We start from the raw sequence: 121,896 nt of genomic DNA, 5'->3' as shown, positions 1-121,896 counted from the left end.
CAGTTTATAATATAATAACATAATCAGTTTCAGAAGAAATGATCATAATGATGTTGAATAAACATTAAGAAAAAGAATAAACTGACCTATTTTTTTAAAGTGTCAACAGGTATATTACTTGAAGATGCAGAACTGATTTCTGACCTTGTACCAGCCTTATAAAATGTTGGTGGTTCTATGGATTGTTCCAAATTTCTTGGGCAAACATGCAAGCATATACAGACACAAATATCTACATTCACACCATCCCTTTTGCCTTATGAAACATCAACCCAATTATTATGCTCCTCTTAAACAATCTCATTTTATTAAAATATTTTGCTTTTATATCACCTTCACTTCTGAATATGGCTTTCTCCATTCCTACCCCTCTTCTACTTAACCCTTTTAACAAAGACTTGAAAAAGAAAAGAGCACTTTAGCAAAAACAACCAATGCCAGTTGTCTAAAAGCACATCCCTAGTCTCCCACCCCCGAAAAGAGGATAGGAAATGCATTTTTCTCAACTCTTCTCCCAAGTCAAGATTGGGCATTAAAATTATGCTCACTTGAGATATGTTGTTGTTTGTTATTATTCTCTCCATTTTAGTTGTTACCATCATTGCGTTTCTATATCATAGACCAACCCACCAGAAATATCCACCAGAAAACTGGCATCTTTATCTGAGGCCACTGAGAACCTGGAATGTGTGTCAAGGCTAAGTTACCTTGAGACCATCTTATGAAAACAAATGTTGAAAGCTATCTTTACATGTAACTGGAAAATAACAAAATACTTTTATGATTGAAAAGCAATTTCTATATGTTTTCTCAGGCTTCATTGAATGTATCAAGTTCATCATTCCTCAAAGTAATATTCTCTTACACTAATGCACCATAATTTGTAAAGCCGAATATCTGACGGTATGAAGAGGTTAAGAGACTTGCTCAGGGACATAATAGCCAATTTGTGTTAGAGGCTGTACTTGAATGCAGGCTAATCTTAACTCTGAGGCAAGTTCTATATCCACCACACTGCTTCTCACTTTTGCTATTTAATATTATCTTATAGATTTAGAAAAATGGCTTAACCTGTCTTTTTAAATCCTGACTGTTTTGACTATAATTCCCAACTTTGAAATGTAACATGGTTGATTCAAGACCTACTATTTCAGGGCCATGCCTATTATATCAAACCTTCTGGGTTCTGAGATAACCTGAGATTCAGTGTCTTCTTTTCTCTGCCATCTTCTTGAGTCCCCATTGGCTGTGTTCTACTCATTTTTAGGGGGCCAATGATTAACAATCCAGGTTCTATTTAACCACTTAACATTAGATTAGCTTTTACAAAATTTACTTCAAAAATATTGCAAGAACACAAACATAAACATTTCCCCCAATAAATCAGACACATAATTCTCCCCCCCACACACACACCTTAGTCTAGGATGGGGGCAAGGATTAAGCTCAAAACTTAATCAGCTTCTCTCCTATCCAGTATCTGTCCTCATTATGGAGAAGAGGACAGTGATTTCACAGGAGTAATTTGGTTAAATGGGCAATATTCTTACCAACTCTGCAGCATAGAGACAAGGATAGTGTTTATCACACCCAAATATCACTGAGGGCTCAACCAGCTTTTACCACAAACAGGACCCTTCCTGACACTCCCTTCAGACATTGTCAGAGTCTTTCTAAAGAGGAGTAGAGGACAGAAAATTGTTAACTTTACAAAGTCCACATGAGATCAAGATGAGGACAACCTTAAAGATAACCCCTCTTAATCCAGTCACCTCTTTTCTTTTCCCCAACATTTTTTGTCAACACACACAAAAACATCCAGTTTCATATATGAGTGAATGATGGAATCCTGGAAAACATTCTACAGCCATGGTTATTTTGGCATAGTGCTCGGTTGCAATGTAGGGTTACATACTGATATCAAAACTATTTCATGATTTACCACTGCCCTACCCCACACTGTCCCTAGTAAGCCTCTCCTTGTGGCAAAGAAAAACAGATAAGCAAAGCAACATAGCAACTGAGGCTGACAGTGTTTCTGCAATGAAAAGAGATTTATTTCTAATCTCTTTTCAGAGGCAAGATTAGTAATTATAATTACAGCCTTTGCTTCCTGTATTGTTCTTTTAATTTACATTACTGTAAAGCTTATATATAGTATTTTTCTAGTTCTGTTTACTTCACTCTACATCAGTTTCTACAAGTCCTCCCATGTTTCTCTGAACTCATCATATTTGTAGTCTCTTGTGGAACAACAATAATCCAACCCAGTCATTTATTATAATTTGTTCAGTATTCCCCAGGTTTTGTTTGGTTTTTTTTTTTTTGGTCAGCTATCTTTTATTGGCAATTATCACTTTCCTGCTGTTTACAAGAAAGACAAGAACTTACCTAAACAACAAACTCCCTGAAAATTTAAAACAGCTAGGTAGTCTGACTATATAAAATGGCAAGAAATATTAAAACAAAGTCAAAAGACTAAAAAAAATAGAAGAAAATATAAGTTATCTCATAGCAAAAACAACTAATCTGGAAAACAGATTAGGAGAAAAAAAATTAAGAACAATTAGACTACCTGAATGCCATGACCAAAAAAAAAGCATTAAGACATAATATTTCAAGAAATCTTAAAAGAAAATTACTCAAATCTCTTAGAACCAGAGGCCAAAGAGAAAATAGAATCCACTGGTCACTTCCTGAAAGAAACATTAAAATGAAAACTCAGGAACATGATAGCCCAAATCTAGGGCTTTCAGGTCAAAGAAAAAATGCTTCATGCAACCAGAAAGAAAGAATTTAAGTACTGAAGACCGATAGTCGGAATCACGCAAGATTCAGCAATCACCACTATAGAGTAGTGGAGAGCTTAGAATAAAATATTCTAGAAGGCATTCCATTTATCTTTCAAAAAGGGATATTCTTTCATCTTAAAAATTAGAAACAATAAACATTTTAAAACAATTCAATTGTTTAAAAGCCTCAAGTGATTACCTATAATTATTATCAAGTTATTTCAATGGCACTGCCATTTGGGTGGAAGCCAACTGATACTATACTTGCCAAAATGAATAATGTTGAGAAACATATAGGTGTCCCAAAAGTCTTATTGCAGTTTTAAGCTATTAAAGCTTTAATAGTTTAAAACTATTTAATAGTTTAAATCTAAAGTATTTTTAGCTTCTATACAAAGATTATTTAATTTTAAGTTCATATTTATATTCAAATGCAGAAAATAGCACAAGACAACGTAATGGTATTGAGCTTATGCAAGTCTTACTGTCTCAAATGTGATCTTATTTGTTCATGCCATATTAAATTATCACTGTGCTACATTCACTGTCAGATGATTTGGTAGGTTAATTTTACTTTTTTAAACTTTGTTTTGAGTTTTGTTTTCACTGAAGAAAAGGGATGTATTTGTTCAGGAATTGTGTTAAAGGTATCCAATTGGGGGCAGCTAGGTGGTGCAGTGGATAGAGCACTGGCCCTGGAGTCAGGAGTACCTGAGTTCAAATCTGACCTCAGACACTCAAACACTTACTAGCTATGTGACCCTGGGCAAGTCATTTAACCCCAATTGCCTCACTAAAATATAAAAAATTTATCAAAAATTAAAGGTATCCAATTATTGTCACCACTCTTTAACTCTACCCTCATCCCCAAAGAGTTTTACATCCATGCCAGTCTGCATAAGGAGAGGAATATTTTGGAAAAAAATCTGCCTTAATAGTATTGGATAAATATCATCTGAACCAACAAGTAGTCTAAGGCAAACTTAGGTTTTCATGGACCTCTTAGACACTGCTACAGACTGAATTTCTAGGGAGACAATGAAAGTGGACGCATTCATCATCTTAGTCCCTGGGGACAATGGGCCAAGACTTCACTTTCTTAGCTTTTTGCAGTTCACAAGGTCATAACCATCTCTAATCTTAAAGTATAAAGAAAAGACACAATAAGCAACATTTGCATAGCACTTTAAGATTTGTGAAGCTCCATCCTCACAACTTGTGAGGTTGGTAGTACAAAGTATTATAATTCCCATTTTGTAAATGAGGACACCAAGGGTTCACTCTTGAGAGTTCTTGTTAAATTCTATGTTCCTTGCACATAAAGACTGCTCCGGGGCAGCTAGGTAGCACAGTGGATAAAGCATCAGCCCTGGATTCAGGAGGACCTGAATTCAAATCTGACCTCAGATACTTAACGATTATTAGCTGTGTGACCCTGAGCTTAACCCTCATTGCCCTACCCCCCCCCCCCAAAAGAGGTCTGTTCCAATCATTGTATTTGTATCTTCAGTGTCTTAGTGCAGTGCCTGGCACATAAAAAATACTAAATAAATATTTGTTGGTTGATTGTTGACTTACCCATACATTTACTAAGTATCTATAGGATTCAAAGCTGGTCTCTTGACTTCTAAATCCACCTCTTGCTGTTGTACTGCACTGAAGAAGTGGTCCCTGCATTACAATCCCACTTGGGATCCCAGATATACTGTCAAAATTAAGGTCATTTACTCCTCAATTAATCAATTCAGGGTTTGAAATTGACCTTAGTACCCTTTTGCTTAGGAGTGTAGTATCTAGAGCCTTATTAAAGTTTAATTCCTTACTGATCACTTAGAAGGTACTCAACAATTTAATTAATTTTTTGATTAATTGACTATAAAGTGCTGTGCAAATGTTATTAAAGCAGAAGGTGATTTTTTTTCACTATGTAGCAACCCTAATCCTAGAAGGGTTTCATCCCCAACTTTCAAGATAATTATTTGAGGTACAATTCTTCTTATTTGACCATTGAACTACAAATTAATATCTCACACAAAAGGCTACAACACCAATGCATAAGGGGCTGGTAAACTCAGATGTCATAATGGAAAAAACCAAGTGGTTGAAAAGGACCATTTAGTTGCTGATAAAATGGCACTTGGCAACTAACTTCAGGAATTGTTGTGAAACACTGCTACCTTGTGATGATTTAAGACATAGCACTGATTTCAGAAGGGAAGATGCTATTCCAGAGATTTGGTAGTATATGAAAGAAAATAATAAACAATGAAAATGAAAGTCCTGTTTTTTTCTCCAAACTCAGCAGCAGAAAGTCCTCTCCCTTAGGTAAGGAACATACATTATAACTTGTTTTATGGTCTTTATTCTCAGACTACCGTATAGAGCAATTTTATTTTCTATGAGACTTAAAGGTTTAAATTGGACTACAAATTTTAAGAAAACAGTATTTAAGGGTTTTCCTTCCTAAAAGGATGACCTAAGACAAGGCCTTAAAAAAAAAACAAAAACAGAGAAGGGGGCAGCTAGGTGGTGCAGTGGATAAAGCACTGGCCCTGGATTCAGGAGGACCTGAGTTCAAATCTGACCTCAAACACTTGACACTAGCTGTGTGATTCTGGGCAAATCACTTAACCCTCATTGCCCCATCCCCCAAAAAGGAGTGGGGGGGGGGGACAGAGAAGAGACAGTTAAGTTGCGCCCAAATGAGTTTTAGTTGTAGCAAGATTAGGTTTTGGATTAGGGGAGCAGCATAACAGAAACAGTACCTTCCCCCAGAGAGAAAACCTCTCCCTTGAATAGAAATTGATAGACTGGAGAACTATTAAATGGCAAATCCATTGCTTTACTGAGTTCTGTCAATAAACATCTGTTGAGCAACTAACGTGTGAAAAGTACTGTATTCTGCTATTATATGCTCTGGGGAAATTGGAAAATGCACAGCGCACTTTTTGTCAATCTGATTAAATGTCCCATGAGTTTGCACAGAAACACAATGTTTGTTTGTATGGATTCTGGGAAGGATGCTTCCCTCTGGGTTAATAAATGTTTGATGGATTGGATTAGATTCTCAGAAGGGGGATGAATTGCAGCCTTGGGGTTCAAATACACCTGCAGTCCCATGATGTCGATCTCCTCCCTCTATTCCCTTTAGAACTAAGGAAGCAATGTACAGCTAGAAACTGCTTGGGAGATCAGAAGAAGCCACGCCTCCAACCTGTACCATCCTGGGACCCGAACCAAGATGGCGGAGGGCGTTTCCGCTCCGGCAACCGGAGCCCCGCCCCTTCCACCTGAGCCCCTCCCCCTTTGGCCTCTGACTGAGAGTGAGGGTGTGAGCGCGCGCCCCCGTGGTTTCCTAGGCGACGAAATACACACGACGCAGGGGCTTCACAAGGGAGCGAGCGAGGTAAGCGGGCGGCGCCGGCAGGTAATCCTGAGAGGGCCGCCGGGGCCCCGCCGCCCTCCCGCCCTTATCTGTATAGTCCAGCTGGCCCTGCCCGGCCCGGCCCGGCCCGGGATGCCCCCCCGGCCCCCTGCCCGACCACGGCCAACCGCCGCAGGCGTGAGCCGGGGCCCAGACACCGGTGAGGGGGAGGTTGGTCTGAATGGGGTTTGGGGGAGGGGTTGGTAATGACAGTCGGGGTCACGGCGCGGGTGGGGGGGGGGGAAGTTCGGAGTCAGGGTTGGAGCTCTGAGAGGTGATAATGACAGAGGGAGGAGCGGGTAAGAGACTTCCCTCCCGTCTTCTCCAGGAGCTGAAAGCTGGTACCTGCGGGATTAGGGATGCGTTGTCAAGGTTCGAGGAGCCCCGGCTTTCTGGCTCCCTGACCTCCTTTGACCCGAGCCTTGGGAGGATGCTCTCCTCTTCCTGCCTGGGCTTCTGGTGAAAATATTGACTGAGTAGGGGAGCACTGTGGCACCTCAAGTGTAATTCAGTATTCAGCGCTCAGAAAAGAGAGAGAGAGAGAGAGAGAGAGATTAAGTTTAAATTAGGTTTGGACAGAACACATAGTACTTCGATACATGAATGCAATCCAATTGATAGAGTGATCTTTAAATTGTAGAGCTTTTAAACGAACAGAAAGACTGCTTTTCTGCCGCCTTCTGGCTTGGCTGCTTGGACCCGCACCTCCCTGCCCTCCCCTGCCCCACACCCACCCCTGTCCCCTGAGTATTGAGATAGCATGTGCAGGTAACTCCTGGAGGAGCTAATAAGCATAAGGTCTCCTTTCAGTAATACGATTTTCTCTCGGCTTAATGATAATCGCAGGAGCAGTTATGTGCTTCAAGGTATCAAAGTCTTGATTGATGGAGAATACAAAATTTCGTATCAATGAAACTGGTTCACAGATCCGGGAATTTAGGAGTGGGTTTAGAAATCCCAGATTCCCGGAAAGTGTTCAGAAATGATTTAGCTATATCAAATTCTTAATTGCAAAAATGAAGATTTTTTTCCTGCGTTAGTTATAAAGGGAAAACTGACTTTAACAAGATATTAGATAAAAATATCTTCCACGTTCTATATTAAAATTACTATTCTTTTCGATGGTGCCAAACTCCTTGTAAAGAAAAACAAAAGTTCACAGTTGCCTTTGGACATAACAGGGCATGCCTGCCACATACAAAGAAAAAAAAGTGTCGTAGTTTATCTTCCATACACACAACTTAATTTTTCTCTGTATTTTGCCTCTTTTTTCCCGCAGTAGGCTAACATGCACTCCCTTGTACTAAAAGTTTCCACAAGAAAGTATACATCAAGCATTTTTACCTTAATAGAAATTTGATGTTTACGATCTTGGTTATCTTGTAATAGTGACTAAATCTCCTTAGCTCTGTTCCTCATCTATAAAATGAGCGGATTGGACTTGATACCTCGTGTAACATCTCTAGATTGGGGATTCTGTGAACTCAAGTTAAATCTATTACTCCTCTAGGGGTTATTGGAATGTCTCTAGTTGTGGAATGAAAAGATTTGTCCCCTGTTAACTGTACTTCAAGTCTGGAAAAAGTGAGAATCACATGTGTCTATATACCAAATACAAACACATTCACATGAGCACACATTATAGTGTGTGTGGTTGAATATCGTGTGTATGATGTGTGTATAGGTTATACGTAGGTATGTATATGTATGTATACATATATGTTATATTTCTATATGTACATGTTTGTGTGCATGTACATAAAATTTCTTTTTTGGTTGGAACTTGTAGTTTCATCCATGCAAACAACTGTTGTGCAGAAAAGACTCTTGTCCCTCCACCATGAAGAACAGTTAAAATCCCTTCCAAATCTAAAATTATATAATTCTTTTACTGTGATTCTAACTTGCTATTCTTTCTACTATAACATATGGACTCTCAGAACTTAGTTTTCTTCATCTGTAAAATAGGAATTATGCCTGCACTGCCCACTTCATAGTATTCTCATAAGGAAAGTGTTTTTTTTTTTAAACTTTAGAGCGCTATAGAAATGTGCATTGTCATTAATAAGTATCATGACGAAAGTGGTGGTTTTGCAAATGCAATTCTAATTTAATGTTCAATTATGTCCCCTTCTCCAGCAAATCCCTAATTGATATTGATATTATCCCTTATAGATGTCCTTTTCTTCCTTTCTTATCTCATCCGTTCCCGTCTTCCAATGAGGTCACTGAACATGGAACCTCTTAATGTTCAGTTTTTGACTTCAGTTTCCTCAGGAATAAAACGGGTACTTTCCGTGATCTATGATTTAAACATTTTCTAACTTCCCTAACCTGGAATCATCCTTGGGTAGAAATTACCTAGCTTGTCCTATCTAAAGAGGATAAAATGCTATTCTAGTTCATTAGTAAGAGAAGCTGCTGTACTTTAAGGAAAAGAACAATGAATCAGAAGTCATAACACCTGGGGCACCAAGAGGATAAGTGACTTGCCCTGCAACTAGTGATGTATCAGAAACAGGACTTGGGTCCAAATCTTTCTGATTTCAAAGCTTGCCTATCCATGGTTCTTGTGTGTGTAAATGCATGTAATATGTTATATGTGTATATGTATGTGTTGATACATGTATAAACGTGTCTGATTGCATGTAGCTATATCAGTCTATTTATATTATATATATATGGTTATAAATATCAGGTGAGACATAAAACAGGGAAGATAGATGGTTTATGACATATTAGAACAGAGAACCTATAGAGCTTGCCCATCAGTTTATATATCTGGAGACAGAGGGTATAAATGGATAAGCTGGGCCCAGTGTTGAAGAAAAGGAAAGGGGCCATTTGAAAATTGCCATGTTCCTTTAATAATACCACATTTTTCATGAAAACAAAGACCCATCTTTTTGATACCAGCATTCTGTTTGTATTGGTGTGTAGCAGTGAAACATGGGTTACAATTCAGAATTTACAATTCTGAAAAATTAAAAAGGAATATTACACAAAGGACAGTGGAAGAAAGTATGGTGGGATGTGAATAGACAACAAAATATAACCAATAAAGAACTTCAAAGAACAGGACTTAAAGATGGTATCAAGAAATGGTATAAGAAAAGAAAATAGGCTGGGCATAGATGGCCAGGTCAAGGAATGACTGATGAAGTGCTCTGTAGATATGCTCAGGATGTCAAGAGAAATCAAAGGTCTTCATACTGGGTGGAGCCCTTATGTTGAATTTACAGATTATCAGGGGCAAAAATGGACAGGATAGGCAGGAAGGATGGATTGTGAGCTACAGTGTTGGAGAGAACTTCCAAGTCAACAGAATCACAAATCTATTTGCATCTTATGTGTGTATATTTATATGTGTTGTAGATGGGTATGTATACTAACGTTTATGTATATATAATTTATATTCAAGTGAGTATATGTACTTATGAGTATGTATATATGTATATGTACACTGTGTATTTGTATATGTGTGTATATTTTTGGAGACAAATTGTGGCATGGTGAATAGTACAGCCTTGAAGCCAGGAAGACATGAGTTCAGGTACTTTCAATACATACTATTCTCTGATACATATGAGCTGTGTAATTATGGAAAAATTGTTTAACACTTCAGTGTCTTAGTAACCCTTTAAAGCTGTAAGGCAGGGGCAGCTAGGTGGCTCAGTGGATAGAGCACTGACCCTGGATTCAGGAGGACCTGAGTTCAAAGCTGGCCTCAGAAACTTAACACTTACTAGCTGTATGACCTTGGGGAAGTCACTTAACCCTCATTGCCTCATTAAAAAAATAAATAAAGTAAAAATAAAGCTGTAAGGCACAATTGAGCAGGACAGTTTCATTTATGGAGGGACTTTCTTTGTTAGAAATTCCCTGATGTCAAAACTTGTTTTTTACATATATTTTGGAAAATAAAATTCTAAACAGATAAAAAAATAAAATAAAAACAAAAAACAGAAGTTCCCTACACTAATAAAATAATAATAACTAGAATTTATATAGCACTTTAAGGTTTGCAAAGTGTTTCACAAATATCTCATTTAATTACAGATAAGTTAGAGGAAGAGGTGGAAGAGAGATATTGGGGAAAATATGATTATGTTTAAAAGATACCAATGAAAAATTATCTTAAAAAAGAAAGAAAATGTTTCTATACATTAATATGCAGCCCAGGAATACTGAATAAAGAGACAGTTGACTTAGGAGTTAGGCAGGCTTGTTCAAGTCCCACCCCTGACAAGTCACAAATTCTCAATGACGATAGTCAATTCTCTAAAATTGTAAGTGATAGCAGGTAGGTGCTGATCTCCTTTGGTGACAGATTTCCTCTCTGGGAGTTCCCTACATGGATGAAATCACAGATCTGTACTACCACCCTCATAATTTATTTTATATCATATGTATAATATATTATTCATATGTATGAACAAAATATTTATAATATGCAATACATTACATGCTATAATATATTATATGAATATAACATTATTCATAATATCTAATATATATGTGTGTGCACACATGCATTTAGATTATATATGTAAGTCTAGAAAGTATTAGACCACTCTCTGAGGTGAATACAGTTATGATTATAAACAAAAGAAAAAAGAGATCACAACTCCTATTTTGCTTTTGTTTTCTCTGCCAAGATCTTTGGACTGAAAAGAACAGAAAACAAAATGACTAATGTGTGTGTGTTGATATTCAAATAAGAGCACTAGCTGTTCTTGAAGAATTAAGTCCCCTTACTTAGAACATCTCTGTCCAAGGATACTGAAAGAACAGGTAGGTGTGATTGCTGAGCCATTATAAAATATTGAAAGATCAGGGAGAAAGAAGCTTCTTTTGTGGAATTGGAAGGTCATAGGTGTGGACCGTTGTATAACATCATATTTTTTTTTTTGGTGTGTTGATTGGTTTTGCTGAATTTTGTTTGTTTTCCTCTCAGGAAAAAATGTAAGAGATGTTATAAGGAATGGTCCTCTGATAGAGTAGAGGAGGAGGGATATAGGTGAAATCTAAGCAATGTAAAAATAAAATATTTCAATTCAATATTTTTTTTTGTTTTTTGGGGGGGGGGGTTAGTGAGGCAATTGGGGTTAAGTGACTTGCCCAGGGTCACACAGCTAGTAAGTGTTAAGTGTCTGAGGCCGGATTTGAACTCAGGTACTCCTGACTCCAGGGCCGGTGCTCTATCCACTGCGCTATCTAGCTGCCCCTCAATATTTTTTTAAAAGACTTCCTTGGTCTCTTTGTTTTAGTGATTGACTTGAACAGGAGAGGCACCACAGAACTGGAAAAGGGTGAATGTTGTTACAGTTTCCATAAAAGGGGAAGAGAATGGAACTTTTACTCTCTACTGAGCTTGACTGGTTCCTGATGTGATTCTAAAATACTATTTAAAAGCACAGATATTCTTGAGGGTTTTTTTGTTTGTTTTGTTTTGTTTTTGGTGATGCAGTTGGAGTTAAGTGACTTGCCCAGGGTCACATAGCTAGTAAGTGTTAAGTGTCTGAGGCCGGATTTGAACTCAGGTCCTCCTGAATCCAGGGCCAGTGCTCTATCCACTGCGCCACCTAGCTGCCCCCAAAGCACAGATATTCTTAATGTAAACTTTGTCCAATCAAATCTTTTCTTCTTTGGTGCCATTTTTACCTCCTCTAGATGCACATCTGGGACAGTGATATTAGAAACTACATGTGGTAGCTCTATTGTCCTTAATGGTGAAAACCTTCATAATAAAAATGTTTGTAATTTCTTTCTCTCTTGCTCTGTTTCTTGTCCTTTATATCTATTTTCATCTTTAAATGCAGTTTTGTTCATTTAGACTTTGATTTCTTCTCAAGCTTTCTTTAAACTAATTTTACTACGCTCTGTTGCTTCTCTCTTATGAAGTAAAATTGATCATAATCATTATTCTTTGTAAAAATTTTATAGGCAAGTTGATATTCTAAACTAATATTGGCTTTGGCCACTATCTCTTTTCCATTGGCAAGTAAATCAAGAATTTGCTGTCTAGGTGCTTTTTAGACTTCTTCGGTCTCTTTGTTTTAGTGATTGACTTTTATTGAATTAACTTCATCATAAAATTAGAATTGGATTTTAATGTCATTTCTGCTCTTCATTACTAATTTTCATTATTAATTTCTTTTTTCTATATGTTAGGATTAAGTTGTTTCCTTTGGATGCTATTTCTTTTTATCATTCAGTTTTTTACTAGTTTTGATCTTTCTTCTAACAAGTCAATGATCTGATTACAGACAACTGATTCAAGGATGACTCATCAATAATTAGTTTTTTGTCTCCTAAAACATGGTTTTATTTTTTGTGATATTATTTAGTGTTTGCCATGTTCAGTACCTACTGATTGATTCTTTTATTTAAAAAATAGTATAAATCATATGAAGGCCTGAGGTTTCTTTGTCTTTGGCCTCTTTTATTCCATCTTACTAAGCCAAGCTATTCCGCATATTTCTCACCATTTACCTATTCCCACTTTTTCATCAAAGTCACTGAGCACCAAAGTTTTTGATGATATAATTTTAATGGTCTTATCAAGTTCTTCATAATAATTTCTCTACTTTTTAATCTTCTACAACCACTGTTGGTACATAAACTGCAATTATTTTCACAATGGTCTTTTTGTAAATACTTAGAATGAATCTTTTTTAATGAAATAAACAAAATGACCCATGAAATCTTTCTACTTGCTTTAGGATATATGATAAAATAAACTTTTCCATATCTTTTCTTTGCATTTCTAAGGGGTACTTTTGAGCTGTCCTTTTTGACTTCAACTTTCTTCTTTCTTCCTTTTTAGTTTCTAAGAATGTCAAGATTGCTGTGATTCTGCTCCTCCAGCATTATGTTCACTCATTGGACATTAGACAAGGAATTCACATTTAGAGGACCAATAGTCAAGTTCAAATTTATAGACAGACTAAAAACTGCAATTCTTAGCACATGTTCCCACCTTTCTGCCCCTATCACTATGAAAGGAAACAGGATACAAGGGACTGAGAGTCATTTTATATTTTTCTCCACAAATTCATACTCTTAATGCCTTATAGGAGGTGTGGAGGTGAATCCAGGGCTCTCCAAGGTTATGTTGAACACAAGTTCTGGCAGTTTCTAGCATGTTGGAAAACCTTATATGAAGAGGCTTATCACAATGTGAATGTTTAACTTAAAGAAGAAAAAACTAAGCTTTCTTTAAGTGTTTGAAGAATTGTCTTAGAAAAGAAGGGATTAGATTTATTCTGTTTTACCCCAAAGGAGATAAATAGGAGTAATGGGTGGAAATTGAAAAGTAAATTTAAACATTATGTAAGGAAAATCTTATTAAGAACTTGAGCTAGGGAGCAGCTAGGTGGTGCTGTGAATAAAGCACCGGCCTGGGATTCAGGAGGACCTGAGTTCAAATTTGGCCTCAGACACTTGACACTTACTAGCTGTGTGACCCTGGGGAAGTCACTTAATCCTCATTGCCCCACGAAAATAAATAAATAAATAAAAAGAACTTGAGCTATCCAGAAATGGAATGAGGGACTTCTGGAGGCAGTGGGTTCCCCTTTGTTTGAGGTCTTCACATGACCAGCTGTTAGATATTCTTTTTTAGGTATGAGTTGAACTAGAATTATATGGCCACTGAGGTTCCTTCAAACTCTGAAATAGTATGTTTGTATACACATGAATGTGCACATGTGCTCATGAGTGCATAGACAAACATGGAATGTGGGGAACAAGAAGAAATACTTCCTGGACCCCTACAAGGTATATCTTTTTTGTGGCTGCCTACTCCCCTACCTAAAAATTGGTCTCAGACTAAAGTGTTTAAGAACTATTAGATTGTTTTTAGCTAATTTTTAGAAAAGAGATCATTTTCTCTTAATTGAACTATATATTTTTCAGTAACAGATTTTTAAAAATTGACTTATTATAGCTGACAGAAGACCAAGCAAAACATTTTAAATGTTTGGTGGTTGTTGGGGTTTTTTTTTTCCATTTTGATTGTGCTTCTTTCCTCTGTGTACAAATTTATTTTCTTTAGTATGGAATATAAATAGATAAATAATTCTGATTATTTTCTTTTTACAGCAACACTGGCATTTTAAAAACTTTTGAAACTTTAGTCATGGCATTGCAGGATGGTCTACAAATCAGGTCACATCAAACAATGAAAATTTTATTCTATGTAAGAGCTGATTGACATATAAATTAAGCTTTTTTGTCCTCTGAGTGTCCATCGTGCTAATCTTTCTTTAATCCTGTGTAAATAGTATTAGCAGTATAGACCTGAAAATAAGGCTTAGGTTTCCAACAGAATTTCTCTTTAAGGTCATCTTACATAAGTAGAAGAGGAAGAAAATATAGCCAAAGGGAAGAAGAAAGGATATATCTGTGTGAGTTTGTGTTATATTTTGTCAAATATATAAATATATATATATATATATATAGTTCATTTGTATACATACACATATATCCTTATATATAAGAAGAAAGGCTATATATCCTATATAAATGTGTCTCAGTATATGTATATATATGAGGAAGAGAATATATACACATATAATGTGTGTGTATGCATACACACATATTATATGCATATATTATGTATGGATTATAGCTGAGATTCCAAAGGAAAAAATAGTTTTTAAAAAGTCAGGAAAATTGAACTAAGGGAGGAGTTCAATAAATATTAGTTAGTTGGCTGCCTGAAGAAAATTCCATTTGGGCCATAAATAGTTCTTTAGTTAAATTCCTTAAAGATTATACTTATGTATAATCTTACTAGGCTTTACAACAGCATATAAATATGAAGCTATTAATACAAATTAGTGTTACTCTGTCCTTAATTTGCAGAATGCACTTTCCTTAGTCAAAAGGGGCAGGTAGCTATTATAATTAAACATATTTCAAATGCCATAAATAGTGAACTATGTATGCTACATTTTCTTGATTTCAAATATAATGTACTAACCTATTTTTTTTTTTTGGTGAGGCAATTGGGGTTAAATGACTTGCCCAGGGTCACACAGCTAGTAAGTGTTAAGTGTCTGAGGCCAGATTTGAACTCAGGTCCTTATGAATCCAGGGTTGGTGCTCTATACACTGCGCCACCTAGCTGCTCCTCTAACCTATTTTTAATACTATAAAGTTGGGGGCAGCTGGTGGCGCAGTGGATAAAGCACTAGCCTTGGATTCAGGAGAACCTGAGTTCAAATCCAGCCTCAGACACTTGACATTAGCTGTGTGACGCTGGGCAAGTCACTTAACCCTCATTGCCCCGCAAAAAAAAAAAAATACTATAAAGTTATGGATCTCTTCCATACTAACTTGACTTTGGATTAGGTGAAATTGTTGACCCGAGTACATAGAAGGGAAATATCCAGGTGCTGCTGTTGTTGTTGGTTTGTTGTTGGTCCTTCATTCTGGAAGAGGACCATGAAATAGGGATGATGTCATGACTTGAAGTGAATTGGATTGAAGTGAGGGAGGGCTATACAAAGTCACATATGGGTCCAGTAGCAATATAAACATCAGGACAACTGGAGATGGCCCTGGATGTTTAAGGCAATTGGGGTTGTTACTTGCCAGGGTCATACAGCTAGTAAGTGTCTGAGGTGAGACTTGAATTCAGGTCCTCCTAACTTCAGGGCCAGTGCTCTATCCACTGTGCCATCTAGCTGTCCTATCCAGATGACTTCTATATTATAAGAGAAGGAAAGATACTCTAATAGTAGGTTTTCATTCTCTTGGAAATATATTCACTTGGTGATTTTTAGATTAAAACAGTGACATCAAAGTTAAATGGGAGGGGGCAGCTAGGTGGCACAGTGGATAAAGCACTGGCCCTGGATTCAGGAGGACCCGAGTTCAAATCCAGCCTCAGACCCGGGGCAAGTCACTTAACCCTCAATGAACCGCAAATAAATACATAAATAAACAAACAAACAAATAAATAAATAAAGGGAAAATTAAATGGAAACAGGGCCACTATACTATACATAAAGATCCCTGCTGGTTGCATGTGGACATAGAAAACCATATATTAACATTATTGGTGTTCTCTTATATTTTTATATGTTTCATTAAATATTTACCAATTCCATTTTAATCTGGTTCACCTGTACTGCAATCCATGTTTGACACCTCTGCTATAGAGGAATCTTTCTGAAATATTTACTTGGGACCCAAGATATATATAGTCTAGGTAGAATGCAAAATCTCAGTGAATTGCACACATATTTGAAAACATTTTAATTATTATTATGATTGGGAATGGAAATCCCTTTTCCAGTGACACTAGAGAAGAAAAGCTATGAAATGCCTAAGTGAATTACTAAGGAGCTACAGTAGGCCAGCCTTAACTTAAAATGGTTTGTGTTCCAAAAGCTAATTTTTAAATCAGTTGTTTGGAACTCCAAATATATTTTCCTGTAGAAACAATACTATAAATTGTGACTCCCAAAGTAGCCATAAAAATCAAGTTAATCTATTATGTAACTGAAATAATAAAATTTAGCCCCGGGGGCAGCTAGGTGGTGCAGTGGATAAAGCACTGGCCCTGGATTCAGGAGGATCTGAGTTCAAATCTGGTCTCAGACACTTGACACTAGCTGTGTGACCCTGGGCAAGTCACTTAACCCCCATTGCCCTGCAAAAAAAACCCAAAACAAACAAAACAAAACAAAACAAAAACTTAGCCCCACTTACAATTCTCCAGGGCATATAGACCATGTGGTTGTTGGGGGCAAGGAGAAAGGAAGCAAGGAAGGAAACAAACATATGTTAACTGTTTTTTATGTGTCAGGCAATGTGCTGAAGTTTGGGGATATAAATATAAGAGGAAAGACCGCTGCCCTCAGAGAGCTTACATTTTAATGGGGGAAGAGAGCACACAAAAGAGAGCTGAAAACATAGGGGGAGGAGGAGGAGGAAAGCAATGAAAGTACCAGATTAGGGTTTGGTTTTTAATCTAGGGAAAATTGGGATGAGAGCCCTGAGGGAAATGAAGGCAGGCTGTCCTGGGGCAGAGAGGGCAGAGTATGATATGGGGAGGGGTATCCCTGGGTGAGGTGGTTGGGACTTCTGGGATCTAGTAACTAGAGAAGCATGGTTTGAAGTCCAGGATGTCAAGGACAAGATCAAGAAGGGAAAAAAGAATGTCCTTTTCCTTCCCTGAGTCATCCATCGTCCCCATCTAAATGCTAGAGGAGGTGAACCATGTCTTCTATACCTTCCTGTCTATGCTATGTTTTTTCTACCCTCCTGTGGTTCCTGCGCCTTCATGCTGCCCAGTATTCTGCTGCTGTAACACCTGATTCAGACCTTTCAGTGCTTCATGTTCCAAAATTACCATTCTCTCTTCTCCGCTTCATTATTCTTCCTCCATCAAAATTCCCGTTTTCTCAGTATTCTTGTTCTTTGCCAGATATCAGGAAAAAGGCAATGGGATTAAAAAAATACACACTGAGGTGTCTGACTCTTTGTGAATCCATTTTGGGTTTTCCTTCTCCAGGTTATTTTACAGATGAAGAAACTGAGGCAAAAAAAAGGTTAAGTGACTTGTCCAGGATTACACAGCTAGTAAGTGTCTGAGGCCGGGTTCAGTCAGGAAAGTTGGTCTTCCTGAATCCAGGCACTTTATCCACTGCGCTACCTAGCTGCCCCAATAATAATAACAACAACAAGATGATAACACCCTTTGATCCTTTCTTTCATTGTCACTCAGATTTTTAAAGAGAATGCTTATTGACCTAAACAAATCTCTTAGTGGTAGTGTTTCAGGCAGTTTTCTATTGGAAAGTTCCAGGCAACAAGAGGTGGGGACTAGGAGGGTACTTCATACATTGCTATCCAGGTGCCCATCCTGGAGTCAGTCCACTCAAATTGTTCAAGTTTTCATTAACTTATCCACTTCTGATGCATACTCCAATACAGCGATACTAGCATCCTGACTCTTCCATGCACAGAACACTCTAATTCTCTGTTTCGAGCATTTTCTCTGCTTGTCTCCCGTGTCTGCTACACTTCCTCCACTGGTCTGCCTATTGACCTTCCTGATTTCCTAACTAAAATCCTATCTTTTACAAGAAGATTTTCCTAACTTTTCTTAATTCTAGTGCCTTCCCTTTGTTAATTATTTATTATTGTTTCTTGTATAGTTGCTTGCTTTGTATATATTTGTTTACATATCCTTTCCCTGATTAGATTGTAAGCTCCTCTTTTTCTATCCCCAGTGTTTAATACAGTGCCTAGCTAGTAGTAGGTACTTAACAAATGTTTACTGATTCATTGATTCTGACTCAGTGAATCAACAGAAATTTAGCAAACATTTAATATGTGCCAATGTTAGGTACTGCTAATACAAAGACAATCCCTGCCTTCAAAAAGCTTACATTCTGGGGCAGCTAGGTGGCGCAGTGGATAGAGCACCAGCCCTGGAGTCAGGGGGACCTGAGTTCAAATCCAGCATCAGACACTTAACACTTACTAGCTGTGTGACCCTGGGCAAGTCACTTAACCCCAATTGCCTCACCAAGAAAGAAAAAAAAAGCTTACATTCTAATGGGGGGGGAGGCAAGGGGAGAGGAGAATAGAAAACATGTGTAAATAAATACAAAGCACATGCAAAGAAAATAAAAGATAATCTTAGAGGGGAAAGCACTAACAGGTGGGGCACCAGGAAAGACCTTATGTAGAGTGCTTTTGAATTGACTCCTGAAGGGAATCAGGAATTCCATGCGGCAGAATTTGGAAAAGAAACATTCTAAACATGTCTGGTCAGTGCAAAGGCATATAAATGGAAGATAAGTGTCATGTGCAATGGCCAGTATGGGTGAGGAGAGTAATAGATAAGAATATTGGAATGGAAATGCTAAACAAAGAAGTTTATATTTGATCTTTGATGTCATAGGGAAGCAGTGGAGTTTGTGAAGTAGAAGGGTGACATGGTCAGACTAATGCTTTAGGAAAAGCATTTTGGTGGCTATGTGTAAGAGATTTTATTGGGGAGGCACTGGAGACAGGAAGACCAATTAGGAGTCTATCACCAAAATCCAAGGGGAAAAGTAATTAAGGACTGAATTAGGCCTTAATGTATGTGATGACTGTGAGTAATAAGATGTAGTCATATGGGAGAGTTTCTATGGAAATAAAAATGACAAAATTTGTCAACTGATTGGATGGATGTATAGAGTGAGTAATATCGAAAATTAAATACGTTTCTATTGCCTGTCTCCTAAAAAAATAATAAACACATCAGAGAACATGTCTCCTACAGGACAAAACCAGATCAAATCAGAGAAATTATAATTTCTCCTACAAGAAAAACCAGATCAGAAACAGACAGGAAAAACATAATACCAATTTATTTTGTCCCAAGAAGAAATATAAGCATGATCATGCAGAGACCATTTCCAAAGGGGCTAGAGGACTCCCTCTTTCTGAGGGTTTTCTTTGCTCACTAGTAACTTCATTAGCATGATACAAATCAACCCAAAGCAAATACCATAAATGTAAATCAGTTAAACAATACAAATCTGTTTAACAGCTCAACTTAAAGCAGATGCTATGGTTAGATTATGTGGAAACAGAAAAGGGTTTTGTCAAAAACAAGAGTATCTAGATAGTTGATCAGGAGAACAATAAGATCTTTTTACTTTCTTGTGGAAAGAATTTAGTGAATGGGAATTTCAAAGGGGGCATTTAAATTTATTCTCTTGGGGAAAGTGAATAGGGATGTCTGGCTTCAGTTTGAAGTCTTTGTCAAAAGGCATTTTGCTCCTATTAATCCAGGGTCTCCTAGAATCCACTTGGATAATTTCGCAGCTCCATCAAATCCAGGTGATCCCTATATTTATCTTAACAGTAAAAATGAGGATTCAAGAATGGCACTGAGGTTGTAAACCTGGATGCCTGGAAGAATGGTGATGCCCTCAATAGTAATAGGAAAGTTTGGGAGAGAGGTGTATATGGGGTAAAAGATGAGTTTCGTTCGAGTTATATTAAGTTTAAGGTGCCTATAGGACATCCACATTGAAATATACAGTAGGCAGCTGGTGATGTGGGATTGGGTTCAGGAAAGAGATTAGGGCTGGAGACCTAGACCTGGAATAATTTGCATAGAGATGATAATTGAACCCATGAAAGCTAATGAAGATACTAAGTGAGACACTATAAACAGAAAAGTGGGCCCACTGTTAGGGGATATGACATGGGGTGATGATCAAGCAAAGGAGACTTGAGAAAATGAAGAAAAACAGGTAGGACAACCAAGAACAGTGTCAAAAAATCCTGATGGAGAATATCTAAGATGAGAGGGTACTTAAGAGGTTTTGCTTCAGTGAAGTCAAGAAGGATGAGCAGCAGTGGTGTGAGACAGTAAAAGGAGCCCTGGATTTTAGACTCAGACTACCTGAGTTTAAATTTTGCTGCTGAGTCTTCTTGAGCATGTCAGTTATTTTGTTTTTCTCCTTTTCAACATCTATAAATATGGAAAGAGTCAATTAGATGGTTCTCTTCCAATTGTAAACTTATAATAGTATAATCATCTATTCCACCTTTAATATTTTGAGGTGGCTAGGTTGCAGAATGGGTAGAGTGCTGAACTTGGAGTTTGGAAAACCTGAATTTAAATCCTGCCTTGAGTATTTACTATAGACACATTATTCTGGACAAGTCTTTTAATCTCTCTGGGCCTTAGTTTTCTTTGTCTGTAAAATGAAGAGGTTGGACACATCTTCTAAGGTCCTTTCCAGCTCTAAATCTATGGTCCTTGGAAAAGGCCATCAAACTTGGCAATTAAGAGGTCAGTGATAACTTTATAAACTAGATTACAGAAGGTTTAGGAGAAAAAGTGGGAGGATGACAATAAGAAGACAAATACCAAAACATACACCTAAAGCACATGACCCTGGGCAAGTCATCTAACCTCTCAGGGCACTAGATTATTGGTGTCAAACTAAAGTAGAAACAAGGCCACTAAACTGTACATTATGATCCCTGTGGGCACATATTGACTTAGAAAACCACATGTCGACATTTTCTATGTTTTATTGCATTTTTCTTAATTTTTAGAAATATTTCCCAATTACATTTTAATTTGGTTCAAATGTTTGACACCTCTGCTCTAGGTAACTCTAAATTACAGAAAATGTGGTAAACTGTATTAGTAGAGGGAATTTTCTTTATCCAAGACTTTACTATTCAATGAAATCACTGATCCAAACCCTATCACTATCTTAAAAATAATAAATGTTACATAAATGTCAAAACTGAAACAAAAAATTCTCTAAAAGTACAAAATTATTTTTCTGTGTGACAGAGATATAAGTAGTACCAATGTCTGCAGGGTTTTCTCTTCTTTTAACAGCAAATTACAATCAGAACCAAATGAGATTTGGAAATAACAGGCCATACTTTTTGGCTTATAAACCTTGACTATATTTTCTAAATATGTGCTAAACTGTTTATCAGTTATGACAGTAGAGACTGTAGGACAGGAGCTTATAAAGAGCAGACATCACAGAACAGGAAAAGTTCTAGCCTGAAAAATGGGAAAAGGAAAGTTCATTCCATAACATGCTATATACATTCCCTTGCAAATGAAAATTCAGAGACAATAAAGCAGTTCAATGTCAAACTTTGAGGGAACTTTTTTGTTTCATCAAGTTTTTAATGGTTGAAGTTACATTTCTATGTGACTTTCTTTTATCCTAACTGAAACTAGTTGCAATTACTATGCACATGTATTGCTTGTTTTACCATTGATTTAGTGCTTGAAGGCATCTTAGAGGTCATCTATTACAACCTCCCTCAGTTTATGGTTGAGAGGGTCATAGAGATGATTAAGCGGTAGAGCCAAGATCTGAATGTAGATCTTCCGACCCCAGATCCTGTGTTCTTTTCATTGTACCACAATGTTCTTGATGCTATTTGGGGCTCTGTTGCTTTAAAGTTGTGAGTACATTGTTAGACCTGTGAGATTTCATTTTTACAGGAAGCTTTTGGGTGAGGAGACCCTTTTTTTCCAGGACCAACTGGCACTTCTTGTGCTACTCATGGTCTTAAAGAGGTTACATGATTTGCCCAGAGTCTCAATGTCAATTAGTATGTGTCAGAAGTGGGACTATGCCAACTAAAACATATGAAAAAGTAAGGTTAATTTTAACTCCATTTGAACCAAATTGTATAAAATCTCAGTGTATATGAAATGGAAATGGAAATATTTAGGAATTGTTCAGTATTATGAGTGGAGAAATTTAGTAAGCTGTGCCTGGTTAGTATTCATTACATATCAAGAAAGAAAACAGATCAGTTGAAAAGTCATGGTTCTTCTGTTAGGGTTCTTTTACTATTCTCATATTCTTTGACAATATCCAACACTTAATTTTGCTATACAAAGAGATTGCTTTTTCAGATATTAAAATCAGCCACTGCTTGTTTTTTTCTTCTACTAGAATTAAAGGAACAATTTGATAAATACTAGAATTTTAGTAGCAAGCCCTTTCAACTGAGTCAGCAGACTTGGGTTTTAGTTCTGGCTTTGCCTCATAGTTTCTATGTGACCTTGGATAAGTCATTAAACCACTTAGTGCATGTTTTTTCATCTGTAAAATATTCATGAGACTTAAATTACACAGCTAATAAATAATAGAGCCAGGATTCAAATTCAGGTTCCTGATTCCAAGTCCTTGATTTTTCTATTGCTCCATACCATAGTCTCCAAGAAATGTGAATTAGCCTTAACCCTAATCCATCCAAGTTGACATCACAGAATCACAAAATTTAAGTTATACCTCAGACAGAGGCCCTCTAATCCAGCCCATACCTGAAAATGAATTCTTTCTACTACATATTCAACAAATAGACCATTTGTCATCCAGCCTTTGTTGGAGGGCCTCCAATAATGGATAACACACTACTTCCTGAGGCAGTTTATTCTACTTTTGAATAATTTATCTTTAAGAAATTTTTCCTTATATCATGCCTACATTCATCTCTTTATAACATTTTCTCATTACTCCTACTTTTACCTTCTGGAGTCTAGCAAAATAAAACTAATCCTTTTCTATATGACAGCCCTTCAGATATTTGATGACACCTGTCATGTCTCCCTTAAATCTTTTCTTTTCCAGGCTAAACACAAATGATGCTTTCAGCAAATCTTTTTTATGTTTTCATTGCTCAGATATTTTATTTTTTTAATTAATAATAATTTATTTTACTGCCTTCCCACTCTTTATTATGAAAAATAAAACCAAAACCTTGTAACAAATATGACTATTCAAAACAAAACAAATTTCCATTTGGCATGTCCAGAAATATACTTCTCATTGTGCATCTTGAGTTCATCACTTCTCTATCAGAAGGTAGGTAGCATACTTCATTATCCATCTTCTGAAATTGTCATTGGTCATTGCATTGATCAGAGGTTTAGTTCTTTGGGTTTTTGTTTTTTTTTTTTTTTGGTTTTTGATCAGAGGTTTTTAAAAATATGGAATGATTCACAAGTTTTCATGTCTTTCTCACACAAGGGCCATGTTAATCTTCCTATATCATTCCAATTTTAGTATAGGTGCTATCAAAATGAACCCTTTTGCAGCCTTTTTTTTTCATACAACATGAACTCAAAGCCCTTCAATGTAAAGGACTAAAAAAACAAACAAAAAAACTGTTGTGTCATCATAGTGCCCAGGCCTGATCCTGAAGAAGAAAAGAGAAAATGCATCTCCTTCCCTCCTTTGCAGAGGTGGGGGACTAGGGTATGAAACATATATCATGTTGAACTTGGTTGATGTGTTGGTTATTTTACCAAACTGCTTTTTTTCTTTTCCTTTTATTATTTGTTATAAGGGCGGCCTTATTGGGTAGAGATCTATCCAGAAATGAAAGTGACATAAAAACAAAATATATCAATAAAAACTTTAAAATTTTTAAAAGAAATAACATGGTAATAAAAGTAGTAAGTAATACAGCATTTTCTCTAACACCCTCCCATCCATAAACACATCATCAGTAGGAAGAGTAGACAGACCTAAGGAACACTTATGGAGGAGTACACACATAGGGAATACATGTGACCAGAATGCTTACATAGAGGAACACACATCTAAGGAAAATATGTGGCCAAGGAACATGTGTGGAGAGAGCCACGTAGCAAGTACACATGGCCAGGTCACATATGGAGAGGGAGAGTACAGCCTGAAGAGCTGCCAATGTCCCCTTGCAATGTCATTCCACTGTGTCTGTTGGTCCTGCTTTCAGTTGATCTTCTGTGGCATACAATTTCTGCCAGGCATGTAGTCTTCTCCAGATGTATGGATGTAAGTATACAATTTCTTCTGGGCATTTGATATGGCACACATTTTCTGCCTTGTTTGTAGATATTGTACCTGGCTGATCTGATAATATGCCTTGCCAGATGGTGCTTAGCTGGTTTCATAGCTGCCGTGCTTTTCTCTGCTAACAGCCTCTGAGCTTCATTTTTTCAGGGTGCCTGCTGGCCATCCTGGACCCTAGTGTGTAGTGGCTAGAAAACTGTTTCCTGCTAAGGATTGGTGGGCTTACAACTCTTTTGTTTTATCTATGAGCCACTACAGTCAGCTAAGGGACAAAACCAGGCAGAATATCTTAAACTGATTGTCTTATTTCTATTAAGATAAGTCTTGTTCTTGCCCCAGACTCCTCCTCTGTCTAACATAGAATTAGAAAGTCCATGCCTTGCCTACTTAATTCACTTTTGTATATCCTAAGTGTTTAAACCCATTGGGGAAAGAAACCCCATTATACATATATGGCTCTCAGGTCCCACAGTTTTTCTCAATCCCAGGATCATCTGGTATTTCATGCAAAAGAACAATAAAAGGGAAGACAGGGACTAAAACTCTCTAGATGAAGCATTTAGGTATTCCTATTTAGCTGTTTCAAATTTTTGTCTTTATTGTGTATATGTTGGCCTACATTTGGAAAGCCTATTTCCATTCATTGGGGGGTGGGGGTGGGGGGGGCACCAGGGCAATGAGGGTTAAGTGACTTGCCCAGTGTCACACAACTAGTAAGTATCAAATGTCTGAGGTTGGTTTTGAACTCAGGTCCTCCTGAATCTAGGGCTGGTGCTTTATCCACTGTGCCACCTAAGCTGCCCCCTCCATTTTTTTTTTAGATTTTATAATTTTATTTAAAGTTCAATTTAGTTTTCATCCACATTGACTGTCGGTAAGCTTTTGAAAGTGGTGACAAGCACATAACTAACCAAGGTATACAGCTTGTTTGATGAATCTTCATTGTCATTGCGTTTCCTGGACAAACACACTCCGATACGGTACAGGACATTCCTTATTCCTTTGACCCAAACAGCTTTTTTGAGTCGGGTGTCAATGCGTACATCTGGTGTTCCCATTTCTTTAATGGCAAATTTGTGGATTTCCTTGAGAGCCCCAGAGCTCACTTTTTGAAGCCTACTCCATGAATCCGCTTGTGAATGTTGATGGTGTATTATTGGCAGAGCATCCCTTCTTTTTCTCTCCACCTTTCTTTGCGGGAGCCATCTTGCCCAGGACTGGGTTGGAAAGGAAGAACAAAGAGGATTGTGGGAGAACCTAATAACTCCCCCCCCCCCCTCCGTGCCATACTACTTCCAGCTCACACATGTGCAGGAGGGACAGTGAACGGCAGTGGCGTGGGAATGCTGGGAATCCCCTCTGTTTTAATGGAGAAAATCATGTAGTGTTTCTGGACCTTCAAATAGTCATGCCTTTTTTGACAAAAGACCAGACATGCACAAATAAGAAACTCACAAATAACTGCTTAGTCGATATCACTTAGAGAAAGGAGAAGAAGAATTATATGGGTGTTGAGGTATCAAGAAGAACATGATGGAGGCTTACAGCGCACTGCTTACATGGAAAACTTTCCCAGGATTGCCAATTTCTTTATTCCTTTCTGAAGCAATTTGCAGTGAATTTAGAACAAGACAAAAAAGAAAGTAAAAACCAAAGAAATAGACTTAAGGAGGGTTTCTTGCCATACCCACCATGTCAGGTGGATTAATTAGGAATAAATTGGTGGTGTTTGGCATTCTGTAAACCATACTGATCAACTTGTTAGTCTTTGTGCACATTTCCTTTATTTTTTCTTTTGCCATTGCACAGTCTTTCATTCCTGAATTGCTCTTCTTCCTCACCTATTTTCTAGTGACTTGTATTTTTGTGATGTGTAGTTTCTATACTATCACTATCAGCTGAAAATTTGCAGGTAGCTCCTAGGATACTTCCTCTTATATGTAGGATCCATTGTACTTTGTAGGTCTGTACAAATCTGTTATTTAAAAGTGCTGATATAATTATCTAAAATAAAAATGCATAGCTTTTCATGTAATCAGTTACTCATTATTTTTTGTTTTTTTTGCTTAGATAGATAAATTTTATTTATGCTATAATATGGTCCAAAGTGACAAAATATTATTTTGTTAAAGGTCTCCAAAGAAAACTTATCTCATTCTTGTTTTGCTTTTTTTTAAAAGGATGTGAATAAGAATGGACACATTATTTATTTGCCAGATTCTTTATTCCTGGATCTCATGAACTTATAATCTCGGGAAGACTGTATATTAAATAATGACACACCAGTCACAAATCTAACAACGTTTTGAAGGAAAAGAAAGATTTTTTTTTTAAAAGAAGGGTACAAGTTTCTTCTCTACAAGTGAACAATTTAATTTCATAACTTTGGCTGCATCCATTTTTCAAAATGAACCGATATACAACTATGAAACAACTAGGAGATGGCACCTATGGGAGCGTACTTATGGGAAAAAGCAATGAATCTGGAGAGCTGGTGGCTATCAAAAGGTAGTATTTTTGTAATATTACCAAATTAGTTTTTTAAACCAGTTCATAGTTTCCTGTTAGTTTGAGATTCATGGAGTCTATAGTCTGTTTGTTGGGGGTAGGGTACAGCATAAACACAAAGAGGCATGATACAAGATAAAGGGGAAAAAGAGAGAGCAGAAAAGGGCCTATAGCAATATTTGACTAATAAAAGAACATGAATATCTGAGGAGATCAGGAAAGGATTCACATAGGAGTTAGCATCTGAGGTAAGGAAGAAAAAGATTCTTAAAGGTTAGAAATGAGGAAGAAGTACATTCTAGGCATTGGGCATATTGTGCACATTCACGGAGGCAGAGAAGATGGCACCTCATGTTGAGGGAACATCAAATAATTAATTGAATTGCCTAAAGCATGGAGCAAGTGAAAGGGAATAATGTAAAGTCAGACTGAAAGGCAGGGACTAGATTGTGGAGGGCCTTCTATTCCAGGCAAAGGGGTGTTTATTTTATCCTAGAGGCAATGGAAGATTTTTAAGCATGGGAATGTCAAGATCAGCCCTATTCCTGGGAAATGAGGGGGTTAAAACAGATGACTTCTAAGATCCCTTCATCTCTGGCATTCCCTCTTGGTTGTCAGAAAGGTCTGAAAATTCAGAACAAAACTTAAGGGAAACTAACAGTGTTCTTGGTTGACATTCAGGCTCCTTCTTTAGCCTTGCCCCACCTGAGGTACTTCCCCTTCACTCTAGCTCCTTTTTGGGAGAGCCTGGCCTATGTGCCCTACAGAGCTCACATTTCACAGGGCAGCCCACCATACTTTTAACCCAGTTATTCTTCCATTGCTGGAGCTGGAAAATTTTGATATAATACTGCTTATAGTACAACTCAAAGGTCTTTCCCTTCTGGAGCAACTGATCTTTCAGCTGCCCAGAAGCTGTGCTGCTTCTTTTCCCCAATCAGGCAGGATGGACTTAGAAATATCACTACAATTGTCACTAAAAGGGATAAGTTTATTGGCCCTGGGGTGACTCCTTTCTCTCTAGGCTTAGATTCCACCAGACCCCAATGAAGAATGGGAGTCTAACCCTTCTCCCAGCTAGAGTAGGAGTCTCCTGCCCTATTTTTACCATATCATCCCTGACTATGTATCCACTCTGCCCAAGGCAAAGCATGATTAGAGGTCCTTTAAATTTTCCTTTTGACAAATCTGCTTCCTTGAGTGAGTCCCTGGTCATTTAGATTATAGTTATGAGTTAAACTTGTTAGGGGCATAAAAGAATTCACAGAGTAGGAAGTATTATTAGCTATGTCTATATAATTAAGAAATTGAGAAATTGAAGCTAAATTATTTTCTTACACTAACCATCAGTGCAATAAGGAAACTGAGGTCTTCCAACACTGATGCCAATAGATGCTAAATCTTTCTTTATGTATTTCAGGATGAAAAGGAAATTCTATTCTTGGGATGAATGCATGAGCTTGAGAGAAGTTAAGGTAAAATTCTAGAGGACCCCAGGAATTCATCTATTCCTGCACTCTGTCTCCATGAAGGTCTATAGCAATATCATCTACAACATGCTTATCTCATTCTTAAAAGATTTTCTAGGAAAAGAGATTATGAAAATTTCCTGGTTTGTCCTTTGTAGTTGGTGACAATTTATTTTCTTAAGCCTAACCTAAATTTTTATCTCAAATCATTTTTTAAAGTTTTCTGACCTATGGTGATAGAGATAAATTGACAGGCTTCTTGTTTATGATTATACCTCATGCCACTTTCATTCACTTTTAGTTATTCAACAAACACTAAGCAAATCTTATCGGCAAGGAAGGCACTGTGCCAGGCATGGGTACACAAAGAGGAAGAAATGTCTATAGGCCCTGCCTTCATAGAGCTTACAGTCTAATAGGGGGCATATGGCACATACTAAAAATAATGATTTATTATAGATATAATAGAATTATAGATATAGATAGAATGTGACAGGGGCAACAGAGGTATCCTAGAACAAAATACTGTAGGACAATTTGAAGAGAGAAAATCACTGTGGGGAGAGGGGAAGGGAGCATTTCATGGAGGGGATGGATGGCATCAAAAGAAGCCTTTAAAGAAGAGAAAAATTTCAATGGGCAGAGTTGAGGAATATGGCCATTCCAGGCATGGGGATTAATCTCTAAATTCTTGAAGGCTATGCCAATGGACAGAGTCTCTCATATTATACTTCTGGACAAGATTAAAAAGGTCTGACATGCTATCTCACACAGGAAAATTTTTGAATACACTCCCATTAACAGACTGTGATGTCTAAAGACCAGTCTAGCTAAATATGGAGGATTTATCACCAATAGATTAGCTATCCAGTTCATAAATTCTTGGGCCAGAGCAGTTCAGGTAACAAAAATACAGTTACAAGGGTAAAGTAGCAGGTGGAGTGGTAGTTAGCCTACCTCAGATACTTACCAGATTGTGACCCTGGCATCAGTACCTACAAACACATATTTCAGTTTTTCAAATGATCTACATACATATCAAGGGTATCTGAAAAAAATATCAGGGAGCAGCTAAGTGGTACAGTGGATAAAGCACTGGCCCTGGATTCAGGAGGACCTGAGTTCAAATCTGGCCTCAGACACTTGACACTTAGTAGCTGTGTGACCCTGGGCAAGTCACTTAACCCTAATTGCCCTGCCCCCCCCAAAAAAAAAGGAGGAAGAAAAAGAAAAGAAAAAAGAAAAATATCAGAAGAAAAAGGTAGGCTTTCGCAAGCAGTGGGGTTTTTTTTTACAGCAGCCTATATCTTTAGTCATAAATAGTTGACTGAAAGACAAAGAATACAAGATCCTGCTGTTTTTGTTTATTGAATACAGAACTGTTTTTTAAATTGTGAGAGTAATATTTGACCTTAAAGACTATAACAAAAAAGTCTTTTGTTCATACATTATTATCATAAAGTTCCTAAATAAGCTGAACCACAAAGGTTCAGCAGTCCTCTGTTAATGTCAAATGAGGCATAAAACAGGAAGATACACGTTTGCTAAGGTGTTCACCACCGTTGGGGAGGATGTTCTATGAAGGACAGAAAACATTTCAAACAAAAAACATTCTCGTGGGTGTTCCAGATAGATCTTCTTGTTTACCAATGATCTTCTACTTATTTCAAGCCCTAAAACATTATGGGGTTTCCTCAATGAAATCCATGTTTACTCAAAGGAGATTAGCCTGAAAACTCCTACAGGAAAAATTATGTGGATGAAAAATGCCTTTTGTCTAGATGATGACATGCCTTTGAATCACCAATCATGGTATATTGGAGAAAGTACTGGGCTTAGAGTCAGGAAAACCATGTAAGCACTTAGAGGTTTTGTATTCCTTGCACCTAGCACAGCCTCTAACATGTATTGGTACTTAATAAATACTTATTGATTGAAGACTTGGTTTCAAAGCCTGCTTCAGATACTTACTAGCAATGTGACCCTTTGCAAATTACTTAACATTTCTGAATCTCAGTTTCTTCATCTATAGCATAGGAATAATAATAGCACCTCCCAGACAGAGGATAAGGTAAATATATGGATCTTGCTTTCTTCATATCTTTCAATTAACTACATGACTATGAAGGTGCATGTTGTTAGAGAAAATTGTAAATGCCTGTTCCCTTCTTATATTTAGATCAAGGTTAGCCCTCGATAGATGTATAGTTTATTCTAAAAAAGATTTTATAAAGACCAGAAAGCAGAAATATGAGTTGGCAGGTATTGATGCCCAGGGTCTTCCAGCTAATATTTTAATGTACTGAAATTTAATGTCATCTTTTTTATTAAAAATAGTCATGCTAATGCAGAAATATGTTTAATGTTTTATATATATATATATATCCCCTATATCAGATTACCTGCTGTCTAGGGGAAGGGGGAAGGAGGGGAGGGAAGGAGAAAAATCTGAAATTGGAAATCTTGTATAAAAAAAAGTTGAGAACTATCTTTACATGTAACAGGGAAAATAAATAAATAAATAAAAATGAAAATAGTCATGCTCAACTTTTTGAGAACATTAGGTAATTTGTTTATATGCATAAAATACATTAGATATTAAGTTTTTGTATTTAGATCTAAGAAATATAGACATTTTCATATATTTAGTCATAGCAAAATATTTTCGTGTTTTCAGACATAGCAATGTTTTCCATTTATATAGCAGCTTTGCCTGAATTTTTTTATTCAGAAATAACAAAGGATTAAGGAAAGGTAGAATGTAATTTTTTTTTCCTTTCATGTGACTGATAGGAGTATCAGTTTTGCCCTGAGATGTCAAATTAAAGATTAATTTAAGCAGAGCTAATTGATTGCACGGCAGTACAATGTATTATTTGAGAGACAACTTGCTAAAATGGAAAGAACATTGTGTGTGAAGTCAGAGTACCTGAGTTCAAATCACACCGATAACACTGGCTTCCTGTGCAACCTTGCACAGTTAGTATACCCTCTCTGAGCTTCAGTTTCCTAATCTGTAAAATGAAGGTTAGATTATAGTAGATGACCTCTAAGATCCTTTCCAGGTCTATTTCTATATCTGTGAACATACGATTAAAAGACATAGTTGACAATGATTATAATCAATGTACATCTGAAAATAATATCACCTAGGAAGCCACAAATAATTTTCTAAAAATCATGTGATAAACTGATTAGTTAGAACTGGTTGAGATGAGAGCTTGTTAACTTTTATGACACTACTATGAAAACAATTATACATTTTAGTTCTTTTTTTTTTTTTGCTTTGTAGTCTCTGAAGAAACTCAATCATGCCAATGTGATTAAATTGAAAGAAGTTATCAGAGAAAATGACCACCTTTATTTTGTGTTTGAATATATGAAGGAAAATCTCTATCAATTAATGAAGGACAGGTATGTCTTTATTTTAAGGTACATACAAATATGTAAATTGTTCTCTCCCACCCATACTATCTTTTCCTTTAATTTCATGAATGTCTTAAATGTTGTTTGTCCTTCATTCTTAAAGAGGACCATGACGTTGGGGTAATGTCATGACTTGCAGTGAATTGGATTTAAGTGAGGGAGGACTGTGCAAGGTCACTAACCTCACTCTCTCCTCTCTCCAGTGGCAAAATATGTATCAGGACGACTGGAGATGGCCCCAGATGATATATTAAATGGTTACTTTCATGAATAGATTAAATACTTAATTTCATGAATATATTAAATATTTTGAACTTTTATGTACTGAAAGTTATTTTTAAAAGAGGTAAAAGACCCATATGTACAAAAATATTTATAGCAGTTCTTTTTATGGTGGCAAAGAATTGGAAATTAAGGGGATTTCTGTCTATTGAGGTATGGCTGAACAAGTTATGGTATAGAATGTAATGGAATACTGTTTTGCTATAAAAAATGAAGAGTGGGATAGTTTCAGAAAAATTTAAGAAGACCTATGTTACTTGGTGCAAAATGAAATGAGCAGAAGTGGGAGAACAATCTACATGGTAATAGCAATATTGTAAAGATAAGCATTTTTGAAAAACTTAGTAACTTGATCAGCACAATGACCCACTACAATTCCAAAGGACTCATGATGACACATGCTATCTACCTTTAGATAGAGAACTTAAGAGTTCAGAGTGCAGGTTGAAGCATATTTTTTCTCCACTCCTTTTCCTGCTTTTTTAATGGAACATGGCTTATGCAGAAATTGTTTTGCCTGACTATATACATACACACACACACACACACATACATACATACATACATACATACATACACATGCACATATATTTGTAATAGGTTTTACTTTTCTTGCCTTCTCAGTGGGTGGGGAATGGGAGAGGGGAGACGGAGAGAATTTAAAACTGAAAAAAATCTTAAAGTCTCTTTTTGTATTAGATAATAGCTTTAAGATCTATGTTCTGATTAGTTGGTAACTATCCTGTTTAAAATACCAGTATGGTTTTTTTCTGGGATTGGGGGAGGAGAATTGGGCATTCTAGCTGGACGCTGGAATGACCGGAGGTCTGCTGCGTATGCTCAGCTGATTCCTGGGCGGTGATATCTTTTGAGATATCTGTTGGCATTGTCTTTGGAATACTGAGGTAGAATGACCAGATGGTTAAGTATGGAGAAGAGTCAAAAGGATTCTAGCAGTTCTAGGAAATGATGTCATTTTGGTCCTCTTCAAGAACAAAGGACAACGACCAACCAATGATCCTGTGAACTAAAGGAAGCTGGGTGAAGTAGAAAAAAAAATTAAAGTGCCGGCAGTCATGATACAGGAACCAGGAGACTGAATGAAGGGACCCCTTTCCAAGGAGGCGCCTTTGAAAACTCTTCTGTTGGGCCATTTCAACTGTCAACTGATCTTGAGTTCTGTTTACATTAAGACAATAGTAGGGCTTCCTAAATAAATAAATTAGAGGCACCCAGGGCCCTAATGAAACCCCATAAATGGGAGGAGCAAAGGGGGTTTTTGTGCGGCCCAGAAACAATGGCTATTTTATCTTCCTCTATAACCCCTGTTTGTGTTTTATTTTTAACGCAGAGGGGGGCGGGGTGCTTTGTCCCCTTGGTAAAGCCCAAGAAAAGATTTGACATCTCTCCCTGCATCAATGACACTCTGCCAAGCAAATATTTCCTAAGGTGAACAGAGGTTTTTTGTTTTGTGTTTTCTTACGCCCTTACTTCCTGTGATCTTGGCTTTTGAAGGGAATAAATAAAAATTGTGAGGCAATCAATCAATCAATCAATCAATAAATAAATAAATAAATAAATAAATAAATAAAAATACCAGTATGGTGTTTGTTTCTAAAGTTGAACAAACTACAGAACTGGACCTAGAGGATCTGGCACTGGTTTAGCTTAAATTCCAGTGGTCCATATATACAATTATTAGGAATTGTGATTTCTCAAAGTCTTCTTTGCCTGACAGCAGTAGTTTTGTGTAGATGGAACAGTTGTTCTGTACCTCTTGATCTATTTCAGGAGTAGTAACATGTCATCTAACACTAACAGGTTGACTGTGGGGTAATTTTTTTTGCCACAATGACTCTTCACAATCTAGCTTCAATCTAACATTCTAGGCTTATTTCACATAAGCCCCTTCAAACATACTATGTTCTAGTCAAACTAGCCTGCTTGCTGTTCCACAAAATCAGCAGTTCAGCTTCCATCTCTCTGCCTTTGCACAGGCTATATTCTATTCCTACAATGCACTCCTTCCTCAACTTTGGCCCTTAGAATTTATGGTTTCTTTTAAGGCTCAATTTATATACCTGCTATGGAAAGCCTTTTCTTATCCCTTAGTTGATAGTGCTTTCTCTCCTCAAAAAATTATTTTACCTATTTACCTACTTTATTCCTCTAGTAAAACATAAGATCCTTGAGAGGATGGATTGTTTTGCATTTTGTCTTTGTATCCTTAGAACTTGGCACAATAATATGCATGTTGTTGGTCCTTCTTTCTCAAGAATGATGTCTTGATTTGCATGTGAATTGGATATGAGTGGGGCAGAGCTTCACAAAGTTATCAGTCTTTTGGGGGGGCAGGGCAATGAGGGTTAAGTGACTTGCCCATGGTCACATAGCTAGTAAGTGTCCAGTGTCTGAGGCCAGATTTGAACTCAGGTCCTCCTGAATCCAGGGCTGGTGCTTTATCCACTGTGCCACCTAGCTTCCCCAAGTTATCAGTCTTGATGTCTCCTCCAGAGTCATGGAAGTCCAATGGCAAGACAAAGATCAAGACCTAGGACAAGTTGCTTAGCCCCTCTAGGCCTTTCTTGATCTGTAAAATGAGAATTGTCCTAAATAACTTCTAAGGTCCCTTATGGCTCACTCCTTCTCACAAATGCAGCTTCCATGAGAGGAGTAAGTTTAAATTTAGAGTACCATAATTGTACTGAAATACACATTTAAGGAATGTATGTGACAAGGTTTAACTCTCTGGAAGTCCTTCTCTCTGTGTTATGACTTTATGAAGAACCCTGGTTATTTGTTTGTCCTTTGTTCTCAAAGAATAAGTTCGCGTTAGGTTGTTTTGGACTGAACTAACTAAATGGATTGACCTTGTAACCACATAGCTAGGCAATCTGCATATCTAGGCCAAAATCTTTCAAGTGGCTCTGGATCTCATTGAAGAGGCCCTGTTTTGTTGGGGCTGGATATTGTCTGCACAATGAAACACACAAACAGCGGCATCTAGGAAAACTGACCATTTATAGATAATTGCTTTTCTATTTGTTCTTTGTGCCAGTGTCACAAAACAGATAACTGTTGGTTCTGAAGTCGAAAGAGGGAATGAGATGAAGAGATCTGCCTCAGTGAAGAAGAGTAGGAGTACCTGAGTCATAAGATCTTGAACTAAAAGTAACATTAAAGATCATTTAGTGCATCTTTTGTAGGTTAAGAAGCTGATATCCAGAAAGTTGTGACTTGTCTGAGGTCCCATAGTTAATAAATAGTATGGCCAACATTGGAACCTTCTGGTTCCAATTCTTGTGCTCTTTCTACTTTACCTCTTCTACTATATAACCAGAGGGAAGGAGTAAAGAGTAGGTGATGGTGGGAAAGTATTTTGAATGAAAAAGAGAAGCTGAGAGAATTCATTCAGGTTATGTTTAGCTTCAGTGAGGCAGAGATCTAGCTTATCTGCATGTATTAGTGGGGGATATGTTGAGAATGAGAGAAAAAAATGTTTGGAACATTCCTATGAGGAATGATATAGAAAGTCAATAGGGATAGAGTAGGATGAATGAATGAATGAATGAATGGACTGAGGTAATTTATCATTAATTTGTAGCGGGTCAAATCAGACCAGTTTTGTGACTCCAGTAAGTGGGTGGTAGGTGTCTAGAGATGAGGATCTACAAGTCAAGAACACTCAGAGGTCACAGGAACAAGAGATTCTCAGACAGTAGCTGTTTAAAAGTGGCAAATCTTCTGGTCAAGACTGGTTACAGAGACTAGTGAAACCAAAGTGGGGCAAATAAACTGGGAGAATGAAGACATATAAATAACCCAAAGGACCTAATGAGGTTCAAGAGTAGTTTAAGTGTGAGTAAGAGAGTTGGAGATAATGGAAAAATAGGAAGCTGTGACCTGATAGTAAAATTTCTTTTTAAATTTTTTTGAAAAGCTTTATTAATGCCTTTCAGTTTTTTCATTAATATTATTTTATTTTTTCCAGTTACATGTAAAGATAGTTTTCAACATTCATTTTTATAAGATTTTGAGTTCCAATTTTTTCTCCTTCCCTTCCTTCTCTCCCCCACTCCCAACACAGCAAGCAATCTGATATAGGTTATATATGTATAATCACATTAAACATATTTCCATATTAGACATGTGAAAGAAGGTTGATAGTAGAATTTCAAGTGGTATAATTCTAAAAGAGAATAAGGTCTAAATTAACCTTCTTAGTTTGCAAGAGGAGTATAAGATAAATGAGATAATTGGGAGGGGGCAGTAGGTGGCACAGTGGATAAAGCACTGGCCCTGGATTCAGGAGGACCTGAGTTCAAATGCGATCTTAGACACTTGACACTTACTAGCTTTGTGATCCTGGGCAAGTCACTTAACCCTCATTGCCCCACCCCCACCAAAAAGAGAATTGGAGTTGAATTGGTTAAGAACTTGGTATGTGGTCTGGTTGCTAGCAGGGTAGAAATATTGAAGTCCTAGAGCATGAGTCAAATACTGGAGTCATTAAAAAAAGTTGGGAGAAATACCTTGAGGTCAAAAGGTTATCAAAGGATAGCAGTGTAGGGGAGGCAGCTAAATGGAACATTGGATAAAACATTAGGCTTGAGTTAGGACTTTAGGCTTGAGTTAGGAATTCAAGTTCTGCTTTACGCATCCTAGATATGTGACTCTGGACAAGTCAGTTAATGTCTCTGCTTCAGTTTCACCTATAAAATGAGGTGATTGGACTAGATCTGAGGTCCTTTCTAGCTCTAAATCTATGATTACATGAGTATGACTACCTCTCTTCTTGGTGCTTTGATCCTGGGTAAATAGGAGGAATGGAGGAATGATGTCCAATGGAGAGGGTTATAAGAGATATGATAAAAGATCAGACGTTTAGAGCTATAAGGGACCTTAAAAGCTATTTAAGACAACTCCTATTTTAAAGATCAGGAAACTGAGACCTAGAGAAGCTAAGCCACTTGCCCAGAATCACACATTAAGTTATAGAGACAAGATTTAAACCTATGTCCTCTGGCTCAGAAATCCATTGAGAGGAGAACCACATTTCTCTTAAAGTGGAAAGATAGAAAGGAATATTGGTTAAAGAGTTTGAGAATGTAGGAGAGTTTGTTGAGATTATTTTCAAGGTTCCAAAGGACATAGTAATATGAATTAGGAAATGGATAAACAGGCTTGGAGAAAACCTGGGGTGGTTTAAGATAGATCAGTGTATTAATGAAGGCTCGGGAAAAAGTACTATGGACATGATACATATATCTGAATAACTGAATGTTCCATTATTGAATGACCAGGATAATAAGTGTAGTAGAAAGTAGATTGATTGATGAGGCTTGCTATATTGATGGAAGACATAGGGAATCTATTCCAGATTTGGAACATTATTGGGTGCCTTCACAAAATTACTTCCCTAGATATCCTTTGTTCCTACATTGACAACACATTCATAGTATCCATAGTATGATTCTGAAATGTTATCTCCCATTTGTGGGCTAGTCTGAATGCTTTCCCAAGCTCCAGTTTAGCAAAATGGTTAGCCCACCCCAGCAGGGTAGTGAGAGATTTTTGTTAATGGTTCTTGATTTTGACGATGTTAAAGATAAAATAATCGTCACAAAATCATAGATTATCTTTATTCTTTTTAAGAACTCCAGTGCCTTGGTTAGAAAGCACACAGTAGGTAGAACATCTGTTAAAGTAAATGATACTCTAGCATTTTTAAGATATATGGTTTTATTGGTTTGGGTGCTCACTTACCAGCAACGATCACAACCCCATTGTGACTTAAAATATAATTGTTGAGGTGGCCAATGGTTTTGGTGGCCAAATATCCATTACCCTGTGGCTAGCCTAGTGATGGGTCATTCCAAGCTAAGCTGGTTTGTTCCTTAGACAGTGGATAAACAATCAATCATGGGGAATTTATTGTTTTGATAATTTGTGGTTTTTTAACTGGCAGTTCTTTAGGATAAAGTTATTTAGTCTCCAATTAATTTTTAAATCTTTCTTTACAGTTCCTTTATTGAATATGACTGAGAAATGATAACTTTTTTGTTTCCATTCAGTAATCACCTTAGATCTGTCATCTCTGATTTTTCTAAAGTTTACATCAGTTCCTTCTTGTTTATCTTTTACTAAATTTGTCTAAGTCTGAAAGGAGGACATCGAGGTCTCCCATTATTTTAGTTTTACTTTCTATTTATCCCTAATATTCAATAAACTTTTCCTTTAAATATTTAAGTACTATGCTGTGCATTTGACATTGATTTTTAATTATAGTGCCTTTAAGCATAATGTATTTCCTGTGCTAATTTATCTTTTCTATTTTTATTATAGCTTTTTCTGAAATTATAATTGCTACCTCTACTTCTTTTTGCTTTACTTAAAGCATGATAGATTCTGTTCTAAGCTGTGCTGGACTTTCTGTCAATTAATTCTCATAGAACTTGGCTCTTGGGCCCTGAGACAAAATTGAGGCAGCCTGTTAGGATGGTGACTCTTAGGGCTGCATAATTTTTGGAGTTGTAGGCACAGCAGGGAGGCCGAGTATCAGATTTAATGATGTTAAATACATCTTGTTATTCACTGTATTTCTGAAGGAGGCTGGAGTCACTGAGTACCATATTAATGTAGTTGGCAGCTACATGGAAAAATTGAAGGACTCCTTAAGACTGTGAAAGGGGAGAAATATTATTTATTTTTACTACTAGGACTTATAGGGATCTTGCAAAGTCAGACAGAAGATCTAAGAACTGGTGACATCAAAGATGAGGTATTGTGTATCTGCAGAGATTGGTTTCACACATGATCCCCTGAAGAGGTCAGTATGTTGTCCAGTGAAAATAAAATTCTTAAATATTAATTCTAGGCTTGTTAGTCAACAGTTTTTAGGATAGTTACAAAAAAAGTGTAGGGTAACAATCAATCTTTTTACTGAGTCAGAATCTTATCAAAGAAGGTAAAGTGAGAAGACATTTCAATCTACATTTGTATGAATACTCAGACCCTGAAATCATAGACTGACCAAATCCCCAAATATCCAACAGAATTGTATCTAGGACAGGACAAGCAGGCCTTTTACCCCTGGCATCAAAATTTAGGATGGTGCTTCTTCCTCTCCAAGTAGGTATCCACAGACAATTTAGCTACTCGTCTCAGACAGCCCACCAAAGTTATTGTTCTTTTGTTTCCCACAAACCAAGTCTCTAATGTGGGATGTGCTTCCTCCTGATTGGCCCTAACTTCTGCTGTGAATATAAGGCAATTTTCTCCATTCCTCTATTCAAGAAGTATGTTTAAAAAACAAAAAAGATTACCATTTACATACAAATCTCATCTCACAGCAAATCTCTGCCACCTTCAGTTACCATAACGATGCACATTGACATCCATGGGAGGCAGCATGGTGCTGTGACGGGGTAGGGAAAGAACTTTGCATTGAGAGTCAAGGGTCCTGGAGTACCTCTGCTACTTCCTACCTCACTTCTTTGAGCTGTAGCTTTCTCATCTATAAAAAGAGGCAGCCAGACTACCACCCTGTAAGGGTCCTTCTAACTATCTAGTTCTGTGATCTTATGAGCTATCACAAGATCCTGACTCTAAAGTTTATAGCACTAGTCACCTTAAGAGTTGGGAAGAGAGAGGATGGCAATGTAGGAGTCCCCAAAGGTATAAAAACCATTGTAATGATTTGCCTTAGCTTCATAGTAAGGAAAGATAAAGAAACAATTTCTTCCAAAGGAAAGATTTCCACACTAGGTTAAAAAAGCTCCATTAATACAAGATAGTTCAACAAGATGAGGATTACCATAATTATCCAAAGAGAGGTTTGTCAAAAATGTGAAACATGGAAAAGGCCAACTAAAGAGACTGAGAATTTGAGTCACAGGCTGACAGATCCTTTCAACTACTGCTGACCAACTGCTCCCTCTTGTGCCATTTGCCCCATAGTAGCCACAAATACTCTTGCTCTTGCTCTGGCTTAGGCCCTCTCACACCACCCCCTCAGGCCATTTGACCCACCACCCATGCCATCTTTTACATGCTCTTGCTCTATCCTGGTGTCACAGTAGCTGACTGCCTTCACTTCCCAGGTACCTATCTGTTCCCTTGGGTATATTTACATTGGTAGAAGTGTCCAGGGTTGTATAGGGTCATCATCTAGGGAAGCTGAGGAAGGAAATGTTGGCATACAGGCTGGACTGCATGGGAGGGCAGGTTTTCCCTCCAGATGATTTAGGCAATGAAGGTAAAAGTCTCATGCACTTTAAAGGTGGGATCTTGATGTCTTGCACATATCATGTGAATTGCTCTTCTGCTTTCTCTTACCCTATGCCCTTCCTATCCCTTTTGGTCTCTCACCAGTTTCTCCCCCCTTCCCATTTATCCCAGGTACCAGAATTCCTAATTATATCTCTGATAACCAAACTAGAGTAAAAACAAATGTAAAAACAGAAATTTAAAAGTATTGTTTCATACAGAATGAAGCAAAACTGCTTTTTTAAGGGTATCTGTTTATTTTAAAGTAATTTCCTATCCTTCTAAAGAAATTACCGAAAGTTAAATTTTTATTCTTAGAATTTATTTATATACAAACAGGGTAACTTAAGAATGAATGTATAGGGGCAGCTAGGTGGCTCAGTGGATAGAGCACCGGCCCTGGAGTCAGGAGGACCTGAGTTCAAATCCGGCCTCAGACACTTAACACACACTTACTAGCTGCGTGACCCTGGGCAAGTCACTTAACCCCAATTGCCTCACTAAAAAAATATTTTTTTAATTAAAAAAAAAAAATGAATGTATGGCAGCAATCTAAGACAATCCCAGAGGACTAATGATGAAACATACTATAGACCTACAAAGAAAGAACTGATATTGATTGAACACAGACTGAAGCATGCCATTTTTACTTTCTTTTTTTCTTTTATTCAAGTTATCCTATTCAAAATGATAATATGGTAATATTTTACATAATCGCACATGTATAACCTATATCTGATTGCTTACTTCCTTAGGAAGGGGGGAGAGGAGGGAGGTAAGGAGGGATAACATTTGGAACTTTAAACTATAAATAAAAATGTTTATTATTTTTAAGAAGAATGAATGTATGGAATTACAAACATATGTAATATATGATGGGATAGTGATTACATGAAAGTAAGAAAGAATAAAACCATTAAAATAATTTTTGCCATTGGAATTTTTAAAGTCTATGGAAACATTGTTATGGGAAATTTGACATTGGACATTTTTTTTCAAGGAAGACATTCAGGTTCTCTTTATTATTATTTTTTTTAGTGAGACAATTGGGGTTAAGTGACTTGCCCAGGGTCACACAGCTAGTAAGTGTTAAGTGTCTGAGGCCGGATTTGAACTCAGGTACTCCTGACTCCAGGGCTGCGCCACCTAGCTGCCCCCTCAGGTTCTCTTTCAACCTCAATTTAAAACAAATATACATTCTTTTCAAATAAAATGCTGTGTTAAATGTATTGTATCTGTAGCTAAAGCCTAGTCCTGTTTTTATAAAGGAAATTAATTATGTCATTATTTATTTTTAATATTTATAAAATATTAATTTTATACATATAATTATTTGTGGGAGATATTTGCTGGATTCAATCTACCAAGTTTAAGATTTATTCTTCTTTTTTTTTTAGTGAGGCAGTTGGGGTTAAGTGAGTTGCCCAGGGTCACACAACTAGTAAGTGTTAAGTGTCTGAGGCCGAATTTGAACTCAGGTCCTCCTGACTCCAGGGCCTGTGCTCTATCTACTGTACCACCTAGCTGCCCCTAAGATTTATTCTAAAGTCTATAAAATACATTTATAAGTTTTAGATGATTTTAAAATATTTCAACAAATAATCAAAATCATTTACAAGTCTAAGTTCAGTTGTACTTTTCTTTGTAATTATAAGCTCTCTCTACCTACTGTTTTATTGCAGTATTCTAGCACCTGACTTAGTTCTAGAATATGGAGCCAAAGGGAAATAAGAAAAGAGTTCATTTTAAATCTCATTATACATTATAAAAATGAAAATACACTATTTGAAATACATCCCTTTGAAAACCTCTCAGTCAAATCATGTTTTACATAAAACCAGTCTAGTTAATTTTACAGGTTCAGCTTTAATGCTCTTGGAAGAAAAGATTTAATTGAAAAAAGTTAATTCATTGAATGTAGACTCACTATCAGAGCATTGTCAGCTAATCATTTTCTTTGTTTCTGAGTTTCCTCAGTACTTAGCAGTGATGAATGCATCTTTTTCTGTTTTTCTTTTGCTTTTTATCATAAAAGTATTTTATTATTTTCCAGTTACATGTAGAGATAGTTCTCAACATTTGTTTTCATAAGATTTTTAGTTCCAAATTTTTCTCCCTCCCTCCCTTCCCTCTCCCCTCCCCAAGATAGAAAGCAATTCCATATAGGTTATATGTGTACAATCACATTAAACATATTTCTGCATTAGCCCTGTTGTGAAAGAAGAATCAGAACAAAAGGGAAAATTCTCCAAAATATGAAAACAAAAACAAAAGTAGAAACAGTATGGTTCAATCTGCATTCAGAATCCACAGTTCTTTTTTCTGGATGTGGATAACATTTTCTATCATGAGGTCTTTGAATTGTCTTAGATCATTGCACTGCTGAGAAGAGCTAAGTCTATCACAGTTGATCATCACACAATGTTGCTTGTTACTGTGTATAATGTTCTCCTGGTTCTGCTCATTTCACTCAGCATCAGTTCACATAAGTCTTTCCAAGTTTTTCTGAAATCTGCATGCTCATCATTTCTTACAGCACAATGGTATTCTATTACATTCATATACCACAACTTGTTCAACCATTCTCCAATTGATGGACATTCCCTCAATTTCCAATTCTTTGCCACCACAGAGAGAACTGCTAGAAATATTTTTGTACGTTTGGGTCCTTTTCCCTTTTTTATGATCTCTTTGGGATACAGACCTAGTAGTGGTATTACTGGTCAAAAGGTATGAATGCATCTTTTTCAACTTTACTTTAGGTCCTTTTTAAAACAGTAACTTAGATTTCATTTACATTTAAAATGGAGAAGCATTTATTCAAGTGGTCCAATCTTAAAATTCTTATACTTTGAGTTGTTTTTTTTTTTTTGGTCACAGTCATTAGTGTTTTGTTTTGGCTTTTTAAAAAAAGTTGCAGATACCATCAATTTTGGATTCAGTAAATGTCAATGCTGTTGAGTAATATCCTACAGTTTTTAGATATCAGGTTTGGATTTTTCCAAAGTCTAAAGTAATTTTTTTTTAATTTTAAAATATAGTTTTGTAGTTTTTCACAAATTAAGACATTGATTTTTTTTTTTAGTTTTCAAGACATGTGAATAGCACTTTAAAATTATCCTTGATAAAATTATATTTTTAACACCACAAAATAGAGACATAGAAATCACCATACTGAGTCAGTCCCATGATCCATGTAGTCCCCTAATCTATTGCCAGAAGTCCCATGAGACAAGTAATTAATTATATGATTGAATCATTAGCATGATTCAAGTAATTGTAGAGGTGGTTGGGTTATTTATTTTATATAATAATTGGGGAATGGTTTTTTGGTTTTTTTTTAGTGAGGCAATTGTGGTTAAGCGACTTGCCCAAGGTCACACAGCTAGTAAGTGTTAAGTGTCTGAGGCTGGATTTGAACTCAGGTACTCCTGAATCCAGGGCCAGTGCTCTATCCACTGAGCCATCTAGCTGCCCTGGAATGGGGATTTTTAAAAGAGATTTTAAAGAATTTTTTAAGTCTAAAAATAATTTATTAACTGTTGTTCATTTGCCTATTTACAGAAACAAGTTGTTCCCTGAGTCAGTCATCAGAAACATTATGTATCAAATTTTGCAAGGACTAGCTTTTATCCATAAGCACGGTATGTATCTTTTGAGTGTTGTTAATATTGTTTCCTCTGAAGAAAGGCAAGGTATGCACAGAAATTGTAAGTGAGGCATTTACAGTGACAGATACAGGCACATGCTGATGCTGGGGTGATAGCAGAAGATTATAGGTGTGGGAATTGAGTGAATCACACACTGAATCCATCTTGTGACTCAATTCTGGATCTATCTCCAGTTCCCTTTCTGTTCAATTATGGGAATTGCATTGTTTGTACCTAGCCTTGTAAGGCTAGAAAGCTGGACCACCCTTTCTTAATGTTTAGATCCAAAGATTGATGCAAGGAGTTTTCCCACAGTTATTTATCTTAAGCAACCCATATGTTTTATCTCAAAACTGGCCCTGTACTAGTCAATCAATTACTATTTCCTTGTTCCTTTTATTGAACATAGACACAGTGGGAGAACAACACCTCTTCTTCTGATTTCAGGGAATTGCACCTATTTGCTCTCTTCCCTTCCAACTTGGAAAGTCCCTAATCTTTCCTTAACTTGGAAATCAAATTATCTAGATTTGAATCCTAGTTAATTGTTTTCTTTTAATTGGTCTTATTCGAGTAATTGTTTTTAATACATAAATATTCGTTTCACTCTGTATTGTCTTTGGACTGACTGTCCAATGAGTCTATTGACCCGGTTATTTGTTTGTTTTGGTTTTTTGGGTTTTTTTGAGGGAGGGTGGGGCAATGAGGGTTAAGTGACTTGCCCAGGGTCACACAGCTAGTAAGTGTGTCAAGTGTCTGAGGCTGGATTTGAACTCAGGTCCTCCTGAATCCAGGGCTGGGTGCCTTATCCCTTGTGCCACCTACCTGCCCCCCCCAATTGATCCATTTATTATTCCTGTTTTGCTAATAAATTGTATAGCTTGGTTTCTGTTCTCAGTTACTATTAATTTTCCACCACATAAGCTAAATAGCTAAAAAGAAAAAATTGAACTACATTTTAAAAAAGTTTTTCTTCATGTATACTTTTTGTGCATAAATAATTATGATTTCAATTTTTTTAAAATCTGAAAGACTTAAGAAAAATGAAAATTAGATACTTATTTGGAAAAAGTTGCCAAGTCCAACTATATAGAAATCAGTTTTTTAGCCTTTATCTTTTTATCCTCAGGGTCTAGTTTTATTGTATATATACTACTTTCTATTTTTAAGCAACACCTTAACCTTGTCTATGTTATAGACTCCTTGGACAGCCTGATGAAACCTATGGATCTCTTCTCAGTTTTTAAATACAAAAAATTAAATTACAAAGGAAACAAATTATATTAAAATAATATCTGACATATAGTAGTCACTTAATAAATGTTTGTTGACTTGAGATAACTTGACAGTTTTCAAGATTCTTTTAAAAAGAAAGTTCCCAAGTTAAAAACTCTTGTTTTTAAGCATTCACAGATTCAAAATGATGCTCCAATCCACTAAACATTTATCAAGCAACTACTATGTGCCTGGCAATGTGCTATCGATTAAGGATATAATTAATAAAAGAAAGACAGGCCCTGACCTCAAGAAACTTAATTAAAGGAGGAGACAACACAGAAAAGGAGGCAGGAAAGCAAGGCGGAGGAGGTTGGAGGAAGGAATACTAGGGGTACCCAGAGTAGGAGCTTCTTGTTCCATGGAATTGAAACCAAGCAGGGGGGGCAGCTAGGTGGGACAGTGGATAAAGCACCAGCCCTGGATTCAGGAGGACCTGAGTTCAAATCCAACCTCAGACACTTAACACTTAGTAGCTGTGTGACCCTGGGCAAGTCACTTAACCCTCATTGCCCTGGGAAAAAAAAGAGAAATCAAGCAGGGCAGCAGATGCAAAGTGGAGTCAGCCAAGTCCAGTTTCTGCCCCCATAAGAGAAGGCATTGAGAAGAGTTTGACACTGTCCTCTAGTCCTCCAAATAGAGGGGAGAGGAGCCTGAGGAAGGTGGTGTCAGTCAAGGCTGCAGTTAGCAGCATGGTAGTGAAATTGAAGATAAGGATCTCCTTGATATATTTTCAGAAAGTGTTTATGAAAAGCAGTATTAAAAAGCTTTAAATAATTTCTGAAAATATATCAAGGAGACCTTTATCTGGCAAGTTGTTGTGAGGAAAATGCTACATAAATGTGTATTGTTGTTATTATTGGTATTGTTATTAATAATTATTATTGACACTTTAATGAATGGGAGTGTGCTCATGAATAATTTAAATTGGTATATAATATTAAAATCATACATATTTTGTTCATCAATTAATTATGATTTGAGGGTCAAGATTTAGCTTTCTGTTTAATGTATTTCCTAGATTAATTATAAAATTAGTTTGCCTTCACCAAACAGAGAAAAGTCAATGACAGCAGTCAATTGATTGAAGAAACAAGTCAGCCTGGGATCAAAATTTATAGTATATAATTCACAAAGTGAATAATAAATGCTTAGCTAATTTGCAGCCAACTGGCTTAGGATATATTTCTGACTTTAAACAGTATGGCTCCAAAATGATGAATCTTTTTATAAACACTAATTTGTTTGAAGTTTGATAAGCACTCCAGACTTAGAGTTTGTAGAAACACCTATCAAGAGTAAACAAGATGGCTTTTGAATCAAACTGAATTAGTTACTGATATATTTAATTATAAAGCTAAAATTTGAAGCCAATCCGTTAACTACCAGGTTTCTTAAGCTAATGTTGGTGAGACTCTACCATTAGAGATGTATAGTTTTTAACTCCGTATGATCAAAATGAATTTTTTTTTCTGTCTGAAATTAATCTAGTGGATTTGACAAGTCATCTTGTTTTCTTAGTGCCAGATAAATATTTCTGGGGACAAAGCTACTTTTAATATTATACCCACTAAGGTTTTTTCAAATAATCTAAAATTATTTTTGGCTGGGGAAGGGTGATTATTATGGAAGTCTTTTTTAGCCTTCATTGTTTACATTAACCATTCCCATGTTTACTATTACCAACTCTAGACATCCATAACACCATTTAATGCTCTTCTGTGTCCCTTAAACTTTGATATTTCAAAGATTCATTATTTTATCTCTATGGGGTGCTCCCTCCACAGATGCCTTCTGAAAGCCCTCTGCCTCTCAGTAAACCACCTTGAGGAGGTGTGGCCAAAAATGTTTAGAACTTGGTAGCTAACACTGTGGTAGTGAGCCTCTCTGAATTTATTTAGGTTCAAAAGATACATATATGCAATAAAGTTGTTTGCTGAACTCATATTAAAAGTCATACATTGTGTCAAGCTTTAAAGCTCAACTTCCATCAGTATAATCTTCAAGAATTTAAGGTCAACTCCATGCCACGTTGAGACGTAAGAGGACTACTTTGGATGAAAGTCCATCATGACACTAATAGAATGCAATTATTTGAGCATGTCATCCAGATTCTTCCATAAATGGGAGCTCCTAGGAAAATCAAACAGATATAATGTACATTGCATATATTTTAGGCTCACTAAATTTTGTGAGAACACCTGTTTCTGTTAGGTTTTAGAAATGCAGTTTTGCCCCTGTTTTTATACAAGTAGGCTGTAATAAAAATCTTATAACCCTTTAGGCATATTTTACATTAAGCAACTACTAGAGGAAAATCATAAAAGGATTTTCAATTATGAGAACTGTAGGCAAGGGAACTAATTTAAGGATGTGGGTCTTTATTTTTGATTTGTAGGTTTCTTAAGCAGAAATATTAAACTCAAATAATCTCACCTTTAAAGTAAGTAATAGGTGGATAAGTTATTTTTTAAAATTATCTCGAAGACACCTTTCAAATATACGACACTGTAGTTCTGTGACCTAGAAAGTCAGATTATTAAAAAGTCTTTCAAATGCCACCAATCCCAGTGCCACAAGTATTCCATTTAGGCTAATCATATAATAGTTCAACTTTAATTCCTAAATTCAGGCTTCTAATTGTAGTTTTCATTCCAGGTGAGGTTTTAAGAGAAGGTTTATTCTTATAGAGAATATAAAATCTGGATAAAAGTCATAATAATTCATTAGGTTTTTTTCTCTGTTCCTAAGGATTTTTCCATAGAGATATGAAGCCAGAAAATTTGCTTTGTATGGGTCCAGAACTTGTAAAAATTGCTGATTTTGGTCTTGCAAGAGAATTAAGATCACAACCACCATATACTGATTATGTATCTACCAGGTGGTAAGTAATTGATAAAGAAAAAAATTAGATTCATATTGAAGTTTCACTAAAAATATTGCCATAAAGCTTTTTTTGGCAATTCACTATTCACCTCAGAGAGAATGTAGAACCCAGAAATTTCCTTTTATTAAAATTTAGGAATGTGTTAATTAAATGGAGGGAGTTAAGAGAAAAAAACAACAAACATTCCAAATATGTTTCTAAATAGAACATACCATTCTAGTTACTAAGGATAGTGTGGTAAGAGACCCACCCAAGCCATATAATTTGAGAAATTCCATTATTAAAATTAGAGTAGGATTTTAGAAAGTGGGTGAAAAGAAAAACTCAAAGATGAGATTCAGGGTGGTACAGTGGAAGGATCTGGAAACAGAATTCTGGGTCAAAAATTACACCTCTGCTACCTACTACCTGTGTAAGGTACTTGGGTAAGACTATTTCTCTGTGCTTCAGATTCCTCATATGTCACAAACAGGACAAACTAGATAATTTCTAAAGTCCCTTCCAGCTCTAAATATTATCCTAAATTAGAAGTTGGAATAATACAATTTTGCAGTGACTTATAAAAGGAAATTCCTTCTTTCGGGTCTCTAAATTATTATAAAAATATCTTTACTTCATTCAGAAAGCACAAAATTTCACTCTAGTAGAGTGTGTTCTACTTATGTGTGGGGGGGTGGCGGGGTGACTTTTGAGTCTTAACATCTGTGCCTCATATCATTTTATAGAAATAATTACCCCCAAATATTCAAGAGTCAAAATCTTTATGTTAATAGTTTGCAATTAAGTATTCACAGTGCAGGTTCTGATAGTGCTGAGTGATAAAGTAATCTCTAATTGTTTCTTGAATCATTCTAAAAAATCAATCAGTCCTTCCTCTGAATTCCATAACTGTACCAATTGTTTGTACCAATGTGGTGTCCGCAATGCAACAGTCTTCATGTACCTTGTAACATCAATTTGTTTTTCTTTTTTTGGCACGGGGTTCCATACCACCAGGTTCACTGGTGCTTTTCTCTGGTTTCTGGTCACTACTATTTCCTTCAGCTCCCTATAATTTCTTCACTCGTTGTCCTCTACCCAGAAGACCACAAATGGGTTTCCTTCACCCCTACTTTCTCCTTTATTTTCTGCCTAACTCCAGAGACCAGCAGAGAAAAAGGACTCTTCCTTAGCTGGGCCCCAAATCTGCTATCTTTTGAATTTTGGCTATGACTGCCTTGTTTTTTCTCTGAGGTCTTATTGCTAGCTCCTTCAGAGCCTGCTTACCCTTTTGCCTTGCTTTTTTTTCTAAGTGGTCTGTTAAAGTAGATTTTATAAACTGGATCTTTTCCATTGTACCTACACTGAAAGGTATAGTCATACATCTACCTACACATGTCATTTGGACCTCCTGGATCTGTACTTCCTCATAGTCCCAAACTTGACTTCCTTCCCAGTTCTGAACTCAAGGTCCCAGGTAGGCCACTTCTATTTTTTATTATTATTATCAGCTGAACTAAGGTGACTAGAATGCCCCAAAAGAAACAGGAAACCTTTTTCTTGTCTTGGGGTTGAGGCATGGAGAAAGCTATCTTCACATACTATTTATATTTTACTATAATTACAAACAAAAAAATTTATAGGAATTTTGTAATATCAACTTATTTCTTACCCTTCCCCTGCTCCCTAGGAAACAGGCAGGGCATAGCATCACAAACACTCAAATGCTATATTGATTTATCATTTGTGTGTGTGTGTGTGTGTGTGTGTAATATAATGTATCAACTAGATTATAATCTCTGTGAGGACAGATTATATTTTATATCCCCAGCATTTAGCACAATGTCTTTCATACGACATAATAAATGTTTGTTAATTGGCCAAAGCTTATAAACTGAACTGGAGTCATTTTGTTAATAAATATTTTGAACTGCAAATAGAACATATATCCTGTTTTGTATTTTGTTTTTCCACAGGTATCGTGCCCCTGAAGTCTTGTTAAGATCTTCAGTGTATAGTTCTCCCATTGATGTGTGGGCTGTTGGGAGCATAATGGCTGAACTATATACATTGAGACCTCTTTTCCCAGGGACAAGTGAGGTAGATGAAATCTTCAAAATTTGCCAAGTGTTAGGGACTCCCAGAAAGGTAAGCACTTTTAACCCATAATTTTGAAAATTGGATCAGATTTTTACCTTTTTTTCATTGGCTAAGGTGTTTTTTGGGAGTTTTTTGGCCCATGGGGAGATCAGATTAATCTCAAAGGTTTCCCAATCAAGTCCAAATATAGGGTAAAAAAAGAAAAAAAATAATTTCATACACCATAGACAATAAAATAAACAGATTGTTATATATTGTTATTAATAGATGTTACTGAATATTTAAGTTATGTAAGATATGACTATAGAGTAATAAGATAAGTTCCACAAATCACACATGAAAAATCAAACGATTTTATAGGCATGCCTAATGTCCATTCTTTATATTTTATTTAGCACAGTAATACCTTGGTTATAATAATATCTCACAGGACAATTTCCCTCTTGGAAAATATAGATGTAAATATACCCAGCATTCTGGGGGAAAAAATCACACTACAATTCATCATAAATAAAAATATTGAGAAGTGAGGGAGAGGGGAGAGTCAAAGTTAATTTGAGAATTAAGAACCTGGGTATTGGGAGAAGGTTGGTGCTGTGGAGAAAAATAGGAATATTAGAATGAGAAATAGGTTTAGCTAAGTTAGGTCTGGGATATGTTGAATTTGAGGTGCCAGTGGAAGTGGCCAACAATTGCAGATGTGTGTCTGAAGTTCAAAAAACAAAGTCGGGGCTGGTGATGAATATGTGGGAGTCTTTAGCCTAGAAGTTGTCATCATAGAAATTAATGAAATGGTCAGGTGAGAGAAGGCAAAGGTATCTGAGAGGCTAGATTTGGCCTTTTGGGAAGAGGAGGAGTCAACAAAGGAGTGGCCTGAATTACCAAAGCTGGAAGGGAATTTTAAGATCATCTAGTCCAGCCTCCTTATTTTCTTGATGAGGAAACTAAATGCCTCAGAGAAATCCAGTGACTTTCCCATTGTCAGAGCTGTTAGTTGGCAGGTTCAGTGTTCTTTCTACCTCTCAGACTTGCCCTCAGAGGGAAGAAAGAAAGAGGGGAGGACATAGGAGAAGTGGTGGGTGGACAACAGTATAAAAAGCTGTAGATGGATCAGGGAGAACAAGGATAGGAAAAAGGACTTAATAAGTAGGAGGTCACTGGGGACTTCTGAAAGAACAACTCCTTGTTAACAATTTTTGGTTAGTGAGGGGTAAGGTTACTACTTTTTCTTCTTTGTCTTCAGTAAAGGCACAGAAAAATAGAACCTAGAAAGTATTATGAAAGCCTAACAGGTAATTTTTTTTGTTCATTTCAGTTTTAGGCAATTGTCTACATGATTGGTTTTAATATATTTTTCAGATTTTTGCTACCTTTTCAAAATTATAGTTCTCAGGGAAAAAATGTAAGGTAGTGGTCTTATGGATAATGAAATTGACCCCACAAACCCTGCATGAAAATCACTCATTATGTTATTATCGCGTTTCATACATGAGAAAAGTAGTTTTGTCTGACTTTTTATTGTTCTCTCTCAGCTTAATTCTGTTAGCCTAAAACAGCTGTTTATCTCTCCCTAGACCCTCTCAAGTAGGAAAGACCTAGCTTCAAGCTCAGCCTCTGACACACTGGCTCTATTCCCAACCAAGCAACTTAACCTCTAAGTACCCCAAGCAACTCTGATACTCTAAGTTTTGGAATAGTTGCTGATCTGCATTAGTGTCAATAATTTCTTCACTGGGATTTCTCAACAGTGGCCCTTACCGAAAAAATAGATAAATAAATAACACCCTGCTTGCTCCTCAAGTTACATAGATATTATCTGATTTCAAAAACACTAATTGTATATGATTGATTGTTATTGCTATATGTATGTTGTGATAAAATGAGATATATAATTTACATATTTAGTTTGGCTTTGGATCTGTATTAAACTTCCAAATGAAAAAAAGAAAAAACTGAGTCTATTTTTTCTTTTTCTTTTTTTTTTTTTAATAGAGTGACTGGCCAGAAGGGTACCAGCTTGCATCCTCTATGAATTTCCGCTTTCCACAATGTGTTCCTATAAATTTGAAAACACTAATTCCCAATGCAAGTAGTGAAGCTATACAACTTATGGGTGACATGCTGAATTGGGACCCAAAAAAACGACCAACAGCAAGCCAGGTTATGACTCCCTCACTTTTGGGGGAAATTCCATTCTTTATCTAGTGTCCCTTTGTCAGGGTTGACCTTGACCAAATTATAAAATCTTTAAATTGTAAAGGAATCAGAATCATGAGAAGACCTACCTGAGTGAATAATTAAGATAGTTGCATGCATTAATGTTTCCCTTTTGCTAGGGAAATTTCTGTCTAAAAAGAGGAGCTTAGAGGGAACCATACTCAACCCAAAGAAATGGCAGCATTTTAGACAAGTTTGAAAGGAGAATTTGAGGTCAGAGATGATAAGAGGTTAAGGTGTACTTCAAATCACATAACAAAAATGACCACCAGCCCCCACTCTTTATAAAATTGGTCCTGCCTTATAATTTGAGGGTAGGAGTTTTATTGTTGCTATACAGAGAAACTATACAATATTGAGAGGATCCATTCCTTCATTCATAACAGATTATGTTATTCCCTACAGTGCCACAGTAGTTTCTTTGACCCCAAACATGGAAGAATTTCTGTTCCTGACCCTCACAGATAGGTAGCATGTGGCAAGGCAAAGGGGCAGTATTAATCCCTTCACTCTTTGCTCTGGGTGTCTGTCTTGGTGTTTGCAAATTTAGCACAGTCACATCAGTCCATAGTCTCTGAAAATTGTATGAGTTTTTCCTAAAGGACCTAAAAAAGTGATTCTGACGATTAAGCAAAGAGAAATGCTCAGAATTCAGGGTTAGGCAAAAAAAGCAAGGCCTAAATTCCAACATGTGAGAAAAAAAACCTAAAAGAGGTGGTTATATGTTGCTTCTCAGCATTTAATTACTGTTATCAGGCAGTAAAAATACACTGTTGCCTCCCTCTAAGCCTCTTTTTTTCCCCTCAATCTCACCCTTCATTTGATGCCTCATTGTCCTCAGTATGCTTTCCCCCTTCTTCACAGTCTTTCTTCAGTGTTCTATCCTTACCATCTCTCTGTATTTTCCGTTATTGATTGTCTCTCTTCACTTTCTGTAGCCCCATCTTCCCCTTTCTCCCTATTTAGTTGTAGTTCTGCCAGTAGAAATGGATGAAAAGGACTTAACTTTTTACATAGAAGGATATTCCATCTTTTAAGATACATAAAATCATTAGCCTGTTACTTAGAGAGTTAGTGTTGTGGCAAATAAAACATAACGTTAAAGCAAATTCATTAAAGCTCAAGCACAAAAATGATCTGTTATTTCTTTATAGTTTCTTTATACTTATGTAATGCAGACTATTATGATTATCTCTAGTTTTGTTTTATTCTCTCTCTTTATGTGAGGTATCATTAGATCACATACCTTGTTCTAGTCAATTTTTGTATATACCCCCAAGCCTAGCATAATACTTTTCATACAGTATTTCATGTCAATGTTTACCAAATTGGATAAGTATTACATGCATATATTATTAAAAATTATTTATTTCCCTTCATGTTTGTCAATGCAAATATATTAAATAATAAAATTCAACAGTAGGAGAGGAACCAACCATATTCTTTAACTTCAGGAAGTTTCAAGTATTAAATGAATTGCACCATTAACTATTTTCAAGTGTTAAAAATTATACTATCTGATCTATCACTAATTTATCCATATAAAAAAAGGAAAAAGCTTTCTTGTCTTCAACACAGAATTTTTAAAATTACCATGAAAATAGGTTTTTTTACATATTACTTTATATATATATATATATGTACATTATATATTTTGTTTGTTTTCTTTAAGGTTTCAATTGTTTCAGCTATTCTGGGGTTTTAAGTGTTTATAAATACATAGTGTGGTTATCTGTCTTTGACATAAGCTCAGCAAATACTTGTTGGTTTAAAAAAATGTACAATATACACAGTCTCCATTGCTTCATTTTTTACATTTGATTTTCTTGCATATTTAGTATCTTTTTAAGTTTAATATTATAAACTATATACATTGTTCAGAGAACTTTCCAAACAGTTCAGTCTCTCCCTCTAGTCCCTTATAGGCCCTTTTCCTGATAAATTAGAAAAATTAACTTACCTGTGCCCCTTAAGCAGGAAAATAGCAGATAATCAAGGTTAAAGTGACCCAAAGAGGTATTGGTCCCTGCTCTTGAGTAGCCTTTCTTTATACCCTGTCATCTCCACAGGGCTGGTCCTGGACTTTTTGATAACATGGTATGCTAGGGTTTCAGTCTTTGGAATTACAATATAAACATGTAAAGAACCATCCCTCTGAAAGAGAAGGTAAAGTGATTCAGGTCAGACTCATTTTCCCAAACCATTCCCCCAACCAGTATTATTATTTATAAATACCCCCAAAACTACCAGTCAACATAGTTCTCAGTCTTCATGGGTCCTGAGCTCTTAGTTGACTGACACAGAGAGGTGAGCTCAGTTCCTCTTTTACTTGCCATTGTTCTTTCCCCTGTTTCACTCCTGTCTGCTTCTCTCACACCCTGCAAACCCTGCTGGCCAAGAAACCCATGCTCTTTCCTCTCTGTTCAGGAAACAGAAAGAGGAAAGGCCACTTTGCTTCTTGTAGGTGAGGAAGGATTTAGGAATAGATTAATTCATCTGCTACCTACCCAATAGAGAATTTGTGTACTGAATGACCTCACCATCATGTCCCAAAAGCCCTAATCCATAGAATCAGAGATCCATGGAACTTGCAAAATGAATTTTTTAAAATGTTTAATTCTATGACATATTTATGACAAACACAGATTAGCAATTAAATAAAACATGGAGTAAATCTTCAACCCAGATCCACAAATTTGGGTGATCCCAATCTTAATTAGATAGAGCAAAACAAATTAATATTATACCACATTTAAAAAGTCAAACTTTTTTTTTAAAGTTTGCTGTGCCCCCTTCTGAATCTTTACCTTTACCTTTAGTCTTCTTTTTAAATTAGCAAAAATATTTATCATTTTATTCAATCTGCTTCTATTTTATCCTACCAAAAATTTTCTTATTTTAGTGCCTCTTCATACCAAGTAGTGTTGTATATTTGTTATACTCCTTACAGTTTTCAAATATTGGCAATTATGATACTTAAGATCATGAAAATTATGAATTAACCATGAACTGAATGTTACTTAGAACATTCAAATCACAAATTTTCATAAACGGCATAGATTTTCTGAAAGTCAGAATTTCAACTGACAATTATTTTACCACCACTAAAAATCAGTTTGTGTCATTAACCATCACATCTAATTTAAAGTAATAACAAGAAAATCAACAAGCTACATATTAAACTTTTTAAATAGAGTTCTGGCCTCATGATCAATGCTACACTTACAAATGAGATAACACATATAAAGTACATCACAAAGCTTAAAGTGATTTCTAGACACTACCTATTATTATTATTTTAGTTTTTCATATGTTCATTTAATGTCTTCTATGTTTTTTTCAGGCTTTGAAATATCCATATTTTCAAGTTGGTCAAATATTAGGCCCTCCTCCACAGTACTTGGAACCAAAGCAATCTGTGAATAAACAACTTCAGCCAATAGAGCCAAAACAATCCTTTGTTGAATTAGAACTTAAACCTCCACCAGATGACCAGGTCCAGCCACATCCCCAACAAAAAATTAGCCATCAGCCACTACAACCAATTCAGCTGCCACAGAACTTGCCTGCCCTGCAGCCTTCAAAACAGCAACCTCACCAAAAACATCAAGAACCATTATTTCCAAGTATTGTCAAAAACTCATCACCTGTAAGTAATTGGCAATAAAAAATGTAATAATTTAATTAGCGAGATGATCAGGGCCTTGTTTTCAGACCTTTCTAAGAAACCTTAGAAAAATACATGTCAATTCTATATTAAAGTACTTCTTGTTTAAAGGACAATCTTGACAATGGGTCTAAGTATCCACAGAGAAAAAAATCCATTCTTTTGCCAAAGTATGAAAGTCAAAACAAAAACCAGAAAATGGAAAGCAATTAACAACTAAACTCTCTATATATTTTTTTAAAAACCTAGTAATTGAGATGCAAATGATTTCAAAATAAAAATTTTAAAGAATTCAGCTCTTGAGTGCTAATTTAAGTTGTTTAGAAATTTTCATATCTATTTTATGTTGTTTCTAACTGATAATTGGTCTGAAGCAAGGGTGCTTTCTGAATTAGAAAGTATGTATTATCAAACTTTCTTTTTAATGTTTTCTTTGAATACCCTTCTTCCTCTCCCTTAACTATTTATTCCCAGAGGTTTGGTCCTCAGTCTCCTTCCCACAGAGAGATGAGATCTTTCCTGTAGTTTCAAGTCTTGCTTCTGTGTGGATTACTTCTAAGTTTTTGTTTTCATGTCTCACTTTTATATGTCAACCTTTTGCCTTGCATTTCCTGCAGCCTCGTGGACATACCCACTTAGATCATTTCTGTCCAACTCAAAACTTCTAAAACAAAATTCCTTATCTTCTCCTTAAGAGTAGATCCCTGTCCCAGCCTCCATTTTCCTATTAATTGTAACAGTTTTTAAAAAATTATCCAAACTCAAAATGTTTGTTAATTGTGAATCCTTCCTCTCCCTCATCTTCCATATATAGTTGTCACTAATTTTAGTTTGAGTCTTCCTTTATGATATCATACAAATTCATTCCTTTCTAATCAAAGAATCCCAGATTCTCAAACCTGGAAATAACGTTAACATCTATCCTCTCTAACCCATACCTGAACAAGAATCTCCACTTCTCTCTTTCTGGAAAGTCATCATCCAACCTTTCATGATGGGAATGTGCTACCTCCTGAGGCAGCCTATTCTGCTTTTATGTAGTGCTGATGAAGTTTCTCCTTACATCAAGACTAAATTTGCAACTTCTTAGTTCTTCTTTTTGGGGGCCAAGTGGAACAAGGCTAATTATTCTTCATTTATTTGAAAGCAGCTATTTTTTAAATTTGTTTTTTTATTTAGAATTTTCCCCCAGTTACATGTAAAAAAAATTTTTTTTCACATTAATTTTTTAAAACTTTGCGTCCCAAATTTTCTTCCTCCCTCCCTCCTCACTCCTCCCTAAGAAATCAAGCAATTCAATGTAAGTCATGTATGTGTGGTCATGCAAAACATCTTCACATTAGTCAGGTTGTGAAAGAAAACAGACAAAATAACTTTAGAAAGAGGAACTAACAAATAAAATTATACTTCAATCAATATTCAGATACCATCAGTTCTTTCTCTGTTGATGGTTTGTATTTTTCATACGTCCTTCTGATAGCATCCTGCTCATCATTTCTTTCACAGTTACTATTGCTTCCGTCCTATTTCCTCCCCTTGATATTTACTCTATTTTTTATCTTCTTTCACCATATACCTCCTCAAAAATGTTTTGCTTTTTACTGCCCCCTCTTCCAATCTGCCTTTCCTTTCTTCCTTCACCTCTTCCCCGCCCCATGCCCTTCCCCTCCTACTTTCCCTCAGGGCAAAATATATTACTGTACCCACTTGAGTGTGTATGTTATTCCCTCTTTGGGACAATTTTGATGAGAGTAAGGCTCACTCACTCCCCCACTCCTTCCCCATCTTCCTCTCCATTCCATAAGCTTTTTCTTATTTCTTTTATCTGAGCTTCTTTTCCCCAGTCCACCTCTCCCTTTCCCTTTCTTCCAGTGCATTCCTCTTGCCCCTTAACTTTATTTTAAAGACGTCATCATGGGTCAGCTTGGTGATACAGTGGACAAAGTACCTGCCCTGGACCAAGAGGACCCAAGCCCAAATCCAGCCTCAAACACAAGACACTCACCAACCTCACAACTCCAGGCATGCCAGTCAACCCTGACCACCCCCACCCACCCACAAAAAATGATAAACAAAAAATAAATGCTTTACAGATATCATCCCTTCATATCCAATTCACACTTGTGCCCTCTAAGTATATTCCTTTCAGTTGTGCTAATACTGAGAAAGATCTTATGAGTTAGAAGTATTATCTTCCCATGTAGGAATATAAACAGTTTAATCTTTTAATATCCCTCATGGTTTCTTTGTCCTGTTTACCTTTTTATGCTTCTCCAGGGACTTGTATTTGAAAGTCAAATTTTCTATTCAGTTCAGGTCTTCATCACAAATGCCTGAAACTCCTCTTTTTCATTGAAGTCCCATTTTTCCCCTGAAAGATTATAATCAGTTTAGCTGGGTAAGTGGTTTTTGGTTGTAATCACAGTTACTTTACCCCCTGGAATATCATATTCCATGCCCTCTGATCCTTTAATGTAGAAGCTGCTAGATCTGATGTTATCCTAACTGTAGCTCCACAGTACTTGAATTGTTTCTTTCTGGCTGCTTGCAATATTTTCTCCTTGACCTGGGATTTCTGGAATTTGGCTACAATGTTCCTGGAAATTTTCTGTTTGAGATTTCTTTCTAGGGGTGATCAATGGATTCTTTCAATTTCTGTTTAACCTTCTGCTTCTAGAATATCAGGGCAATTTTCCCTGACAATTTCTTGGAAGATGAGGTCTAAGTTCTTTTTATATCATGGTTCTCAGGTAGTACAATGATTTTCAAATTATCTCTCTTTGATCTATTTTCCAGGTCAACTGTTTTTCCAAGGAAATATTTCATATTGCTCTCTATTTTTTTATTCATTTGGATTTGCTTTATTGTGTCTTGCTTTCTCATTAAGTCATTGGCTTATATTTGCTCTTTCCTAATTCTTATTTTTGTTTTTTTGGGGGGCACTAGGGTTTAAGTGACTTGCCCAGGGTCACACAGCTACTAAGTGTTAAGTATCTGAGGCCAGATTTGAACTCAGGTCCTCCTGAATCCAGGGCCAGTGCTCTATCCACTGCACCACCTAGCTGCCCCCTTTCCTAATTCTTAAGAAATTATTTTCTTCAGAGTTTATGTGCCTCCTTTTCCATTTGGCCAACTTGACTTTTTAAGCTGTTGACTTTTTTTTTTCATGTCCCTCCTGCATCACACTCATTTCTCTTTCCATTTTTTCCTCTACCTCTAACTTTTCCTTCCACCTCTCTTAATTTATCTTTAAAGTCCTTTTTGAGTGCTTCCATGCTCTAAGACCAATTCCTATTTTTCTTAGAAGCTTTAGATAAAAAAAAGAGAAAGCTTTGACTTTGTTATTATCTTCTTCTGAGGGTGTATTTTGACCTACCTTGCCACCAAAGAAACTTTCAATGGTCTGCTGCTTTCTCTGTCTGCTCATATTCACCTCCTATTTCTTGGCTTTTTAACTCCCTGTTAACATGGAGCACTGCTTCCAGGATGCACTGTCCCAAGCTACAGAGGGTCCCAGGTGGTTTGATTAGGCTTGTTCTCAGCCTACCTGGCCTATAAGTAACCATGGCCACTTTCTCTTTAACCCAGAAGCAGAAATCTGATTGAAATCTGATTCTCTATGGTCAAAGCTTGCCGTGCCTGTGCCCCTCTCCCACTGGGCTACTTCTGCTCGAGTCTGCTTACTTGTTCAGAATATGGGCCCTCCACCTTAGCTCTAGTAGAGACCACAGTTATTTCCCCTGGCCAACCCAAAAGCAGCTATCTTTTTTTTGGGGGGGGTGAGGCAATTGGGGTTATACACAGATAGTAAGTGTCAAATGTCTGAGGCCAGATTTGAACTCAGGTCCTCCTGAATCCAGGGCCGGTGCTCTATCCACTGCACCACCTAGCTGCCCCAAAAGCAGCTATCTTAATCCCATAAATCTTCTCTTCCCTGGATTACACATCCCCGATGTCTTTAATCTTTCCTTTGTAGAGCACAATTTCAAGGCACTTCATCATCCTTTTTTGCACTCCTCTGAACACTCTCAGTTTACCGATGTCTTTCCCAGAATAGAACATAATATGGTCTGACCAGGACAAAATAGAGTGGCGTTATCACCCACCTAATCTTAGTCACTCTCATTTTTGATACAGGCTAAGAATGCATTTATTTTCTTGGCTACTACTGCACTGTTGACTCATATTAGGCTTATGGTCTACTACAAACCCCAGACCTTTTTAGATAAGGTGTTGGCCAGCTCTGCCTTCCTACTTTATTCTTGTAAAGTTGGGTTTTGGAATCCAAAATTGAGAATTTATATTTATCCCTATCTTATCCTTAAATTTCATCATCTTAGATTTGTCCCATACTCTAGCCTAACTTTTTTTTGGAATCCCAGTTGTCATCTAGTGTGTTAGTTGTCCCTCCCACTTTAGTGTCATCTGCAAATCTAATGAACATGCCAAATATGCCTTTATCCTGGTCACTGATAACAATGTTATACAGTCAAGGGCCAGGTACACATCCTTAGCACACTGCACAAGGGCCCTTCTTTCAAGATGAGATCAAACCATTAATAAATGCTCTTTGGATTTAGCCCTTCAACCAATTCCAAACGGACCTAACAATGCTATTATCCCACATTTCTTTATCATTTGCAAAAGAAACATGAACTATACCTATAGCATTTTAATCACTTCCTAGTCTATTAAACCTATCAAAAAAGGAAATCATATTAATTTTACATAACTGACTGTGATCATCAACCTTTCCTCTCCTGGCATTTAGTAAATACATAATAATTCTTGTTGACTAGTCAGTCAGCAGTAACAATAATAGATTAATAATGATGATGATGATGGTGATAGTTGAAATTTACATGGAACAAGGAACTTTACATACCTCATTTCATTTGATTCTTACAACATGCTATTATTAGCCTCTTTTATATATGAGGAAACTGGAGTTTAGAGGGGTTAAATGACTTTGCTCAGGGGTCACGTTGGCTTAGATGTGATTCAGTGCAAATTCTCATTGCAAGTGTCATGGTCTTTCTCCTGCATTGATATGCCCTCATGTTTACTGAGAGTTCCTTTAATAACATGTTCTAGAATTTTGCCAGAAATGAGTATCAAGCTTGTTGGCATAAAATTAGCAGAGCCCATTTTTTTTTTTGCCTTTTAAAAACAAGTTAGCACGTTTTCTCTCTCTTTTGAATTTGTCATGTTCTTCTTCATTTTTCAAAGATCACTGACAGTGATTTGGCCACCAACCAGTGAATTCATTCAGTTCCATAAAGCTGTAGTTCATATGGGCCAGAGAACCATGGATATCTCTTCACTAGAGATCTTCAAGTAAAGGCCAGTCAACTACCTGTCAAGTGTATTGTAGAAGAAATTCTTGTTCAAGGGCAGATAGCAATTTGATGATCTCTTACTATTTCTCCATTTATCTTAAGTTTTACCTTCCATCTACTCATTTATGTTCCATCTTTTCCTTAGCAGAGTTCTTTTTCCTTAGCAGAGTTCTTTCTCCATGGCAGAGAAGACAGATATAAAGTATGAGTTGAACAGCTGCCTTCTCCCTATTGTTAGTTGTTATTGCTCCATCTACCCCAAGCAGTGCCCATGCCAATTTACCTTATATAACAAAAAACTAATTTTTGTTGTCCCTCACCTTCTTTATCAGCTTCACCTCATTCTAAGTATCAGTGCTTTTAGCACTGTTGTTATATAGCTGCACTGTGGTTGTTTTTATTCCTGTTTACCTTCCTTTACATCTATCTTCTTTACACGTCTTTTAAAAATATAAGTTGATTGATGAGTTGTTTGTATATCAATATGAGTCTTGTGTGACTTTTCCTGTTATTCTTCATTGGAATTGCTGGGGGGTTTTTGTGGCTTCAGAATTAAATCTTAAGAGTCCATTTTCTCTTTCTCATCTAGAATTTTACTCTATGGGATCCTAATGTATGATATGATTATGGATTTGAGTCATATTAAACTCTGAGGATGGGGTCTGGAAGGTACCCAGCCCTGCCCCAGTATAGTTAGTTTAGAAGTTTATTGCTTGTCAAATTCTCACTGTCTCCTTTAAATTTTATTGCCAATTAACAGTATTTTTACTTCTGCTCAGTCTCCCCATTTGTCAGCTACATATTAGTTTTGTCTGCGATCCATCATGTGTCAGAACCCCAGTCAGTGGGTCAGGGAGTTTGCCCACCAATTCAATACTTGGGACTCAAGAAGAAAGGACGGGGCTTGGCACAGGATGCAGCAATTGAGTTGAGACCAGATGTTAAGTGACATGTCTCTTTTTCTCAGAGCAGAATCCCCTTGACCCTAGGGTCCCAACAATGTGTTATTCTTTTATTCTTTATTCTATTTCTTTGACTTCCCAACATAGCCGAAGATAAATTTTAACCCTGTCATCCTTCTAGAATTAACACAACTACAAAACAATGCTGAAGCACCTGAGTGACTCTTCCTGTTATTCAGGTTGAATATCTTTAGAGACAGGGGCCGGGAGAGGGGAGTCAGAGGGAACTGTGAGATCTGAAACATCTGACTGTCACTCCCCTGTTTCCTCTTCCTTTGGTTTGACCTTGTTCCCCCTCCCCTTTTCCCCCTTGCTCCTGGAACACGTATGCATGTCTCCATACATTGATCACGAGCTGAACACGCACCCTGGGTGAGACAGGATTGGATGTTAGATTGTGAGCTCGACCTAGTGTGCGTGGGGACTTCCCCTCTGACCGACATTCCTATATAAAGTCAAGGAATGTATTGGCTGGCACGGTTCATGTATTGAACTTGCCCATTCCTACGGGAATGTAATAAATCTGTCTCTGCTTGACTTGGTGGTCTCCTCAAGTTATTTGGGTAAACTGAGGCAGTTTGCTCCATACACTAACTATTCTTTGAACTCTGAGATCCGCTCTACCAAAATCTAGGCTACTTATCAGATCATTCCTGAGTTTTCTTATCCATCACAAATTCTAAATGAAGTTCTCATTTAGTATGAGGGTTCTTCTCATTTCCACCCCAGTAACTAATTTCTTCTTTTTGGTGAGAATCAAATACAGAATAGATTTCCCTTTGTTTCTCTATCTTATGAAGGAAAAAAGTACCATTAATTCAAGTCAAGAAATGATTAGATGCTCTATTTTTGGCAGTGAGAGATCTTTAGTAAATGGTCTGAGTAATTGAAGTCGCCCATTACTACTATTCCATATTCTTATCCCAGGCTTTGGATCTTTTCCTGAACTCATCTATTTCTTCTTTTTTCCTAGGTTTTATATATTATTCTATGAAGATTATATTGTTTCTGTGTGTGCCTTTTTTGATCTTAAACCAAATGCTCTCTACCATACTTTCTCTTCATTTATTTCTTGGATTTCTTGTTCTTAGTATATCTTGTTTTTATGTGTGATGCTGCTGTTTGGCAGAAATTACATTTTATGCCATAATCTTATATCATATTCCATAGGAGCCCTAAAAGGTATATGACCAGTTAGGAAAAAATAATTCTTAACCAAGCAAGAGATAGAGAAAATCATTAAAGGTCAAATAGACAATATCACTTACATAAAATTTAAAAGATTTTGCATTAATAAAACAAGTACAAATAAGACAACCTATACTTTGGGGGAGGGGAACTTTTGTATCATATATATCTGATAAACATCTGTCACCTAAGATATAAAATGACTTGATATAAATACATATAAATTTAAAAGATTCCCCAATAAATAAATGGTGAAAGGATATGAACAAAGAATTTTCTAAAGAAGAATTTCACATTATTAACTATCTGGAAAAAGTGGTCTAAATAACTAATAAGAAAAATGAAAATAAAATAACTCCAAAGTTTCACTTAGGACCCAGCAGACTGGCAATATGATTTTTTAAAAGTAATTGTTGGAGGGACAGTGGTAGAACAGGCCCACTCACACACTGTTGGTGAATCTGTAATGTACATACCTTTTGACCCAGTAATCCCACTCCTAAACATATATCCAGGTAGTCAGTGGCAGAAAGAATGTTCCTATATGTAGTGAAATGGAGTATAGTGATTGTGGATCATTTGCATTTTTGCTTTTGAAAAGTATATCTTTTGACCACTTATCGTTTCGTGAATGGTTCTTCCAAGTCATTTGTTTTCTCACATGGTCAGTCCTAACTAGAACATTCTTTTCCATTTCTTCATGTACTAGTCATCTATTGAAATAGTGCAAAGCTCACCTCTTCATGAAGTCTTTTCCAGTTACTCCAGCTCAGAGAGATCTTTCTTTTTTCTTAACTCCTATAAGGCTTACTATTGTTTAGACAATTTAGTCTTTATTTTTGTTGCATATTATTAATGATTAGCTTTTCTTGAGTATATCTCTTACGTCAACTAGATTGTAAGTTAATTGTGGGCAAGAACCCTCAATGTTTAACACAGTATCTTGCATATAATAGGTGCTCAATAAACATTTGTTAATCATAAAAGGTAAGTGTGATGTATTGGGAGGAGTATACTACCTACAAGAGAACTGAGCTCACATTCCCACTGACACTCAAACAAAACCTATTTCTTCACCTATCAATGGAAATAATAAAACTGTGATTATTTATCTCATAGGATCATTATGAGAAAAATTCTTTGTAAACCTAAAGGACAATATAAATGTGAGATGATGATTATGATTCTCATGACTGATTTTTTTTCCCAATAGAAGCACAATGTTGCAGTGGGTCACAAAAATGGTAGAAGGCGTTGGGGTCAGACTGTGTTCAAGACTGGAGATAGCTGGGAAGATATTGACGACTCTGATTTTGGAGTCTCACATTCCAAGAAGCCCAGCATCTCTGTTCCAAAAGAAAAGAAAAAAAAGGATTTGGCATTTAGGTAAGGCTTCTGTTGCAACAAGTGAAAGTTCTTTTAGTTCATGTCAATCTTTTTTTTTTTTTTTTTAGTTTTTTTTTTTTTTTTTTTAGCGAGGCAATTGGGGTTAAGTGACTTGCCCAGGGTCACACAGCTAGTAAGTGTTAAGTGTCTGAGGTCAGATTTGAACTCAGGTACTCTTGACTCCAGAGCCAGTGCTCTATCCACTGCGCCATCTAGCTGCCCCAGTTCATGTCAATCTTATAAGAAAAGAGTCTTGGAGATTGTTTCTTTTCTCTTCTTATCTCCCATATCTAGGTACTAATTCCTATTGGTTATTCAGTCAATTTTGGCTATTTAAAAAACTGCAGTTATTTTCATTTGACTTTGTTCTAAAACATTTCCTTTATGTTTCTTAATGGACAGGAATCTTTACTTCTTCTTTTTTTTTTTTTTTAGGAATCTTTACTTCTAACGCATTGTGCCATTTTTTAAAAAGTATTGATTGTTGGTGATAAGTGTTATCTGGTACTTTTTTTTTGGTTAGAGATGTCATAATGTATTTAAACTATGTGTAGTGTAGGATTTATAGCTGATTTTTATAAACCTTTAAAAAAGATATTCCAAATTAAGTTCTGTAACTAACAAAATATATAGTATATGTTATAGCCTGTTTGCTGAAAAAATAACTTTTTACAATGGGCATGACTGTTAGCAAATGAGAAGAGGAGCCACCCTACCCCAATGTGATGTTAGCAGGTTTACTTTGTTAGTGGGAAAACGAATAAGAAACTTTTGGGAAAAATTTCCAACTTTTGCTAGAAAAAAAAAACTGAAATTTTTGTTAGTCATCGATATTTCTTTTTCTTAATTGACAAGTTAATGGAAGACACTCTGGTTGGAGTGAAAGAGGGGTTAAATATTATTAAGTTATGGAAGAGTGTTTGCTTTGATAAATTAATTTAAATCTTTTTCTTCTAGGTACTCAAGAGAAGGCAATGAGAAAAGGGATGATACAAGTTAGGGAAGCTTGTCCAACAGCTATTTGCCATCATGTAGTGCATGGGCTGCCACCTTGAAAACCTAAGGTTGCCTAGTTTGAATCCTGGTTTGCTGTGATTTGGGCTTTTTAGGAAAAAATACGTATATATACATTTATGTATATAAATCTTATCACAGAGAATCCTGACTGTGATGTTTGCTTTTTATTGTCTTTTTTAAAAGTATTCTCATTAGTATGAGAAAATTCATAAAGGTGAAAGTGTGCTAACAAGGGTTCAGATTAAGGCAGTTTTTAAGCAGACAATGTGTCCATCTCTCATTTACCTACATACAAGTTCAAATGTCTCCCTTCTCCCCAAAAGAAAGTTCAGGTACCTACTGAGAGGCTGGTTTTATGGTTAAGTTGTATTTTCAACAGATTATAGACATTTTTTTTAAATCTATACAATTCAAATTTTAATTGAACTTTATTAAATTTCCCTTGAGGGCAGAGTGAGGAATGGGTAAGAAGGTAAAGAGAAGGGAGAAATAGGACAATCCTTCCCAAACCAGGATTTGAAATAACTTAGATTTTTAAAGATGGTAGTCCGTGCATTACACTACAGTAAAGTGAGAATGGATAAAACTTCCCTAAATTATATCACAGTCTAATATTCCTGCTCCCTAATCCCTTCCCCATTTTCACCCTCCCAAAATCAAAAACAAGAACAAAAGGTTTAACATAGTTCTCTTAATTATTTGATATCTGTATACCTTATATGCTTGAGATTGCAAATTCCTGGAAAACAGGAACCATGTTTCATGCTTCTTTAGGATATCCCACAATGTTTTGTAGAGTTTTAGGTATATGATTGGTATTCAAATTAATGTATGTCAAATAGCACATATTCATTATGAAATATTTCAGAGTTGTACCATTTCATAGCCTTATAAAGAACCCTATGAGGAGGTGGTGTGAATTTTATTATCTCCCTTTTGTAGATGATGAAATAAGGGTTCAGACAAATGATTTACTCAAAGTTATTTGGCTGGTAAATACTAGAACTAGGATTCAACCCCAGATTTTCTGATTCTAATTCAGTTGAATATCCTTTTTTTCCTTTTTATAGTATTCCCTATAAACTTGCTCACAAAAAAGATACTGGGCAGTAATAAAGGTCTAAAAATAATCAAAAAGCTTATAATAATAAGCGAAGAATTAATTAAACAAAAATATATTGAGAACCACTTTTATGCAAAGCACTGTGCTAAATGCTATAGGTCACATAAAGATGAAAAAGGCATAGTTCCTGTTTGAAAGGATCTTACAATCAAATAGGGATACATTTATGAAATCAAATGACTTTAAAATAATGTATTGGTGTCATAATAGGGATAATCGTGATATTAAAATAAAATAATGGATTGTAAAACACTTTGCAAACCTTAAAGCACTATATAAATGCCAATGATTATTTTAGCCAACAATCACCAGACCTCCAGTCTGCTGAAAACTTCATGCCCTAAGTTAACACACTCCTGCTGAGCTTACACAGTATTTATAGAGCAATTCAGGGGTGTGCTGACAACCAGATGTTGGGGAGGAAAATGCATGCACACACACTTTTAAGTTTAAACCTTGTTATTAACACTAAACAATCATCAAAACAAGCCCTGATGTGTAGCAGTTTCAAATATCAGAATTTTAATACGTGTGATATCTGAAGTTCACACTAAAAATGTAAAAGTTATCTTCAAGCCAGAGCTAACTCTAGCACACTTGAGTTAAGATGAACATGATAGACTTACCCTCCTACTATCTTCAAACTGATTAGAAACCTATGACCTATTGAATTAAGAAAAAAACCTTCGTTTTTCTGAAGGACTAGTTAATTAATGTCATCCAATATAATACAATATGAAATGATCTTCTGTTCACTATAGTATAAATTGAAGAGCAAAGTTAACAGCTAGTTGATAATGGTACCAACCAACATTTCTGTCAATTAAAGAAAGCTTATGGGAATCATGTAGGGTATCATATTAGCTGTTCTGAAAGGATTTGTGGAGAGATAAGAGAGCATTTTCATTTTTTGATACTCTGATACTATTTTATGTATTTACTTTTAGCATACCAGAACCCATACCCTCAGGCTCCAATCAGTCAGGAGGGGAAAACAGGAGTTTGCCTGCTGCTATCTTTAAAAATGACCCTGATTTGTCATCTAGTTCAGCTGCCAAACAGTACTACTTGAGACAATCAAGGTATCTTCCAGGTAAGTGAAAACTACATTAGATGACTTGGATAATTTTTATGAAAGGCACATTCAAAATAAGAGAATGATCTAGGTGTGCATTTATTCATAGTAGAAAGTTTACACCCATTTATCTCAAAATTTTAATTTGGACTAATCTATATATGTGCATGTACATATCAACTCCTGCCAACTACTGATCTCCTATATGACAAATTTTGAATCCTAGGCAATATTTGCCCTGCCACTCAACACGTTTAGAATCATAGAATCATAGAGATGTAGATCTGGAATGAACCTTGGATATCAGTCCCCTCACTTTACAGATAAGACTTAGAGAGATGAATTAATTTACCTAAGTTCATTCAATTATTGGTTCTTCTGGGCCTCTTATCCTGCCATTAGTTGATCTATATCCAAGAACATTATGATATCCAAGGGATTAATATTAAAGACTGGTATGGTGAAGGAAACTAAAACAGGGTCATGAGGCAAGAACAAGTAGGGGAACAACAGGTGAGCTTAAGGAGAGGGCTAATGTAGGGAAAGAAATAAAACCACAAATGAGAGTAGCCTCTTTATCTTCAATGGCCTAAAGATGTAACCTAGATTGTTATCATAATAAAAGAATGCAAGATTATATTACTGTTAGCCCCCAAACTAAGCAGGAAAATTAAACTCATTCCAAAGTGACCTGTATGATTTTTATATTATCTATAAATATGAATCATCCATTGCCTACTTTTTCTAATTAATGAAACAAGAATGATTATGGTGAAAGAAAATTTTCCTATAACAATACTTTCTGAAACAATTATATTTACTAAATTCCACATTTTATTATAATTATTACAAATAAGTTATAACTTATGTGAGCTAGAGATATAGATGTTACCAAGTGTGTAATTAGTACTTTTGGCATCTGGGAAAAGAACAAAATCTGCCTTCAAATCCACTTTGTAATTCATGATGTGAAAATAATCATTAAGTAGGAAAACAAATTTAGTTGAATGGGTAAGGGGAATTAGTTACTGTAGTAGTTTCTGCCCTGCTAAAGGAGAACATATGTTAAATTTCATGCCCTCTATTAAATTTCATGCCTTCTAAATTTCAGTGCCTTGGAACTAATCCACAATTGTCCCACCCTAATTATGACTTTGATTTTGCCATTTTAGTTTCAAGTTGAGCCCTAATTTGAATGAGCTTGCATACATATAATCAGCCAAGTGCAGAATTAAATAAATAAGACATTCTCAAATTTAGGGCAAGAAAATCTGAAGCAATTACCATTATATTGATTGTGGATCTTGTAGATGGTCTTTTTGATGTGAAGATAATTCAATACTGGAGCTACAATAACACCTGAAGCTCTGCCATCAACATCCTTCCTTGTTTTAGCTGTTCTTTGGTCACTGCTTTCATCAGGCAATATTTTTTAAACATAATTCTTCCCTTTCACATGCCAGGTCGAAATAATTTTTTCTACTGAAACTCCATAGTAGTGGGCAGATGTTACATGTTAGTAAATTCACTTTAATAGATATTTATATCATTTAATGGCTATTCACACATTGCCCCAGTAGCTGGCCACAAAAAATTGTTTTCCAGATCCCAGTATTCTTCATTCATGAAAAGTGACAATCAAATGAAATTGTCACACTATTATTTTCAACCTGAGAATTGAGGCTAATCCCAAAGGCATTCTGAGAATGTAGTAAATAATTTAAAACTTGCCTTCACAGCAAGAGGGGGTTATCAAAAACTGGATGTAAGCCTATTAAGTGGGTCTATCTGCCATCTCTGTATCCTTGTCCCCTTGGAATGTTGGGGTTTTTTTGTTTTTTCCCTGAAAGTCACTAGTTTTTCTAAGTCAGTTTTTGAGGGTCCCTTCAGCCTTTAGGTCCTCTACCTCTTGTTAGAGTTTCATAGGAGGTAACTGCCAGTGTCTAGAAATGTTTCTCACAGTTTGGCTACTAAAACATGAATGGATTTTGGAATTCTTACACTATTCCAAGGTTTTTGAATTCTAATAACAATAAATAGTTATCTATTCCTTCTCCAAACCTCAAAGTAAATGAAATTTAGTTATCTATAATCATAAAGCAATCATTTCATAATAAAAAGTATTCTTCCATAAAAGGCTGAAAATTCAAGAAGTATGTGGAATATAGATAAATCACATTAATTTGGACCCTCTCAGTTTGAAATATATGGTAATTAAGACAAAGCCTGGCTGAAGTTTACATTTGTTGTAATAATTGAAGGAGGGTAAACAGGAGAGAAAGAATTTACTAAGGGTAACAAAATTGCAAGGAAAGCACTCTGCATGGCAAAAAGGCTTAAACTGTGAGTCAAGACAGATGAATTACAGTTCTGGCCCTGTTTACTAACTAAATGACTTTGAGAAGTAACTAAACCTGTTTGGGCTTCTGTGTCCTCATCTCTGAATTGATGGGCTGGATTAAATGATCTCAGAGATACTGTCCAGCTCTAAAATTCTGTGATGTTGTTTATCTTACTTTTTTCTTTAAAACATATACGTGTGTGTATACACATACACACACACACACACACGTATATAGGTTAACATGCTAAGATTTTGCTTTTCTCTTTATTAAAGAAGTCCCCAGTGACCTCAGTTTGCTCAACAGTTAACCTCCAGAGTTACGGTGTTTACTTGAAAATAATACAATTTTCTTTTGATTTGAAAATATTTTCTACATTATACTTCAGTATATTTCAGGCTGATCTTTTCTCTCAATTAGTCTAAATTAGTGAAGCTTCTATGTAACATTAGGTAGCCTTATTCTAATAATTTGTTCATTCGTGGTCAAAGGGGAAAATACATAATGCATCAATTACTATTGATAAGAAATATCAAAAGAGATATTGTGTAAAGTATTGCTTTCTTCTCCAAAACTTAATTTTTATAAAGAAGAAATTTACTTTTATGTTTCAAAAAATACTATTTTTAATTGCCTTGAGTCTACAGACATATATATCTTTAAAGTCTTATACAAGGAGGTTTTTCTTCTTCCTTTATGTTATTGAAATTTTTGGCAGGGACACTCTCCTCTAAAAGCAGTAGAAGGCTTTAGGGCTCAACTGAGGAAGATTTACCTCCTGCATCCTAAGTAACCTGATGAGACCCAAACTTAATTTTCTTTGGGAAAAAGAGAGGTAGAGAATTACCAAGGGTAATAGAAGAAATCCTGACCAATTGTCACAAAGGTGAGGTTTGAATATAACATCTACCGAATATATTTGTAGACAATTTTTGTGATTAACTTGTCCCCAAATTAACTGGATTAACTTCCGTAGGACAGCACACTCAAACTATTTATATTAATTTTTGACCTTTGGAAGTAGCCCCCCATTTCCAAGAACCCCTGGGTTTCTCCAAAGGTCCTCTGCGGACAGCAGGTCTTCCTGATGTCCTTGCAGTTCTGAAGCTTCCCTTCTTCCATAGCTGGCTGGCTACCTGAGTCCTCGAGGTCCTGGAGTACATAGATGGCCAGACTCTGCCTACATTTTGAAAAGAAATGACTTTTCTGCTGGAAAGCGCCAACAGTCTAACAAACTATAGACATAGACATTAAATAAAGTGAATTCTCTGTGAAATAAAGAAACTGTTGTATGGCTTCTTTTCTCCTCTCCTAAACATTGTCCTTTCTCCTCAGTTTTCACTGTGTTTTCAACCAGATCATTTACCTCAATTTCTAGCATTTTCCAAATTGTAATTTATTTTACACAATATCATTCTTCTTTACTTCTTGTCTTCATGTTTTAGAGACTTAGAATAGTACTCTTATTTTTAAAAAATCAGGATATACTAAACTTTCATTACATATCATTAGCTAAATTTTAAATTTCAGTATAATAGGATCAGTTCTCAAATAAGGAAGGCATTTATCCTTACTCTTTACCTTTTGTTCCCAGTCTCTTTCCTCCCTAAGAAAAGGGAGTATTTTCCCTCCAAATCTTATTCCTTTTCTACTTCCTCTTCCTTTCCTTATTTTACTATATTATAATGTTTCCTACCCACTTTTAAATCCTTAATCCTCTTTTCTTTCCCAATCATTTATTTCAACAAAAAAGAAAAAGAATGACCTGCATGGTCTATATTTTAATATGATTAAAATTTCCTTCTACTTCCTGGCTGACTTTTTTTTTAATGCAAGAGGATAATAGAAAATCTCTAAGGAAAAGATGAGATGCCTCTGCTTTTGGGGTTAATCCCATAAAAGAAGGCTTTTGGAATAATGGATAATATTGGAAAGAGCACTGGGTTAGGAGTCAGGAGCCTTGGGTTTCAGACTGTTATAGTCAGTTTTGGGTACTACATTTTAGGAAAGACATAAACAAGTTGCCCTGACCAGAAGTGGGTGACAACTAAAATTGTGAATCCTTACTGGGATTGGTTAAAAGAACTGGTGGTTGTTAGCCTAGAGAAGACTTAGAAGAAACATGAACTTTGTGTTCAAATAATTGAAAGGTTCTCTTGTAGAAGAGAGATTAATCTTATTCTGCTTTGTTCCAGAAGGCCTTTTATGCAATGGAAAGCTTGTGAGTCTGGATATTAAAGAACTAGAGCTTTAATCCTGCCTCTGCCACTTACTGCCTGTGTTACCTTGACAACTCACTTCACTACTCTTACCTCAGTTTCTTCATCTGTAATATAAGGGACTTAAAACTATATGACCTCTAAGGTCCTTCCATATCTAAATCTATAACCTCACAGAAGTAGCACCAATCAAACAGTAGAAGCTACAAGGATACAGATTTTAGCTGCGTATGAAAAGGATGGATCGATCATAAGGAAACAAGTTCCCTGACACTGAAAGTGTTCCACAGAGGCTAGAGTGCCATTTTTAGCAATACTATTGTAGAGGGCATTCATGCTTTAGATAATGGTATGGATTAGGTGAATTCTGAGGTTCCTTCTTATTGCCAGTTATGTGGCCTTAGGCAGCTCACTTTTCTGGATCTTGATTCCTTCATCTATAAGATAAAAGTTGGGCTAAATGATTTATAAGGACCCTTCTTCCAATTGTGTTGCTTTTGTATCTGTAAACTTCCCTAGGACCTGTTGTAAGCATATAGTATTTTGAAGTCTAAATAAATAGGAGTAGGAAAGGATGCAACAAGTTAGGCATATAAAAATAAAGAAGTGGAAACAAAAATCTCTAGGAAAGATGTCTTAATTCATTTCTATGAATTTTCAATGGCGATAAAGCCTTGTGCTTCTTATACTATCACAATGTCCAGATAGTTGTGGAAAATGTTAACATAAACTAGAACAATCCTGAATACAATGCCCTTGTCCTACAGAAAGTGGCATTTAGGTTGTTGGAGAAAAGCTTTGGGGACTCTGCTAAAGACAATAAGCACCATGGATGTGGAGATTTATTCTCTCTGAATTTGGAAATGAGATTGCAATGTTACAGAGAATGATAAGAATTTAATTTTTTTCCTAACAGATATTATTTTAACTTAAAATCTCTATTTTATGTAGTTTTTTTTCAAAAAAATTATAAGTGATTTCTTTAATCTTCATTTTAATTCAGTTTTATAGAAGAGTCAAAATATTATCATGACCATATCATTTAGAGTAGCAATCTATGTGTACTTAATTTGACTTGCTCTTTATAATAATATGTTATTATACAACACTTTTTATAATAATATAATAATAGTAGTTACATTTTTCTTTATGGTAAAATATTTTATGTAATGTATCATATAATTATACTATAATAATAATAATAGGTGAATCCATTCATTTAATCCATAACTAAGTACCACAAAAGGTATTCAAATAACTTGTTATTTGAATCTTCAAAGCTATTAATACTTATTATATAAAATTTTTCTAATCCTCTATCTAACTGAAAATTAGTTAAGTGTGACCAATGCCTGGCTGGTAGCACAGACCTAGAGCACTAGAGCACTAGACCTAGAGTCAGAAAGACCTGGGTTCAAATCCAATCTCAAAAACTTATTAGCTGTTAGACCTGGGCAACTCACTTAACCTCTATTTGCCTCCATTTCCTTAAATGTAAAATGGGGCTTATAACAGCGTCTCCCTCTAAAGATTGTTGAGAGGAAAAAATGAGATAATATTTGTAAAAAGTGCTTGGCACATTGCTTGGCACATAGTAGATGCTATGTAAATGTTTATTCCTTTTCCTGTTGATTAATTAATGGATGCCATCATGTTAAATAAGATGAGATTCTGATATTTTAAATTAGCCCCATTTACAAAGAAGACTCTATTCAAGCACTGGTCATGCTAAGAAACCCAGGGCTCTAGCAACAGATGACAGATAGTACAAGACAGTATAACCCTGCTTTGCTATAAAGGTAGCCCAGCAGCTCATGTTTTCCGTTCAAGAATAGCTTTTCTGAGGAGTGAAATCCAATGAAAATTCCCTTTAACTTCTTCCACATGTTAGCCATCCCTACATCAGAAATGCTAGTAGTTTTGCTATCCTCCCCAATCAAAATACTATGGTACGTGAAAATGAGTTTTTCTCCTTGAGCATAAATGGAAGTTTCTTGAGAGCAGAAATAATTTCACTTACATTTCTGTATCTTCAGTGCCTTGTACATAGTAGGTGTCTAATAAATTTTGTTTTTGGATTTGGAATGCTAGCTACCTGTGTATGTAAAGGCACCTAAAGATATACAAAGAAATGTCAATTCTGCAACTAAAAAACTTATCATATGGGGATTTTTATTTTATCAGCCATAATTCTCTTGTATAATTTAACTTGATCATATGAAAGGAGAACAGATATCCCTTTCTCTCCTAAGACTAGTTTATAGAAAATGATACTCAACTTTTAAGATTTTGATTGGGACCTCAATTTTTTCAGTCTGAGTTCTAGAAAGCTAAAAAATAATTTCACTGTAACATAACATGGTATCATAATACATGAATGAAATAAAAGCAACATGATTATAGGTTTTGAATTTTAAAAGGGGGAGGTTTGGACTACTTATGAGTTCTAGTTAGTATTCTAATAATGTGTTAAGACATATCTAACTTCTTTCTGTCTCACACACAGAATCACACACACAGAATCACACAAGAGTTGGAAGGGACCTCAAAGGCAATGTAGTACAATCTGTTCCTGACCAAGGACCTTCTCTACAATATACCTGACACGTGGTCATCCTGCTTGAAGACCTTCAGGAAGGGGGTACCCGATATCCATTCCACTTTTGGATAGCTCTGGTTGTTAGAAAGTTTTTCCTTACATGAAACCTAAATCTGCCCCTAAATCTGAGCAAGCAAAACAAGTCTAATCCCATTTCCACATAACAGTCATTGAAAATAGCTATCATATATCTATCCCTCATGCTCTGCCCCAATCCCTCTTCAGCCTAATAGTACTATTTCTTTTTAATTGTTCTGACGTCCAATCTGGTTGTCCTCCTTTGGATGCACTGCAGTTTGTCGGTGCCCTTTCTAAACTGTAGTGCCTAGAACTGAATAGAATACTCCAGATGTGGTCTAACTGTAGTATGTGGTATGAAGGAACTACCCACAGCCTTATTTTGCACATAATACTTCTCAATACAGCCTAAGAGAATAATAGCTTTTTTGTCTATCACATCTCACTTTAACACATAATAGTAATAATCATATACATAGTGCTTATAGGCTTGCAAAGCCTATTTCATTTAATACAACATGCCTAGGAGGGAGGTGCTCTCACTATTCCTGTTTTATAAATGACAAAGACTGAGGGTAAATGACAAGGGGGCAGCTAGGTGGCTCAGTGGATAAAGCACTGACCCTGGATTCAGGAGTACCTGAGTTCAAATCTGGCCTCAGACACTTGACACTCACTAGCTGTGTGATCCTGGGCAAGTCACTTAACCCTAATTCTACAAAAAAAGAAAAAAGAGAGAAAGAAAGTGATGCACACAGTGTCATGTACCTCATAAGTGTGTGGTAGGTTTCAACTTCAGGTCATACTAACTCTGAGGCCTGCATTCTATCCACAATGCCACCTGGTATATTAATCTTTCCATCCACTGAAACCTCTAGACAAACTGCCATCTAGTCATGCCTCTCCCATCTTATACTTGTGAAATTGACATCTTGAACTTGTAAAAATTTCACATTTTTCCCTATTATATAATTATTTAATCTTATCAGCACATTTATTAGGGACCTACTATGTGGCAGGTGCTATGCTAGGTTCTGAGGATGCAAATATAAGAGTGAGACAATTTACATTCTACTAGAGGCATATGGCATGTTCACAAATAATTTCACATATACCACAGGATATTCACAAAATAAAAACCCAGTGATTTGGGGAGAGGCACTAACAACTAGGAGAATCAAGAAAAACCTCTGGGAGTTGTCATCTGAACTGAGCCTTGCAGGGAGCTAGGGGTTCTCAGATGTAGAAGTAAGAAGAAACAGCTTTCAAGGCAGGGGGTAACAACCTATGCAAACATGTGGAGGTGGGAAAAGGCATACTATGTTAGTTTGGCCCAACATCCTAGGTTTTCAAGATCTTTGTGGATCCTGACTGCCAGATACTAGGTTAATTAAGTTTTGTTATCTAGAAATTCAATATCCATACCATCTATACCTTTGATAAAAATGTTAAAGCACAGGGAAAAGTAAATATCCCTAGGTCACTCTACTAAAGATTGCCTTCCAAAATGACATTGAATTATTAATGAGCCCAGCCATACAACTGGTTTTGCATCTACCTAACTATACTATTGTCTAGTCCTCCATCTTATCAACAAGAATAGCAAGAGGTATTTTATTGAGTGTTTTGCTAAAATCTAGGTACTGAAACTTAAACTATAGCATTCCCAATACTCTATTTTAAATGCTGTCAAAAAGAAAATATGATTAGTCTGGCATGCCTTTGATGTAAGCAGACTAGCTCTTTGTGATCACTAGTTCCTTTTGTCTCTCTAATAATTATAGAATTTTGGCAGGAATTGACATCATACTCATTGACCTACATTTCTCTCTTTTTAAAAAATTGGGACATCTTTACTTTCTAATGGCTCTTCTGTTCTCCACTATTTTTCTTTTTTAAAATGTTGATACTTTTTGTCAGATCCCATATAATTCCAATTATGGCCTTCTCCCCTCTTCAACCCATGTAGCTATCACTTGTAACAAAGATTCCCCCCAAAAAAAGAGGGAAAAAAGGAGTTCGACAAAGCCAACAAACATGTTAGCAATGACTGACAATATGTACAGTATTTCATTCCCAAAGGCACCCACATCTCCAAGGAAGAGAATGAAATACATCTCAAACATTTCTTTGGGGCTAAGTTTGATCATTGTAGTTATACAGCAGTTTCATTCAGAGATCATTGACAGTGACTCAGCAAAAATATTGGATGTAATTAATTTGAATTCAAGCATTTATTAAGTGCCTACTATGTGCCTGGCAACATGATAGGTGCTAGGGATATGATGACAAAAATTAAACAGCCCTTACCTTCAAAGAACTGGCATGCTACTGAAGAGAAACCACGTGCATACCAATAAGTGAACATAAAAGTTACACAAAGGAAAAACTGTGTAATTCTAGGGGAGAAGAACATGAATGACTAGTGGATCGATGAGTATGACTACAAAATAGGATTCATGAAGAGCAAGTTGAGACAACATCCTGATCATCATCCCATCTATCTTCCCTGTCTATGTCTTTAGAGAGCACCCTCAATCTTTGTCATAATTATTTTTTTAGAAGATTCTGAGTTTGTTAAGTTCCTACCAATTACTTCTCTGAACCCTTTGAAAGTTGCCTTCCTAAAATATAGGATTTGTGTCCCACTTTCCTTTACTCTGTCACATACTCTAGGGTGGAATTTCTCTCCCAAGATTCTCATAATTTTTACTTTGTCAACCTGTTCCTCCTTGTTGGTGTGAATCAGATATAGAATTACAATTCCCTTCATTGCTTCCTTCAACTTTTTTTTTTGGTAGGGCAGTGAGGGTTAAGTGACTTGCCCAGGGTCACACAGCTAGTAAGTGTCAAGTGTCTGAGGCCGGATTTGAACTCAGGTACTCCTAAATCCAGGGCCAGTGCTTTATCTACTGCACCACCTAGCTGCCCCCTTCAATTTTTAAAGAAAAAATTTTCATTAAGACAAACCAAGAAATAATTAACTGATCTTCTTTGGATGGAGAGTTCTAGCTGATGTTAGACAAAGTCCCTTATCAGTATTTTATTATGTCTCTGTTTAGGGCTAAAATTCTAGCTAGTCTGTCTAAAATATCTAATGAGTGGTTGCCAATAAATTATAAGCTTTAGCAAGAGTTAGACTTTTAAGCATTTATTAAGGAGAATAAGAATTTGGTAAAGAGAGAGAAAGGCCTAGATTCCTATCTATTAAAGGGAGAGCACATTTCTAACTCCACTCTCCACCAGAGTCCAAAGGAAAGAGAGCCTGAGCGCCAGTCTCTTCCTTCCTCCTCCCACTAGTCCGCGTCACTTCCTGACGCCAAAGAAAAGACTCCTGGTCTTGCCCTCAAAGACCTTCACTTCATGGGCGGAACTCTTCTACAGTAAGTCTCCAGCAGGTGGCGTTATTCCAATCGTTACAGTTCCCCGCTTTGTTTCCTCAAGAAACGGTACGTTTCCTTGATGAAACAGTCAAAACAGAATATAATAACCTATGCTAACAATATGTTAATAACAATATAGAAAAGGAAGAGAGGAAAGTTTTTGTCCAGAGGGGCAATTTTTTTTTTGTCCGCATGAACCGATGCTTTGACATTAGTCTTGCAAAGGGAGGGCCTCTGCAGAGAATACATGTTACAGATGGTGTATATTATAACAGAAAGAGAAAAGAGAAAAAAAAAAACAACAAAAACAAAACAAAACTGTTCATTTAAAGTCTCTGGAAGTCTTTTCTCAGATGTCCTCTAGGTGTAGTCGTGGAATGGAAGTCTTTTCAGGGGTTGATGTGTGGATGCTGGTAATCAGTCAGGAAAATTTCCTACAAAATTGAGCTTAACACAACTTTAAAATAGCTTTGTCAATAATCAAATCAAACAATGAAAGTTCTCAAAAACATGTCTAAGGGAATTCAGAATCTTAGTTGTTACACATGAAACATATAATAAAAAAAATTGAAACATTCTTTAAAATTATAATATTACTATAGTCCCCCCCTTATGGAGGGTAATTGAGAAGACAATTGCTGCGATATTAATTATTAAAAATAATTTTTATCTTTGTTTCATCACTTTTTGCATCATCTGCCTAATTATCCTCATGCCATTATGAGAAATTTAAAAATCTAATATAATTGGTAACAGGTGTCAAGGCCAAATTCAACACTATATTTATCATGACACCTGAGATAATTATGGGGGTTACCATAAAAGAACAGAGAAATGATGGGATATGAGCATTCCCACACTTGAGCAATATGTACTGCCCATACAGTATGCCAGGCTTAAAATAGGTGGATGGAATATATGTCCATGGCATCAAGCATATAGGAGGGAGCATAGAAGTCAGGTGTAGAATGAGATGGGTGGGATGAATACTTCCAGCCATCTGTATAATATTGTGGGGAAAAAGAGAATAAAATATTAAACCAAGAGAATCCAACCTCAACATTTGTCAAAAGCCGTTCTCTTGGCCATACCTTGACTTCATGCATGTCTCCCCTCATGTGACAGTTCAGTGTCTGCTCTTGCATGTATTCCTCTTGTGATTGGATGGCATCTTGGCCAACTGGCATCTGATAACTCAGAATAAAGGCAATTAATGTCTTAAATGATAAGTTCCCATAATCCAAGTCTCATATGGATTTAAAAATTGAGGATAATAAATGATTGCAAAAAATGTGAATACATCTTGACTCAGAACACAATATATAATTATGCAACAATTTCAAATAATACCCCTTTTTTTAACTTAGTATACAATTACTTTTTTGAAAAATCTGAACATATTTAAATACAAGTTAAAGCACAACACAATCTCAAATACAATTTTTACAAATGTTCCCCTCTTTTTTTTTTTTTGGAATATGCTTATCAAAAATAATACTTCTAGAATCAATTTACACTTGTCATGGCAAACAATTTGCTAGGGAAATGCTTTAAAGAGTTTGATCAAATAATCAGTTGAGAAAAATAACAAAAACAAATAACTCAGAATATGGGAGCACAATACTCCTAGAATTAACACTGTATTATGAAATCAAAACCATCTTGCAATTTTTTAAAAATTAGATAAATGAATAGAAGAAAATACACATGGAACAATAAAAGACAGTGAAATTCAAACTAAGGAAATCTAAATGAGCATGAACTTAATATTAATAAGAGTATTATAAAATATAAACTTGATCACATGACTATAAAAAGCTTTTACAAATATTCTCCTTTTAGAAACTAAGTGTAAGACACAATCTCAAAAGCATGAAAATCTCTATGAAAATAAACCCATACCATTAATTTCAAAATGTATATGTAATAGCATAGAAATCCTATGTAACCTCTGAACTGACATTAATACTCTGAGTGAATTCAGAACACTTTTGATTCCGATATCTAAAATCCCCACTACTCATATCAATACCTTGCTGCTTACTTCTACATTTCTGTAAAATATATACCCTTCCATGGCAAAAGAAGCAGAGTCTTGAACTATGTTGATGATTGTCAGTCTTATTCAGCTTAAGTTTTTCTTCTTTAACCCCTCTATATTGTCTGTCAGTCTTTTCACCATACAAATGCTTTATAAGATTACTAATTAAAGACAAAAGCAGGTTAGCAAAATTATGAACAAAACGAGCATATCTGGAATTTAAAGGGTTTTCTAAGGTTGTCTCAGAAGCACAGCCAGGCTGGGGAAGGGCTGAGCCTGAAGCTGCAAATCTAGTTACAGAAAGTTGAGCATGCTCATCAGATCTCTGGACTTCCCAGGCAGGGGAAGCAATAGGCTTGGCCATGGGAGGAGTAGAGGGTGGGGTCTGGAGAGGAGGGGAGGGACCAGAGCAATTTGAATCAGACTTGATTTTGAACTCAGGCCTGGATTTCTCTTCCCCCACTTTGCCTCCAGGTGCTAGGGGATTAAAAGCTTCTAGAGGGTGGGTCATTGCCTCCAGGCATGCAAAATTAAAGCAACAATTAGTGTTAGAACTGGGAAAAGCTGCAGGAATCTCTTCAAGTTTCTCTGAAAAAGCATGGTTGGGAGAGGGAGAGATATTTCCTGGTGTGAGTAAGTTGCTGGCTCTTTTAACAAAAAGAAAAAGAAAAATAGAAAATCCACAAAAAAAAAGCATTAACATGATCTTATCTCCCATTTGTCTGGTTAAACAGACTAAAATCAAAAATAGGGTAATTAGGGAGTTTAAAAGGTCCATTCGAAAAAATTTAAAGGGAAAACACAGCCAGTGCGCCAGTACTTAGCAGTTTAAAGGGTAGGGGAAATTTCTTACCCAACCGGAAGATCAGAAGTGAGGTTCAGCTTTCCTCTTCGTGGTCAGCCATCTGTTAAGGGCTAAAATTCTAGCTAGTCTGTCTAAAATATCTAATGAGTGGTTGCCAATAAATTATAAGCTTTAGCAAGAGTTAGACTTTTAAGCATTTATTAAGGAGAATAAGAATTTGGTAAAGAGAGAGAAAGGCCTAGATTCCTATCTATTAAAGGGAGAGCACATTTCTAGCTCCACTCTCCACCAGAGTCCAAAGGAAAGAGAACCTGAGCGCCAGTCTCTTCCTTCCTCCTCCCACTAGTCCGCATCACTTCCTGACGCCAAAGAAAAGACTCCTGGTCTTGCCCTCAAAGACCTTCACTTCATGGGCGGAACTCTTCTACAGTAAGTCTCCAGCAGGTGGCGTTATTCCAATCGTTACATCTCCATGCTAGGCTTTCCCCCCACTTCATCTTTTTACTCCTTCTGTCCAGGTGGTCTGCAATCCAATGAGAATATTTACTTTTGTTTCTGTCTCCATTATCTTGATCATATGCTTCCCACCATTCTAGTTTCTGAATTTCTTCATGAATGTACCTGTTTAATATACAATGTTATTTGTTCCCTTCTCCTATCCACCCTTTGAATAAGCTAAACCCTTCTAGAGTCATAAGCCATGGGTCCCATCCCAACAAGTCCCCATAATACTTCTGAGATAAAATTTTCCTTGCTGCATTAAGATTTCTAGTTCACATTGTTTACCCATTATTCATGCATTTGTTTATAAATATTAGAAAGCATAGGTTTCATTGCTAACTCCTTTCTTAAATTTTGTCTCCTGAAAACCTCTGAATGTTTCTTTACTATCTTTCTACTTATTTTGGAGATACAGGCTTACTGATGTAGGTAACCAATGTAGCTAGGCAGTTTTTTCCCCTTTCTCCTTCCTTTTCAATTTACAGCCCTGGGGCAGCTAGGTGGTGCAGTGGATAAAGCACTGACCCTGGATTCAGGAGGACCTGAGTTCAAATCCAGCCTCAGACACTTGACACTTACTAGCTGTGTGACCCTGGGCAAGTCACTTAACCCCCATTGCCCCGAAAAAAAATTTACAGCCCTTTTCATTATATTTGCATGGCTCCAGGGAAATATATTGTTATCTCTAGGTTTGGAAACCAAATTGTAGAGATCTTCAAATGGTTCCCTATTAAAAACTAGAGGCAATAGAACCATTGTAGATGTTTGAGCAGCAAAGTAACATAATCAGACAAATGCCTTAGAAAGATTCATTTTTGTAGCTACATGGATAAATTGGAGAGCCATGAACGTGAAGATAATGGGATAAATTAGAAAGCTCTTATTATATTGACATATAAGTGATAAGGATTTAAATTGGGGTGGTAGCCATGTGACCAGAGAAAAGTGGACAGATACAAGAGATATTATGGATATAGAATTAGTAATTGACTGGATATGTAGGAGCGATGAGGGAGAGAGAAGAGTGAAAGATGAGCCCAAGAGTATGAGTAGGTGAGTAGGATGTCAGTACCCCCAACAGAAATAAATTTATAAGAGGATCAAGTACATAAGAAAGGATAATCAGCTCTATTTTAGACATGTTGAGTTTGAGATTCCAATGGAACACCCAGGAGGACATGTCCAATGGACAATTGATAACGCAGGACTAACGATCAAAAGAAAGGCTAGAAAGAACAGGTGTAGAGATAAATGTAAGCATTACCTAAGTAAAGATGTTCATTAAAGTTTTGGGAACTGACAAGATCACCAAAGAAGAGAAGATAAAAGGAAGAGAGCACTGAACAGAGATTTGGGAAAGTAGAACCACTTTAGGGAGAACTGTCGTGAAAACCAAAACAAAAGAGGTAGTCAGCAGAGAGCTCAGAAGTCCATCAGGTATCAGTTACTTGACTGAAACAAAAGAGGCCAAAGGCTAATGGTCTATTCAGTGGCTTCATGCCTATACATTATAATAATTTGCCTTCTTTATGAAGACACTTGAATGGCACCAGCAATGGCAAACACTCAGTATAATCTTTGAGTGAAATTAACATTATCGAAACAGACAAGAAATGACTAGTTGTCAGTGTGTGTAAGTCATTTCAGAATCAGCTCTGTACAGTCAGACCTGAATTGACTTATTAGAGCAAAGGTCAAAATTAATATCAAATTAGGATAAAGGAAAGATGAGAAGATAATACTAAATATAGTTACGATATATACAGCCTAACCTATTTCAGTGATCTGTGGATGCCAGAAAATGGGAACTAGATAAAGGAAAAGGCATTGGCACTGACTAATACCATTCATTATCCACAGAATCTTAGGCCATGTAAAGAAATTAACAAGAAAGTCAGAAGAGCCAAGAAGACACTCCAGGCAGCAAAGATTTGATAATTTTTGAGGAAAGGAGAGACATGGAAGCCAAAGGCTACATCAACTAAGATTTTAAACTTAGTTACAAAATATTATAGAAGAAGATGGTTCCACATTATTACTTCACAGAACAACAATTGCTTTGCTACCCCCCAAAAAAGATGAAAAGTGAACAAAGTGACTTTTGCTAATACTTTTTGTAAATTAAAGTCCTTTTAGAGTAACAGATTACTGGATTTAGAGGAAAGATTCCATTGTGCTTGTTATTTATTGATTGTAAAACATTTGAACTAGTAGAATAAAATACAGTCTTGAAGTCTCCCCAAACAACGGGTTTCCCATGTATATGTTAAGATCATAGATAATTCCTCATTGTAACTAAGGAAATGACTTTGTTCTCCTGTCCTTTGATTATTAAAATGAAATAAGGCTTATAATGGCAACATATGCTCACTGAAAAAGTGTTCACCACTTTGATGAAAGATAACCTGTGAAGAATTCAAATAAATGTAAGAGGGGTTTTTGCAGTGACATAATGCTGATTGTAACAACGCCCAGAAGATTACAGAACTTCCAATAAATGATGGTGTATTATTATAATGGAATATTAATGTACCATCACAATGATGAATGCCAGTAAATATATGAGGACATATATGAAGTGATGCAAAGCAAGATAAACAAGAACTGCATATAAATTGACTATCTCTATGTAAAAGAAAGAAAAGAAAACCAGAATTAGTGGAACAGACTTGGAGAGATTTGAAGAGACACAGAATAAAAGCATTTTCTTTGCTTGTTGATAGTTCATTAATTTTGTTCTTCCTTGTTTTAAATGCTATAGAGATTTTTTGGACAGGTTTTCTTTCTTTTGGTTTTTTATATTTATAATGAAAATAATTTAAAATATTTAATAGAATATTATAGAACTTCTTCATTGATATTCACAGTTATTGAAAAGGGGGTCAGACTAACAATATATACACACACAAAATAGCTAAGGAATGGTTCTCATCCAGACTATGATATATGTAGTTGGATGAGCGGTTCATTTAATTAGTCTACCATAATACCAACTGTACCCAGAAGTAAACAGGAAGAAGATTTTGGAATACATTGCATTTGGAAATTGACCCCCTTTCAGGAGTCCCATGCTATATCCTGGCACAAACTCCTTTCTTTTTAACATTGATATTTCTCAAGTCATTTGTGAATCTTGAGACACTGCAGTCTACAAAACAATCAAATTTCATAAGATCTTAAAGGTAACAATGAAATATTTGGTGTCCATAAGTAAGCTACATTATCCATGAGATCTTGAGCATAAGAAGTGATATAATAAATATTGCCAAGAAAATATCTGGCTAGAAAAGGAGGTGGGTTCTTGATACATCAAGGGAAGGGATCATACTGCACTAGTACCCATGGAATATTAAATGATCTTCAGAAATGCCTCTAGGATATTGGGTAGATCCTCTGTGGAGGATTTGTGAGAGGACAGGAACAAATATCTCAGAGTTTGAGAAGTTGTGAATGGGTTGTCATCAGCATTGTTGAAGGGAATACTCAAATTGGTAAAAATCATAGCTCAAAGCATGGAAGCACATTTGCCAGGAATTTTGCAAATCTTATAATTTTTTTTAAAAAGCTTGAAACTGAAAAGGAAGGAAGAAATACTGCCCCCCTTAACTCTTGTAGACAGTAGTTACAATGTGGAATTAGGAATAGTGGCAGAGATACCCAGAAGCTCACAGGAAACAAAATCCAGAAAAGAAGGCAAGAATAAAACCCATTGCTTCATCTTCTATATACAAATGCACAAAGGCTAGGTAGCAAGCAAGATGACCCAGAGATTAGAAAGCAAATTTGATCTTATAACTATATCACTAATATTTGGTGGATTGAGATCCACAAGAAGACTATGGGTCTGTAAAGTCAGCCTTATTCAAAAGGATAGTGTAGATAAAAGGGTTGGGAAACAAATTAGCATTGCATATTTTTGGACTAGACCTGTGATTTCACCAGTATAAGAATATCCCTAAGGAATTTCCTATCAAGGCAGATTGTCACCTTCTCTGCAAGTTATAGTCTATAAGAGGATTGCTTCAGGACCCTGAGAAGTTAAGTGACTTGCCTGTGATCACATAGCCAGCATGTGGCAGTGGCAGAACTGAAACCCAGATCCTCTTGAATTTAAAGCCAACTCTATCCATGGCATCTTCTTGTATATTATATCATTATATAAAATCTAGAAACCTGAGCAGGGAATGTATTTGGATGAACATAAAGGCAAAAGTAATATTGTGATTAGGTGCTCTCTGTGTCTCTAGCTGTCTTCCTGTCTCTCTGACAAAATCAGAATAGCTAATAATTTATTTATCAATCATAATTTCATCCTTCAAATGGTAGAACTGAGATGAGAACTTCTATTCTAGATTTACCTTATTTACCAAGAGGAACTGGTTTCTGGAATAGAAATTAAGAGAACCTTGTAGGATAGTGATCCACTTACTCCATCTTAAAATTTATGGTAAAGAAGGAGAGTCAGAATTAATTTGACATATACCCTAGATTCAAGAGAAAATGGTAGGTAAAGTTCTATGGAATAAGAATCCTTATACAGAAAAATTCAGAGTGATTGGAAACTCGAGAATGAAATTCAGAATAATGCTGATAAGGAAAAAGAGAATTGTCTAAAGAAACTGATAGGGATATATAGAGAACTCACTGGCCAGTGTAGAAACTAGAAAGAAACTGTCAATATCTCTAGTTCTCTCTAAACCAGTTCTTGTTTTAATGAGAGCCAAGATTGACCCAACCCTATGGAGTTTTTAGCTTGGGGGTTTTGAGCAGGAATTAAATGAAAATTATAGTTGGTGATTCTTGTGACTAATTAATACAGTGCCATTGATGTGCTTTTTATAAAGTAATGTGATTTTATAAAGTAATGATGACATCAGTAGAGATGATTTAATGATGCACAGCTCAAAGGAGCAGAAAAGAAATTGTTAGTGAGTGGGGACAAATGAGATGAGTAATTTGATTGCTGGATGTAGATACACAACCCTACCCCAAGACTCAGATATAACGACCTGACAATTCATATAGAGGTGGTTATGGTGTTCATTTTCAGTTATGTTCAACTCTTTGTGACTCCATTTGGGGTTTTCTTTGCAAAGATACTAGAGTGGTTTGCCATTTCCTTCTCCAGTGCATTTTCTAGATGAAGAAAATGAGAGGTGACTTGCCCAGAATCACACAGCTAATAAGTATCTGAGGTCAGATTTGAACTTAGGTCCTTCTGACTCCAGGGCTGGCACTCTATCTAATGTACCACCTACCTGCCCCACACAGGGCAGTTGGCAAACAACTCTCCCAAGTGCTTGAAGAAAGTAGATGGTTTGCATGACCACCACACCACCAAGTACCTTTTGGAGTTGGTGGTCACTGCACCAAGATAAATCAGGGAGATAGTAAGGACGTAGCTGCTCTTGATAAGTTCAAGTCACCTGGCCCAGAATAATTCCATTTGAGGATATTTTAATAACTGACAGATGTTATTGTTCAACCACTGTCCATAATCTTTGAAAGGTTTATAGATGATAGCAGGATTGGAAACAGGCAAATGTCCTAATTTTCAAAAAAGAGAAGAGAATGATGTTCACAAACTAATGTTTGCCAGTGAGACCATAGTCAACTTTTGGCAAAATTCTGGAACATGTTTTTAAAAGACGATTAGTTAACATCCAGGAAAAAAGAAACAATCACAAAGAGCCCATGTTGTTTCTCTAGAAATAGGTCCTGTCAGGCCAAAAATGTTTTTATTGCAATTTTATTGATATAGTATATCAGGGAAATGTTGTTAATGTAGTTTACCTACATTATTTTAGCAATGTATTTGGCACAGCTTCTTATGCTGTTATTGAGAAAAAGATTCAGAGAAGTGGGCCAGATGATACAATTAGGTGGTTTGGAATTAGCTGAATGGCCAAACCCAAAGAGGAAGGATGTACCCCAGAATTTTGTGCCTGACTCTGTACGGCTCTGACATTTTTTTAATGATAAAATACTTGGATTTTGTCAATGATTAGATAAAAGTATAGATGGCACACATCAAATTGGCAGTTACACAGTGCTAGAAGAAATACCTAACATTGGATGAAAGAGAACTAAAATAAATTCTTACACCCTAGGAATAATTGTAAAGTTTTACATTTAAGTTCAAAAAATTAATTTCACAAGTACAAGATGAAGAAAATACAGCTAGATAAGAATTTTGTCTAAAAAAGAGCTGAAGCTCAGTCTGTTATGGAAACCAAAAAAGCTAATTTGATCTTGGTCTGCATTAAGAGAAGAATGATGTCCAAAATTACATAGGTAAAGATCCAGCTGTACTAGGACCTGACCAGACCACATTTGGAGTATTGTGTTTAACTTTGGATGCCTCATTTGGGAAGGACATTGATAATCAGCAAAGCCCCAAAGTACATTAAAAGGCCTTGAAATTATCCTATGAGGAAAATCAGAGGAACATTGGATGTTTAGCCAGATGTTTACCAGACCATTCCATTAGTAGAAGAGACTTAGGTGGGATATGTTATCGCAGTTATTGGAAGGGCTGTCAAATGGAAGAGGGAATAGATTTGTTCTACTTGGCCCTATAGAGCATAACTGGAGCAATTGGTGGAAGCTTCAAATTTTGTATGATGTAAGGAATACTTCTTTACCATTAGAGCTATCTAAAAATGGAAGGGGCTGCCTTGGGTAGCTCCAAGTTCTTCTTTCCTGGAGATCTGCAGTCAAAGACTAGACTACCATTTTCCAATTATTCTAATTCAGCTGCGGGTTTAACTAGATGGCCTTTGAAATTATTTCCAACTCAAATTCTGAGCAATCTGCTAGTACTGATAGCTCCTTTGAAAAGAATCAGCAAGATATGGATAAACTGTATAAAAGTGCTTTCTGTCTGGGCAGTGGGGAAGGAAAAAGGGAGGGAGATAATTTAGAACTCAAAATTTAAAAAAATGAAAGCCCAAAATTGTTTTTACATGTAATTGGGGAAAAATTCATAAAAAAAAATCAGCAACATCATTTTTTTTCCAAATCTCTGGAAAAGAGTTACAAAAACTATTCTTTTTGACTATTGCAGCTAAGAAAATACTGCTTGTATTTTTAATGAACTAAACCCCTGAGTAATTTCAAATTGTCATCATTTCTAAAGGAAAATAATTTCAGCAACAGAATTTTTTCAAGGAATTTTATTATAGTGGAATGTTTTTACTCAGGGCCCAGTGCTAATAACATCTGAAAACACACATGCTGTGTGACTGTTTCTAGCATATTTTAACACAGTAGCATTCATTGTTAAAAGGAAAAAAAGTGAAACAAAACAAAACAAAAAAACAACAGGGGGCAGTTAGATGGCACAGTGGATGAAGCACCTGCCCTGGATTCAGGAGAACCTGAGTTCAAATCCGGCCTCAGACACTTGACACTTACTAGCTGTGTGACCCTAGGCAAGTCACTTAACCCCCATTGCCCCACAAAAAACAAAAACAAAAAACAAAAAAAAACAAAAAACGGAGAAAAGTGAGGATACTGTTTTCAAAACCTCAAAACATTTTAACCTAAAAATCTTTCTGTTCTTTGTTTGAGAGTGCTTGTTTTATCATTCTTCAAAATTTATGTTTATCTTTTAACCTTTAAAATTACTGTCTTGCCTTTTTAAGGTGTCAATCCTAAGAATGTGTCTTTGTTGACCCATGGAAAAGAAGGAAACCAATATACCTGGAATAATTCAATATTTTCCAAACCACTGGGGCCCATTGGTGCAGGACTTGCTTTCAACAGGTCTAATGCAGGTAATTCAGATCACACTCAAAGAAATATTTCCTCCATTTTCCCCCTAAGATTGTTTTTGCCTTTTAACAAGATTTTAGCCCTTGGATTCTATTCAGAGACATTTTGGAATGAAGTCAAAGCACCAGCTTCAGTTTTTAGGACTTCTCTGTGCAATAAGTATTCAACCATTTTGTACTGCTTAGATGTCAATCTAGGGGCAACATGGGATAAAGAGCCAGCCTATTAGTTAGGAAAAGCGGGGTTCAAGTCCAGCCTCTGACACATACTACCGATTGTGACCATAGGTTGGTCATTTGATCATGCAGTGCTCCAAACAATTCCCCAAGACTGTAAGTGACAGTGTGCATCAGTGAAGGGAATTCCCCACACTAAAGCTATTATATATGGCCAAAGAAATAAAGAAAAAATTGTATCATTATGATTTACTCAGGTGTTTTCCATTAGTAGTCAAGATAAAGCAATTCATCTTCAAAGTTATTATCAATTATACTCATTGATTCTTCATTAGTAAACAGGAATAAAATTGAAAATAGCATCTGCTGTGGTTAGTCACTACATAGAGAACTGACATCAGACTTGTCCCCAAGGACAATCACTTATTTTCAAAGCTCAAACTTTATCTTTTTCAAAACTCATTTATTCACTCAATGTCTTTATTAAATGCCTCTTTACAAGTAAGGTCCTACACTAGGTACTGGGTATACAAAGACAAAAAGAACCAAACCACTCCCTTGAGGAGCTTCTGTTCCCTTGGGGCACATAATATTTGTAGTGATTACTGCATATAATGTATATGTATAGTACTGGTCCTAGAGTCTAGAGTACCTGAGTTCAAATCTCACCTCAGACACTTACTAGTTGTCTGACCCTGGGCAAGTCATATAACTCCAATTGCCTTAAATATCCAGGGCCATCTCCAGTCATTCTGATATAGATATAGATGTAGATATAGATATAGATGTAGATGTAGATATAGATATAGATATAGTTCTTGCCACTGGACCCAGATGGCTCTGGAGAAGAGAGGTGACCTTGGTGACCTTGGAAGATGGAATGCCAGATTTGTAGAAAAGTAAATATACCAGTTTGGCTAGAATGTGGTGTGTATGAAATGGAATAATAGAAAATAAGTGTGGAAAGGTAGACTGGAGCCAGATTGTGAAGGGCTTTACATGCCTACCTAGGAGTTTGTATTTCATCCTAGAGGCAATAGGAAGCCACTGAAAATTCTTTAGATAATCTTGGGAAATGTACAAAGGATGAATTAGAGAGGTGAGAGGCTATAGTTAAGAATAGCTAAGAATTTTAGGAGACTGTTGTAATAGTCCAGGTGAGAATTAATGAGGGGTCATGATAGGGTGATGGCCATGTGAATGGAAAGAAGGGCCAGATAGGAGAGATAGCATGAAGGCAGAATTTACAAGATTTGGCAGTTGACTTGGATATAGGGATGAGGAGTGAATAGTTAAAGATAACTTTGAGGTTATAAACTTTTATAACAGAGAAGGGTGGTGTTCTCAGCAAGAATAAGGAAGTTTAATGGAGGGCCAACTTTAGAAGATGAAGGTAATGAGTTCCATTTTGGATATGTTGGCTTTTAGATATCTACTGGGTTTCTATTTAGAGATGTCCAGCAGCTGGTTGGTGATGTTGACAGTTATACAAGAGAGAGAATTGGTTGTTTCTTTGTTTTTCCTAAGACATTTTTCATTCTGTTCATTCTTTCCTTTCATCTGCCTTCTCTATAGAAGAAAGCATAATTAAACCAATTGAAAAACTATCATGCAAAGAAATGTTACCTGAAAAAATAGAGGAAACAAAAGGTAATATTTGGTTATTAGAGGTTGGTGTATTTTATTCACTGCATTTATTCATTTTTCTTCTATCTGCTTTCTTTGTGCTCAAAAATGGCTTACCGCTACACAGACTTTATATTTCAACTATTAATAAAGCTACCAGACCTTTCCATTAACTTTAGATGGCTAATTGTTGTCTCTTGAGCTCTTAAGAATAAGGAAATGTGGCTAGAGCCTTTCTGTATCTTTTAGTATTGTAATGATTGGAATGACGCCACCTACTGGAGACTTGCTGTGGAGAGCTCCACCATGAGGAAAATGCCTCAGAGGCATTGTGGCTTTTCCTTGGCGTCAGGAAATGACGCTTGCTCATGGGTGCTGTCTATCAAGTCTACCAGCCAATCAACTGGAGGAGCCTCCTATGGTCTGGGAGGAGACAGGAAGGAGGAAAGGGAGCCTGCGCAGAGAGCGCGGGCCCCTTTTGGCTTCCGGACTTGATGGTGGTGGTGGCAGAGGACTTCACAGGAGATTTGAGGAAAGATAGGAATGCCAGACTGTTAGAATTCTGTTCTCAATCTTTTTCTTTCTATTTTCCAATAAACCCTTAAAAACCTAAACTCGTTTTATCAGTGATTTTTAGTCAGTTTACCCCAAACTGGGGGAACACATTAGAATCCACATTTAGAATCTTAAATTACACAGTATAGAAACTAAAGAGTTTCTCCTTTGTTTCTCTTCTCAGTAGAGGAATTGCTGAAGAAGAGGTTGGAAACAATGAAATAATTCCTCTTGCAAAATCCTTGGAGAGGGAATGAAGGAAACTCCATTGGTTCTGTTTAGTGTCTCCTTTCTATCCTTCTCTCCTTTCTCCTCCCAGTCAGCTTCCCTTCCATAATGTCTTTCCTCCCTTCCCCAAAAGCCATTAAGGGCCATAATCTGGGAAGAGAATGGATCTACTTCTAAGAGAAAGGATTGGAGAGATAGAGTGAAATGTGGCACAGAGGGAGATAGAGAAGGAATATAGAAAGTGTTTGCTTTAACTAGGAACAGTCCTGGGGAATAAATACAGTTATATACAATAGAAGTAATTCTGTGATTGATAAATCTTTCCACATATTCTATCCTATTTCCCCACATTATATGATGTCTGTTCAAACAAATCTAATTTGGCTAATATATATATGCCCATACATACATGAATACATATACATATCGCACACACTCAAACACACATATATGTATATATTTTATATTTTTGCCAAGATAATAGAGTTCTACTTAGATATACATGTTTAAAAAGTTAACCAAATGAGGTGGAGAATATGCAAGTATAAATTTTGTACTTTTTGATAATAATAATACTTGATAATTATGCAACATCTATGTCTAGTTTTTTGTGTTAGTACACTCCTTATTCAAAATCATCCAGAAATGTTTTTGGCTTATCCATAATCTTATTCATACTATGTCAATAGGAAAATTTGGAAGTTATACTACTTATAATCAGCCAGGATATATCCCTTCATTTCACAAAAAAGAAGTTGGCTCAGCTGGCCAAAGGATACACTTAGCACCTCTTGGTCCCACAACTTCAGGTAAGAAGTGTCATAATTTGTGTATTTCAGATCATGTAATTGCTGTTTAGTGAAGGCTAAAAAGATTCAAATCAAAAACTCATTGTTCATTTCAAGTTTATTTACATTGATTCAGTCATTTGCTAACAGAGCTCTGTTTGTTCATTAGCAAAAGGTCCCCTATTTTGGGCAACCCACAGTAAGTTGGTCTGGGTCTCACAATAGGCTTCATAAGATCATAGGATTTAGAACTGGAAAGAACCCCCTTCCCCTCAGTTCACCAATAAAGAAACAAGCCCAGAGAAGTGATGAGACTTTGCTTAGGATCCCACAGTAAGTGGGCTTTTCTCTATAGCCCATTACTTAGTGCACAAAAGCTGTGAAATACAGTCATCTGATGACTTTTATTTTCCAAATTTATCCCTCAGAGGGTCTTCTCTTCCTTCAAAAAAAATTAAAAAGCTACTACCAGGTGGCAATCGTGTCCTTTGGCCACTAAGCTTCAGGGAATATGCTTTGTCTGTGATTCAACATGGAGTCTCTATGTCTGAGGTGACTTCAGTTTAATCATAAATTCTCTATGCTTTACAGATAAAATTAAGCAAACATTAAAACAATTCTTTTAAAGCAAACAAAGCATATTTTAGCTTGATATGAGGGGAAATTTCCCACTTATAGTAGTACAGATATGGAATGGTCTTCCTAGGAATGTAGGGAGTTCCCCATCCCAAGAGGAGAACAGATGATACATTGTCAGGCAGGAAAGCTGAAGAAGGGTGATTCCTGTTCATGTATGGTTTGAACTAATGGTCTTTGAGAAATCACTTTTAACTCCGAAATCCTGTAACTTAAAAAAAAAAACTGTAAAACACAATTCATGATTTCTACTGGAAGGCCTTACAATCGATATTTATCTTGCTGCTAATAATTTATACATTGAATCTGATCAAAATTTCTAACCTTATTAACTCATCCTCCTAAATTAGAGTCAAAACTACCTTGGTTTAGAAATTAAAGAACCGTCCTTCCATTATTTTTTTCAGACTAGGGGAATGTGTTTAAATATGTTTTCATATAATGGAAGCTTGTTTAAACTAATTTGCATACCATTTAAAATTAGTTTATTAGGCTCAGAACCAAGTTGGTCTAGTAACACCCACTGGCAACTTTTTGTCCCTGTTACAGAAGTTTGAATTGATTATGTCCCATAAAATAGAGTCAAACATTTGAATAAAATAAAACCTAAAATTAAACAGAATAAACTGGTTTCATTACATAAGCCATTGCTTTATTCTCTAAAATTAATACACTATGATCAGCATTGGGAGTCTTGAAAATATAAAAAGTGCTGAATTTCTCTGCTTAATTTTTTTATTCTGCATAGAACTGAACTGCTTGATGGAAGTTTAAAGTGACTCTGTTCATTTTCCTTATTTGTGAGAGGAATTGCTGAAGGAGAATAGTTAAGGAACTATTTTATGTATAGAAATTATGACCATAAGAAATGTTAGATTAAAGCAGCCTCATAAGGAGTCATTTACCTTAGTTGAATAGCAATTTGTAGTAAATAATAATGCTTTTAAAAAACTTACTTCTATATATTTTAATACCTGGGTACAGAGTTGGAACTTGGTGTAGGCAATATAGGCAGTTGCCTAAGGTGAAGTATGTGGCAGGGCACTAGGACAGTTTTTAATATTGCTTTTTAATGAATGCTTATATTTTTAACACCAGGAAATTCCAGAATTAAACACTGTATGTGTAACAGTTAATCCTCTTTGACAATAATATGTTGGGGGGTGCAGCTAGGTGGCACAGTGGATAAAGCACTGGCCTTGGATTCAGGAGGAACTGAGTTCAAATCTGGCCTCAGACACTTGACACTTTACTAGCTGTGTGACCCTGGGCAAGTCACTTAACCCTCATTGCCCCACAAAAATAAAGGGACTGCAATAAAATAAAATAAAATAATGTGTTGGGGGTTTGGGGTGGGGGGAGGATACAGAATGTAATTTTCAAACCTCGCCTAGAGCCTATGAATACTTTGTCCCTGCTCTGCCTCTGTGCCTCCTGTAGGAATAATGGGCTATTTTTTAAAATGTTTGTTAAAATTACATTTTAAACCAATATGAATGTCATAATTCATATATTAATTGTTTGGTCAGGTTATCATACTTATTCCTGTTTCCTTTTTCCAAAGTAAATGTTATCTTATAATTTTTCATCTCTTCATTTACTCTGCCTATCAGATAAATCTACAGCCGGTGATAGGAGGAAAGGTAAAAAAAGAAGTAAATATTAATCACTCTCAAGTGATAACCTTAGGAAAACATTGTGTGTAAGAGAAGTGTCTTCCAGTGCTCCCACTTTTGTGAGTCTCCCACAAGAAAATAAAACCAGGTCATTACCGTATTTACTCAAATATTTCCCCCTCTTGTATTCTCTTGCTGTCTTCCTTCTTCCCCATCACCCAATTTTGAGAAGAAAATCAAGAAACATCCTCCATTGTCCTCCAGGATCACACGTATCTACCCATTTTTGTGTCTTCCCTGTTCTGGAATGGCAACCATGGCTGCCAGGAGAAGGTCCTTGGGCTTTAAGAACGTCAATCAATTTCACAGCTCAAAGCAGCTGCTTGTGTCAAGTGGACTATCCTTGGCAAGGCAGAAAAAATGTTTAAATTAAGGCTATACCATGCATCACAAGACTGCTTGCCAGTAGCTGTGGAGTTAGAAAAGAGAACAGACTGAATCAGCACTCATTTCTCTATCTCTATGGAACAGTACTGTTTGAGGTTATTAGCAGATATGACCAAGAGACAAGGTGTTTCTGGCCCTGCCAAGAGATATTGGAGTGGTTCTCTAGGGATCTTAGTAGCTGTTTCATTATTTTTTTTTTACCACCCCACCCCCAGACCTGTGGTACTTAATTTCTAAGGAAAAGAAATCCTAGATATAAACACCACCATTTCATCAGTTGTCCTAATGATTTCCTCTTTGAAGCACTTTCTCAGTCTTTCTCAGATAACTTAGTAGATACAGAGACTTGTCTGGGTACCTGCAGACCACTTTCTCCATCCTCACTCCCCAATACTTGGGTCTTTTTGCTGTTGTGTCCCATCCAACTGCACCATTTAAATGTACCTGTCTCATATCTCATCCACTCAGGCCTAGATTATTAGCTAGTAGCTAATATAAGCACTTTCATTTACAATAGCTTATGATCTCTCCATGTTAATGGGAAAGGCACTTTCATAGGTAATTAATATATGTGCATTTTAGCTGGTGCCTTCTAGGGATACTATCCCTTTTCTTTGTTGTCTAACCTGTCAATGACTTTAAGGTTGGATATTTCAAGCCAAATAAGAAAGGAGGAATAGCATCATGTTAGGCAAGCGAGAAATTTTCCTGATAATCATTGCCTTTCAAAACTACCACTTATCACACGTCAGAGGTATCATATCACCTGTGCTACCTGGATAAAATACTGGCTGCATAGTTCCACACTTAAAAGTCTTTTTTCACTCTAAGCTAAGAGTGGCAGAAGACTAGGACTCAGATGCTCGCATAATTCTCCCCACATGCCCTGTTTTAGAGGGAAAGTATCAGAGAAAAATGGGGGAAATTATGCGAGTAAATACGGTATAATTGGCCTAAATGTGGAAAAATGCTCCATTTTGGTCTTAACATTTCATCTTGGCATTTGGGCTTTGATGCAAGGATGGCAGACACTACACAATGTGAAATGATATCTCAGTAGAAAATGAAAAGCATCACACAGCATAACTTATGACCAAGTACCCACTTTACCATGCCAGTCATTTAATTTTAAGGAAAAAAAATTATGCAAACTGTAAATTAGCTATAAAATAACTTAGCTATAGTGTCATAGGAGATAAATATGCCTGCTACAGAACTGATGAGCTGTTCAGATAAATATTAGCTAATGACCACGAGTAAAGAATATATGTATTTTTAAGTCATGCCAACTTTTGACTGAATAAACCTAACCCATTAGTAAAATATACTGCTGTCATCGGTTTGGGATCCATAGGAACATTACTATAATTAGCAAATGATCAATAGGTTAATCATTCACATTCTTTCTTGCCTGATTCAAAGGAATTAAATTTTCCACTTTTAAAATAAACCATAGTCGTCTTTGTTAACTCCATAAATACTTGTTAGGAAGTATTTATAGGATTTATGTTACCAATTGAATTTTCTATAGTTATGCAATGTATGGATATCATATACTTGCCTCATTTAGACTCATCTGCATTGTAACTTTGGACAGTTCATTAAAATTGTGTATGGTAAAGGGTTACTAGATTGAGTAAAGACCAGAAATTCCAGGTAGATTCAGCTAGCCTCAACCAACTGCAGTGGTGCGATCAGAGTGATCAATCTAGCATCTACATGGTGCTTTTAAGGTTTGCACACTTCACATAGTGGCAAGAGCACTGGACTTGGAGTCAGCAGACCTGAGTTAACACCCTAGCTCTCTGACTTATTACCTATATAACTGTAAGCCATCACTAAGCCTTTCAGGAACCTCAATTTCCTCATTTGTAAAATGAACATTTCAGACTAGCAGAGGTCTGGGTTCCGTTCCAGCTCTAAACCCTATGGTCCTATGATATGTATCAGTCCTTGCCAGCATGAATCAGAAATTTCCAGCAGTGGGGGAATTTGAACGTGTGATTCTCTGAGTGTTGTGATTTCCAGTTATGACAGCACAGCTCGAAAAGTTGTGTCGTAGCTCTATATGGGCAGTGCCTCAGTCTTTGTTTCTGTTTCCAAACCTTTTATAAAATAGAGCCATTAGTGTTCAGTAGTAACCACTGAGACTTTTGAAAAATAAATTGAAATTTCAAAGCTTTTCCCCCTAAAATGACAGGTTTAATGACCTTCTTTGAAATGTTTGTAATCAAATCAATTAATTTAGTTCTCATTTCTAATTTTGGTTTCTTTCAGATTATGCCTGGAACACAAAAACTGGTCGGACCCAGTTTTCAGGCCCCACTTACAATCCTACAGCAAAAAATATAAATATTTTAAATCGTGCACATCCAGTTCATTCAGTGCATGGAAGAACAGACTGGGTGGCCAAATATGGAGGCCATCGGTAGGAGGGTGTTTCACAATGCCCTCCTTGTGCTAGGACAGTATGTTCTATACTCTGGGAAATGTCTACAAATGTTTATTTCCACTGATTTCTGGGAGAAATATGCCACAGTGGATAGTTTAAAGGCAAAAAATCATCGTGTATTTTGTTCCATCCTTAGAAATGAAAAACACATCTCTTAGCATTGTTGTCTCCAACACTGATTTAAGGGTAGAATTTTACAAAGTATTGAATAAACTTTGCCAAAGTATCAAGTATTTTGATCTACAAATGAATAGATAATAAACACTACAAGAAATTTTTTTCTTTTTAAAAACTCCTGAAACTTGGGCCTTTTTTATACCCTAAACATTTTCTCCTTGTTGCATTGTTTTGGAGGGATTAGCCTCAGATTTCTATATTTATCTGAAAACTCCTTTAAACCCTGGTAGGCTCTGGGAGATGCCTATTTGGGCAAGCCTTTTCCTACTGTATTGACTGATGGAATTCAAAAAAAGATGACAGCTTGCTATTTTATGTTTTCTATTTTATAAATACTAGACAGTGGTCATTTTAACCTTCCACAAATAAATATTTTTTCTAAGGAGGCTATAATTAATACAGAGTATATCAAAATTATGCTATGAGGATACAGTAGAGGAAGATTCTATATACTTTGTGTCCGGTCTTATCTAACTACAAATGATATGTTCTGGCGACTGTAAATTTCAGTGGCCTGAGGCCTTCCAAATTAAGGATATGACACCATCAAGAAGGTCCCGAAAGTTATGTTAAATTTCTTTTCACCAGCCTTATGGAATGTTATCACTGTGTTCTATTGAAAACAAATATGAGATATGTGATCTTGTTCCTGAAAGTAAACTGTTGACATTGTAGATCACTGGCTACACCCTTTTCATTTGACCTGAAAAGCAAAACACATTCATTTGCTGAGGCAACAATGGCACTGAAGACATATTTTTAGTAGTTTTATTTCAGAATCTGTATTTAAGGTAGACATCTTAAAGTTTGTACTACTCTATGTAAACCTGCCGCTTTGTTATTCTTTTAAGATATAACAATGTTATCAATTGATATTTTTATATATTTTAATACTTTGTAAAAAATGTAGCTGTTATTGCCATCATCTCGTGGTTCTGTAACTTGTGAGCTGTATCCAATGGCATGTTAGCAAAAATTCAAGCATTTTTGCTACAATAGCTGCGCCTTACATTGTTGAAAAATATTGTATCATTCTGGGAAAACATCTAAAGAATAAATTGTCTGATTAGTAATGTGCCACAACTTTAAATTAACCATATTGCTCTGTGTTTCTTTGTACTATTTGGTCAGTCCATCAATCTAATAAATCTTTTATGTCATTGACAATCTCTTAAATCTGAATGGTATCAATTGAGAAAATTACAATTAAATAATAGAATCATAGATTGTTAGAGATGGAAGGGTTCTTGAAGATCATCCAGGTGCTATTCCCTGACTTGGTAGATATGGAAACTCGAGCTCCAGCTCAGTTGAAGGGACGTGACTTGCCCAAGGTCACACAGGCTAATTAGTCAAATTTTGGAACTAGGATCCCGGCCTCCTGACTCCCAGTCCAGTGTGCTTTTCACTAGATTAAGTAGTTTAACATATTTAAAATTTAAAAAGTAACCATTATTCCTCAAGGTATGTCGTTAAAGAGAAAATAACCTTAGGGCAAGTGTTGTCAGATTAACTATTTATTAGCCATATACCTACAAATAATATATGCCAGATTAGTAGGAAAGAATATTGATTTTATTTACTCTGCTAGTATGGATGACCTGCGCAGTTATTTACAATTTGGTAAATATTTGTTATTTATCCACAGGGTTATCCATGCCTATGATAGTATTTCATCATTTAAAAGTTAGGCTAAGAAATGTGGGATGAAATTTTTACATTGTCCTCATTGATGGGATTTTCAGTGGTTTTTATAAACTACTAGAGCTCAAACAAATGCTAAGTATCATGGGCTTGTAAGCAGAAACAAATCTCACATAAAACTTCCTTTAAAGTAGACAAGAATATACCTAAACCCTGTCAAAATTATCTTGTTTCCTTCTAGTTACCTCCATCCTGATTTTTCTACTCTGACAACAGGTATTTTATCCATTGAAATTTAACATGAGCACCACCAGTGTCTCCAGATAGTGGGGCAACTGTCAAGCTTTGAATGTCCCAAGGGAAGATCCAATGACCTTTCCCTTACCCATGATTGTGGGATCCATTCTGAATTCTAAGGAGACTCCTGAAACCTTAATTTAAAAAAAAATTAGCTTTTTATACTCATTTTTGTTACTTACATATCCATGACATTTAGCATTTACCCAAGAGCTAGTAATGATAAAAAATATCCTTAATTAAAACAATGCCAACAATCATAAATTCCTACCCTAACTTTCTAATTATTAAATAGTCATAGCTATATTTAGGGCCCCTTTGTTGGGTCTCCTCCTCTGGGGCTTTTACTCTGGCAACAATTCAGAGCAGGGGCTTTTATGGTACCCATAGAGAGACTGAGTGGACTAGTTGATAGACCTGACCATGGAGCCAGAAAGACCTGGAAGTCAGTGAACTTCTGTGCCCTTAGCAACTCTACATATAAGTTGCAGAGAAGATGCTGATCTGCATTGATAAAGGGAATTTCCTGTTTCACTGAAATCACCCTTCCAGTCTCCTAACCCCATGGAAACTCTCAGGTGATGATCAGTTGTCTGGGACAATCAACAATCTCCCTACTATTCCAGGTGGCTAAAACAGTTCTCTCTAAGAAAGGGTGAAAAGTTTGGGCCCTTTGAGTTGTAAGGGTTGTAAGCAGATACTCACCTAATGACACAAGCTCAGCCAACAAATGCTAACTGGCTTGTTTCATAGGAGGCTCGATATCACAAGGAGAGAAAGGAACTGTTATTAAAAAAAAAAAAAAACACCTCACACTGAACTAGACCTTATTACTATTCCCCAAATACAAGTGGTATTTACAAAGATTGACTGTCACATTAGCAAAGTAAACAAAACAGACCTAGAGGGGACATCGGTAAGTGAATTGTCATGAGTCTTTCTGACTTGCAGAGGTAGCATTTAGATGTATTTGGGGGGAAAGAAGGAAAGAATATTGACTTAGGACTAAAAGGCTGCCCACAGGGCTGATGGCTTCTTGGAGAGGAAATGACCCACTGGGAAGACAGCTAGAGGACAATTGTGGTGTGTCAGCAGTCCTCTGAACCCCTTCACAATTTAACATGCCTATAGTTGGTACTTCCTGCAGAGCTTATGGGAATCGGTAGTATTATTCTGCAGATAGGAGAGTTTATGATGACATGGTCATTTAGATACAGTCCAAACTAGATTCTATAAAGACAAATGATCTGAGTTTCTGCCTTGTTCCTCTAGGGGCATATCTGAAGATGCTATGAAGTATGGGCTAGTGCTGAGATACAAAACTTCATTTGAGTGTATAATCCCAGGCTTTACGAAGAACCAAGTTACAAGTTGTTCTGCTATTGTACATATGGGAGCATTTCTCAAATGGTTCCCAGCAAACCAGGGATCATCTGAAGTCCAAATTTGCCCTTATTCAGGTAGCAATTAGTGCCCATGCCCTGGGAAAACATATATATTACAATAAAATTCATTCCATTAGGCATATAAGATTTCCCAGTGGCTTATACTGGAAAATGTTTGCTCAAAGTATCATATACATTTATTTTTCTTATTAAATGATAAGAGATGCGGTTAGAACACAGGTGAAAAATATTGAAAGACCAAGCACTAATTTAGCCCCAATCTGCCCCTGTTCAGTTCCCCTACTTTTCCCAGAAACACATATTCCTGTAAAAACCTAAGAAACAATAGTGGAAGAAAAAATGTTATGGCTTATTTTCTCTATGCCTTAGGATTTTGCTAGCCTGCCAGACTTACTGTACAGGGAAAGATGAAGCTCATTGTGGATACAGACTACAGCACAGAACTATAAATGGGTAATGCCCATATCTGAAATCATGTAACTAGTTTTGTTAGATGCTGTCAAGGGGTGAGTGTGTACACATATATGTACAGACATGTACTTGTGTGTACACATATATGTACAGATATACCTATGTCTATATAGCTATACACACACGCACACATATATACACACACAGCATGTAGATACACACCAAGTTCCTTCACTAACTTCCCCCTTTTAAGTTACTAAGCAGGTAAGCAACCACCATAATTCACATCCAACCACCGTTCTTCATGGAATTAAACATAGCATAGCACAAAAGACATGGCCTCGAAACTTCTGCTCCTGGCAAGGAATCTCTCTATGGAATGGGAATGAAGAAAAAAAGCTTAATAAAGATCTAAATGGTAACACCCTGAATTTATACAAGCACATTTTCCTCTCAAAATCCAACTAAATACTTCATTTGTCCTTGCCTTGCACTTTTAAGTAGCAAATCTTACTTTTATCATAAAGATGGGAAAACCAAGAGTCAAGAGATATAAAGGCTTCGTCTACACAGATGAGAAGAGCTAAATACTCAGCTCCAAATTTGCTTGAGGGTCTTGGACAAAGTGGTGCAATCAAATCCAGATAGAAACCCATTTGAAGCAACTAGAGTTATTCAAATCTCTTTCTAAATTCAAAGCCTAAACACAGTGTAAATATCCAGATTACTAGTGAATTGAAATGAGTTAACCTGGAATATGTCCATAATATGTGAGGACAACTTAAATGAGTGCTGCAGGGTGAGTCAATGGCAAGGCTAGTAGTAATCAAGACCAGATTTCCTGCCTTCAACACAAGGGATCACATTGCTTGTGGTTCTAAAAAAATGTCTAGGTTTTTCAAATCGTAAGAAATCACATAAATATTTTAAAATTTTCCCAAAGTTCTAAATATAAAATAGAAATAAAGGTGGTTATTTCCCACTAAGGGTGTGTGTAATGGCTCTGCTTCAAGCCCTTGTCAGTTTCCTAAACTTTCTGGTCATTGGACTGGGGAATGGGCAATCAACCACTTGTAGTCAACTACTGGTCATGGACTAAGATATTTCCCAGGGTCCACTTCTGTAGATAAATAGCTAAAGCCCTTACCATAATATGGCCTGCTAATAGCACATAACTGGTACTTATGTGGGTCTCAGTTCCATTATAGTTTGATTGAGTCAAGTTTCCCAAGTTTTAGTCACTTATAACACAGACCTGGGACACAGATGCCGGGGTCCATGTTATTTCAAGGCTCCATATAACTGAGACCCCATCGGCAGTACAGTTTTCAGTCTTGCAGCACATATTAAAATGAGAAATTCCTCTCCTAAATAAACCTTGAGAAAGCTCTCCTCCTTGCTTCTTAGCTCACAAGGTAGCTCAGAACACACCATTATAGTGCAGCTGCAAATAAACTGTAAGGAATAACTGGACAATCACTTGGCAGAGGGCCAATGAAGAAACCAAACTCAACCATAGATGTGAGGTATCAGAGTAAGGTTATTTCACCAAACATTTTAATTGATACTCTAAGTGTTTATAATTGGGAATAACCAAACATGATGGAAATAAAAATTCTTCATTATCTTCCTTTCACAATGTGGCTCTTTGCGATACAGCAGACAGCTCCTGCAACCAGTAAAAAATATTCCAGTTGTCGCAAGATGGTAAAACCCAATCTCTGACACCTTTAGAGATAACTTGAAGACTGGATCAAAGTGTAATAATGGCAACCCACTATGAGATGAGAGAGCTGCTTACGAAGGGATTCAATAATTGACGGGTTGTAAAGTTCAGTGCTTCTTTGGTTAAAAAAAATATCTCCAAAAATATCAGGATATGTACAAATGCTTAGGTCTTCCGCTCATTTCCCATAATACACTCAAGTGCTGGGAGTTTTCAGATTCCCCAATCTCATATCAATCTTCACTCTGATTTATAACTATGCTTGCCGGGGCTTATCCAACATCTTTAGTGCGAGTCTTCCAACCATCAGGAGACTATTAAAAAAAAAAAAGTTAAAAAAAAAGTTAAAAAGACATGCCTTGTTTATTTCATGGGACTTGATAACTTCTTCCTGATTGTAGTAGCTAGCTGAATTTTGAACCCACCTTTATAAAAACATATTGCAACAGCAGACAGAGTTAGTGTCCCAAAGCTGTAGTTTACACTGGGAGTCTAAATAATAACGTGACCTGAAACCACTTCCTCTACCTCCCTTCAGGGATACAGACTAATGTTAAGCTGTCAAAATCAAAATTTTTGCACAAGAAAAATATCCTCTTGTCCACTAATTTCAAGCAAAGCAAATTTCAAAGCTAATGATGAGGAGGAGGATGAAGATGGAGGAGGATAAAGAGGAGGATGATTTGATGATGGTGGTGGTGGTGATGACTGGTGGTGATGATACATGGTATTTCAGCATAGGAATTTAACAAAATTTCACATTCAGGGAAATTTTTAATCATATATCCATTTTAAGGAAAAGCACCTTGTGAATATAACACTGTGGAAGGGGCCCCTGCCAGTAAGCTTAGGTGACAGGAAGAATATAAACAAGGTAAAAGAATTCACAGTTTTAAAGGTGGAAATGGATTCAGACTGGGGGAAAAAAAATCAAATTTCTAAAACTTTTGGGATTGTTAAAACTAGAGTAGAAAGAAGTTGCAAGGTAGGGTGAGGAAGTACTCTCTTTCCATTTCCCATTTAAAAAAATTTTGTCATTTGTTCTGAGTATCGAACATTAGCCCCCTAATATTTTAATGCACTGGTAATATTTCAGCAAGCAGTTATTTTACTTTTGATATGTGATTTTAAAAGGTCTGTCATGGGTTTTAATGTTGATTTTTAATTACTAATTAAGGGTGTGATAAAATTCCTTCAAAATAAAATACAATGGGCAGCTAGATCGCGCAGTGGATAGAGCACCAGCCCTGGAGTCAAGAGGACCTAAGTTCAAATCTGGCCTCAAACACTTAACACTTACTAGTTGTGTGACCCTGGGCAAGTCACTTAACTCCAATTGCCTCACTTAAAAAAATGCAATGGTTTTATAATGGAAGTCAATGGAAAAAATGGAATTCATTTAAACCAAAAATTGTTTCACCACAAATTTTTCACTAAACAAGGGGCACTTGTATAGGTAATGAGTATATTAGTATTAGTATATTAGGTATATTAGTAATGATCCCTCATTAGTATATTACTAATGATCCCTTGGTGTTCATAGTAATTGTTACTGTTCTGAGCAGAAAGTCTGAGGGTCTTTTCCCTCTCAGACTGATTCATTTGTGAAGACAAACTAGGTCATCTTTTGCCCCAATTCAGACCTAGCCTTTAATTACCGAATGGGCCTTGCCTCAAAAAAACTGAGATTTGGGAAAGATCTTAGCTTAAAAAGGCCAAGGTCTCCCACTGCATCCTGGGTCATCACCAGTCATCCTGACCTTATTATGTCTTGCCACTGGACTCCAATGATTTTGGAGGCGAGAGTGAGGCTGAGGACTTTGCATAGCTCTGCCTCACTTAATTCAATTTACTTGCAAGTCAAGACATCACCCTCCCGATGTCATTGGTCCTCTTCAAGAACAAAGGACAAAAGACAACAATTTGGTCTGTGTTACCCAAGTCACACATTTTACTTTCTCTGTGCTAAACCGTCACAGAAATACTTTCCACCTAGGTCTGCCTTGGACACAACTGCTAGTGCAGAGCACCCACTTATTTAAGACCTGACTGACCCAGGTGTTAAAACTAGTTTCTGATTGTGTCTTCAGTGACAACAGAAGCCAACCTGTTAGTGTGTTTCAAGCTGGTTGATCACATAATCATTAGTATCTGACAGTGGCAATCAAGAGGAATGGGAAGGAAATGGTTAGGGACCCTGATGCAAGATATTCAACTAAGCTTGCTTGGTCACTTGGGGTCACCTGCTTCAGGCTCTTCCTTCCATTATGGAAGGTAACTTTATAACTGTATCATTAAATTACCACCTAGAACTGCACCTACTTTAAAGGGCTTTGTCATTAGGCACAGGTGTATGAATTTAACATAAAGAGTTCGTGACATCTTTCTTTGCCATACAGAAATAAGTGAACCCCTAAGCTTAAAAATGATCTTAGGAAACAAATAAATAACCACCACAGATAATCTCTACTTAAATGAAACAGAAGTGATTTTGGATGATACCTGGCACCGGCAATCAAGCCTGCTGGCATGAATTTTCCAGAGTTGTAGAATCTCATTCCCATGATGCCACTCAAAGTCCCTGATGCAGCTGACAAAAAGTGTAAAAAAGAATGGTCATAAAGATTATCCAATATATGTCTGAGTGGCAGCTAATTGGCATAGCATTTAGAGTGAGGTATCAGAGTAAGGTTATTCAGGAAAACTCATCTTCCCATGTTCAAGTCCAGCTTCAGACACTTACTAGCTGTGTGACCCTGGGCAAGTCACTTAACCCTGTTTGCCTCAGTTTCCTCATCTGGAAAATGAGCTGGAGGAGGAAATGGAAAACCATCCCAGTATCTTTGCCAAGAAAATCTCAAATGGGGACACAAAGAGTCAGACATGACTGAAAAATGACTAAACAACATAGGTTTGGGAATGAATGAAACAATGGTGTTGAAATTCTACTTATTCTTTAAGGCCCACCTCATCCATAGCCTTCTCTGATCAAGGCAGTTAATTCCCAGATAACTTATCTGTACCACACACATAGCACTTACTGACAACTTACACGTTTATTTGGTTTCACTTCCCCCTCCCACCCCCATTGTCAATACTGCAGTTAATAGGACTGAGTATAACCTCCAGTGTCCTCAGTGATTTTACACACTAATTTCAGAAAGAAAACTCCAATAATGAACATGCAAATATACATAACAGTAAATTATGCTCTATATTTCACTTTTTTTCCTGCACATGAACAGAAGTGAAAACAACTGGAAATTTTTTCCATTCTGGATCTGTGACTTCACCGTAGGGAACGACCAGTAGAGAAACTCTTTACGTTGCTGTAGATGAACACCTAGTCTTAGAGCTGCCCAGGTACACAGAGGCTAAGTGACTTGCCCTGGGTCACACAGCTAGCAGTATGTGTCATAGAAGGAACTGGATGATTTTTGTGTTTGCTTGTTTTTTTCAGAGAAGTGTTCCTGACTTTAAGGCCAGTTCTCTGCCCACTACAACATTCTACCTCTTGAAATAACAGGCAAAGTGTCTGTAAATATAATTAACTCACTCCATCCCACTCCAGCAGAATCCTCAAGATAACACCGTCTTTTTCACAGTTAGTAGATGGTAAAGAATACTTACCTAGGGAAACCCAAATGTTCTTGGGATCCTGAGACACCTGATAAGCTCCCAGTCCTGCCAGACCGCCAAAGAGAAGACCAGCAGCCAGGGATGGGACACTTCCTGGAACAAATCACATGCACATTAGCTATTTTACATTGTGGGCCACAGGCAGTCTGCCCTTGCCAAAATTACATTGATTACAATGAGAAACATCAAAAAAGAACCGTGAGCCAACCAGTTATTGAAGAAGGAAAAGGAGAAGAAAGGGAAGGGAGAAAGGGAAAAGGGGAAGAAGTAAAGATACTAGAACTTAGAGGGGCAGCTAGGTGGCACAGTAGCTAAAGCACTGGCCCTGGATTCAGGAGGACCTGAGTTCAAATGCGGCCTCAGATGCTTGACACTTACTAGCTGTGTGACCCTAGGCAAGTCACTTAACCCTCATTGCTCCACCAAAAAAAGAAAAAAGATACTAGAACTTGGAAAAGAAGTTAGGAAAAAAGGGAGGAAGGAAGGAAGGAAGGAAGGAAGGAAGGAAGGAAGGAAGGAAGGAAGGAAGGAAGGAAGGAAGGAAGGAAGGAAGGAAGGAAGGAAGGAAGGAAGGAAGGAAGGAAGGAAGGAAGGAAGGAAGGAAGGAAGGAAGGAAGGAAGGAGGGAAGGAATGAGGGAAGGAGGAAAGGAGGGAGGGAGGGGAAAAGAGAGACAGAGACACATATACTGTATTCTATACATATACTGTATAGAATAGCTCCCAAGAAAATACTCCGAATCTCCAATTAACTTTCTCAAAGTCTAAACTGCACTATAAGGAAGCAGGAAAATAACTGGGAGCTGGTGTGGCGAATGGAATGCTGGACTTGGAGTCAGGAAGACCTCAGTTCAAATCCTACCTCATACACTTACCAGTTACATGATACAACTATGTGTAAGTCACACAACTATGGCTCTCTTCCTCACTTGTAAAATATGGAAGTTAAACTCAATGACTTTTTAGGTCTCTTTTGAGTTCTAAATTTATAAGCCTATGATAAACAAATTTACAAATGAAAATTTGGATAAGGAGAGAAGTGTGTGCTGCAAAGTTCACTTTACCAAAGTCTACAGGGCTCCTGGCAGAATATCCTTCCTTGGGGGATGCATAGTAAGGTCCCTTCTGACTCTATGAGTCTAGGATGATCACTATTTGGGATTAAGTGATGGTCACATGCCTTGGCCCAGTGTCTTGGCCATTGGTGTAAAGTAAAGATGACACTGAAAATTATAAAATCAGAAGCAAACTTTTATTGGTATACTGGATAACCTTAAAAAAAAAAAAAAGCTATATCTGTGTAACTACTCCAGAGGAAAGAATATTAGATCTGGAGTCAGGGAGCCTGAGTTTAAATTCTGGCTTTAGGGGCAGCTAGGTGGCGCAGTGGATAGAGCACCGGCCCTGGAGTCAGGAGTACCTGAGTTCAAATCCGGCCTCAGACACTTAACATGTACTAGCTGTGTGACCCTGGGCAAGTCACTTAACCCCAACTGCCTCACTAAAAAAAAAAAAAAAAAATTCTGGCTTTACTATTTACTACCTGTGTGACCTCCACTAAGGCAATAAATCTCTCAGTTTCCTCATCTGTAAAATAAAAGGGCTGGACTAAATGATATCTATGTTCCCTTCTAGCTCCAGCTCTGATTCTGACCACAGGCCTGCAATCAGCCCCATCTCTCTCAAGCTACCCATGTAGTTTAAGTGAAAATATAACCAAAACAAAAACATCCCTTTATGTGATTCATCACTCATTGGTCCTTCAAAATGGCTAGTCCTTAATGACAATCCTCCATGAAAAATTTAGCTACTCTAAACAATACAATGATCCAAAACAATTCCAAAGGAGCCATAATGAAAAAATATTATTTACAACCAGAAAAAGAACTGATGAACTCTGAGTACAGATTTTCCCACTTTCTTTCTTCTTCCTTTTTTTTGAAACATGGCTAATATGGAAGCAGGACTTCACATGTATAAATGATATATTACTTGCTTTCTCAAGGAGTGGGGTAAGAACTAGAAACAGGGTAAGAATTTGAAACTCAAAATGTAAAAAAACCTTAATGTTAAAAATAGATAGATGGATGGATGGATGCATGGATGCATGGATGGATATACAGACAAGACAGACAGATAAAGTAGTCAATCTCCACGGTTAAGAAAACTAGATATGTAAGAATCAGAACATACCTGCTTTTGCATAGCCAATTATTCCACCAGAAGCAACCAGGGCAGCATAGCCAAAGCCAATCCAATCTAGAGCCATCCTGAAATAGAAAAATAGGAATTCACTTGTCAATCAATTAACAATCAGCATTTATTTATTATGTCCCAGGAGCTTTGCTAGGCACTGGTGAAACAAAACTATCACTCTTTGCAGATAATATGATGTTATATTTAGAAAATCCTAGAGAATTAACTAAAAAACTACTTGAAATTATTAACAACTTTAGCAAAGTTTCAGGATACAAAATAAACCACATAAATCATCAGCATTTCTATATACTACCAACAAACTTCAGCAACAACAGGTAGAGAAATTCCATTCAAAATAACTGTAGATAGTAGAAAATACTTGGGAGTCTGCCTGCCAAGACAAACCCAGGAACTACATGAACACAACTATAAAACACTTCTTACACAAATAAAGTCAGATCTAAACCATTAGAAAAACAATAATTGCTCACGAGGAGGTCGAGCTAGTATAATAAAAATGACAATCCTACCTAAATTAATCTATTTATATACTGCCATATCAAACTATCAAAAATTATTTTAGAGAACTAGAAAGAAATAATAGCAAAATTCATCTGGAAGAACAAAAACTGAAGGGTATCAAGGGAATCCATTTTTAAAAATGCAAAAGAAGGTAGTCTAGCCTTACCAAATCTCAAACTGTATTAAAAAGTAGTAATTATCAAAACAATATGGTACTGGCTAAGAATTACTGTGGTGGATCAGTGGAATAGAATATTACATTATAGTAAATGACTATAGTAATCTAGCATTTGATAAACCCAAAGATCCAAGCTTTTGGAACAAAAACTCATTATTTGACAAAAACTGCTGAGAAAACTGGAAAGTGGTATGGCAGAAACTAGGTATAGACCAACATCTCACACCATGTACTAAAATAAGGTCAAAGTGGGTACATGATTTACACATAAAAGGTGATACCATAAGCAAATTAAGAGAGCATGGAATAATTTATCTGTCAGATTTATAGACAGAGGGAGGATTTAGGACCAAAGAAGATATAGAGAGCATTACAAAATGTAAAATAGATAATTCTGAGTACATAAAATTAAAAAGCTTTTGCACAAACAAAAACCAACACAACCAAAATTATAAGGAAAGCAGAAAACTGGGAAAGAATTTTGCAACAAGTATTTCTGATAAGGGCCTTATTTCTCAAATATATAGAGAACTGAGTCAAATCTATAAAAATACAAGTCATTCCCCGATTCATATATGGTCAAAGGATATGAACAGGCAGTTTTCAGATAAAGAAATCAAAGCTATCTATAATCATATAAAAATGCTCTAAATCACAATTAATCAGAGAAATGCAAATTAAAACAACTCTGAGATACCACTTCACACCCAGCTGAGTAGTTAATATGACAAAAAAGGAAAATATATGTTGGAGAGGATGTGGGAAAGCTGGGACACTAATCTACTATGGTAGAGTTGTGAACTGATCCAACCATTCAGGAAAGGAATTTGGAACTATGCCCCAAGGGCTATAAAACTGTGTATACCCTTTGATCCAGCAATACCACTGCTAGGTTTATATCCCCAAAACATTCAAAAAAGAGAAAAAGATCTATTTGTACAAAAATATTTATAGCAGTTCTTTTTACGGTGGCTAACAATTGGAAATAAGATGCCCATCAACTGGGGAATGGCTAAACAAACTGTGGTATGTGATGGTGATGGAATATTATTGTTCTATAAGAAATGACGAGCAGGATGATTTCAGAAAAACCTGGAAAGACTTAGGCTAACTGATGCATAGTGAAGTGAAGTGAACAGAACCAAGAGAATGTTATACACAGTCAGAGAAATACTGTTGAATGAAGAATTGTGAATGACTTAGCTATTCTCAGCAATACAAATTCAAGACAATCTCAAAGGACTAATGATGAAGTATACTATCCACCTCCAGAGAAAGAACTGACATAATTTGAACACAAACTGAAGCATGCTATTTTTTAAACTTACTTTCTTTCATATTTTTCTTTTATTGGAGTCTTTTTAAAAAAATGACTCACATGGATATGTTTTACATTTTTTTTTAAATGTTATTGCCGGGGCAACTAAGTAGCACAGTGGATAAAGCACTGGCCCTGGATTCAGGAGGACCAGAGTTCAAATACAGCCTCAGACACTTGAAACTTACTAGCTATGTAACCCTGGGGCAAGTTACTTAACTGGCATTGCCCAGCAAAAAACAAAAAACAAAACAACAAAAAAAACCTAAGTGTCATTGCATATTGAAAATTGGACTAAACATAAGTATAAGCTCTATACCAGCAGGCAACTTTCCCTTCTTTTAACTTAAGACAAAACCCAAAATCTGAAAGGAAAGCGTCAAGCCTCCTTTGCCCTTTACCTTAAAAAGTCTTCAGCCTATCTGTCCATGCTCTTGGCTTTATACTTCTGGAGTCTTTTGTTTTGTTTTGTTTTGTTTTGTTTTTGGTGAGGCAATTGGGGTCAAGTGACTTGCCCAGGGTCACACGGCCAGTAAGTGCTAAGTGTCTGAGGCCGGATTTGAACTCAGGTCCTCCCGACTCCAGGGCCCATGCTCTATCCACTGCGCCACTGAGCTGCCCCGAGTCTTTTTTTTTTAATAGTAAAGGTAAGATATATTTATTTCAATTTTTAAGAAACAGTAAAATGTTCAAGGGCAAGGATCTTGCCTTATCTATTTTTGTATCTCTCAGCACCAGACACTGAACATAGAGATCAATACTTCCAGTTTCCTTGATTTTAGGTCTAGGGAACTCCCTCCACCAAAAAATTCCAACCCCTACATACCTTAATAGATGATTTAATAGGCTTCTAAGGTTAAAAGGGAAAAAAAAGGGGAATCCCTTAGAGGCCAAGCCTGTTGGCCATAGACCACCAGGTTCAAAGCACTTCCAATTTATTGGGATTGAATTTGTGTTCTGCTCCAGGCACTTAGCCTGAGAAAGCTGTCACCATCCCAATTCCATGTAGCTTCCAAAAGTAACTTTGGAGCGATTCTATATGTGGCTGGTGCATATGCTTAAGATATAACTGAATATAAGGTGATTTTAATTAGAGCCACATGGTTTGGTTTTGTTTTGTGGGGGGTTTTGGTAACACTCTGGGGGAGGAGGAATGAAAACTTAAAGGGAAAATCAACTTCTCTTCCAGTTCTGCAAAATAAACGACCTCTGTACAGGTTCCTACAGTAGTTTCCAGCAATTTGTTTTTGTATTTTAGCTAATGCGGCTAGAATTCATCTTGTAAGCTTCTCTCTTCCCTCTTTTACTTATTCTCACCGCTGCAAGAACCTTCAAACAGTTAAATGTACACACACACACACACACACACAGGCATGCATGCGAAAAACGTAATCTGGAAATAGCATTAGCAGGTAATATTTATTTTAAGAAAAATGGGAGCATTACACAATACGTTCCCAAAAGCCTTTCATTTTCTGACGCTATAAACTGCATACGCTAGTCACGACTCCGCGACGGCTATTTAAGTACCAGAATCAAAAAACATTTTACTTAGGGGTCTCGAGCAGGATTCACAACATATTTTAAGAGATGCAAAAAACAAACAAAACCCCCAGACAAACCCACAAAAATCCATGCCATTTACAAATCCATAAAATGCACTTATATCCCGTAAGTGGAAGAAGGCCAGGGGAGCGGTCACCTAAGCCTTGTAACTAACCTGTCTAGGGCGCAGCAGGGTAGGAGGCGCAGGCAGAGCTGAAGGTTCTACGGAGAGAACGTTCGGACGCTCACCGTTCCACTGTAATAGACCACTTCCGGGGAAGAACGAATGGGCGTTACTTAAAGAAAAGAAAAAAAAGAAAGAGAGAGGCCAATCACCGCCGGGGAGCCTGGCCTTACAGAGCGCTCGAGCTGTCAGGTCCTAAGACCGGGCTCCGGGCAGGGATCTGGGAGGTCTCCAACCACGTGGAAGCCCAGGACACATTGAAATGAGGAAGAAAAAGAGGTTGCGATAAAGTTTGTGCCCACTGGCTCCGACTGTTGAAGGGAATTGGGGAAATTGTGTAGCCACGAGCTGAAAAATGTTCGCACCCTCCCCTCCCCCTACCCAGCTGTTTATTAAATTTAATTTTGTGCTGTCCAGCTAATGAGGGCTAGTTATTTTGCATGACTTTATATACTTATAACGGGTTTTGATTTTCTTGCTTTCTAAGTGGGTGAGGGAGAGAATTAGGAATAGAAAATAAAATTGATTATCTTTAAAAAGAAAATTAAAGAGGCTTAAGTGAGATAAATGGTGGAGATGAGTCGGGGCGAGTTCAGTCGTTTTCAGCCATGTCCGACTCTTCGTGACCCTACTTGGAGTTGTTTTGCCATTTCCTTCTCTATGTGTGGTGTGTGCTTACTTGTAAGCTAAAAAAAAAAAAATCCCTATTCTAAAAAGTTATTCTAGTTACCCAGGTACCCGTACTTATGAAGAGTTATGCAGATTAATGAGTTAATTGCTCTATGATGGAATTGAATTTCTCCTATGATTAATGGAGCACAATGTTGTTAGTGCCTAACATGGGGTCAAACTCCCTTCATTTTAGGCCCAGGGAAGGAAAGTAGAAAGTAAGAAAGTAAAGGCGATTCAAATACAGGTCCTCTGATTTCAAAATGTGGTACATAAAGACTCGTCTGTTATATGATATGACCTAAGTCTAATATGCTATTTAATGTCACCAATGGATTTGTGATTTAAAAAAAAATAATAAATGTAACAAAAAATATTCAATGAATAATTTAAAAAATGACACTAGCACCTAATTTGCAACATATTTGTTGGCAGCAATTGTGGATTTAGTCCTTTTCTTGCCACTTAATAGCTTGCAGAATCATGGATATGGACTACTCACTAACACTTTCTGAGCTTCAGATGCCATATTTGTAAAATGGGAATGATAATCCCTACAACTACCTGCTTCTTAGGTTGTAGAAGGGATGAAATGAGATAACACAGGCAAAAGGATTTGCAAAGCACCTAGCGCTATATAAATGGTAGCTATGGCTACCCCATTATTAAAAGTTTCTAAATAACTTTTTAAACCCTTTTTATGCCCCTCTCCACGTGCAGCACCATATAAAATTTTTTCTACTTCCTCTCAGCAGGTCCAAAAGAAAATTATCCACTTGTTTGTTTTTCTTTGTCTTTTAGATGCATTAACACTTATAGATTGTGTAGTTTGCTGGCCCTTCGAAGCATGAATTATTTATCTGAACCATTGAATATGCCTCTTGGGCGTCACCAAGATTATACAAGAGGCTGTTGGGTCTGGAGTCTGCTGATCTTCAGTCACTATCTAATCACTTTTCTTCACAGAGCTCAAGTATGATAGCAGAAAGGCTTCAAGAGAAGCTGTGGTGTTTTGTTTTTGTTTTTATTTCTTTTTAAGAGTGCTAAAAGAAGATAATCCTAGTTGTTAAAAGGGGGTAGAATTTCACTTAGCTAATCATACTATTTTCCAATGTAAGAACTCTTTTCAGTCATACAATGTGAGAATTGACCTGGACATGAAACAAGGTCTCACTTATTTTATAATTTGGGCATCAGGATTTAGAGCTCATCACAACCTTAGAAATCATCTAGTCTAGCCCTACATTTTACAAATAAGAAAACCCACACCTATGTAGATTAAATGTTTTGCCCAAGGTCACATGTGCAGTAAATAACAGAAATTGGACATTAACCCACGTCATCTGCCTCTAAATCCAGGGCTTTTTCCATTACAACATCTTTTATTTCCTAAATTTCTGTAAGCCCAGAGACAAAACCAAAAATCAGGCTGTGGTAAGAGTATTAAGAACAATTCAATATAAATCATGCAACTTGGGATCTATGATCAGGTGGAAAAAGAATTAGACTTTCTCTGCTTGGTCCTGGGGCAGAGAACAAAATTAGGAGTAGAAAGAAAGTGGACATTGCATAGAAGTTGCTTTTGCCTTAATTTAAGGAAAATTTTCCTAACAGAGCTATCCAAAAGTGAAATAGGCTCTAAAAATGAATCCGAGGGATTTATCTAGAGGCTAAACAATCACTTGTCATAGATGTTGTAAAAGGGATGCTTGTTCAGATATGGCTTGAACTAAATGGCTTCTGAGGTCCTTTCTAGCTTTGAGATTCTATACTTTTTATGTCAACTATTTCATAAACATCTGGATGATGTGTGGTATTTGATGCCCAAGTTTGTTTGTTTGTTTGTTTTTTAAAGCAGGTCAATGAGGGTTAAGTGACTTGCCCAGGGTCACACAGCTAGTAAGTGTCAAGTGTCTGAGGCTGGATTTGAACTCAGGTCCTCCTGAATCCAGGGCTGGTGCTTCATCCACTGTGCCACCTAGCTGCCCCCGATACCCAAGTTTTAATATATTCCTGTTTGTGCCCATTTGAAAAGGTTGTTCTGTGTGTTGGGGTCTCAATCATCCATAGCAATCAAGGGAAGTAGCTTTATAAATAATAATAAAATTTTCATTTGCTTTTGAAATTAATTTTAAGGTTTTGCTTGAGATTTCCCTATTCTAATGTACTCTCCCTTAAAGTTCTTTTATGTCCTATATGCACATTCGGGGAGGGGGTGGGGAGTAGAGGACGATGGGGGTCATGTAAAGAGTATGTTATGTATTACAGAGAAGCTACGCTATGATGAAAAACTAACCACAGATAAAACACTAAGTGTTGTATGCAGTTTGTTGAATGCCTTTCCACTACAACATTCTTTAATTTGTCAAATTTCTTTAAGCCCAGAGACAAAACCAAAAATCAGGTTGCAGCAAGAGTTTAAAGAGCAATCTATTATGTTTTGGGGGGCAGCTAGGTGGCACAGTGGATAAATCACCAACCCTGGATTCAGGAGGACCTGACTTCAAATTTGGCCTCAGACGCTTGACACTTACTAGCTGTGTGACCCTGGGCAAGTCACTTGCCCCTCCCCTCCCCAAAAGAGCAATTTATAATAAAAACCATGTAATTTATATACCACGAATGTTTCCTTCCTTTGTACAAAAAAGGAAAATCATATTAATTCCCAGAAGGTAAGACTGACATTCATTCAATAAATATTGGTGGTGGTGTTTAGTTGTTATCAGTTGTGTCCGACTCTCTGTGACGCCATTTGGGATCTTCTTGACAAAGATACTGGATTGGTTAGCTATTTCCTTCTCCAGCTCATTTTACAGATGAGGCAAACAGGGTTAAGTGACTTGTCCAGGGCCACACAGCTAGTAAGTGTGTGAGGCTGGATTTGAACTCAGGAAGACTCATCTTCCTGACTTCGGGCCCAACACTCTATGTACTGTGCCATCTAGCTGCAAATATTTATTGAGTACCTACTATATACTAGGTAATCGGTAAGGTGTAGAATGTAGAAACAAAGAGTAAGACTTGACATTTGTTCTCCAGGAGGTTACTGCCCTGTACATAGAAACTGTAATGAAATGCAATGAAATGGACAAAGTTTTCTGGGAGTTGAGAGGAAACATTTTGGGTTAAATCAAATCAGGGAAAGCATCAAGGAAATGAATTTGATTTAAGCCTTGCAGGATATGGAAGAATTAGGTGAAATGTGTAAATCCCATGACTGGAAAGATGGTGGAATAGCTGTTTGTTTTTTCAAACTCCTTCAATCTCAAAATTTCAAAAGAATGGAATTACGTGTAAGAGATAGATAGCCAAACCTGTAAAAAACTTCAAAGAAGATTAAAACCTCATGAGTTAACACCAGGGAACTTTAATACTTAGACCACTCATTTAGCCTCTCTGTTTCCCAAGTAATCTCATGTGACTCTCCCCAAACTCCTCTTTAAACTGAAAGAAGTAGCAGAGCCAATTCTGCCCAGCCTTTCGAAGAAAAGAGACATTGAATGCAGGAGGTTCAGGAAGACTTGGGTAGAATGGAAAAAGCACAGTTCTCAGAGACATAGGCTAGAGGGGAATGAGTGTGAAGCCTGAGGGAAAAGGAACTGGAAATCTACCACCAGCCCTGGTGCTATGGAGGTTACTCGGGGCAGGGAATCTTGTCTCAGATGATCCCCAAACAAGAGGATGCTGAGACCACCTGGATACCTGCCCTAGGATGTCTGTACAGCAGTGGAAGAGGGAGGGCCCAGAAAATGAAGAGTATTCCCGAAGGTGAGTGATGGAGAACTCAAAAGAGAAGCAGAAAGACCAAAAGATTACATGGATCACCCATAATCACATAAAGCTAAGGTGTGCTGAAGAGAGCCTGAATAAAACTCTATCTCCTAAGCAGAGAAACCAATAAAAAGGGCCATGAAGAAAATATGGAAGAATAATGAACACTTCAAAATGAAACCAGAGTACATTGAACAAGTATTATAATAACTAGTATTTATTGTTAAGGGCTAAAATTCTAGCTATTCTGTCTAAAATATCTAATGAGTGGTCACCAATAAATTATAAGTTTCAGCAAGAGTTAGGCTTTTAAGCATTTATTAAGGAGAATAAGAATTTGATAAAGAGAGAAGAAAGGCCTAGATTCCTCTATCTATTAAAGGGAGAGCGCATTTTTAGCTGCCTTCTCCACCAGCGTCCCCAGGAAAAAGCCCGAGACCGAGCGCCAGTCTCTTCCTTCTTCCTCCCACTAGCCAACTGTCACTTCCTGATGCCAAAGAAAAGACTCCTGGTCTTGCCCTCAAAGACCTTCACTTCATGGGCGGAACTCTTCTACAGTAAGTCTCCAGCAGGTGGCGTCATTCCAATCGTTACATTATATAGTGCTTTTATCCTTACAACAGGAGGTAGGAGCTATTATTCTCACCCTCATTTTGTAGATGAGGAAACTGAAACAGACTGAAGTTAAGTGACCTGTCCAGGGTCAAGTCTTTTAAATACCTGAGGTCAGTTTTGAACTTAATTTTCTTGTCTCCAGGTCCAGCACACTGAAAATGACTGGAAATGAATCAATATTAGCTAATAACACAGAATCCTGCAGACTCCTAAGAGATCATAGAACATAAGCAAGATACTTTAGGTAGGTAGATGGGGTTAAAAACTGGAATGGGTCGGGGCAGCTAGGTGGTGCAGTGGATAAAGCACCGGCCCTGGATTCAGGAGTACCTGAGTTCAAATCCAGCCTCAGACACTTGACACTTACTAGCTGTGTGACCCTGGGCAAGTCACTTAACCCTCATTGCCCCGCCCCAAAAAAACCAACAAAAAACTGGAATGGGTCAAGTTGAGGGAGAAACACATTCTAGCTTGAAAAAACATGAGTAGGGGCAGCTAGGTGGTAAAGTAGATAAAGCACTGGCCCTGGATTCAGGAGGACCTGAGTTCAAATCCGGCCTCAGACACTTGACATTTACTAGCTGTGTGACCCTGGGCAAGTGCCCTGCAAAAAAAAAAGAGAGAGAGAGAGAGAGAGAGAAAGAAAGAAAGAAAGAAAGAAAGAAAGAAAGAAAGAAAGAAAGAAAGAAAGAAAGAAAGAAAGAAAGAAAGGAAGGAAGGAAGGAAGGAAGGAAGAAGAAAGAAAGAAAGAAAAGAAAGAAAGAAAGAAAGAAAGAAAAGAAAAGAAAAGAAAAGAAAAGAAAAGAAAAGGAATATGAGTAAAGGAAGGCACAGAAGTGAGAGTATATAAGGTACATTGGGGAACAAGATAGTCCAGTTTGCCTGGAGGCTTGGGAAACAGAAAGGGCAAAGTACAAAGGTTATAAACAGATTGTGGTCAAATCATAGAAGGCTTAAGTACCAGACCAAGGACTCTATGAGAAGCCATTGATGGTTTTTGAGCAGAGGGATGAAGTGCTCAGAAAAATTAAACTGAGTCAAGTAAGGTCCATAGGCAAATCAATTAGACGTTTACTTAGGAAGCAGCTTGGTGCCTGAGTAGAAGTCAGAAGACACCTAGGTTCAAATCTTGCCTCTTCTCAGCATGTCTTAGATATTTGACCTTGTGGGCAAATCACAAATCTTTGAGCCTCCATTTCATCTGTAAATTGGGGAAGATAAGAACATGGAGTACCTACTTCTTAAGGTTAATTTTGAGTATTGACTAATTTAATTTATGAAAAATGCCTTACCAACTTTAGGGCACTATAAAATTTTTAGATATTAATTCTATAGCTCAGGCAAGAGGTGACTGAATTCTTTTCCAAGGCAAACACTTCTACCTCCACAATCCTTCCAGTTCCATCCTGTCTTCTCCAGCAGATTGTCCCCATTATTTCCACTCTCCCTAATCTTCAATCCCTCCCTGTCAGCTACTTCCCTACTACCTACAAACTTGCCTGTCTCCATGTCAAGAACTTGCCCTCTCTCTCTCTCTCTCTCTCTCTCTCTCTCTCTCTCTCTCTCTCTGAGTCTGTCTCTCCTTTTTGCAATTAAACTCCTTGAGAAGGCTGCCTACAATTAGTACCTTTACTTCTCTCTCTTAACTCGATATCTATAATCTGGCTTCTGATCTCATCATTCAACTGAAACTGCTCTCCCCAAAGTTACTAATGACCTCTTAATTGCCACATCTAATGGCCTTTTCTCCATCCTTATCCCTTTTGACTTCTCTGAAGCTTTCAGCACTGTAGATCACTGTCTCCTTGATATTTTCCTCTTTAGGTTTCATGACACTGAGCTCATAATTGTACTACCTGTCTGATTATTCCTCTATCTCCTTTGCTGGATCTTCATCCAGGTCATGCCCACTAACTTGTGGGTAGCTAGGTGGTGCAATGGATAGAGCACTGGCCCTGGAGTCAAGAGGACCTGAGCTGTGTGACCCTAGAGAAGTCACTTAACCCCAATTGCCTTGAACATCTGGAGTCATCTTGATCTATATCTTGCCACGGGAACCAGATGGCTCTGGAGAAGAGAGTGAGGTTGGTGACCTTGTACAGCCCTCTCTCACTTAAATCCAATTCAGTGCAAGTCATAATGCTACCTCTCTATGTCACGGTCCTCTTTGAGAATGAAGGACGAACAACTAACTATGGGTGTCTCCCATGGCTCTGCCTTGGACACTCTTCTCCTTTTCCTCTACACTACTTTTCTTGGTGATCTCATCAGCTCACATGGATTTATATTTATGCCTATAATTCTCAGATCTAAATATCCAGCCCTTAAGCTATCTGTTGGAAAGCTTATAATAGCCATTGGGAAGAATTTGATAGACAAATTAAAATGAATAAAGGAATTTTCAAGCACCTCTAAGGTTAGGGAGCATGAATTTCTGACAGGTCAATAGCCCTACTTTCATAATTTTCTCCAGAGGAGTTTGGGAGTAGGACCAGAGGGGCCAATTATGTTATGGGGGAAATTGATGGGGTTTTGGGGTAGGGGTTCTTAGGAATTCCTCTTTAAAGAATTACACCCTCTTGTACACAAATCCAATTAGAATAAAATAATAGTTTATTTAGGTGCTAGGGAAAGGAAACTAAGAGAGAAGTCCTTGGACTTCTTGTGGGGAAAAGGCATGGCACATAGGCGTGGCTCTCTGAGATACCTATCTCCTCAAGCAGGAGACCGGCAGATACTTTTATGGAGGACCAATGGTGGTGCAATGAGGTGATCATCTGACTGTGGAAAGTTTCCCTTATTGGGGGAGGACCATCCCCCACTGGTGGTGGCTGGGGTGAGTTGGGTGAGGGGTGGCTCTGGATCTCTCAAGCCATCTCCCTCCCCCTCATGCCACAAAGGCAGCAGCCACACCTAATCTTATCTTCCCAAGGGGTGGGGGAGACTGGAATGAAGGGTGGTAGTCCTAGAGCTAACTCAGCCCTGATCCAGTGCCACTT

At 36.7% G+C, this 121,896-nt stretch overlaps 2 protein-coding genes, 1 non-coding gene and 1 pseudogene across 10 annotated transcripts; 1 reads left to right on the top strand and 3 right to left on the bottom strand.

Annotated features, from left to right (window-relative positions):
* Nucleotides 1–6,034: 6,034 nt before the first annotated feature.
* On the top strand, nucleotides 6,035–99,732 carry MAK (male germ cell associated kinase). 8 transcript variants are annotated; one of them, XM_043970434.1, is made up of 16 exons: nucleotides 6,035–6,198; nucleotides 26,753–27,080; nucleotides 28,501–28,555; nucleotides 31,842–31,963; nucleotides 44,090–44,169; nucleotides 48,202–48,334; nucleotides 50,293–50,464; nucleotides 52,409–52,576; nucleotides 55,977–56,282; nucleotides 65,003–65,175; nucleotides 68,263–68,408; nucleotides 89,945–90,076; nucleotides 91,826–91,900; nucleotides 93,349–93,468; nucleotides 95,697–95,726; nucleotides 98,424–99,732. In XM_043970434.1, exons 2-16 carry the CDS (start codon nucleotides 26,980–26,982, stop codon nucleotides 98,576–98,578), a joined length of 1,968 nt encoding a protein of 655 aa, XP_043826369.1. In that variant the 5' UTR covers nucleotides 6,035–6,198; nucleotides 26,753–26,979; the 3' UTR covers nucleotides 98,579–99,732. The 8 variants fall into 8 exon arrangements, with proteins under 8 accessions (XP_043826369.1, XP_043826404.1, XP_043826387.1 ...); XM_043970442.1 differs by lacking the exon at nucleotides 6,035–6,198 and adding an exon at nucleotides 6,314–6,376; XM_043970446.1 differs by lacking the exon at nucleotides 6,035–6,198 and adding an exon at nucleotides 24,461–24,554.
* On the bottom strand, nucleotides 23,720–23,823 carry LOC122737688. The gene has a single exon (XR_006354494.1). It is a non-coding gene; the product is annotated as a U6 spliceosomal RNA (small nuclear RNA).
* LOC122730918 lies at nucleotides 25,421–25,778 on the bottom strand (annotated as a pseudogene).
* Nucleotides 99,733–104,055: 4,323 nt separating the features above from the next.
* On the bottom strand, nucleotides 104,056–113,983 carry TMEM14C (transmembrane protein 14C). The gene is made up of 5 exons (XM_043970496.1): nucleotides 113,834–113,983; nucleotides 110,090–110,166; nucleotides 107,890–107,991; nucleotides 106,762–106,849; nucleotides 104,056–104,573 (listed from the first exon to the last, which is right to left on the bottom strand). Exons 2-5 carry the CDS (start codon nucleotides 110,163–110,165, stop codon nucleotides 104,516–104,518), a joined length of 324 nt encoding a protein of 107 aa, XP_043826431.1. The 5' UTR covers nucleotide 110,166; nucleotides 113,834–113,983; the 3' UTR covers nucleotides 104,056–104,515.
* Nucleotides 113,984–121,896: the final 7,913 nt, after the last annotated feature.

This window comes from Dromiciops gliroides, chromosome 1 (assembly GCF_019393635.1).
Source record: "Dromiciops gliroides isolate mDroGli1 chromosome 1, mDroGli1.pri, whole genome shotgun sequence".
In the NCBI taxonomy this organism is placed as follows: Eukaryota; Metazoa; Chordata; class Mammalia; order Microbiotheria; family Microbiotheriidae; genus Dromiciops; species Dromiciops gliroides.
Note: the sequence above shows the minus strand (reverse complement) of the source record. Positions and strands in the feature narration are given on the sequence as shown.

What these genes read in the sequence shown, in the direction of transcription:
- TMEM14C (XM_043970496.1), bottom strand. Translation starts at nt 110,165, where the DNA reads ATGGCTCTAGATTGGATTGGCTTTGGCTATGCTGCCCTGGTTGCTTCT. An exon ending in AATTGGCTATGCAAAAGCAG is followed by an intron (nt 107,992 to 110,089) that starts GTATGTTCTGAT and finishes GATTTGTTCCAG; the next exon opens with GAAGTGTCCCATCCCTGGCT. An exon ending in GGCTTGATTGCCGGTGCCAG is followed by an intron (nt 104,574 to 106,761) that starts GTATCATCCAAA and finishes TTTTTTTAATAG; the next exon opens with TCTCCTGATGGTTGGAAGAC.
- MAK (XM_043970434.1), top strand. Translation starts at nt 26,980, where the DNA reads ATGAACCGATATACAACTATGAAACAACTAGGAGATGGCACCTATGGG. An exon ending in TATCAATTAATGAAGGACAG is followed by an intron (nt 31,964 to 44,089) that starts GTATGTCTTTAT and finishes GCCTATTTACAG; the next exon opens with AAACAAGTTGTTCCCTGAGT. An exon ending in ACAATCAAGGTATCTTCCAG is followed by an intron (nt 68,409 to 89,944) that starts GTAAGTGAAAAC and finishes TGCCTTTTTAAG; the next exon opens with GTGTCAATCCTAAGAATGTG.